Source organism: Bos indicus, chromosome 11 (assembly GCF_029378745.1).
Source record: "Bos indicus isolate NIAB-ARS_2022 breed Sahiwal x Tharparkar chromosome 11, NIAB-ARS_B.indTharparkar_mat_pri_1.0, whole genome shotgun sequence".
In the NCBI taxonomy this organism is placed as follows: Eukaryota; Metazoa; Chordata; class Mammalia; order Artiodactyla; family Bovidae; genus Bos; species Bos indicus.
The window spans coordinates 77,891,335-78,007,539 of NC_091770.1; the positions used below are offsets into that span (position 1 = coordinate 77,891,335).

Consider the following 116,205-nt stretch of genomic DNA (forward strand, 5'->3'; position numbering starts at 1 on the left):
TGGTCATAACTTTCCTTCCAAGGAGTAAGCGCCTTTTAATTTCATGGCTGCAGTCACCATCTGCAGTGATTTGGGAGCCCAAAAAAGTAGTCTGACACTGTTTCCACTGTTTCCCCATCAATTTGCCATGAAGTGATGGGACCAGATGCCATGATCTTCATTTTCTGAATGTTGAGCTTTAAGCCAACTTTTTCACTCTCCTCTTTCACTTTCATCAAGAGGCTCTTTAGTTCCTCTTCACTTTCTGCCATAAGGGTGGTGTCACCTGCATATCTGAGGTTATTGATATTTCTCCCAGCAATCTTGATTCCAGCTTGTGTTTCTTCCAGCCCAGCGTTTCTCATGATGTACTCTGCATAGAAGTTAAATAAGCAGGGTGACAATATACAGCCTTGACATACTCCTTTTCCTATTTGGAACCAGTCTGTTGTTCCATGTCCAGTTCTAACTGTTGCTTCCTGACCTGCATATAGGTTTCTCAAGAAGCAGGTCAGGTGGTCTGGTATTACCATCTCTTTCAGAATTTTCCACAGTTTGTTGCTATCCACACAGTCAAAGGCTTTGGCATAGTCAATAAAGCAGAAAGAGATGTTTTTCTGGAACTCTCTTCCTTTCTCCATGATCCAGCAGATGTTGGCCATTTGATCTCTGGTTCCTCTGCCTTTTCTAAAAACAGCTTGAACATCAGGAAGGTCACGGTTCACATGTTGCTGAAGCCTGGCTTGGAGAATTTTGAGCATTACTTTACTAGCGTGTGAGATGAGTGCAATTGTGCAGTAGTTTGAGCATTCTTTGCATTGCCTTTCTTTGGGATTGGAATGAAAACTGACCTTTTCCAGTCCTGTGGCCACTGCTGAGTGTTCCAAATTTGTTGGCATATTGAGTGCAGCACTTTCACAGCATCATCTTCCAGGATTTTAAATAGCTCAACTGGAATTCCATCACCTCCACTAGCTTTGTTCATAGTGATGCTTTCTAAGGCCCACTTGACTTCAAATTTCAGGATGTCTGGCTCTAGGTGAGTAATCACACCATCGTGATTATCTTGGTCATGAAGATCTTTTTTGTATAGTTTTTCTGTGTATTCTTGCCATCTCTTCTTAATATCTTCTGCTTCTGTTAGATCCATACCATTTCTGTCCTTTATTGAGCCCATCTTTGCATGAAATGTTCCCTTAGTATCTCTAATTTTCTTGAAGAGATCTCCAGTCTTTCCCATTCTGTTGGTTTCCTCTATTTCTTTGCATTGATCGCTGAAGAAGGCTTTCTTATCTCTTCTTGCTATTCTTTGGAACTCTGCATTCAGATGCTTATGTCTTTCCTTTTCTCCTTTGCTTTTGCTTCTCTTCTTTTCACAGCTATTTGTAAGGCCTCCCCAGACAGCCATTTTGCTTTTTTGCATTTCTTTTCCATGGGGATGGTCTTGATCCCTGTCTCCTGTACAATGTCATGAACCTCTGTCCATAGTTCATCAGGCACTCTATCTATCAGATCTAGTCCCTTAAATCTATTTCTCACTTCTACTGTATAATCATAGGGGATTTGATTTAGGTCATACCTGAATGGTCTAGTGGTTTTCCCTACTTTCTTCAATTTAAGTCTGAATTTGGCAATAAGGAGTTCATGACCTGAGCCACAGTCAGCTCCTGGTCTTGTTTTTGTTGACTGTATAGAGCTTCTCCATCTTTGGCTGCAAAGAATATAATCAATTTGATTTCAGTGTTGACCATCTGGTGATGTCCATGTATAGAGTCTTCTCTTGTGTTGTTAGAAGAGGGTGTTTGCTCTGACCAGTGCATTTTCTTGGCAAAACTCTGTTAGCCTTTGCCCTGCTTCATTCCGTATTCCAAGGCCAAATTTGCCTGTTACCCCAGGTGTTTCTTGACTTCTTACTTTTGCATTCCAGTCCCCTAAAATGAAAAGGACATCTTTTTTGGGTGTTAGTTCTAAAAGGTCTTGTAGGTCTCCATAGAACCGTTTAACTTCAGCTTCTTCAGCGTTACTGGTTGGGGCATAGACTTGGATTACTGTGATATTGAATGGTTTGCCTTGGAAACGAACAGAGATCATTCTGTTGTTTTTGAGATTGTATCCAAGTACTGCATTTCGGACTCTTTTGTTGACCATGATGGCTACTCCATTTCTTCTAAGGGATTCCTGCCCAACAGTAGTAGATACAATGGTCATCTGAGTTAAATTCACCCATTCCAGTCCCTTAGTTCACTGATTCCTAGAATGTTGACATTTACTCTTGCCATCTCCTGTTTTACCACTTCCAATTTGCCTTGATTCATGGACCTGACATTCCAGGTTCCTATGCAATATTGCTCTTTACAGCATTGGACCTTGCTTCTATCACCAGTCACATCCACAGCTGGATATTGTTTTTGCTTTGGCTCCATCCCTTCATTCTTTCTAGAGTTATTTCTCCACTGATCTCCAGTAGCATATTGGGCACCTACTGACCTGGGGAGTTCCTCTTTCAGTATCCTATCATTTTGTCTTTTCATACTGTTCATGGGGCTCTCAAGGCAAGAATACTGAAGTGGTTTGCCATTCCCTTCTCCAGTGGACCACATTCTGTCAGCCCTCTCCACCATGACCCGCCCGTCTTGGGTGGCCCCACGGGCATGGCTTCTGAAAATGAATATATATTTATATATATTTTATACAGTTCATAGGGTTTTGAGGCAAGAATACTGAAATAGTTTACCATTCCCTTCTGCAGTGGAGCACATTTATAAAAATTGGGAAAGGAGTACATCAAGGTTATATATTGTCACCCTATTTATTTAACTTATATGCAGAGTACATCTTGAGAAATGCTGGGGTGGATGACTAACAAGCTGTAATCAAGATTGCCAGGAGAAATAACAACAATATCAGATAGGCAAATGATACCACTTTAAAGGTAGAAAGTTAAGAGGAACTAAAGAGCCTCTTGATAAAGGTAAAATAAGAGAGTGAAAAAGCTGGCTTAAAACTCAGCATTCAAACAATGAAGATTATGGCTCCTGGTCCCATCACTTCATGGCAAACAGTGATGGGGAAAAGGAGGGAACAGGGAGAGATGTTCTTTTCCTGGGTTCCAAAATCACTATAGATGGTGACTGCTGCCACAAAATTAAAAGATACTTGCTCCTTGGAAGAATAACTATGATAAACCTAGACAGCATATTAAAAAGCAGAGACATCACTCTGCTGACAACATTCCATATAGTCAAAGCTATGGTGTTTCCATTAGTCATGTGCAGATATGATTTATTTGAAACTCAAAGTTAACTGAGCATCTCATATTTTATCTGCCAACCCTAGAATTCCCCACCTTTAACTCTGAGTTGCTCTGTGATTGTGACAGATATGATGCTATGTGACTTCCAAGGCTAGGTCATAAAAGAAGGCACAGATGCCTCGTTCCTCTCTTGGGTCATTTGCACTTAGAATATAGTCACTATGCTCTGAGCAAATCCAAGCAGCCTGTGGAGGGGCCCACATGGAGAGGAACAGGACCTGCTGGCCAATAGCACTGGCTAAGCTCCCAGACAACAGCTGGTACCAACTTGCTAGTCATGCAGTTGTGTGAGAGCTACCTTAAAAGTGGATCTTTACTCCAGCCCACAGTTGAGCCATCCCAGTTGTGCCACTGGGATTCAGGGTTGTATGCTATGTAATATTAAGATAACTAGAAAACTAGGGGGAAAATAGAAAGAGATTGAGATTTTAAGGAACTGACTCATATGATTTTTGAAGCTTGTAAAGTTCAAACTCTGCAGGGTAGGCCAGCAGGCTGGAGACCCAGAGAAAAGCTGCTTGGGCAAACTTCTATCAGAGTTCCTTCTTGTTTGGAAGAGGTCAGTCTTATTAAGACTTTCAACTAACTGGATGGGGCCCACCTATGTTATGGAAGGTAATTTGCTTTACTCAAAGTCAAACATGAATCTCATCCAAAAAACACCTTCACAAAAATATCCACAATATTGTTTGACCAAATATGTTGGCACCATGACTCAGTCAAGTTGACATAAAATTAGCATCACACACTTCAAAGACTCATAGCTCAGGATTCCAGCGCTTTTCTTCTGGGCCCTAGAGAGGCCTTGACACTCTGTTGTGTACAGCTTCATTGGAAATAACAGAAATGCACACTCTTTGCTGCCAAAATTCACCACTGATTGGCACTGATCCTAAGTACCTAGATGGCAACTCTGGGGGTGTAACATTCATTTGGTGACAAAACAGATTTGAAAAATCCCTTCAGTGCATAGAGAAACTAACCTGAGCTGCAGGATTCTTTATCAGAATCCCATGAAGTATGAGATAAAGACAAGTATAGCCTTAATGATAGATATACATGCTCTAAGGCTTTGACACTAATGACCAAGTACCCAGAGATGAAAATGCTTGTGAGGGTTAATTAGTACTTCACTGCCCTTGGTACTTTCACTTACCCCTGATGAATAGAAAACAGGGAGATGAGAACATGCAGTGCTGCTCCAGACATGTTTCTGGGACCTACCCAAAAAGGCATGGGCGTGACAAAAGCTTCTCTTCCCACCTTGCAAAAATCCTATGGTGGATGGTGGGGTGTCTTGCTCCAGGGAGGCCTGTGCACAGCTCTCTCTTATCTCTCCACCTCTAAGTCACATTGCTGACCCCATCCCTCTACTTGTTTAGTCAAGTCAATTTCTCCTCCTTGAAGGAAAAGGAGGAATACTCTTTATACCACACACCAGAATATTTCCAGAAATTTGGGTAGAGAGCGATTAATATGTTATATCTTGCAATATGTCTGCTTTTACTAGGTAAGACTCTACTTCCTATTTAGATTATCACTACAGAGTCAAGTTCCAGATCCTTGGACCCTTACTTTCCAACTATTTTATGTCTATGATACCCATAGCTCACATCTCGAAGAGAGTATCTATTAGGCCCAATGTCTTCTCTAACTGGATACTCACCCATTATCCCGAATTCCTATGATGCTTGTACATGATCTTACTTCTTTGATCAAAAGAACAATCTGTCTAAGTTGGGCCACCTCCTTGAAGTTTGAATAAACTATTTAACCCCTTAACATCTTTGAGCTTCAGCTTCTTCTGTAAGAGTAACACTTGTAACATGGCAATTACTATGTCTGCCTTACAGACTGTTGTGACTATCAAATGAGACAAATGAGGGGGAAATGTTTCAAATTTTAAAAAGCAAAGAAAAATCATAAAATATAAACTATTATATTGTCAGATGCTTTATCCTGAAAAAATTCAGAAAACAGAAATTCTATTTGCCCTCCATTTCAATGGTATCAACCATCCCAAGTTTCAAAATTTTGAAGTCATTTTCAATATCATACTTTTTCATTTTCTATTCTGAAAGTCATTAAACATTTGAAAAATCCCCTATATTCCATCTAGGAGGTTCTCAAAGCTATCTTTAATTCTCCCCCACCTACCTCAGTTAGCCACCTCCAAATCTAATCCTCATGACATGTAACTGCAATATTAGTCTTCTTAAACCATCTCTATTTAGAATTCCATTCCCCTACTCAAGAATTACGAGACCTGTAGGATAAAGGCCTTCACTTATCTCATCTTTCACTGCTCTGCTTTATAATTTGTAAATCAGTAAAATTTCCTCATGTCTTAGTCATTTGACTGCTCATAATCTCCAGCACTTTGCTTATACTATTATTCTATACTGGATGATCCTTGCTTTATCCCATTCTTATAAAAAAAAAAGTTTAATGTGGTTTATAGTGCTCAGCTCAGCCACAAATCATTAGAAGAAGGAAATGTTTATTTTTGTCTGCTCTCATAATACACTAGTTCCATCAGCATTGCTAATATCTAACCTCTTTGTACATATGAATCCAAGCAAGATGCTTGATCAGGTTTATAAGTACATCTTGTCCTACAAGACTAAGCCAACTAGGGTAAAGATACTTTATTGAACAAAAATGTTCCACGATTAAGAAAAATTAGTACTTGAAGCAATCAACCACATTCCTCTCTGTTTACATCTAAAGTTATGAGCACTTAGAGCAATGGAAAAGATTTTGTGTTCTAGAACAGAAAGCAATGTTTTAAAACTAGCATAAAGTAAACAAGAAGGAAAAAATCTCAGAAGATCATCTCAAGAAGTCTGCATCTTCTTTGGAAGTAATCCTCTTAAAGTATAATGTTGAGAAGTTAAAATGACTCATGCAAATACAAAATGAATGTAAGTCAAAGATCTTATTCATTATTTTATTTTACTCGTTATTAATTAGTAAGGGAAACATTAAGATATTAAGATCAGCTAAAGGAGAATTTGAATATATATATATATGTTCATATATATGTATAATTATATATGGAGTTTATATTTTTGAAATATCTTTGGAATGCTGAAATCGATTAGCTACTAGATATAAAACTGATTAATATTCTTAAGCTTGATAAAATGTTAATGTTTACGCTTCTCTATTTCAAAACAGAAATCAATTTTATCTCTACCAAAGACATTTACATTATATAGATAATAATCATATTACTATAATCAATTTTTTATAAATTACCTTCTACCCCTATAGAAGGCCCACAGAAAACCAGTGAAAGAAGCTCTGCTGCTGCTAAGTCGCTTCAGTCATGTCTGACTCTGTGCAACCCCATAGATGGCAGCCCCCCAGGCTCCCTGAAGCACACCTGTTTACAATTAGACAAGCCTCAAATGCACACCAGACAACATCCAGCACTACACTGAAAGGACATCCATCCATCTCTTTTGCCCATTTCCATGTCTGGGAAGTTTTCTGATGACCCCCATGTAGGCAACACTCCACAGACAAGTGTAATGGGGGAAGGAGAGCAGAGGTGGTCTCTGGTTGGATAGGCCAAGGCCACAGAATGGAAAAAGAGAAGGGGCAAATTAAAGCTTATGCCTCACTACAGTGCTTTGGGTGGACCGAGGTGACAGATTGGTTGTCAATCCTCTACCTCTTGGACCTTTCTTAATGTCACCAAGACCTTGCAAACAATCTAGACTCCCTTTTGTAACTTTCTAAAAACTTCCCAACTCATCCAGACAGTAGAGATGTGTTTTACCATAGGCCAAGGTGTGGTGGTGATCCTGAGCGGATCCTGTTCGATTCAAGCTACACTTCAGTCACAAGTCTTCTACTCTCACTCACCGCAAGCTTTCCAGACTAGGATGCTGCCTTCCTTCAGAAGGATTGTGGATGTCCTAGGACACCAAGGAAGAGGCAATCCCACACAGGGAGGTTGGATACATTCCAAACAGAAGCTCATGACTCCTCCTGACGAGGGGCCATGAGTGGCAAGTTGATCACAGCTAGAGAGTTTTTCATCGGGAAGCTAAACCCAAGGGCAAATAGCAAAGCGCCTCAGTCCAGGATATGCTCATCAAAAGGAGGCTTGTCTTCCTGTGGGCACTGGCCTAAATCCTTTACGGCTCATGGGTAGAGAATACTTCGGTTGCTTGCTAAAGCGGCATATGGGGTGATCTTTGGAAGCCATCTTTCTTCCTTCCCCTATGGTCCATCCCAGTTCCACCAAGCTCTCCTCTAATTAGCTGTCTTCACCTTCCTCTCACAACCCTCCCAGCCTAAGGAATGTCCTCAAGTTTTCTCTCATCAAAAAGTCTTCCAACCTATAGTCTAGTCTTTTGAGTTTCTCCCCTTTCACCGAGGCTTAGAGTTTTGAAACACAAAAGCAAGGATTGCTTTGTTTCTGTTTTTTGCTGTGTCTTTTCTACCCTGAGGCAGGGAATATGAAATTCCCACTTGACCAGGTGGGAAAAGGGCCAGAGGAACACAATAGGAGCAAAACTGTACCACAAACATTGTTTCAAAAGCACAGAGTAGATTTGAGACACCAGTGAGCCAGCCAAGATGACATACCCAGCCAAGACGACAAGGCAACAGAGCTTACTCCATCCACAGCTGCACTCAGGTCAGTGCTTCTCTTTCAAAACAGAAGTTGTTTGTTTATTCATTCAACATGTTAACATTTTGCAATTTTATTCTGTTGACTACTTAGTCTGAGTAAAGGAAGCATTATGCATAAAATATCAAATAAAAAATTAGAAAAAAAATTACTTGGTAAAGGAATACAATGTTCAGAGTCAACAAAGGTCAGAAACCATAGTGGATAAGAGAACTTCAGAGTTCAAACTGTCACTTTTAACTGAGAAAATACTTGTGAAGAACAAGGGAAAATATAAGAAGTGACTAAAGTTCACTGGACCTTTCAATACAATCAATGGTGATAGAAGAAAATTTCCATCTCCATGCAGTTAAAGTCAGATACTGAAAACCCATGTGCCTCTGAATTGAGCATCTACTGCAGGAAAGGTATTTTCCTGTTAAAGTCTTAAGTACAAGTAAGGTGAGACATTAAAGGAAAAAGATTTCTGTAGAATAAAAGCTACTTTTTTTTCAGGAAAAAATCAGTTGGTAGATAGAGTTGAGGGTAGGGGTGAGAGGGACTTACTTGTTGGAATCTCATTCATAGGAGCTTGGAAAACTGGTGAAGAAGTTGTGTTGAAAATTTAGGGGAATTTCCTGGCAGTCTGCACTCTCACTATCAAGGACCCAAGTTTGATCCCTGGTCAGGGAACTAAAATCCCACAAGTTGCATGGCATGGCCAAAAAAAGGAAAAAGAAAGAAAACTATAATCTTCCCAACATTTATTATTTATGCTATTATTGCTCATGGATATGCTACTGCTCATTGATTTTTTAAAAAACTGTGAATTTTTTCTCTATAAAAATCATAAACAAATTTCAAATTTGTTTATTTCATTGAAAACTGATTTGTTTAACTGGTGAAAGAAAGCAAAGAGGACACTAATAGATGGAGAAATATACCATGTTCATGGATTGGAAGAATCAATATAGTGAAAATGAGTATACTACCCAAAGCAATTTACAGATTCAATGCAATCCCTATCAAGCTACCAACGGTATTCTTCACAAAGCTAGAACAAATAATCTCACAATTTGTATGTAAATACAAAATACCTCAAATAGCCAAAGCTATCTTGAGAAAGAAGAATGGAACTGGAGGAATCAACCTACCTGACTTCAGGCTCTACTGCAAAGCCACAGTTATCAAGATAGTATGGTACTGGCACAAAGACAGAAATATTGATCAATGGAACAAAATAGAAAGCTCAGAGATAAATCCACGCACATATGGACACCTTATCTTTGACAAAGGAGGCAAAAATATACAATGGATTAAAGACAATCTCTTTAATAAGTGGTGCTGGGAAAATTGGTCAACCACTTGTAAAAGAATGAAACTAGAACACTTTCTAACACCATACACAAAAATAAACTCAAAATGGATTAAAGATCTCAACATAAGACCAGAAACTATAAAACTCCTAGAGGAGAACATAGGCAAAACACTCTCCAACATACATCACAGCAGGATCCTCTATGACCCACCTCCCAGAATGTTGGAGATAAAAGCAAAAATAAACAAATGGGACCTAATTAAACTTAAAAGCTTCTGCACAACAAAGGAAACAATTAGCAAGGTGAAAAGGCAGCCTTCAGAATGGGAGAAAATAATAGTAAATGAAGCAACTGACAAACAACTAACCTCAAAAATATACAAGCAACTCCTACAGCTCAACTCCAGAAAAATAAATGACCCAATCAAAAAATGGGCCAAAGAACTAAATAGATATTTCTCCAAAGAAGACATACAGAGGGCTAACAAACACATGAAAAGATGCTCAACATCACTCATTATCAGAGAAATGCAAATCAAAACCACTATGAGGTACCATTTCACGCCAGTCAGAATGGCTGCGATCCATAAGTCTACAAGCAATAAATGCTGGAGAGGGTGTGGAGAAAAGGGAACTCTCTTACACTGTTGGTGGGAATGCAAACTAGTACAGCCACTATGGAGAACAGTGTAGAGATTCCTTAAAAAACTGGAAATAGAACTGCCTTATGATCCAGCAATCCCACTGCTGGGCATACACACTGAGGAAACCAGAAGGGAAAGAGACACATGTACCCCAGTGTTCATCGCAGCACTGTTTATAATAGCCAGGACATGGAAACAACCTAGATGCCCATCAGCAGATGAATGGATAAGAAAGCTGTGGTACATATACACAATGGAGTATTACTCAGCCATTAAAAAGAATACATTTGAATCAGTTCTAATGAGATGGATGAAACTGGAACCTATTATACAGAGTGAAGTAAGCCAGAAAGAAAAACACCAATACAGTATACTAACGCATATATATGGAATTTAGAAAGATGGTAACAATAACCCTGTATACGAGACAGCAAAAGAGACACTGATGTATAGATCAGTCTTATGGACTCTGTGGGAGAGGGAGAGGGTGGGGAGATTTGGGAGAATGGCATTGAAACATGTATAATATCATGTATGAAACGAGTTGCCAGACCAGGTTCGATGCACGATACTGGATGCTTGGGGCTGGTGCACTGTGACGACCCAGAGGGAGGGTATGGGGAGGGAGGAGGGAGGAGGGTTCAGGATGGGGAACACATGTATACCTGTGGCAGATTCATTTCGATATTTGGCAAAACTAATACAATATTGTAAAGTTTAAAAATAAAATAAAATTTAAAAAAAAAAAGAAAATTGATTTGTTTGATAACCTGGTATCGATATTGCATACTAATATTGAATTGGTTCTGCCACTGACATAGGTGAGTTCATGTAACAAATGGGACTATATCAAACTAAAAAGATTTTTCACAGCAAAGGAAACTATCAACAAAATGAACAAGCCTGCCTATGGAATGGGAGAAGATATTTGCAAATGATATATCTGATAAAGGCTTAATAGCAAAAATAAACAAAGGACTCATACACTCAACATAAAAAAAACCTCTATTTAAAAATAAACAGGATTTGAATAGACTTTTGTTCCAAAGGAAACATGCAAACAGCCAATGGGCACATGAAAAGATGCTCAAAATCACTAATTATCAAGGAAATGCAAATCAAAACCACAATGAGGTATCACCTCAGAATGGCTATTATCAAAAAGACAACAATTAAGACAAAGTGTTGGTGAGTATTGGAAAAAAGGCAGCCTTAATGCACTATCTGTGGGAGCGTAAATGGTTCAGCCACTATGGAAAACAGTATGGAAATTCTTCAAAAAATTAAAATAGGACTACCATACTATCCAAGAATTCTCCTTCTAGTTATTAATCCAAAGAAAACAAAATACTAATTTGAAAAGCTATATGCACCTCTATGTCCACTATAGCACTGCTTACAATAGCCAGGATATAGAAGCAATCTAAATGCCCATAAATAAACGAATGGATAGCAAAGATGAAGCACATGCTTTCAATAGAATACTACTCAGTTATAAAGAAAGAATTAAATCTTGCCATGTGAAACAATATGGATGAACCTAGAGGGTATTACACTAAGTGAAATAAGTCAGAGAGAGAAAGACAAATACTTGATGATTTGACTTATATGTGGAATCAAGAAAACAAAAACAAATGAACAAGTATAACTAAACAGAAACATAGTCATAGATACAAAGTATGACTGGTGGTTGCCAGAAGGGAAGGGGTAAGGGAAAAGAGAGAGGTAAACATTTCTAGTTACAAATGAGTCACAGTATATAATGTACAGTGTGGGAGAATATAGTCAATAATTATATAATATCTTTGCATAGTGACAGGTGGTTTGAAAAAAGGAAGAAAAGAAATGAATGATATTTCAGTCATTCGTTTGGTCACCCTCATTCCCACCACCAATTCAAGAGTCATGCCTTGGCAGAAATCCATATGATACTTATATTATTTTAAAACATACAGTAACCCAGCTCTCCTACTAGGAAATAACAGAGTAAGAAAGATATATATGAAGATAGTCCAATATTATACTCTTTGGTAACTGCTGTAAGGCAGGTATATTAGTAAAGATTAAAGGTGGAGCTGGCAATGGACAGGGAGGCCTGGCGTGCTGCAGTCCATGGGGTTGCCAAGAGTTGGACACGACTGAGTGACTGAACTGAACTGAGAGTTGGTGCACATAACAGAAAACCTAAACAGGGCCAAGTTAAAACACAAGAAATAAATTTCTCTCTCTCATGTAAAGTGTTCAGAGGTACATAGTCCACGGCTGTTAAGGCAATGTCACAATGTTAATCTTAGATTTCTCCTTCTTCCTGCCCCACCATCTCTAACATGTGGTGTTTTCTCAAGGGAACCTTATAGTCCAAGATGAATGCTGGAGCTCCAGCCAATACATCCACATTTTAGGCAATATGTAGAGATAAAAAGGGCCAGTTCCAGTTTTCTCCTTTTGAGAAGATCTCTTAGAGGTCCCACTCAGCATCTACTTGTATTTCATTGGCCAGAGATTGACCACTTGGCCACAAGAAGTTTGGGAACTGGGCACACTGCCACTCCAAATAAAATCAGGAATCTCTTATGAGTGGAAGGACGGAGAAAGGATATTGAATTGGCTGTAAATTAACTGTCTTTGCTTCAGCAGGTGTGTACAAAATACAGTGGGAACTCTGTAGGATGCCTGAGGCAAGGAAAGTCTTCACAGAAAAGATTCAGAATGAGTTAAAACAAAAGGAATTAATTGGCTTCCCCAGTTGGTAAAGAACATCGCAGGCCACACAAATAGTATGCGCAGAGACAGAGGGATTAGAACATAGCTTGTATAGAAACTAGATAGTTTAGACTCCTAGAGGTGGAAGATGAGGCCAAAATGGAACATTAGGACCAGATTATGAAGACCTTATAATGCTAGATAGAGTGTGGGTTTCATATTTTAGGTAAGAGGGAGCCAAGAAGCAATATTAAGCATCAGAGTGACACAGCCTAATGTTTATGACTGAAAGATCATTCAGCACTCACATTAGGGTATGTCCATTAATGAATGATGCAAGGGAATTCTCTCACATCCTAAATGGCTCTCACCCCAATAGAGTTGCTAAGAGATGTTAAGAACATCTCTAGCGCTGGGAGAAAAAGAAAGGAGGACAAGGCAAACAACTGAGCTAAAAACACTTTCCAACACTTCCCTCCAAATGCACACACGCACACACAAACATACACAACGCACTTACAGACAAGCCTAATATAAACACATTCCAAATACACAGAAGTTTACAGAGAATCCTGGGGCTCAGACGAACAGAAAGGAGGGGGAAATTAAGAGATGGATAAAAAAGTAACATTTAATTATAATCTATTCTTTTGTTCTGTCTTTTATAGATCAATCTGCCCCACCACCACTTAAATCCTATCTCACTCTTAACATAACAGAGAACCAATTTTTTAATCAAAAGCCATTTTTAGGATCAAAGAGAAACATATTTCTAGGCGGATAGTATGTTAGTTATATCTTGTAACATCGTATGGTGAGGGGTATTCAACTAAAATTAGAGATGATATTCACTGAAATTCTCAAAAAAATCAAATGCCTCCAAATCCAGCAGGGAAAATTGAATCTTTTTTTCTTCCAGGATATTTTTCTCAAGTACCAGCGGAAGTGCTAATGAGACACAGGCCTCCTTGCCATTCAGTGACAAATGTAATAGGTTACATGAAACCACAGAAAATGAGTCTATTTAAAAATGTCAGATACAACACTAAAGGAAAACTAGGTCTTGTATTTTTTCCTCTTGATCATGGTCTAATAGAGACAATTCAGAAATGATTTCTTCTGAACTTGGTGATATTCATGATTGAAATAGTGTTGCTAATGATAACAATGTGTAGAATTATTACATGGAAAGTACTAATAATGCAAATCATATGGTCTGTAGCTACGGTTCCCCTGCAGATTATTTTTTCCTAGGCATATTTGATTACTCAGAGATTAGCATTCTAAAACTCAGATTTGTACTAACATACAGAGAATTGGGGTATAAAAGAACAAAATTAGACAACTAACCAAATTTTCACTTAAGCCAGCTTTGCTATGTAAAATAATGACAGTACAAGGCAGAGGGCACTGAACCAAAAACATTGTTTTCAAATATTTTTAGCATCTTACACTGTTGCTCAGATCTATCAATAAATATTAATGTTCTATAAAATATTACATAATTTTAAAATATATAAGAAATTGCTATATCAAAGGCATAACTCAATTTATTGTGTTAAAAATAAGACGCATATTTTGGAATCTTTAAATATTGCCTGACTTCTTAACTATGCTTTGAAGAAGAAAATAGAGTATTTTCTTTGCTCTGTTTAGAATTTTTTAAACTATCTTCATATCTCATCAGTTCAGTTCAGTTCAGTCGCAGTCGTGTCCAACTCTTTGTGACCCCATGAATTGCAGCACACCAGGCCTCCCTGTCCATCAGCAACTCCCGGAGTTCACTGAGACTCATGTCCATCGAGTCAGTGATGCCATCCAGCCATCTCATCTTCTGTCGTCCCCTTCTCCTCCTGCCCCCAATCCTGCCCAGCATCAGAGTCTTTTCCAATGAGTCAAATCTCCGCATGAGGTGGCCAAAGTACTGGAGTTTCAGCTTTAGCATCAGTCCTTCCAAAGAAATCCCAGGGCTGATCTCCTTCAGAATGGACTGGTTGGATGTCCTTGCAGTCCAAGGGACTCTCAAGAGTCTTCTCCAACACCACAGTTCAAAAGCATAAATTTTTCGGAGCTCAGCCTTCTTTACAGCCCAACTCTCACATACATACATATCTCATGCTGTTTGTATATCTGATGGTTATAGAAGAACATTTTTTCTCTTTTGTAAGAGACAACATCTATAAAAATATATTAGGTCACTATGATTATAGATCATTTTTGCTGGTTTTAAAGGAGTAATAAAAAAGAATTTAAAAATTGCAAACAAATTAAAGCAGTTTCCTTTTTTTCATATTAATGAATTTCTATAACTGTGTCCCAAAACTGATAGGTATCGAGCAATGGGATTTTCTTGAGAGTTCTTTTTGAGAAAAAAACTCCTTAGAACCAAAGGCTTGGCATCAAACAAATTATGACTATGACCATGAATGTCTCATTAAAGCAAAGACACAATGATAAATTTTTATAAAAGTTAATTAGCAAAATTATATCTTAAGTTCCATAAAATATACTTATCCATTATTTGTTCAAAAGATGTTGTTGGTTGGCCAAAAGTTTGTTTGGGTTTTCCATAGATGCTTATGGAAAAACCTCAACAAGCTTTTTGGTCAACCCAATACTATGTCATATTTGAGAATGCATGATGTATTATATGTATATATAGTACAGTATATAAAAGCACATATAAAGAAATATATACATAAGTATATTCAATATATGCTGTATCAGACAGTTTTTGTTAATTGATCATGCAATGATAACCCATGAATCTCAGCAGTTTACAACAACAAAGATCTATTTCTTGCTCCCATTACATGTCATTCACTGATTGCTTCCACCTCTATTTCATGTCTTTCTCATTCTGGGACCCTGGATAAACAAACAACCCTCACATGGGATATACTGATCTTAGGGCAGAGAGATGAGAGAAATGACAGAAATCCACAAGGCTAGAAACCTGCAATGGACCATCTGTTAACATTTCATTGTCCAAAACAAGCCACATATCCTAATTTGATACCAATGGGACACAAAATACAACTTCTCAGTGGGAAGGGCAGAAAATTATTGGGAACAACTTTATTGCTTCAGAGACTTCCTGGAAACATGTTTATCCAAACAACAGACTGTTTAGTTCTCTTCTTCACAGGACAATAGATCTCTCAACTAGGCAGATCTGCTTATCAAATGCTTGTTTTAGCCATCAGTACTTCAGAAATGTGAAATAGAAGCAAAGCAAAGCTCAGAAGAAGATTGATAGCTGCAAAGTTTATATTTACAAATGAATCTCAAGGTAGGAAAAAAAATGTCTTGGAAAGCAGAAGGGAAGGATCATAAATTTAAAAGTACTCAATAATGAATTTGAAAAGAAAAAAACATGTAAAACTATTGCATAAATCCAAGAACTGCTTCTTCCAAAAAAAAAGTCTTGACTAAAAGTCTTGGCTAAAAGAAGTCTTAGTCTACCTGGCTAATAGTATTCAATTGTTTACAAAACAGAAATGCCTAAGCCTTTATTTAGTTGGTATATTAGTTTCCTATAGCTGCTGAAATGAATTACCACAAATATATTGGCTTCAGTTCAGTTCAGTCGATCAGTCATGTCCGACTCTTTGCGACCCCATGAATCACAGCACGCCAGGCCTCCCTGTCCATCACCAACTCCCAGAGTTCACTGAGACTCATGTCCATCGAGTCAGCGATGCCATCCAGCCATCTCATCCTCTGTCATCCCTTTCTCCTCCTGCCCCCAATCCCTCCCAGCATCAGAGTCTTTTCCAATGAGTCAACTCTTCGCATGAGGTGGCCAAAGTACTGGAGTTTCAGCTTTAGCATCAGTCCTTCCAAAGAACATCCAGGACTGATCTCCTTTAGAATGGACTGGTTGGATCTCCTTGCAGTCCAAGGGACTCTCAGGAGTCTTCTCCAAGACCACAGTTCAAAAGCATCAGTTCTTCGGTGCTCAGGTTTCTTCACAGTCCAACTCTCACATCCATACATGACCACAGGAAAAACCATAGCCTTGACCAGACGGACCTTTGTTGGCAAAGTAATGTCTCTGCTTTTGAATATGCTATCTAGGTTGGTCATAACTTTCCTTCCAAGGAGTAAGTGTCTTTTAATTTCATGGCTGCAATCACCATCTGCAGTGATTTGGGAGCCCAAAAAAATGAAGTCTGACACTGTTTCCACTGTTTCCCCATCAATTTGCCATGAAGTGATGGGACCAGATGCCATGATCTTCGTTTTCTGAATGTTGAGCTTTAAGCCAACTTTTTCACTCTCCACCTTCACTTTCATCAAGAGGCTTTTTAGTTCCTCTTCACTTTCTGCCATAAGGGTGGTGTCATCTGCATATCTGAGGTTATTGATATTTCTCCCGGCAATCTTGATTCCAGCTTGTGCTTCATCCAGCCCAGCATTTCTTATGATATACTCTGCATATAAGTTAAATAAGCAGGATGACAATATACAGCCTTGACATACTCCTTTTCTTAATTGTAACCACTCAGTTGTTCCATCCAGTTCTAACTGTTGCTTCCTGACCTGCATACAGGTTTCTCAAGAGGCAGGTCAAGTGCTCTGGTATTCCCATCTCTTGAAGAACTTTCCACAGTTTATTGTGATCCACACAGTCAAAGGCTTTGGCATAGTCAATAAAGCAGAAAGAGATGTTTTTCTGGAACTCTCTTGCTTTTTCAATGATCCAGTGGATGTTGGCAATTTGATCTCTGGTCCCTCTGCCTTTTCTAAAAACAGCTTGAACATCAGGAAGTTCACGGTTCACATATTGCTGAAGCCTGGCTTGGAGAATTTTGAGCATTACTTTACTAGCATGTGAGATGAGTGCAATTGTGCAGTAATTTGAGCATTCTTTGGCATTGCCTTTCTTTGGTATTGGAATGAAAACTGACCTTTTCCAGTCCTGTGCCCACTGCTGAGTGTTCCAAATTTGTTGGCATATTAGTGCAGCACTTTCACAGCATCATCTTCCAGGATTTTAAATAGCTCAACTGGAATTCCATCACCTGCACTAGCTTTGTTCATAGTGGTGCTTTCTAAGGCCCACTTGACTTCACATTCCAGGATGTTTGGCTCTCAGTGAGTGATCACGCCATCGTGATTATCTGGGTCATGAAGATCTTTTTTGTACAGTTCTTCTGTGTATTCTTGCCACCTCTTAATATCTTCTGCCTCTGTTAGGTCCATACCATTTCTGTCTATCGACCCCATCTTTGCATGAATTTTGGTATCTCTAATTTTCTTGAAGAGATCTCTAGTCTTTCCCATTCTGTTGTTTTCCTTTATTTCTTTGCATTGATCTCTCCTTGCTATTCTTTGGAACTCTGCATTCAGATGCTTATATCTTTCCTTCTCTCCTTTGCTTTTCTTATATATATTTCTTATATATATTGGCTTAAAACAACACAAATGTACTATCTTACAGTTCTGGAGGGAAGAACTTGAAAATCAACTTCATTGGGCTAAAATCAAGGTGATGGCAGGTCTGCATTCCTGCTGGAGGCCTGGGGGAATCCATTTCCTTGATTTTTCCAGCTATTGCTGCTGCTGCTAAGTCCCTTCAGTCGTGTCCAACTCTGTGTAACCCCATAGATGGCAGCCCACCAGGCTCCCCCGTCCCTGGGATTCTCCAGGCAAGAGTATTGGAGTGGGTTGCCATTTCCAGCTATTGGCTACCTGTATATTGGTTGTGGCCCCTTCCACTATTCTTAAGACAGCAGTATGCTGCTGCTACTGCTGCTAAGTCGCTTCAGTAGTGTCCGACTCTGTGCGACCCCATAGATGGCAGCCCACCAGCTTCCCCATCCCTGGGATTCTCCAGACAAGAACACTGGAGTGGGTTGCCATTTCCTTCTCCAATGCATGAAAGTGAAAAGTGAAAGTGAAAACGCTGAGTCATGTCTGACTCTAGCTACCCCATGGACTGCAGCATACCAGGCTCCTCCGTCCATGGGATTTTCCAGGCAAAAGTACTGGAGTGGGGTGCCATTATAGCATCTTTCAATCTCTGTCTCTCTGACTATGACTATTTCTTCCACCATCACATTTTCTTCCCTCTTTCAGCTTCCATCATCACATATCTTCTCTGACTCTGATTTACCTATTTCCCTCTTCTATGACCCCTTGTGATTACATTGGGTCCACCTGCACAAACCAGGCTACTCTCCCCATTTCAAGATCCATAACACATTTCAATCACATCTGCAAAACCCTTCTTGTCACATAATGGAGAATACTCACAGGCTTAAGGGATTAAGACAAGGACATCTTCAGAGAGCCATTACTCAGTCTATGACAGTTGAACAGTTGGACAATACAGGTAGACATTTTGGTTTATGACAAATTCCATTCTTATTTTCAGTTCAGTTCAGTCACTCAGTCCTGTCCAACTCTTTGGGATCCCATGGACTGCAGCACTCCAGGCCTCCCTGTCCAGCACCAACTCACAGAGCGTGCTCAAACTCATGTCCATCAAGTCAGTGATGCCATCCAACCATCTCATCCTCTGTCATCTCCTTCTCCTCCAGCCCTCAATCTCTCCCAGCATCAGGGTCTTTCCCAATGAGTCAGTTCTGCTCATCAGGTGGCCGAAGTATTGGAGCTTCAGCTTCAGCATCAGTCCTTCCAATGACTATACAAGACTAGTTTCCTTTAGGATTGACAAGTTTGATCTCCTTGAAGCTAGTTCCAATCTCTACTTATTTCTTAATTTAGAGAGGTAGTTGAACTACATTTCCCATATTTTTCTTATCCTTAAGATATCCTGCTCTACTATTAAAAGCATCTTTATGGTATAGCTTCATTGAAGGGGACTAATGAATCACATCAGAGGATTACAACAAAACATTTGGAGTTGCAGTTACAGAGCATATGGTGAATGACCTTGAGAGTCCTAAAATAAAAATACTATTCTAGTCTCTCATATATATATATATATTTATATATGTGTGTGAGTATGTGTATGTATTTTTTGATAACCTGAACATCTAAATGTTGATGTTTGTCAGATATTTTTTAGTTCATTTCTTTTACAAGCCAAGTGCCTCCATGAAGGCAATGCTATCAGTGAACAGTCCCATAGTGAGACACTCCAAGTCTCAAAGTTTAAGTGTGCTAGCTTTTAGGACCATCCATCTCTTTGGGTTTCTGTGTAATTAAATGCCAAGAGGAACAGTATAACTGTAATATGGGAGTTAAATGTGACTTTGTCAACTTTTAGCTACTGGTTTCTAATTTATGATTAAGATGAATCATTATGTGGATCTATTTTCTTGACCTATAATGTTTGAGAAAAGATATTTACATGGATTTCTGGATACACCAGAGCCATCTTAAGGAAGCTGCATGAAGCGATGGTATGTTTACATGCATTTAGAATTACTTACACTTAAAGGTTTACAAATGAGAAAATTCACTATTAGAATTAGTGAAAAAACACAATTCAAAATTCATTGACGTTTTTGACTAGTAGTTCTATCTCCAGAATATATACTGAAGACAAATCTTAGTTGTCTCCAACACTTAGAAATAAATCTTTATTTTTCCTATTTCCTTGTTCTTTTTTCTCTTTATCTTGTTCCTTTTTATATAATATTTAATGTACATATCTCAACTCAAAGTCTAAATAAAGAGTTTCAACTTTCTGTGTAGTGGAATAATCAGAAAGATGGGAACATATTTTATTAATAAATGAAGGTCCTTCTAACAATCTCACAACATCCACCAGAAATATTCTTTACTATCATAAATATCTAAGTGTTACCCACTTCTCTGTCTCACTCTCAGGAACCACTATAACAGAGTACCTATTGAGCAGAGAAGTCTGTGCAGTGTCCCATGGACACAGAATGATTTAAGGAGACTGTCAACCATATACAGAACTGACAGGGAGGAAGTTGCAGCGGAGATAGTATCTCAGCTTCCTGCCATTTCATGGGCAGTATCATTAAAGAGAAAAAAAAAAGCTTGCATTTCTGATATTGTCCAAATTAGGTATGCAGAGATTTTTAAAAGCAACACTTAGAAATGGCAACAGTTGTTGGGGACACTTTGCAGAAGGAATGGAGGACCCATAATATCGATGAATAGTCATGAAGTCAATCAGAAGACCCTGAATTGCATCTTTTTTGTGGACGCTGCTGGATTAATGAAATGTGGAGTCAGCCCTGAATGCTTTTATGAGTCCCCAGGTGCCACTGCAGGAGATCAGCTTCTGGCCAACAGCCAGTGAGGAACAATGGCTGGCCAACAATCACATGGCTGAGCTTAGAGGTGGATTTCCCAGCCTCGGTGGAGCTTGAGATGTCTTTAGCCCTGACCAGCCAGCTTGGCTGAAATCTTATAAAAGACTTTGAGCTCCAGGTAGGCTCTCTGGCTTTCCTGACCCTCAGAAACTGTGCAATATAATAAATGTTTGCTTTAGGCTGCTATGTTTTGGAGTAATTTGTTAAGCAGCAGTAGGTAATAAATGCACTCCTCACTCTCTGTTACCCCACCTTTTAGTTCCCCTTCCACTGTCCTTATTATATTAATATATTTAAATTTGTTTATTTTCCATGCAGTGGGAGCAAGTGTTTTTCTCTCTAGGCTGCCTTGTGTCCTCAGTGCCTGGAAGAATGTTTGGAACGTAACAGGTACTCAGTAAACACTGAATGCGGAGAAGGCAATGGCACCCCACTCCAGTACTTTTGCCTAGAAAATCCCGTAGATGGAGGAACCTGGTAGGCTGCAGTCCATGGGGTCGCAAAGAGTTGGACACGACTGAGCGACTTTACTTTCACGCATTGGAGAAGGAAATGGCAACCCACTCCAGTGTTCTTGCCTGGAGAATCCCAGGGACGGGGGAGCCTGGTGGGCTGCTGTCTATGGGGTCGCACAGAGTCGGACACGACTGAAGCGACACAGCACCAGCAGCAGCAGCAGCAAACATTGAATGAGTAATAGCAGTCTAAATTTTTTATGTAAAATGTGAAAGTGTTTCAATTCCATTTATTGTTTTTTAAATCAGTATACAATGGTCTAATTTTATAGCCAAGTGTGCTTGTAGCGGACACCTTTGTGGAACGTTTGCCTGATCACTAAATCCCTTAACTGTAGCAGAGGATCTTTGTCTACAAGGTACAGTATGACCCCTAATGCTTGTCACTGATGATGAGACAACTACTGACAACCAGACCCAAGCCCAGCCAATCAGAAAGTCTCTCCTGAGTATTTGGAATTTAAATCAAGAGAGTGAGGAAAGAGAGCCTCTCTGCTGCAGGCTGTCCCTCTGTATCTACGCAGACAGGCTACATTGTAACAGAACCAAAAATAGCAACAGAGGTTTCTTTTTCCAATAGTCATCACAGGATGGTCAATAGGTTTTATGTAGCAGCAGCTACTCAAGGACACAGGCTGTTGGGACAGACATCATTCAAATGTTGCCATCATCTCGACAAAGGATACAGTGACATTTTGGAGGATTTCACACAAGAAATATCAACTGCTCAGCCTGCAAGTGACATAGTATTTCTCCTCACAATTCATTGGCCAAAAATATTCACATCCCCTTGGCCGCTCCCTTCCTACAAGTCCCCCACCCCTAGCCTATAAGAGAAGTGCAATCCTAACAAATGCCTTCAAGGTCAAAAGTAGAAACTATTTGAACAGCAAATAATATGGGGATATTGGTGATGGACAGGGAGGCCTGGTGTGCTGTGATTCATGGGGTCGAAAAGAGTCAGACACGACTGAGCGACTGAACTGAACTGAATTGAATATAGACTGGCCAAAGATTTGGAAAGATAGACTAAAAAAAAAGAAAAAAAAAAGATGGAACCCCTGTGGTTACTTTTTCTGGCACAGACTTATTTAATGAAATTGGAGACAAAAATCACTTTAGCAATGCACCACAAATGCATATGCAAGAATTGAAAAAACTGCTGCACTTTAACCACACTCACTGGAATTTTGCACACATAGAGCTGTGCATTAGTAATGAGGGACAACAACACCTTGAACAAGTCATGTTAGTGCCATGCATGTGTGCTAAATTGCTACAGTGGTGTCTGTGTGCAACCCTATGGACTGTAGTCCTCCAGGGTCCTCTGTCCATGGGATTCTTCAGGCAAGAATACTGTTGTAGGTTGCCGTGCCCTCATCCAGGGGATCTTCGGACCCAGGGATTGAACCCACATCTCTTAAATCTCCTACACTGGCAGACAGGTTCTTAACACCAGTGCCACCTGGGAAGCCCCCATGTAGCGTGATTGCATTGTCATTATTCACTTATTTTGTGCATTTGTCGATTTCCAGACTCTACAGTCATGTATTAATATTGACCTCATTGGGGTTGTGTGAGGATTCAAAATGTTGATCCATGAGAAGCTCTAAGCACAAGCAGTGACCTTTTCTAAACTCTTTGGGTTAACTATTATGTTTAGAAGTAAACCAAAAGCAGAGAAGGTAATGAAGAGGTACCAATCAACTTCCAACTAGCAGCTCGAAGATGGTGCCTCCACTGAGATATTAAATACAAAAGGATCAAGTCTTCTTTTCTATGTATGGGGGAGATTACTGATTCACCAGTCTACTTGTCTGCTTCTCCCTGGTGCTAGAAAACTATTTCGTTTTCTCTACTGCATTTTTGGACAGACATATGCCACTCACCTATGTGCCAGGTGCTGAGGATATCAACAGTTCACAGAATGAATATGGCTTTTGTCTTCATGGAGTTTAGTTATGTAAGCTCTGTCAACTACAAATTGACACTTGCCAGGAGCATTTGCCAACAACTGAACATCAATAAGGGAACTGCCCATCTGCCTCTGTGGAGATTGAACCCTGTGCTGTTGAAACAGCACAAGGGAGTTCAGCGTGGAGTGAGGCACTCTGGCTCCAGGAAATCTGGTGGGACAGGTCTTTAGATGGTTGGATGTTTTTAGGAACGGATTTTATGACCTCAATCCTTGCATCTCCTCATATCTAGAAAAGCACTAAATCCCTTCATGGTGACATTGGAGCCTTGTGACAACAGAAGTGAAAGTGAAAGTAGCTCAGTTTTGTCTGACTCTTTTCGAACCCATGAACTATGCAGTTCATGGAATTCTCCAGGCCAGAATACTGGAGTGGGTAGCCTTTCCCTTCTCCACGGGATCTTCCCAACCCAGGGATCGAACCCAGGTCTCCCACATTGCAGGTAGCCTATTTACCACCTGAGCCACAAGAGAAGCCCAAGAATACTGGAGTGGGCAGCCTATCCCTTCTCCAGCAGATCTTCCTGACCCAGGAATCAAACCAGAATCTCCTTCCTGCATTGTAGGTGGATTCTTTAACTGAGCTATCAGGCAAGCCCTTAAAAAAGCACTAAATCCCTTCATGGTGAAGTAAGAGGCTCGTGACAAGCAGAAAACCTCTTGTAAAAAGGAGTGCCTAATTGTATTGAACTTCCCCCCTTCACCAAAATCTTATATATCGACCTTCCACTACTGACTCTTTGGAGCAGTCTCTCAGAGCTATCTGAGGCCGCTGCCTCCCAAGCTGCAGTCCTCATTTTGCCCCCAAATAAACGTAACAGGCAACTCTCAAGTTGTGCATCCTTTTTTCAGTCCACAGCTTAAAATATTTCTGAAATAGGGATCTTCATCATTTTGCTACAGGGCCGACTAGCAGAGGCTGGGTATATTAACGCTAACAAACAGGTCAGCTGAGACCCAACTTTCCCGTGAATGTGGGCAAACTAAAGAAAAAGATGCAACCAGTAAGGGAGGAAAAGGAAACATGGGCAGAGGAAAACACGGGGAAGACTTGGAGAAAGGGAAGCTTTAAGTATATCAAGGATGATTAAAATAAAAGCAGGTGAAATTCAAATGAAGGAGGAAAGAAAGTTCCAGCACAGATAAAGTTTTCCGGCGCTTTCGCTGGATCCGGGCCACCGGGTCCAAGCCAGAGTCAAGCATCTTGCAAAACTCGCCACACCCCGAGACCTGGAGGGGCCCGGTTCCCCAGCGCGGCGCGTGGCGCGGCTCTATTACGTCGGAGGGGGCGGGACTTCTGGACCCTGTGACGCCTAACTGAGGTTTTGGCAGACGGTGGTGTCTTCCGGGTGGACAGGTGAGGAGCTTCCTCCCACGTTCTGGGGGTGCCTTCGTAGGAGGAAGGACGGCGGGACAGGCACCCGGGAGCTAGAGCCCTTTCTCTTAATGGCTCTCGCAGAGCCTGTGCCGCCCTTAGCCAGACGGCCGGTAGGAGCGTGAATAATGGTGCTGCGACCGCTTGGGGGCCCGGAGCCCCTTTGGCTGCCGGCCCAGCGGGAACGTACCGTGTGGACCGCTAAGGGCAGCCTGTCTGTAGGGAGTCTTATGGCGGCCCCTTTGGGGGAGTAGGGGGCCCGGACTTTGGGCGGCTGGTTGGGAACAAGTGACTAGAAGTGGCCAAAGTCTGGGCTAGGAAGTCCAAAGGTCTGAGTTCTTGAACCAACTTAAGCCTCTAGCCCTGAGCGAGTCAGCTGTCTTGTCGCCCTGGGTGTCAGTTTCCCATCTTGTCCATTGATGGTCTCTTTTGGTTTGGAATCAAGTTTCTCCTCAGGATCAACCGCCTTCCCGCCGCCTCTCTCAAATTTGCTACACCAGGTATCCTTGAGAACTGAATGTTGCACCAGTCTCTGAACTTGGCACTCTTCTGAGCCTGGCGTGCTGCAGTCTATGGGGACGCAGCGTCGGACACGACTTAGCGACTGAACAACCGCCACCACCCTTTGTTTGAGGTTCACTCTAGTTGGTCTAATAGTTCTCCGTGACGCCAAGGTCAGAATGGCACTTGCTGCCTTGAACTTAAAGAGTGCAGCATTTCGGGAAAACAGTTGTGACTTTTGTTGCCTCTACCGCGTGTGATGCATCATGGTATTTTTCGGAAATAGTCCGTGTCTCATTTTGTCTAATGTATAAAATGGGGTACATTAGTAGCCACTTGATAAGATTGTTTTCTTAACTGAGATACTTCATGTAACACTTGGAACAGTACTTTGCACGTAATAAGCACTCAGTAAATGTCAACTCTTAAAGCATGACCTGTCCACACCCTGCACCGATTTCCTAGCTCTCTTGAAGTTCTTTGCTGCAGGGTACTGGGAGTTTTCTTTGAGCCCATGTTTTGGGGTGGAGGGGTGGACGAGGCAAGAATACTGGAGTGGGTTGCCTTTCCCTTCTCCAAGAGATCTTCCTGACCCAGGGATTGAACCCGTGTCTCCCGCATTGTAGGCAGACGCTTTACAGTTTGAGCCAGCAGGAAGTTTTGGGTTTCCCTGGTGGCTCAGAGAGTAAAGGGTCTGCCTGCGGCGTGGGAGACCTGGGTTCGATCCCTCGGTCGGAAGATCTCCTGAAGAAGGGAATGGCAACCCACTCCAGTATTCTTGCCTGGAGAATCCCATGGACGGAGGAGCCTGGTGGGCTACAGTACACAGGGTCACAAAGAGTCGGACAAGACTGAGCAACTTCACTTTCACTGGAAGTTTACTGTAATCTCTCACCTTTGAGGTTTTTTTTTTTTTTTTGCACACCAGACAGGATGTGTGAGTCCTTTGAGATCCATGCAAACTGTTGAGTGAGTCAATAGTTTGTTCCTTTTTCTTGCTGAGTAGTATTCTATGGTATGGCTTATCATAATTGGTTTGCTGTTGCTGCTGCTAAGTCACTTCAGTCCTGTCCGACTCTGTGCGACCTCATAGACGGCAGCCTACCAGGCTCCCCCGCCCGGGATTCTCCAGGTAAGAACATTGGAGTGGGTTGCCATTTCCCTTTCCAATGCATGAAAGTGAAAAGTGAAAGGGAAGTCGCTCAGTTGTGTCCGACTCTTAGCGAACCCATGGACTACAGCCTACCAGGCTCCTCCGTCCATGGTACTTTCCAGGCAAGAGTACTGGAGTGGGGTGCCATTGCCTTCTCCATAGTTGGTTTAGCCATTCACTTTTTTGTAGTGTCCAGTTATAGGCTATTACAAATAGAACTGCTGTGAATCTTTGCTTGAATGTTTTTGCGTGAATATGTTTTTATACCTCTTGGACAAATATCCAGTAATACAATTGTTGGGTAACAGGATGTGCATTTAGTTAACTCATGTGAATATGTGTTTTTTTTTTCTTTAGTATCTTAATAGGTAAACTACATTGATTGACTTTTGAATGTTAAATATACCTGGAATAGATCCCACATAACTCATCTTCTGTGTTGCTAGATTCTATTTATTAATATTTTGTTAAGGTATAGATATGAGAGGTCTTAGTGTATAGTTTTCTTTTTCTTTCTTTTGACCTAAATAAAGTTAGAATCCAATTAATATAAGCAGATAAACACCTATGCTTACCTGAGTAAAGCTTACCTAAATTGTGCAGATTGTAGCTACACTGTGTACCTGGATTTTAATCCAGAGTAAGTCTTGCTGCTTGCCAAAATTGATCATTAAAAATTGCTTGTAGGTGATGCCTGAGGGCAAGGCCATCAACCTTTAATAATTTATATTAGAACACATTGTCTCCTGTTAATCTGCCCATTGTTTGCAGCATTGAATTACCCTGGGTTCTTAGGTAAGGAAGAAAGTAAAAATTTTCTTTACTTTGTTTTTATTTGGCTGTGTAAGATTCAGAAACATAAGAGTGAAGTAAAATAAAAAGATGTTTTACAATATGTACATTAACTCCAGGTTTCTCAGTGGTATTTTACTTGAAGTGTTTAGAGTTATTGTTAGTGTTTTGCTTGTTTTCCAATTTTCATAGACTGCTTGCTTTCTTGTTAATTCTGTGGCTAAACTCCTACGATGTCATTTACTTTGAAATTAAGTGTTTATGAGTTGAATATAGTTAATAACTTTGGATTCTCTTTCTGGTGCAAATCTTAAATTTAGCCAGTGTCCTCTCTGTCGGCACTCTAATTTTTTACTGTGTATAACAGTTAAATCTAATTGTTTCTAACACTTTATAAATGTCATAAGACCTTTATAAATATATTGTATTTTGTGATAGTTTTAGAGATTGGGCTACAGTGACATTTATTAGTGAACCAAAAATCAATTGAAAAGGTGAGATGATACTTTTATTTACTTAGTCAGTCAACGTATTTTAATATAATTTTAAAAGGAGTCCCCACTTCATAAGTGAAAAATTTTCATTCCAGACAGTTTTCCACTATTGACCTTTTGGGCTAGTGATTCTTTGTTGTGGGGGCCTGTAATGTGCAGTGTAGGGTGTTAAGCAGTATCCCTGGCCTCTACTCACTAGACGCTGGTAGTAATACCTCCCCTGATACCAAGTGACAATAAAAACTGTTTTTATTTTTTGCCATATGTCTTCTGGGGGACAAAATTGTGTCCGCTTGGAAGTCACTGCTCTAAAGAGACCTCACAGCCTGAGCGTGGAAGTGGGAGGGATGAGTCCTCGAGAAATCTCCTGGGAGAGTATACTGAAACCAGGGGGAAAAAATCCCTTCTTCTGCAGTGTCTCTCTTCCAGCCCGTTCTTCAAGGTTAACATCATGTCAGTTGGCAGAGGGAAAATATTTTAAAAACTCTGATCCATTTGTCCAGAGAAGGCAATGAAGAGTGAATTTGGAGGCAATACATTGATAACTGGTACAAGGAGGAAAGCATCTGAAAAATGGTTGGGGAGTAAAACATTGGCAAAGCTCTAGGACCAGAAAAGCATGAAGTCAACTGAGGAACTGCAGGGACAAGACAGACCCGAGTGCAAGGTTAATGGTAAAGCAGTAAGAGGAGAAAAAATGAGGGGCATTTATAATCTAGACTCTGGAGGGCTTTGAATGAAAGGAGGATAGTTGAAGAGGAGGCTAGAAAGACCAGTGAAAGTCTGGGACATGGTCCTATTGATAGAGGCAGAGGCAGATTTGGAGGGCTGATAGAAGTAATTTGGGACTGCATTTTTGCATGTATCTTGATTATTCAGAAAATTGTTTTATGGTTATTCAGAAAATTGTTTGTGATGCTATGATATTCTGTTTTTTTCTATCTACCAATTTCATAATTGAATAATATAGTGCTTTAATATCATAAAAATATAAAATAAAGGAATAACTCAGAGCTCATCAAGGAGTTCACTGTCCTTCTTTACCTTCTTATCTGGGAGAGTACAAGTGCAGCGAGAGCCTCTGTTTCTTCATCAGACTTCACCAGGTCTCACTGGTAGAGCATCTAGCTATAGGAGAATTCCAGCAGAGGGAAAATAAAAGTTAGCCGTGGATATTGTCAGTTTAGACTGGAGAAGAGAGTGGCGGGGTTTTTGTTTTGATTCACGCTCCTCTATTGTCTTTAATTTCACCAGATGTGTCCCTCTATCTCTGTACTCTTGTGGTTTAATTTTTTTTTAATCCAAAAATCTAGGGTAGCTAAATAGTCATATATTTCCCATAACTCTTTGTGACATTTCCTTCTAGGTATATTGAATTTTGTCTTCTTTATTCTCGAATATTGCCTTTGGCTCAAAGTTTTATATTTTAGTGACTCTTCATATTGTTCTTCTCCCCTTATTTAGAAATGGACTCAGAAATCAAGGAAGAAATTCCTGTGCATGAGGAATTCATTTTATGTTGTGGAGTTGAAACCCAGGTTCTAAAGTGTGGGCCCTGGACTGACCTCATTAATAATCAAAGTGGCACAAGGCCTAAGCTGCTTATTTTCATTATTCCTGGTAAGTTTAAAAAGTTGGATAAGATGAATGTATACAGATACATGTGACTATTTCTGATTTTAAAGAGAATTTGATAAACATAAAAATCCTTGTGGAAGGAAATAGAATCACTCAAACCATTGATAATAACCACCCTTAATACTTTAGTGGCTGGACTTTTTGTTTATCTTCTGTGCATTAATAATATATATAATATACACATTTTAAAAATCATGATGTATACCATACATATCATTTTATAACCTGCTTTAAAATTTCTTTAGCAATACTTAGAATAATTAGAACTTTATCAAGTATTTCTAAATAATTTTTACTGTCTCATTTCAAGATGATTATAAGTTTATGGTAGAACATTTATTCTGGGATTTGTCAAATGGGTGATATGTGATCTTTGCTGAATCAGTGTCAATAGAATGATAGGGAAAGATACTTTATTGCACTTCTTAAAGTTATGAGCTTAAAATATATATATATATATATATATATATATATATATATATATATATATATCAGGCTCAAAGATTAAAAATGAAACTGTAAATATGTATCATTTTATAGCACAACATATCATGTACATAGCTAGGCCTATGGAGTATTGTTACATTTTTTTTCTTGTACATTTTTGTTTGTTTTCCCTTTGTTAATAATTGTCTCTTTTATTTGCTTAGTTGTCTATGTTTCAATCAGTAATTTATCCAAAAATTATTCTCTAGAAGTGAAAAAATCTTCTCATATTCAGAGTAATCAGTTTTCTGTTTTGTTTTAGTTCATTTTTTGGCACTGTGACCAGAATTCTATGTTCTTCCACTCCAGTCTAGACTGGTTGCTCTCTGGGCCTCCTACACAGGCCATCCTGAGGGCTCCTTTCACTTTTCTCTTGGGTTGGATTCCTTGTTTCCCAATCCCATATTTTTCTTGGTTTATTTCCCTGTTTTCGGTGGACCACACCTGCTAGGAACTTCCTGAGAAGAGGTACATGGGAATTCATCTTTCCCATGCTACATGTATTCATCTTCCCATGTAGCATGGGAAAGATGGTCTAGCCTGTCAGAAAATGTCTTAGAGTTCTAGGTTAGAGATGGTAGTTTCCTTAGAACTTGGAGTAAATTTTCAGTGTCTTCCATGGTTTTAACTGTTTTTAAGAAGTCTTGGTATTTTTCTGATTTTTTTTATCTTTTATGTGTGAAGTTCTCCCCCTCTGCTGGGAAAAAATACTTTAGATCTTTTCTTTGTTCTAAGATTCTGAAATTTTATAACCAAGCCCCAAGGTGTGGGTGTTTTCCATGCATTGTATTTGGATTTCGGTGGACCGAAATCCAAATTTTTTAAACCAGGAATTGTACTTCAATTCTCAAAGCTCTGTGTTCTTTCTTTTTTTCATACTCTTCTGTTTCATGTTTTGTCAGTGCATAACCTTTTTTTTTGGCTTCTTGCATTATTAGTTGTTGCTGCGTTCTGTTTTCTGTTTCCACTAGTGTTTGTTTTTTCTCAAATGTTTGATAATCCTTGACTACCCTTTCATTTTTAAGAGGAAGACATAAGCAGTTGATTGGAAGTTTGTATTCAGAGGTGGAGCTTGTCCACAGATGGCCAACCATCCTAGTCTGAAGGGTTTTCTAGGACACACAACTTTCAGTACTAAAACCATGACAACAGGATGGGCAAAATAGAATGGTTGGTCACCCTACGTTGTCCTCACCTTAAGGTAATTTGATAGGGACCTAGCATTCACTGGAGGATTTCTAGCTTTCAGTATCTGTACCTGTTTTTTGAATTGTTCACTTTTCCCAGGAAGGACTCTTCCTAGCATCCCATTTGAGACATGGATGCCTGGCTGCTGGTGTTAGAGCTGAACAAGGGAAAAGAGGTTGGAATTTCAGTGTTTCTTCTCAGTATAGTGCTTTTGTTCTCAGCTGGGCTATGATTTCTGATCCAGAACCTCTCTTTGGTTTAACCTTTTCTGAAAATAAACTTCCAGTGTTCTGCTACAATGTAACAGTATTTTCGAAAAGCAGTATGTCAGCTTTCTATTAAAATTAAAAATACATTTACTCAGCCTGTAGTGAGGGAGAGTTTGAAATTATAGGCGTAAGAAGTGTTCTTTTGATGAAGCAGAGATTTGAGACCATGGTAGAGTGTAGGATTGAAAAAATAATCAAAAATATTGTCTTGGACTTTAGAAGGGATATCTTTCTGAGGCTAGAATGAAGGAGGTGAAGTTGGTTACTGAAATGAAGAAGTGTGAAGGTGTGTTCAGAGGAAATGAAGTAGTTCCTGCCTTTTGACCTCTGTTTTCTCTGTTAAGAGTTGAGGTGATCTGTGGGGAGTAAGGATGGCAGAGGGTGATTGTGGCCTTGAGGAAATTGGTCAGCATTAAAAATAGCAGATATGCTGGACTGACACAAATATGCGGGATGAAAGGAATTATTGACCAAAAGCAAGTAGGTAGATTTTGAGTAGGGCTGTGATCAAATACAGGTATATTGGGAGTGAAGTCTAAAAGGGCCGAAGGTCAACCTGGAAAATGGCTATCAGAGTTGGGATGCTTTGAATGTAAACCATTTCTGGGTAATGAAGAGACACAAACCTGTGATTTTTAAAGTTGTCAGAACCAACAGTATCATCTAATAACTTGTTACAAATGCAAATTTGGGGGCCCTGTCCTAAACCTAATGAACCAGAAACTCTGGGAGTGGTACAATTCTTAAGAAGTCCTCTAGTGGATTTTTTAAATTTAATTTTTAGTTGGAGGATAATTGCTTTCAATATTGCAATGGTTTCTGTCATATATCAGCGTGAATCAGCCATAGGTATACATATGTCTTCTCCCTCTTAAACCTCCCTCTGACCTCCCTCCCCACCCCACCTCTCTAGTTGTCACAGAGCATCAACTTTTAGTTTATGCACACCACCGGTCTAGGCTGAGGCTACTTGAATTGGTTGCTTACGTCGGATATAGGTGAAGTTCTTTGAATATGATCAAGATAATGAATTATGGGACAAAGGTGTTGGCTCAGTTAGTCCACCCAGATTTTGAAATCACTTAAGTCTTTGGAATGACAAGTGAAACTGACATCTCTTTTAAGGGTCAGGGTTTTCAAGGAATGTGTTAGAGTGACTAAAAAGTTGATGGATGGAAGTAGATGGCTTCAACCTTAGAGGAAGAGAGGTTGTTCCAGTAGCATAAACTAGTAATGGAGAAACAGCTTACTCTATACTTAACCACTCAGAGATGTTCATTCACTCACTCACTGGTATGAGGTGTCAGGAATACTGTGTTGCAAAAGCCTTTGCTGTTATTGAGGTGTAGGAAGTGTTAGAGAATAGTGAGGTCTCTACTACACATGGACATCACCAGATGGTCAGTACCAAAATCAGATTGCTTATATTCTTTGCAGCCAGAGATGGAGAAGCTCTATACAGTCAGCAAAAACAAGACCAGGAGGTGACTATGGCTCAGATCATGAATTCCTTATTGCCAGATTCAGACTTAAATTGAAGAAAGTAGGGAAAACCATTAGACCATTCAGGTATGACCTAAATCAAATCCCTTACAATTATACAGTGGAAGTGACAAATAGATTCAAGGGATTAAATCCAATAGACAGAATGCCTGAAAAACTATGGACAGAAGTTCATGACATTGTACAGGAGGCAGGGATCAAGACCATCCCCAAGAAAAAAGAAATGCAAAAAGGCAAAATGGTTGTCTGAGGAGACCTTACGAATAACTGAGATAAGAAGAGAAGCTAAAGGCAAAGGAGAAAAGGAAAGATATACCCATCTGAATGCAGAGTTCCAAAGACTAGCAAGGAAGATAAGAAAGTCTTCTTCAGTGATCAGTGCAAAGAAATAGAGGAAAACAATAGAATGGGAAAGACTAGAGATCTCCTCAAGAAAATTAGAGATACCGAGGGAACATTTCATGCAAAGATGGGCACAGTAAAGGACAGAAATGGTATGGACTTAACAGAAGCAGAAGATATTAAGAAGAGATGGCAAGAATACACAGAAGAACTATACAAAAAAGATCTTCATGACCCAGATAACCACAATGGTGTGATCACTCACCTAGAGCCAGACATACTGGAATGAGAAGTCAAGTGGACCTTAGGAGGCATCACTACAAACAAAGCTAGTGGAGGTGATGGAATTCCAGTTGAGCTATTTCAAATCCTAAAAGATGATGCTGTGAAGGTGCTGCACTGAACATGCCAGCAAATTTGGAAAACTCAGCAGTGGCCACAGGACTGGAAAAGGTCAGTTTTTGTTTTTTTTTTATTCCAATCTCAAAGGCAATGCTAAAGAATGTTCAAACTACCACACAATTACACTCATTTCACATGCTAATAAAGTAATGCTCAAAATTCTCCAAGCTAGTCTTCAACAGTACATGAACTGTGAACTTTCAGATGTTCAAGCTGGTTTTAGAAAAGGCAGAGGAACCACAGATCAAATTGCCAACATCCGCCGGATCATCAAAAATGCAAGAGAGTTCCAGAAAAACATCTCTTTCTGCTTTATTGACTATGCCAAAGCCTTTGACTGTGTGGATAACAACAAACTGTGGAAAATTCTGAAAGAGATGGTAATACCAGACCACCTGACCTGCCTCTTGAGAAACCTATATGCAGGTCAGGAAGCAACAGTTAGAACTGGACATGCAACAAGAGACTGGTTCCAAATAGGGAAAGGGGTATGTCAAGGCTGTATATTGTCACCCTGCTTATTTAACTTATATGCAGAGTACATCATGATAAATGCTGGGCTGGAGGAAGCACAAGCTGAAATCAAGATTGCTGGGAGAAATATCAACAACTTCAGATAGGCAGATAATACCACCCTTATGGCAGAAAGTGAAGAACTAAAGAGCCTCTTGATGAAAGTGAAAGAGGAGAGTGAAAAAGTTGGCTTAAGCTCAACATTCAGAAAACGAAGATCATAGCATCTAGTCCCATCACTTCATGGGAAATAGATGCGGAAACAGTGGAAACAGTGACAGACTTTATTTTTCTGGGCTCCAAAATCACTGCAGATGGTGATTGCAGCCATGAAAGTAGAAGACACTTATTCCTTGGAAGAAAAGTTATGACCAACCTAGACAGCATATTGAAAAGCAGAGACATTGCCAACAAAGGTCCATCTAGTCAAGGCTATGGTTTTTCCAGTGGTCATGTACGGATGTGAGAGTTAGAGTATAAAGAAAGCTGAGCACTAAAGAATTGATGCCTTTGAACTGTGGTGTTGGAGAAGACTCTTGAGAGTCCCTTGGACTGCAAGGAGATCCAAGCAGTCCATCTTAAATGAAATCAGTCCTGAATATTCATTGGAAGGACTGATGCTGAAGCTGAAACTCCAATACTTTGGCCACCTGATGCAAAGAACTGACTCATTGGAAAAGACCCCCCCCCCAAAAAAAAAAGGAAAAGACCCTGATGCTGGGAAAGATTGAGGGCAGGAGGAGAAGGGTACAACAGAAGATGAGATGGTTTGGATGGCATCACTGACTCAATGGACATGGGTTTGAGTAAACTCCGAGAGTTGGTGATGGACAGAGAGGCCTGGCATGCTGCAGTCTGTGGGGGTTGCAAAGAGTCAGACTGAAATTTCGGAAGAGAGGCCGTTTAGAGAGAGCCAGGTTTAAGATATGGTGAAAAGATAGAAGGAGCATTCATTGAAGACACTGGAAAAAGGGAAGCTTAAAACATTTGTTTCTTAATTGTCTCACCGTTTTCTAGTCTTTGATCATTTTCTTATCGTTTCATTTCCTGGTGTTCTTTTATATTTACCCTTCTATTCTCCTTGCCACCCTTGGCCCTTTTCCTTGGCTTTGTGCAGGCTGTAGACTGGTGCTGCTCTTTAATTTGTGGAGTTCAGAATTGTCTTTTATCTGGGGGCTGTCTATTTGTACTGTGGGGAGAATTAGGATGACAGTTTTTCAAAGATTATTAAGCCTCTATAGACCTCATGTTTAGTCCATCTCAGATAGACTAACATAAACCTTTTATTTTAAATCACTTTGCTTACACACATAGCAAAATTTGTCCATGACTTTTAAGTTAGTAATGATGATAATGAGGAATTTTTTATTGGAATCCACAGACTGAGGAGCTTTTAATTTAGTTTCATCTTTTCCAATGAACTTTTGTTGTAGAATTTCTGCTACTAACATACTTGGACTTTAAGTAGTGAAATAAGCAAAAGGAGACAGTGTGGGTGTTCACATAGAATATAGTGAATCATTATAGTTCTCAAGTGGTCATATGGGGATAGTGGAATCGTGTGGCATGTTCTGTGTTGTGAGTACACAGACTGGAGTTGGAAAAGACAAGACTTTATGGAAAACTCAAAGCCCAAAGTTCTGTCCACATGACAACGTTCTCTAGATGCTATACCACATTAACTTGATATATGGTGGTTTTTGTCCCCTACAAGGTTAACTATTAATAGAAGGCGTAAGTCTACAACTGCAGTGCTAAGGGTTTTTTGGCAATTGGAGTCTAGAGATAATCACCACAGCCTCTCTTATACGTTGCTCAGGCATTTCACTGTGTATGTTCAAGCCGGTGTTTATAACACATTTTGATATCCTTTGATAAAATTTATGACTTTCATTTCTGTATTGGAATGTTTTTGAGCATTCTTACACCTGGAGATGGATACACACACACACACATCTGATTTTAGTTGTATAAACAAGACCCTTTTAATTTTCTCTGTGGTTTCCTAACCAGGAAGTTTAGTTCATGGTTCATAAAGTGTAACATAAGCCATAACATTTAAGTGGTGAAGTATGCAATGACATTTAAACATTTTGCATTATATTTTCTACCTCCATCTCTAAGTTGGATCTTTGTTACTGGCCATTGTGTACTCTTTAGGAGCCAAGTTCTTTATTGCTTGAGGGCCTTTGCACCTATTCCTACATTCTAGTATTCTTTTCATCAAATCTTTACATGGTGAATTTCTTCTCATGTTTTGAGTTTTAGCTAAATGCCACCTCCTCAGACATTTTTCTCAGGCCATCCTAATCTCCTCTGTCATATGATCCTATTTATTCCCTCATAGAAGTTATCATACTCGAGCTATTTTCCTGTTTAGTTATATGAATATATTTGCCTACTAGAATATAAATTACAAAAAATAACTATAAAAGAATATATAAAAAAGAAGCTATGTACTGAATAGAATGAATAGACATGGAGTGGTTGGCATTATCACTTACTTGCTGGAGATAAAATAGTAAATTAGAAAGATTAAGGGGATTTGCTTAAGATCTTACAGTCATTAAAGGAAAGAACTCAGACTTAAACCTGGAGATAGGGAGAAAAAATTGTTTTCTAGTAGTTCAGTTATTAGTACTTATTCATTCTGGTATTATCTATCCCGTCATTGCGACTATTGTGTCTAAATCATGTAGTTGTATTTTTGGATTTTCCTTAAAGTTAAACCTGTTTAACATTCTCAGAAAATTTAAAAAGTAATAATAATTGTAGTGATAATAGTAGTAGTAATAAAAATAATAATGACTGTCCATTCATTACCCTTAATGATAATGTCAGCTGCTTTATAGAGCTGTTGTGAGATTAACTAAAACAAGGTATGCAGAAGGTCCTAGACTAGGTAATTTTATGTTCTTTTTAAATATCAGTATTATTTTCTTCTGTAAGTTCTTTCAATTTTCAGATATTTATTTATCTGAGCATTTATCATCTGTGTGATAGCACCAGTAACACCTTGGGCAAGCTATTTAACCTCTCGACTTCAGTTGCCTACATCCCATAACCTTGAGATAATAATAGTAGTAAATGAGTTATGTATGTAAAACGCTTAAATACTGCCTGCCATGTAAATAGTTATAGCACTTTAAAATGTTGATTATTATTATTGTCTTGCCCTGTGAAGAAACCTATAAAGCTTTGCTTTGTTTGTTTTTTTAAGACTTTTTTGATGTGGACCATTTTCAAAGTGTTTATTGAATTTGTTACAATACTATTTCTGTTTTATATTTTGGTTTTTTTGGCTGCAAGGCATGTGGGATCTTAGCTCCCTGAACAGGGGTTGAACTTGCACCTTCTGTATTAAACGGTTAAGTCTTAATCACTGGACTGTCAGGGAAGTCCAAAACTTTGCTTTCTGAAAGACATAAAATATTTGAATATTATATGTGACACTTCTCGAAGGTTATACTCAGTAATGTAGAAAATATAAAATATTTCTGTTTGTATATAAATGAGATAAAATTCAATCAGAATTCCAAGAAAAGTTTTAACAATTTAAACTGGTGAATACAATTCTAAGGACCTACCAGTTACTGAAACATTAAAAAAAAAAAAAAAAAAAAAACCAATGTGGTAATCAAGACAATATGGTGCTGGCAGAGAATAAAGTGAAAAAATAAGTGAAATTATTTGAAATTAGAATTAGCTAATGAATGTAATATTAAAATGCAGAAATATCCCTTTGCTGACAAAGGTCTTTCTAGTCAAAGCTATGGTTTTTCCAATAGTCATGTGTGGATGTTGAGTTGGACCATAAAGAAAGCTGAGCACCGAAGAATTGATGCTTTTGAACTGTGGTGTTGGAGAAGACTCTTGAGAGTCCCTTGGGCTGCAAGGAGGTTCAACCAGTCCATCCTAAAGGAAATCAGTCCTGAATATTCATTGGAAGGACTGATGCTGAAGCTGAAACTCCAGTACTTTGGCCACCTGATGCGAAGAACTGACTCATTGGAAAAGACCCTGATGCTGGGAAAAATTGAAGGCAGGAGGAGAAGGGGATTACAGAGGATGAGATGGTTTGATGGCATCACCGACTCTATGGACATAAGTTTGAGCAAGCTCCAGGAGTTGGTGATGTACAGGGAAGCCTGGTGTGCTACAGTCTATGGGGTTGCAAGAGTCAGACGCAGCTGAGCAGCTGTACTGACTCACTGAATGAATGTAAGAATTCAGTATTGGATCAGAAGACATTTCAAGTCTATGTAGAAGGAATGAGTTATGTAATAAATGGTCTTGGGACACTGCCATTCACTTGGAAGGAAGTCAGATTGCTACTTTGTACTTTACATTCAAAAATATTCCAACCTTACTGAAGATTTAAACATAAAACAAGAATAAAACATGAAACAGTGTCATCACATCCAACATTGATGTTACAGTAACTCTGTTCAGATACACCCCTCTTCCCTTCTTTCTCCTCTTGCTGCACAGCAGACAGTAAGAACACAAAGATGACACTAGCACCATCACAAAAAGGAATTTGGAACTTGAGTCACTAGGTTAGAATGCAACAGTAGCCATGATAAGGCCATCATATGTTACTATCATGGCTGGACACTGATGATGAATTTGAATACCTAACATACAGCGAACAATGTATTGAGCAGTGTTTAAGGACTTTACACATTTTAGTTCATTTAGTTCTCACATGAGGTAGTATGCTTCTTATCCTCACTTTATGGGCAAGGACACCAAGGCCCAGAGAGGTTAAATAACTTGCCAAAGGTCACACAGTTGGCCAGTGGCAAAGCCAGGATATCATCGCAGTTAATCTGGCTCCAGAGTCTATACCCTTAACCACTTTGCTACACTGCTTATGTAGGAAACTAAAACATATAATGAAGAAGAAATCAGTAAAATTTGACAAGGATGACAGAGGTTACATCAGTGCAGCAAAACCCTGTCATGTAATAGCAAAGAGGAGAAAACCTAGTAGCATGAAGAAATAGATACATTGAGTGGACAGATATTGATGGAAATGGTCTAGTATTTACAAAGGCATTGTACAGATGATGATTGTTAGATGAAAACCCCATTTCACTCTTTTGCCCCTAAAGATGTATCAGATTGACTGTTTTTTTTTAATTACTTATTCTGTTTCTTTATAGCAAACCCATGTCAAAAATACGTTCTGTACATACACAAGAAAAATCTATGTATATTAGTTGGTGGTCTTTCCCTCCAGAGATCAAATCATACATCTCTTTACAATATAAGTACTTGTGATAAAAGACCAGAAAACACTCAGTAGACTCTTTAACATTCTCGTTGTGAATGATTCTGACACTGATTGGTTTTTATGCAGCTTGGTAACTGCTCACAGGCAAATGTTGAAGGGGCTTACAGGCAGTATTAATGATTTTAGGCGATGCAAAGACACTCAGATGTTTAAGTAGGGTGCTGCTCTGATTCTATTTGAGGTTTAGAGAAATCTATCCAAGTGCCCTGAAGCATAGATTCCAGGGGGACACGAGTAGATAGAAGAGCCTTTAGGAGGCTGTTGTGAGAAACACAGTGGGAAGTGGTAACACTAACAGAATTGGACAAAATTGAGGTGTATTTTGGAAGCAAAGTCAACAGGACCTCTTGGTGAACTGGATGTAAAGAGCAGGGAGGAACCAAGAAAGACCTGTGCTGTTAGAAATTGGTTTATGATTGGTGGTTCCACTTGTTAAGTAGAGGAACATGGAGGATGAGTTTATTTGAAGCCACTGGAGAACAGAGCAGTAGGAGAAATTTTCTAAATGATAATTCCCAGACTTAAGGTATCAGATCAGATCAGATCAGATCAGTCGCTCAGTCGTGTCCAACTCTTTGCGACCCCACGAATCGCAGCACACCAGGCCTCCCTGTCCATCACCAACTCCCGGAGTTCACTCAGACTCACATCCATCGAGTCAGTGATGCCATCCAGCCATCTCATCCTCTGTCGTCCCCTTCTCAAAGGATATGAAAATTGAGTTGTACAGGTAATTGTTACTAAATTTGTATGGGAAAGTATAAGGAGATGCCTTTCTTTTTCAGTCTGTATTTTATCTTGTGTAAGTTTATTGTTTTGGTTAATCTAAAAGTCTGTGTTTCTTTTCATAGGTAACCCAGGTTTTTCTGCCATGTATGTGCCATTTGCAAAGGCTTTGTATTCTGCAACAAAAAGACGCTTTCCAGTTTGGATTATCAGTCATGCTGGGCATGCCTTAGCCCCCAGAGGCAAGAAGATTCTTAAAAGCTCAGAAGGTATGTCTTCATTAACATTTGCTTTCTTTTACGGTGAATGGGTGTTCATATTTCTAGAAAGCCTGCTGAGGTTAAGAGTTACACCAGTGGAAACCTCTGCTTGTGGCATTACACCCATGATGCCACATTCTGGTAATTTTAGGATTTGAGGGGTCATTTTAGTTATTCTGCAGGTAATTTTTTTAAAGTTTGGGCAAATTAAACAGTTTGTCTAGGACTTACCATCTCTGTTTACCAACTAGTAATCAACTATATATTTATCAGTCATGTACTGTAGTTGCAGGATTGTATTAAGAGGAATGGGGAAGTGTTACAAGACATGGTCCTTAGCCATGGTTCTTACTCTAGAGAAGCTCTCATTCCCACATTTGTAGAGTGACTAAGTGATATCCCCTGGCCTGTGATCATGTGGATACTTAAAGAGTAAACAAAGGAGAGAGTAAAAGAGTTGAGTAGAATTTGAATTTGAGGGGTGGAGGTGTGTGCAGAGGTGTAACAAGCAGAAGGATTAACATGGGGGCAGGAAGAGAGATTCAGTAGGTACTTGAGGGCTGAGCAGGGCCAGATTCGGAGGAGCCTTGAAAGCTGAGGGTAGAACTGTGTGGTAGATTGCTGGAAGCCTTAAATGGAGGAAGTAGATCAGAGAGCTACAAATTACCTGCTTTTAATTCATGAGTATTCTAGCACATTCACTCTCTAAAAAAAAAAAAAAAAAAAAAAAATGACTAGAAACAAGATAAACAGTTTCTCTGTGGGCATTCCCTAAGGGTGTGTGTGCACTCCATCGTTGCGAACCCAGGGACTATATAGAGCAAGCCAGGCCTCTCTGGCCATGGAAATTTTCAGGCAGGAATACTGGAGTCGATAACCATTTCCTCCTCCAGGAGATCTTCCCCACCCAGGGATTGAACCCACATCTCCTGCATTGGCAGGCAGATTCTTTACCACTGAGCTATCTGGGAAGCCTATTCCTAAGGGCACCGCTTTGTTAATCTGAACTGGGAGAGAGGTGGATCTGGCTTCATTGCCTAGTTTGCCCCTGTTTCTGGTATGCTTCTTCTATGGTGTGAGCATCTTCTTGTAATTATCAAGCATCTAATGACAGAGGAAACCATGTGTGGTAGGGGAGGATGAAGGGATAGGTAATATGGGAACTCTCTGGGCTAATCTGCTTACATTTTCTACAACTCTAAACCATTCAAAATAAAATCTCTTAATAAAACAAATACTAGAGTTTTTAAATTATTTTAATATTTGCATTATACTTTTTTCATTGTATTAGTTCAACTCCCATAACAAAACCCATAAACTTAGGTAGCTTAAATAGCAGGAGTTTATTTTCTCATAGTCTGGAGACTGTAAGTCCAAAATTAGAATTTCAGCATAACTGTGGTCTAATGAGAGCCCTCTCCCTGGCTTTCAGGTGACCACCTCTTTTTGTCCTCACATGACAGAGGGGCAGGGAGGGAGGGAGGGAGAGAGAGAGGAAGGATGAGAAAGCAAGAGTGAGAGCCAGCCAACAAGCTCTCTGGTATCTCTTCTAATAAGGCACCAATCCCTTTATGAGGGCCCCACCCTTGTAACCTCCTCTAACCCTAGTTACCTCCCAAAGTCCCCATTTCCAAATACCATCACACTGTGGGCATGCAGTTGTTCAGCACAAAAATTTTAGGGGACACAAATATTCAGTCTACACAGTCATGAATGGGAATGTTATGTATCCACGTATTAATTCAATCACAAGTATTGGTCAGGGTATGTATATAACATTATACTAGAGCAATAGCGGGACATAGAAATTATCTCTTAAAACATTTTTACTAAATATTTGTTCAAGTTTTAGTAGCTGCCCTTCAGTCCATCCTCAGAAGTATTACCTTATAGGTGTTAGAAACAGGCCCTTTGAAGTCTCACTCCTGTTGAGTAGCAAAGGATAAGTTTCTCTTATAAGTGGAAATTCTTTCCACATTCATGAACATCTGCAGGCATGCTAAATTGTTTTTATTTGCAGAAGTGGGTGACAGTTAAGAGGTCATTTCTATTTTTATCCATGTCCTATTTTTGGCTTTTAACTGATACATATGGTCAAGACACAAGGTAGTTATTGCAGAATTTGAGAAACAAAATTACTCTTGTGCATACAGAGTAGATACTCTGGTTCTGTAGTTAGTATGGGATTTGGTTCTCTTTTCTTTATTCATAGATCAAACTATTCATGGGTCATCTCACTGTGAACATCACAACTCCCTGGCTCTTGACCTCTCCTCTGAATTCCTACATTTTGTAGTATAGATCAGCTTCCTGAAATGTTAGTCTTCCAGAATACTGTGTTAATTTTAAATTGACTTTAGCATCAGATGCCAGCTCTTCCCCATCCCGCCCCCCCCCCCCCCCCCCCCCCCACCGCCCCACCACTACACTAGTTTATTTTATTTGTTCAAGAACCCATCTTGCAAGCATGGGCTTTGATTCTGGGAGTCCAGATTCCCATACTTAGGAAGAAAAAAGCAAACTGTGCTTCATGTACATGGGTGAAAACTAAAGGCACATGGTTAATCACACTGTAATTAAGTTTCTATAGCCTAGCAGCCAGAAGCCACAGGTCCTTTAGGTCCTTCTGGATGCCCAAGAGGGTATCTGCACTTTTCCTGAGTCAGGCAACCTCTTCATCCTTCAGCTTCTGGTTGATAACACTGGTTAACTCCTGAGCGTTCAGGATACATGGAAGACTCAGGAACACTTCATTCTCAAAGCCATACATCCCTTCACAGTTGTTGACACTGGATGACTCCTGGATAGACTTTTCATCATGGATTCAATAAGATCAGCCACACTTAATCGAATAGCCCAGATGGTGTCACCTTTGAGCCTGATGACTTATAGGCATTTTCAACCACCATCTTATGCACTTCCTTCCAATTTTCGCTGTGATTATCTGTTCCCATTTCTGGATTCAGTTCCTGGAGAGAAATGCCTGCCACATTCACTTCACTCCACACAACCACACTTGAGTCATCATGTTCTCCTAGAATCCATCCGTGGTGGCTTGGGATGAATGCGTTTTTTCAGCCATAAAATAGTGAAGTCTAGCAAAATCCAGATTACATCGACTGCCAAACACACAGTGCTTGGGTAATCCACTTAGTTTCCAGGTAACATATATGAGAATATCCACTGGGTTGGAACCACCAGTCAGGACTGTACTTGATGATCTGAGGAATGATGAACTTAAAGACATTAATGTTCCTTTGCAGCAGATTCAGATGACTCTCTCCCTCTTGCTGGCGAACTCCTGCAGTTACTGCCACAATCTTGAAATTGGCAGTGACAGACTAATCTTTGTCTGCCACAGTTTTTGGTGTCTGAAGGAATAAGCTTCCGTGCTGCAAGTGCAGCATTTCTCCTTTGAGTTTATTTTCCAAAACACCCACGAGAGCAAGCTTATTAAAGACTTGCCCAGAGTGCTGATGCCACATGCAATACCAACTTGTCCAACACTCACTACAGTGATTTATTGTTTGGGACCGTTGCCTCTTCTTCTGCAACTAGTGGCAATCAGTTTTTCTTTAGGGAAAGAAAGTTCTTCAGATGGCTGTCAGGATTGCAGAAGAAAGTCAGAAGCCTGCATTTCCTAGGGTGCAGGATGGGCAAGGAAGGAGGAGGAGGCAGCCTTGGCTGCCTCTGAGCTTCCTCTACTATGATTCCAACTCTGTTTAAAAACAATTTTACTTATTTTGGCTGTGCTGGGGCTTCTTCATTGCTGCTCAGGCTTTTCTATAGTTGTGGTGCACGGGCTTCTTATTGTGGCAGGTTCTCTTATTGCAGACCACAGGCTCTAGGATACAAGGGCTCAGTAGTTGTAGCTCCCTGGCTCTAGAGCACAGGCTCAACAGTTGTGGCACACGAGCTTAGTTGCTCTGTGTCATGTGGGATCTTCTTGGATCAGGGATTGAACTGTATCTCACGCATTGGCAGGTGGATTCTTTACCACTGAGGCACCACGGAAGCCAGATGCCAACTCTTGAGAGTGCAATCTGAGATTTCCTTTTTCCTAATTCAATTTACTCACTAAAGCTTTGAGTACCTGCCTTTGAGTATCTTTGAGCCTGTCTCTTTGCTAGCACTTACAGAAAAATACCTCTGTGCTTAATGTACTTTACATTGTTTAGTATTAGTATTATCTCACCACCCAGACTCCCTTTTTAAAGCATTACAAGTAAGATTACCCTTATCTTGGCTAATGTCCTCCTCTCTTCAAAAACAGTTTCCACACTCAGTAGTGATCAGGTCCTTGATAAGCAAGAACATCCAGACTGTTTCAGCTCTAAAGTTGCCCAGATTTCTTCCATTACCATTTTCATCTACTTTATATTTTTTATTTCCCTAATCATGTTCTGTTTAGAATGATAAATTTATAGATTAAGTGTAGTCCCTCTATAAATTCCTCCAAAAATTCTAATTGCATTTTTTTTCATAGGAACAGAAAAAAATCCTAAAATTTGTATGGAGCCACAAAAGACACCAAATAGGCAAAATAATCTGGAGGAAGAGGATTGAAGTTCAGGTTCAAAGTTAAAGTATCACACTCCCTGATTTCAAGCTATATTACAAAGCTAGTGATCAAAACAGTGTGGCGGTGTTATAAGAACAGAGAACCCAGGAAAAACCATGAATAAAGGCTCAACTAATCTTTGACAGGGGCACCAGGAATACACAATAGGAAAAGGATGGTATCTCCAATAAATGGTATTGGGAAAACTGGATATCCACATACAAAAGAATAAAAAGAGACTGTTTATATGCATAAACAGTCTATATGCATATTAAGTCATTACCTTGTACACTTTTAAAAACAGTAATGTTGTACAACCTAACTATATGCAAATTTTGTCAGTCATACTTCAGTAAAGCTGGAAAGAAAAAAAATAATTATTGAAGCTAGACCATGGATACATAGAGATCTATTATACTATTCTCTGGACTTGTGCACGTTTGAAAACTTCCACTCTTAAAAAAAAGAGTTTAAAGAAAGAAAAAGAAATATAGAATCTTAAAGCTGAAAGTGGGTGCTTATGCTCAGTAGCTCAGGCGTGCCGACTCTTTGTGACCCCATGGACTGTAACCCTCCAGGCTCCTCTGTTCGTGGGATTTTCTAGGCAAGAGTACTGGAGTGGGTTGTCGTTTATACCTCTGGAGAATCTTCCTGACCCAGGGATCAAATCCACATCTCTTGAGTCTCCTGCATTGGCAGGCAGATTCTTTGCCATTGCACCACATGGGAAACCCCTAAAGCCAAAAGTATCGTCATTAAATTCCATCTTAAACCCTTATTTTTCAAGGAAGGAAAGTAAGGCCTAACAGGGCTAAATGACCTTGTGTCAGTGAATGGTAGAATCCAGACAGGATGCCAGCACTGCTGATCCTGAGGCCAGTGCTTTAGTCCTGTGGTAGCTCATCCCAGGTGGCTGGTGCAGCGAATAGCCCTTCGTGGTCACAGATTGTATCTTGGTCTGCCATCCTTTTCCGCTGTGACTTGTAAGGGGGACTGGGTAAATGGAGTATTGATGAGATTATGCAACTCGGCAGATGCTTGCCTAAATCCCTCAAAATGCTATTTTTCATAGTGTCTTTCTCTTTTTACATGTATGTGTGTATATATTTTTCTGTGAATGCAGTTTACTTGCGAGCCTTTTACACTTTGCTTAAATACTAGGGTATGCTTTGAAAGGCAAGTAACTATGGATTACCTAGCAATGAGAGATTTTGTGAAGTGAAATTGAATATATAGATTTCATTGCCTTGATTAAAAACATCTATTTCCACAACTATCACCTTCAAATGTGACTGAAAGTGAATCAAATGTGTGGTATACACTTGCTTTACCTTGAAATAGTTTAAAAGATACGTATTTCATTGTTCTAAGTTATTTCTTCATACATACTCAAAGAAAGTTGGGGGTTTCTTACAGCAGTTTTTCCTGTCAGGAAATTTATGTTTGCTTAAAATGTGCTTTGACTATCTTTGTGTTGTGTTGGAACACAGAGGTGTTAAAAGAATTCTTAGGAAACAGGCTTGCTTTACATACTAAATCTCGAAAAGCTGCCAACTGGCCTGTTATCTTAAGTCCAGAACGAGAAGAGATAACCACGGACAGGAGGAGATAGGAAGTAGTGAAAATACCTCATAGTACACTTCTTTCATGGTGTTGAAATTTAATGATGATTAGCTAGTGTGTTATATTCCTACATTCAGACCTCAGTGAGAAATACCATCATAATAGAAACTCTGTACTGAATTACCTATTGAGAAGAGTCCCAGCTCAGCCATCATAATAAGCCCTTAAGTCATACTTGAAGACAAAGACACTGAACAGAACATGAGTAGCAACTTTGAAAGTTGAAAATAGACTCAAAGAATAACCTTCCATCGATGGCTCTCAATCTTTGGCAGTTATCAGAATCACTTGGAGGATTTATTGGAACACAGATTACTGGGTGCCACCTCCTAAGCTGTTGATTCAGTGTATGTGGGGTGGGACCTGAGTATCTTCCGCATTTCTAACAAACTCCTAAGTACTATCTGTCCTGGTACCACATTTTCAGAAGTCCTGCCATAGATCTTCACCAGTAAAGATGTCTTGGTGGGGAAAACCAGTAGAAAGTATCTGTTGTTATGTTTGAATTTCCTTAGCTTATGCTGCTTGTGTGCTCTTGGAGTTAATGACAGTAATTAGAGCCTGGGTCCTTTGCTACTAATGAGAACAGTGCCATCTAGAGGCATTAGCCCAAAGGGCCACCACAGGGCCAAAGGAAACTGGTTTCTAGAGGAGGGTGAAAGGGCAGTTCATCCATCCTCAAGGATTTCTCAACAGCCTACTAGGTTATTGTGTGTGGTGCTACAGATGTATACGAAGAAATGAGAATGCCGCCTTTTAGTGAATTTCCACCCATGTTGTGAGTACCCCAAAAGTTCTATAAAGGGCAGATGGGGGTCTGAGCTTCACCAGTGGCCCCCCACCCCACCCCCCCACCCCGCATTCAACCAGAGCAGTTGTGCTTTCATCCGTTTTACGTACTGGAGGCTGTATTTGTAAACGCACGCTACAGTCGATTGATTTGGACAGATATATTATTCATCATCCAAGATTATTGTTCTAAAGTACAGGTTTTCTGACATGCAAAATATGGTGTGAAAAATACATAACTACTGAGAGAAAAGACATAAGCTCTAACCACACATCAAATGTTGAAAGTATGTTTTGCTTCATATTAGCACATGTTAAAATTATGAACAGTTGGAAATAATATTCTAGTTGCGCCACATTATCACAGTCATAAATTGAGTATAATTGGGAGAACAGATGTTCACCAATGTCAGAAGGAGGTGATTCAAGGGGGAAAAAAAGTGTGAAAAGAAAATTTGAGGAATTAGGAGTATAAACTCTTTCTGGCTTTGATTTAGTATGGAGTCAACTTACTTGATGGCAGATTCATTATCAACTATTTTAAGTCATTTGTTCAAAACGTGTAACATAAAAGCTAGAAATCATGGGTTAGTTTCACCTGATAAAACATGAACTAAAAAAATTACACAGTCTTTCAACGAATGATGAATTTGGGCGATGTTTATCCAGAGAATCATTAAACCACTCCCATTCTAGCACCCAAAACTGAAAGAAACAGAAAAACCAGTAGGCCTTTTCTTGCCAGAACTGATTGGCAGAGGAACATGGAGGTTAGAGGGAACGACTACAAGGCAGGGACAGTCAGTCAAGTCTCAGGGCTCACAAGAAATAAACAAGTGAGTCAGTGGTAGAAAGAGGCAGAAAACCAAAGGGTAGAGCAAGAAGAAATGTTGAGAATCAAGCAAATTGTTAGATTCTCATGGAAGACAGAAGAAAGCAGCAGACAGGAGCAGGGAGCCCAGCATTGTAGCTGAGGTCCTGTAACACAGATGGCGCCTTTGTCCTTCCCTTTGAGGTCCCTGGGTCTCTTCTCACTGCTTATACAGTGGAGTCCAGACTCCTGGGTGATGTTCAGGGTTCTACTTGATCTAGTCTCAACCTTCCTTTCTAGCCTTATACGTTCTACCTTTCCCATAACCACAAACAGACATAGAACTCATCGTGGTGTCCAAAATTATACTCACACTTTTATGCCTTTGTGTTATACTATCATGAATTTAGAGTGAATTTCATTTCTCTTTTTAGTTATGTATAGATAATGCTAAGCAACACATGATATTGTTTTGTGTGTTTTTTACAGCATGACCTAAAGAGCAAGCTGTACATTCATCTTGCTTAAAGTATTCTTTAAAATATGAAGTGCTGTTTTTAGCCCTTAATCTCCATGTGTAAACTGTTTAATTTAATTAAAGTTATCCTTAAGGTATAGATTTGGAGTAATGATGGGCGCAGGATAGGAGACTTCACTGGTTGAGAAAATTCTGGTGTAAGATTTAGAGAGTTTCTGTCTGCAGGCTCAGTCCTAGCAGAAGGCTCATGTAGCACTAATCTTTGGGCTTGTTAATTCTGTGGTCATTGGTGACTTGTAAATACTGTTTGTGTGACAATATATAGTAAAACATATGCGTTTAGATTCAGTGCATATCAAGATAAATATGTATGTGGATGTGTTATTAAAATATGTATTGTTAAATTTAGACCATTGTGATAGTGTTCAAATGTGTAGTTAAAATTAGTTATAGTAGTGTGAATATAATAAATGTATTTTCCAGGTATCTCTCTTGGTTTACGTGGAGAAAGGCATAGTACTTTTTATGTACTGTGAAAACATGGCAACATTTCTTTTCACTTTTTATAAATTCAAGAGGGTGTTACTTTCCTATTGTGATCCAATAAAACTCTATTTTCTTAAGGAAATGCTTGAGCTATACTTACTTCAGTATTTTGTAATGGTATTTTCATCTATTTCTGTTTCCTCTTATTAGACTATGAGCTCCTTGAAGACAAGGGAATGTATTGTATTTACATCTGTGTTTTCAGTATTTCATGGGCCAGTTAGTCACTGTTTTCTGTCAGAATAGTCAATTTAGTTCACATGAAATGAAAGAAAATAATAGTTACCAGTGTACCTGAAGATATACAATGTCAATTTTGATCCAAAATTGACAGAATTTTAGTAACTGGATCAATCAGTTTGAACAAATAGATGAAAAGTAAAGGTGAAGTATTGATATTACTTAATTTCTCAAAGAACAGATTTTACATACCTTTTGAAATAAACTCTATAATCAGTAAATGAGCTATGAAGTGGATTTCATTGAGATGGGTCTAAGAAAGAGGCTCAGGTTCTAAAAGGGAGTTGTCAATATCCTATTCAGGGCCATATATTGATAAAGAATTAGTAAATTGGATATAGTTCAGTTCACTTGCTCAGTCGTATCCAGCTGTTTGTGACCCCATGGACTGCAGCACGCCAGGCCTCTCTGTCCATCACCAACTCCCAGAGTTTACTCAAATTCATGTCCATTGAGTTGGTGATGCCATCCAACCATCTCATCCTCAGTCGTCCCCTTCTCCTCCCGCCTTCAATCTTTCCCAGCATCAGGGTCGTTTCCAATGAGTCATTCTTCACATCAGGTGGCCAAAGTATTGGAGTTTCAGCTTCAGCATCAGTCCTTCCAATGAATATTCAGGACTGATTTCCTTTAAGATGGACTGGTTGGATCTCCTTGCAGTCCACGGGACTTTCAAGAGTCTTCTCCAACACCACAGTTCAAAAGCATCAATTCATCGGTGCTCAGCTTTCTTTATAGTCCAACTCTCACATCCATACGTGACTACTGGAAAAACCATAGATTTGACTAGACAGACCTTTGTTGGCAAAGTAATGTCTCTGCTTTTCTTTCTTTTTTTTTTTTTGTCTCTGCTCTTCAATATGCTGTCTAGGTTGGTCATCACTTTTCTTCCAAGGAATAAGCATCTTTTAATTTCATGGCTGCAGTCACCACCTGCAGTGATTTTGGAGCCCCCCAAAATAGTCTGTCATTGTTTCCATTGTTTCCCCATCTATTTGCCATGAAGTGATGGGACCAGATGCCATGTTTTCTGAATGTTGAGTTTTAAGCCAACTTTTTCACTCTCCTCATTCACTTTCATCAAGAGGCTCTTTAGTTCTTCACTTTCCTCCATAAGGGTGGTATCATCTGCATATCTGAGGTTGTTGATATTTCTCCTGGCAATCTTGATTCCAGCTTGTGCTTCATCCAGTCCAGTGTTTCTCATGATGTACTCTGCTTATTAATTAAATAAGCAGGGTGACAATATACAGCCTTGACATACTCCTTTTCCTATTTGGACCCAGTCTGTTATTCCATGTCCAGTTCAAACTGTTGCTTCCTAACCTGCCTTCAGATTTCTCAGGCGGTAGGTCAGGTGGTCTGGTATTCCCATCTCTTTCAGAATTTTCCACAGTTTATTGTGATCCACACAGTCAAAGGCTTTGGCATAGTCAATAAAGCAGAAAGAGATGCTTTTCTGGAACTCTGTTGCTTTTTCAATGACCCAGCGGATGTTGGCAATTTGATCTCTGGTTCCTCTGCCTTTTCTAAACCCAGCTTGAACATCTGGAAGTTCATGGTTCACATACTGTTGAAGCCTTCCTTAGAGTATTTTGAGCATTAGTTTGCTAGCGTGTGAGATGAGTACAGTTGTGCAGTAGTTTGAGCATTCTCTGGCATTGCCTTTCTTTGGGATTGGAATGAAAACTGACCTTTTCCAGTTCTGTGGCCGCTGCTGAGTTTTGCAAATTTGCTGGCATATTGAGTGCAGCACATTCACAGCATCATCTTTTAGGATTTGAAATAGCTCCACTGGAATTCCATCACTTCCACTAGCTTTGTTCATAATGATGCTTCCTAAGGCCCACTTGACTTCACATTCCAGGATGTCTGGCTGTAGGTGAGTGATCCCATCCATTAATTCAGGCAATCTTCAGTTTAGAAACAGTTTGTTCCAAATATACTTAGTTGACTGTAACTTGGAGGACATTTTCCATATAATAAGAATGCTATAAATCATTTCCATGTTATCCTGATTTTTGATACAATTGGAATGTGATTTTTTTTGCAGTGTTTTATGGAGAGTAAGCTAATGATTCCTGGAATTTTTTCAGAGTATATTAGTAATAGAGAAAGTATACAGTCAAGTATATAGATACTCTTTTAGCTTTTAGTTTTTGCTAGTAAAGTAATATCCAGAGGGCACATTGAAATTTTTTATTATTGATTGTTTATTTATACAAAGTACTTTCCCCATTAATCTCATTACTTCAGAAAACACTAAATGGTGTGTTTATCTTGCCAATCTACTGAGCAATTCCCAGAGTTAAAGACAGACTTACCTCTGATCATTACTGAAATATTCATTTCAGTAATGATTTGAATTATAATCATCCTTAAATACAGAGAAGGCAATGGCAACCCACTCCAGTACTCTTGCCTGGAAGATCCCATGGACAGAGGAGCCTGGTAGGCTGCAGTCCATGGGGTCGCTAAGAGTTGGACACGACTGAGTGACTTCACTTTCACTTTTCACTTTCCTGCATTGGAGAAGGAAATGACAACCCACTCCAGTGTTCTTGCCTGGAGAATCCCAGGGATGGGGGAGCCTGGTGGGCTGCCGTCTATGGGGTCGCCTAGAGTCGGACACGACTGATGCGACTTAGCAGCAGCAGCGGCATCCTTAAATATGTTATAGAGCCTTATTTCTAGGATCAATGAAGTTTTTAAATGTATATTATATTTAGCTCATTTTCTTTCTCTTTGCTCTAACCATGTAAATGTTTTTGGTGTCTATTTGAGGGAGGCCTTAAATGACAGGAATTGGAATGATAGCAATTGTAAGTTTCATTTCTGAAATAGTTTATGCCAGACCCTTCCTCTGTACTTTAAAGTGTTATGCAAGCAACATTCCTCAGAGGCTAAAACTGCTATCTTCTGTTTATATGTAAAGAGACTTCAGCCAGAGGTTGAAGGATTTGCATGAGTCACTTAGTGAGGGGCTTAGCTGGAATTTAGAACCAGATTTATCTTGTCTCTGGTGCTCCTGATCTTTGTTCTATACTATACTGTCCCAATGAAAGGACAACTTCAACATTTTCAAAAGTTGTCTATTTTGAAAAATAAAGAACTTGGATCGCACATATTATAGGTATTTGTTTTGGGGTATCAGAACAATGTGATCACTCCTGGGTAGATTGATCAGAGAAAATTTATGAGCATAGTGAGTGTAAAGAACTCAAATAGAATATTAACTAAATCAAAATTTGGATTTGGAGACATCAGAGGCCCTATGAAAATCGAATTCTGTCTCTTCCCAATTCTGTTTTATGTTGAACTTCCTTGTTAAATGGAGAATGAATTCTAGACTGACCTGGAAAGAAGGATCAGAGCAGAACTCGGGTCACCGGGGAAATCGCCTATTTCCATAGTACCGCTGAAATAGGGAACTAAGCCTCACTGATCCAGCAAAAGGCTTTTCAGTAACTGTATGCCAGGCATTGTAGAAAAAGATAAGCAAGACATGAATAGTACAGCAGTAGTAAGTTAGGAATCATGAGGTGAGACAGACATGGGATGTTGCGGAAACTGAAAGAAGGAGGGCTACTTTACTCCTCATGGACTGAACCATAAAAAGGCTTCTCAGAGGATGTAACACTGGTTGAGAGTTTGAGGGATAAAAAAGAGTTAACTAGATTAAGCGGGCGCTGAGCACTGAAGGAAGAAAAACCAGCATGTACAGATGAAACTGAAGAGCAGTTCTTCAAAATGAGTTTTAGATACTTATAGTTTGCATCAGTACCTTATAGGAGTCATGAAGGCAAGAACTTTAGTATTCCAATGATTCAAATTTTAGAAAGCTATTGACTACCTTGTGAAATTTTGAAATAGTCTACACCCTGTCATTGAGGTTAAAACCCTGATACATGTTCATTCAGTTCAGTTCAGTTCAGTTCAGTCACTCAGTCGTGCCCAACTATTTGTGACCCCATGGACTGCAGCACGCCAGGCCTCCCTGTCCATCACCAACTCCCGGAGTTTACCCAAATTCATGTCCATTGAGTCGCTGATGCCATCCAACCATTTCATCCTCTGTCGTCCCCTTCTCCTCCTGCCCTCAATTACATGTTCATAGGGAAAACCTATTGAAGTTTTGTCTGTTCATAGAGTATCAGAGCTAGCAGCATGCTCTGAGGTTGTCTAGTCAGTTCATATTTTCATTCAACAATGATATTTACTGGGTGCTATTCACAGAGGACACAGAAATGAAAGATGGACCTTGCCTTCAAGGAGCTCATCGTCTAAAGGAGGAAATGAAAAGACAGTTATACAAGTATAATAAAATGCTAAATAAGAAGGGGATACGAGTTAAACACAAAGGAAGGCTCATTCACTTTTCCTAAAAATTAGCTAGATAAAATTTTGATTAGATCTTTAAGAATAGAAGACCCCTCTTCCTTGTGAAAGGAAGAAAGAATGTTTTGGGTCAGGACTGTGCTGGTTAAAAGGAACAGTTTGAAACATTTCTACTTAAATGTTTCAGTCTTGATTTCTCTAAACAAACAAAGATTATCAAAGCAGTGTCATAGATTTTCTTGGCTGTCTACTAGTCATATAACTGAACCTAACCAGTGGTTTTCAATGTGTGGTCCTGGGACCAGCAGTATCAGCATTTTCTGGAAATTTAGAAATGCAAAATTTCCAGCTCCAGCCCAGACCCACTGAATCAGAGTCTGGTGATGGGGCCTAGCAATTCGTGTTTTAACAAGTCTTCCAGAGGATCCTGACGCATGCTAAAATTTGAAAACCATTGGCCTAAACTACAACAGTTCAGGGAATAATTGAGAGTCATGGGCTTCAAGGACAGAGACCTGCTTTTGAATCTCACTGATCCCATTTCATAGCTGTGTAACTGCCAATCTATTTCCTAACATCTGAGCTTTGGTATTTTCTTCTATAAAATGAAGATAAGAATATTCCTTTCCAGGGTTGTTGTGAAGATTGATAGATACAATTTAAGTAAAACACCAACATTGTGGCTTGCACATGGTAGGCTTTCAATAAATGATAGCTACTACTATTGGTATTGTTTTTTCTTTTTTTTTCATTAAGATATTTTCCCTGGTGAAATGATTGCTTTCATTTACTGAATGAAGAGTACTTACATATTTCCTTTTAGATCCAAATGCTGAAGAAATTAAGGACATCTATGGAGTCTGTGGTCAAGTAGAACACAAATTAGCTTTCCTGAGAACTCAAGTGCCAAAGGAAATGAAGCTTGTGGTCATTGGCCATTCCATAGGCTCCTATTTTTCCCTTGAGATTCTGAAGCACGCACCTGAGCTCCCAGTAAGTATGCCTCCAAAGGTGACTGTCGGTACTTATTGTGCGCTTGCACAAGTCCTCTCAAATGTCCTTTGCACTTTTGTCTCTTCTTTAATTGATAAGTAGAACACAGAGAGGGATCCTTGGTGGCTACCTTTACCCTATCTCTGTAGTACTGTGGGCCTGTGTTGAATGTATGTTCATACCTTTCCCACCGTGTTTCAAAAATAATGCTGAACGAGGTAGGAATTTTCTGACTAAATGCCTGTGTTTTAAAAAATTAAAGCGTAGTAAATTCATAAAACTAAGATCATGGCATCTGGTCCCATGACTTTGTGGCAAGTAAAAGGGGGAAAAGTGGAAACAGTGACAGATTTTATTTCCTTGAGCTCCAGAATCACTGAAGATGGTGACTGCGGCCATGAAATTAAAAGACACTTGCTCCTTGGAAGGTAAACTGTGACAAACCTAGACAGCATATTAAAAGGCAGAGACATAACTTTGCTGACAAAGGTTCATATAGTCAAAGCTGTGGTTTTTTCCAGTAGTCATGTACAAATGTGAGTTGGATCATAAAGAATGCCGAAGGATTGATGGTTTCGAATCGTGGTGCTGGAGAGACTTGAGAGTCTCATGGACTGCAGGGAGATCAAATCAGTCAATCCTAAAGGAAATCAACCTGAATATTCATTGAAAAGACAGAAGCTGAAGCTCAAATACTTTGGCCACCTGATGCAAAGAGCTGACTCATTGGAAAAGACCCTGATGTTGGGAAAGACTGAGGGCAGGAGGAAAAGGGGGTGAGGATGAGATGACTTGGATGAGGATGAGATGGTTGAGATGGGATCACTGACTCAGTGGACATGAGTTTGAGCAAACTCCAGGAAACAGTGAAGGACAGGGAAGCCTGGTGTGCTGCAGTCCATGGGGTTGCAAAGAGTCGGACATAACTGAACAGCTGAACAACAGATAGTTAATTTATAATATTTTAGTTGAGCAAATGTCTGTTAAACTAGGGTGACCTGGAGTTTTTAAGTTACATATAACCTGCTGTTGTTCATAAAGGATTATTTAAAGGCAGTCACCAACTAAGACTGAGGCAAGAATCTTGTCTAGGAAGAGAATTGTATAAGTATTCATTTTTGCTCTTGTTTGGTCACTAAGTCGTGTTCGACTCTTTGCGACCCCATGGACTGCAACACACCAGGCTTCCCTGTCTTTTACTATCTCCTGGAGTTTGCTCAGATTCGTGTCCAGTAAATTCTCATATCTCCTCTCAAAAGGAGGAAGATTTATCATCATCCTTGTTGACAGGAAAACAGCTATGCTTAAGGAACACTAGATCGTTATTTAGTCCTAAGTCTGCATCCTTATCTGCTTTGTAGCTTGGCAGCCTTTTTGAGATACTCATTCATAAATACTTACTGCGTGCCACTATGCACCAGATAATAAGTGAGACACTGGAGACATAAAGACCTGTTTAAAGTGCCAGGAAAGCTAGCGAACTATAAAACACTTCGAAACAAAACAAAACCTCATACCTTTACTGACATATACCATTGAAATGATGCATTAAATGCGATTCACAACATAAATTATTTCCTCATTCAACAAACTTACATATTCAGCACTTGCCATGTAACAGGCCTCATGCTGCATTTTGATGACATCCCAGTGAATAAAATAGTCTGTGAGGCCAAGAGAGCCTGAAGCCTAATGGAAAACACAGACTAACCCATAGGTGTGGTACCTACTGTCTTATGTGAATAGAGAGTGTGTGGGAGCATGAAGGAGTGCTATTTAACCTGGTAATCTGAAGGCAAGACAGGAATGATTCTTTCCTGGGACCTCCCTAGCCTGGGAGATTTTCACTCCATGTGATAAAACATCCTCAGTGGTGTCTCAGTTCAGTTCAGTTCAGTCACTCGGTGGTGTCCGACTCTTTGCAACCCCATGAACGGCAGCACGCCAGGCCTCCCTGTCCATCACTAACTGCCGGAGTCCACCCAAACCCATGTCCATTGAGTCGGAGATGCCATCCAACCATCTCATCCTCTGTCATCCCCTTCTCCTCCTGCTTTCAATCTTCCCAGCAGCAGGGTCTTTTCAAATGAGTCAGCTCTTTGCATCAGGTGGCCAAAGGATTAGAGTTTCAGCTTCAACATTAGTCCTTCCAATGAACACCCAGGACTGATCTCCTTTAGTCTCAGCGCTCACTAGAAATTTGCTCCTTTTCCCACCGGCTTAACACACTTAACTTCTTACTTATGATTGCCATTGGGAAAATTACAACTGTAACCGCCTGGGGTATGGTGTTTCATACCAAATGGGGGCTGTTAATTTCTCACATTGGGTATAAGAAAGTATGTATTTCATCTTAAGTGTGAATTCAATCAATTCTAGATCACATTCCATTTACTGTATTGCTTCTACTCTATTTTCCCCCCCTAGATAAGGCATTTCAATCAGAAAGCAGGCTTCCCCCCCCCCTTTTTTTTTTTAGCATTAAGCATGGCTTCTCATCTCTGTTATGCCTCTGAAGCTCCTCTGGTACCATTTTATGAGGCTACTGTTTTCATAATATCCAGTCCGAGCCCTTAGCAGTTCTCTTTGCACGGTTGCTACAACTCCTTGCTCTGGAAACAAGACACCTAGGTTCAGACAGTTGCTGTCGTACTTTGCTTGTGTGACCTTGCGCAAGTTACTGAGTCTCCCTGTACCTTTGTTTCCTCATCTGTAAAAGGGGGATAGTAATGTGTTCTTCAAAGGACTTTTGTGAGAAATTATATAAAGAATGGTGGCTCAGATGGTAAAAGTGTCTGCCTACAATGCAGGAGACCCAGGTTAGATCCCTGGGCTGGGAAGATCCCCTGGAGAAGGAAATGGCAACCCATTCCAGTACTCTTGCCTGGAAAATCCCATGGACGGAGGAGCCTAGTAGGCTACAGTCCATGAAGTAGCAAAGAGTCAGACACGACTGAGCAACTTCACTTTCACTTTCTTTCATATAAAGAATGATACCTAGAACTTAAAAGTTTTATGTAAGTATTAGCTATAATTATCATAGTGGAGATAACTGGAAGCACTGGCTCAGTCATTAGATTAACTACTGTGTTAGTAATCTCAGCTCAGAACTTAACAGTATAAAGCACTACACATTTATTCTCTCCCAGTTTCTGTGGATCTGGTCATAACTTGGCTGGGTCCTCTGGTTCAGGGTCTCTCACGAGACTGTAATCAAAGTGTCTTCCAGGGCTGTGGTCTCATGTGAAGAACTGAATTGAGGAGAATCTGCCTCAGTTTACTCCTTCAAGTTTGTTGGACTGAGAGCCTCGGTTCACCACTGGCAGTTGGGTAGAGGCCACCCTCAGTTCATTAGAATGTGGGCCTCTCTAACTTGCCCCATCAGAGCAAGTCTGGGAGAAGAGCCAGAGAAAGAGTCTGCTGGCAAGATGGAAGTCACAGACCATAACTTTAATTACAGAAATGATACCTCACTACTTTTACAGTATTCTCTTTGTTAGAAACAGATTACTAAATCCAGCCCAAACTCAAGGGGAGTGGAGTATACTAAAGCATGAATATTAAAAGGCGAGGGTCACTGGGGGCCAAGTCAGAGGCTGCCCACCCCACCACTATCCCAGTTAGTATTTCACTTGTGTGATGTACTGTCAAGCATGTGGATATGTAGGCATATATATAAATTAAAATACTGAATACATTTCCTGGTGTAGGAAGTAACTTGGTCTTGTCAAATAAAATGTAGCAAACTGATATGAAGTGTAATTTTTGGTTATTAGTTGTTCCAAGTGTTTCAAAAGCTTTAAAACCATTTTTGAAAGTGTGCTTGCATGTTTGAAATAATAATAGCATTATTATTTGTGATGGTTAGTTTTACATGTCAGCCTTATTGGTCTAAGGGGTACTCAGATAGTTAGTAAAACATTTCTGAGTATGTCTGTGAGGACCAGAGAAAATCAGCATTTGAACTGGACTGAGTAAAAAAGATCTGCCCTGACCATGGTGGGCAGGCATCATCCAGTCTGTTGAGGGCACAAATAGAGCAAAAACTCCAGGAAGGGCAGATTCTTTCTTTTTCTCTCCTAGAGTTGAGACAGCCATCTTTTCCTGCCCTGTGACCTTGTAGTTCCAGATCTCAAGCCTTCGGCTTCACCTATTCCCCTGGTTCTCAGGTTTTTGAACTCGGACTGAACTATAAACTCACTTTCCTGGTTTCCAGCTTGCAGGTAGCATGTGGTGTGGGACCTCTTAGCCTCTCTCAGTGTGTGAGCCAATCCCTATAATAAATGTTTGGAGTCTGTTTCTCTGGGGAACCCTGGCAAATACACCATTCTGTAAACATAGGAAAGAAAAGATCCATTTCTGAGTCCTTCGATTTGTTAACTTAGAGATCTTTCCTTTCAGTTTTTGTTCGTTTGCTCCACATCCATTCTGCATGTACTGTTTAATTTTTCCTGTGCATATTTGAAGATAGTTGTTGAGCACATTTGTTTTGAATTTCTCTCTCTTTTTTGGCTTGTGTTCACATATCTGTTGGGAAAGAACTAGTCCCATGCATTTTACAGTTAATGTAGCTTCTTGCAGCTTCCTCACCTCTATCACTTTCTCATTAAGGATCTGCTTTCAAGTGTTCCTGCCCTTGCAGGAATAGTGGTGAAAAGAGAAAAGGCAGATGAAACATGAGCTTAACCTAGTCTAATTGTGGAGACATAACTCATGCTGTGATTATAGAGTTTCCAGAGAAACACAAAAGGCTGTGTTTTCTTATAAAGGATGTACTGTAGAAAACAGCGCATGCAATAAATTGTCCATAAAGTTTACCCGGGGAGGAAGGTGAACATCTGTATGATTTTTTTTTAATTATTATTCAAAAGCTTTATCTGGTTTCAATTAACTGCACTGTTGAAGTCCTCCCCCCAATACACACCCCTCTTTAAACACCTGGCCCAGCTAATATTGGTGGTGTGATCCCTGCTGAAGTGTTGAAATTTCAGTGTCTCTGGCCTAATCTCAGACGGCACAGTGCCTGCATGCCTGAAGTTAGCATGATACGCTCCATTTAAGATGTATTTGACAATCAAATAAGTTTGTATTAGCCAGAGTGTTGCAATCCCTAATCATTTTGCCAAAAATAAGTTAGCTGTTATGTTTTACAACATATGAAGTGTGATAATAAGAAACTTGTGTTTCCATCTCTTATGTTATTTTTACTGGAATATTTGACTTCCATAAGATTTTTGAGGACATATGTGTAGTTTAGTAGCTGGTTTATTTGGTTTTATTTTGGTTCAGTTCTTTATAATATTTTTGTAACTAATGATAGGAAACTATGGTCATAAAATCATTTTAAAAGACTTACTGTATATTTTACACATAATGTCTGACCTATTTTTTAATATACTGAAGGAAATAATTGACTCACTCTTAAAAATCTCATATTAAAAATTTTGTTTCTTTAAGCAAATTTGGTAGAATTATAGAAAGTCTTCATATATTTTGACATGAATGTCCAGAATAAAAAATTTTTAAAAGAAACTTGAGAAAATAGATAGTTGGAAGATTGTTCAATAGCACTGTCATGATTCAAAATAATAAACACAATTTCAGATTAGTAGGATCTTTAGAGACAGTCTAGTCCCATCTTTAATTTTATAGGTAGAAATGGAGAGAAAAGTGCCTTGCCAGGATTCAGCCTTGGCTCTATCTCAATCTAGGGGTAAGATATGATTACAATAATTGTGGATATGTTGTTGTTGTTTAGTCGCTAAGTTGTGTCCAAGTCTTTTGTGACCCCATGGACTGTAGCCTGCCAGGCTCCTCTATCCATGGGGTTTCCCAGGCAAGAATCCTGGAGTGGGTTACCATTTCCTTCTCCAGGGGATCTTCCTGATCCAAGGATTAAACCCATGTCTCTTGCATTGGCAGGCAGATTCTTACTACTTAGCCACCAGGGAAGCCCAGCTGTGGGTATAAAGAAAGTCTAAAGAAGATATCTGCTAGTGCTACTGCTAAGTCGCTTCAGTCATGTCCGACTCTGTGCGACCCCACAGACGGAAGCCCATCAGGCTCCCCCATCCTTGGGGGATTCTCCAGGCAAGAACACTGGAGTGGGTTGCCATTTCTTTATCCAAAGCATGAAAGTGAAAACTGAAAGGGAAGTTGCTCAGTCGTGTCCAACTCTTCGTGACCCCATGGACTGCAGCCCACCAGGCTCCTCCGTCCATGGGATTTTCCAGGCTAGAGTACTGGAGTGGGGTGCCATTGCCTTCTGATGGTTCTCTAAATCTTCGGATGGTGGCAGAGCCTCTAGATAGTATGGAATGTTCCTAGAGTGTACACAACCAGCTCCATGCAACTCATTACATTGTAGCTCATGGAATAGTAGATTAGACCCCATGAATGAAAAAGAAAAAAGTATTAGTTGCTCAGTCCTGTCTGACTCTTTGTAACCCCATGGATTGTAGCTCACCAGGCTCCTCTGTCCATTACATTCTCCAGGCAAGAATACTGGAGTGGAGTGCCATGCCTTCCTCTAGGGGATCTCAACCCCAGGGATTGAACCCTGGTCTCCTGCATTGCAGGCAGATTCGTTACCATCTGAACCACATGAATACTGCTCTGTCAGTGTAGGGCAGAAGGGGTGACATGGGGATAAAAATGTAATCATCTCACTGTCTAGAACTTTCCTTTAAATCAGTCTTCTGTATGTTCAAAATGTGCCATCTGATTCTTCCAAAAAATTGCATAAAGTTCAAGGTTGAGAGTTGAAAGCCCTGGATTCTTAACTGGGCACTAAGTCATAAAGTGAAATTCAAGTAATTTAACTTTTATTTTCCTCTAACAATTTATATGGCATTTAATGATAACACTTCCTCCCTTTCCAAGGGTACCAGATCCTTCAAAACTTAATTTTTTATATTATTTGGCCTTCCTTGGGGAAAATGCACAATACCATAGAGCTTCCTTTGTCTATCTGGTTGGCAAAAATACCTTCTCTCTAAGTGAAATTTCCAGATTACTTAAACTTACTCTTTAAAACCCTAGACTATGAGTAAAAACTTGTCTAAAACATATTTTTAACTTATCTGCCTTCAACAGTGTATGTTGATTATAGAAGAACTTTTCCCTAATGATTCAAGGACATCATTTTGATCAGATCAGATCAGTCGCTCAGTCATGTCTGACTCTTTGAGACCCCATGAATCGCAGCACGCCAGGCCTCCCTGTCCATCACCAACTCCCGGAGTTCACTGAGACTCATGTCCATCGAGTCAGTGATGCCATCCAGCCATCTCATCCTCTGTCATCCCCTTCTCCTCCTGCCCCCAATCCCTCCCAGCATCAGAGTCTTTTCCAATGAGTCAACTCTTCGCATGAGGTGGCCAAAGTACTGGAGTTTCAGCTTTAGCATCATTCCTTCCAAAGAAATCCCAGGGCTGATCTCCTTCAGAATGGACTGGTTGGATCTCCTTGCAGTCCAAGTGACTCTCAAGAGTCTTCTCCAACACCACAATTCAAAAGCATCAATTCTTCAGCACTCAGCCTTCTTCACAGTCCAACTCTTACATCCATACATGACCACAGGAAAAACCATAGCCTTGACTAGACGAACCTTTGTTGGCAAAGTAATGTCTCTGCTTTTGAATATGCTATCTATATTATTATACAATAAAATACAGTTAAAGGGATTTTGCCCATGTCCTGAAATTTCTTAGATGACAGTGCTTTTTTAAAAAAGAATTCTCATGTCTATTTATTTTATAGTTACTCCATCTCCTCTGTCAGTGTTAGGTACCATGTCTCCTCCCTACTTATACTTTGTTGCTACTGATTTGCTGCAAATAGAGAAAACATAATCGTAGAATTTCTTTTCAAGTAAAAAATGGACACATCTTAAATGAAGATATAAAGTAAAACTGGCGAAATTAAGTACATGGATTTTGACATTTCTTAGAGAAATAATAAAATAGCTTACTTTCTTTGGTTTATTATGAGCACCCCCGTGATGTATGTAGATAATCAAAATTTTAGTATTTTAGTGAGATACTCAAAACACACCACAAGTACAACTAAGAAGCTTGAAAAACTTTACCAAAAGAGTTAAAATAGCATGTTGGATCATCTCATCTGTGTGTTGAATCAGAAGTACATCTCATCTACGTTAGGAAAAAAATAAATTCAAATACTCTGAACGAAATGAGGTCATTGAGCTTGTGGTACACTTACACTATTCTGGTGAACCTGCTTGTCTGCAGAGTTAGACATGCTCAAGAGAAACATTGATATGATTACACTAAGTTGTGTTCAACAGTCAAGATAATCCAGAGGTGGGGGAAGAGTAGAAGATAATTCATTTCTCAAAGTAACTGTTGTCAAGAGTCCTGTCCCTAGATTAATTGGTAAGAAGCAGAAGGCAAAATGAAGTATCATGAGGCTCTGAGTGTTTTGAAAAGAGAGGTGACTTCTAACTGAGAAGATCAGACAAAAGCATCATTGAAGAGCAGGTGTTTGAGCAGAGGAAGGATGAGTCAGTGTTTAGAAATAGAATTTGATGGGGATTTTTTTGGGCAAGGTGGGAGTTGCTATCCATTCTAAACAGTAGGAAATGTATGGGGGGAAAAAAAGAGAGAGAGAAACGGTTTTTATCCCTGGGCACTGTAAGGGAACCAGCACAGTGTGCATGAAGGGAGCAGTGGGGCAGGAGAACCTAGGCTGATAGAGTGCAAGTGCAAGAGAGTTTGGACTCTATTTTCTGGACAGCATGGAGCCACTGAAGGACCTGTGATAATAGTAGTCATGCACTGGGTAAATTAACTTCTCAGTGAAAAGGAAATGGAGAGAGAGTATAGAATCAAAAGTAAACAACCAAGTGAATAGGCAAGTTGGCTAGTTCAGATGAGAAATAAAGAAGACAATAGACAGGATTTACCCAGGGACATTGTTAAAGAGAGAAAAGAAACAGGTCATAGATGTATATTAGGAAAGTGACTTCATTTGATGGAAAGGAGGATGGAGAGGAGGAAGCAGAGAAAAAGGCAAAATTTATAATAATTTTCCAGACAATTGTCTGCAATCCATTAGTGGGTCCTGAATTCACTTCAGTGGGTTGGAGCCTGTGGATTAGTCAAGATATGGTATACTATGCCTTGGTAACACAGTGTCAGTAGCTTTTAACAATAAAGATTTGCTTATCACTCTTTGAGGATAGGCTGCCCTCGTGTAATTCTCTCCATGCACTCTTATTCCAGAACCCAGGTTGATGAAATAGCTTCTCATGGCAGAGAATAAAGAGGAAATAGTGAGCCACACTTTGCATTTTAAAACGTCTGCCTGGAAGTGACATTTGTCACTCCTCATACTACACTGGGCAGAGAAAATCACATGAACAAGTCTGCCAGCAGGGAGGCCATGGAGTACAGTCCTCTTCAGAGAAGGGAAACATATGTTTGTAAACAATAAAACAGCATTTGAAAATAATCAAAGTAAAATAAAGCAAAATAAAATAGAATGGAAAATATTAATTTTATTGTTATAAAGGTATGTATTGTGGAATGTTTTTTGAATATGTGTTTTTATGAGTATGTGTTGAAATCCTAGGTTACAATATAGAATGTATATCTTATTGTGGGTCAAGGTAAGGAACTTAAAGGTCATTAACCTCGACTAGGGTATGCCACAGAAGTGAAGAAAAGAGAAAGGAGAATGTCTGGAAAGGCAAAGGTATGTGGTAGATTAAGGACGATCACAGATTCTTTGCCATTCCTTTCTCAGGAGGTTAGTCTCCTTCCCTTCCCCTTTGAATTTGGGCTGGGTATGTGATCTCATTTCACCAATGGGACACAGAGGAGATGATGTTCTGGTACTTCCAAGCCCAGGCCTTAAGGGGACTGGGAGCTTCCATTTTCTCCCTCTTGGAAGCCAATGCCAAATTAGAGTTTAGCAGCCCTGAGACCACCAAACTATGAGGAAGCCCAGGCTAGCCACCCAGAAGGGGATCATGAGGCCCCAGAAGTGAGTGAAACCTTCCTAAACTTTCCATCTGCTATGAGAAGCAGCCAAGTAAGTGACCCAAGTCTATGCCATGTGGAGCCAAAGTCTAGCTGAGCACTGTTTGAATTCCTGACCCACAGAATCAGAAACAATACATTTGAGGATGGTGTGTTAGGTAGGAGTAGATAACTGGGATAAGGTAAAGAAGTTGAGTTGAAGAGAAGGAAAATTTAAAGCTTCTGATATTGGTAATTGGAACATCATTGATAACCTAGAAGAGAACATTTTTAGTGAAATAATGGGAGAAGGAGGTTGAAGAAAGTTAGGTGCTCCAGGAATTGGCTGGTGAAGTGGAGAAGATAAGATGATAACTTAAGGAACAAGTTGGTCTAGGAAACATCTTTTCCCTGTAAGTGGGAGAGAATTTCGCATCTAGCGGGAATAGCCCATGCAGAGAGAGATGCTAAAAATGAAATAGAAATGTTTATTGGAACAGATTTCCTCCTCTTTGTCCTTTAAGCCTACACACTTGAATACTTGGATTTTTCTCAATCTTCATGTCCTTGCAAAAGGGTTTTTGTGCCTTGTGCTTGGTTCTTCATATGAGCCCAGAAACTTGAAACAGTTAAAAATTGAAGTTATTGTCATTACTCATACAGTTTATCCAAAATTCACTTGAAATTTACAAAACATGTTCACGTGTGACAAAGTTATTAACAACCTAATCTTTTCCCATTTTACAGGTAAGGAGAACAAAGTTCCAAGGAGTTATGTCTTATCCATATGTTAGTTAGCTAGTAAATGGCAAAACTAGGACTTTATATTCTGTTCTCTAGCTTTCCTATCGTTGGCCTTCAGGTGAGTTAGTTAGGAACGTTATGATTATGAATAATTAGAGCAAGTTACTTTGACAAACCGTCAAAACCTATTTGACCTAAACTTAAGGTTTCAACTGTTAATTATTTAAGACTTGAGTTCTTCAAATACACAAGGAGGTTTTAGTGGGAAGTGGGTGAATGCTTTTGAGGGAAGTAAGAGAGAGCTGGGAGAAGCAAGAACATGGCTGAATGTCTGGATCATGGAAGATCAGGGGAGTTGGTACTGAGGCACAGGCAAGGGCAGAAATCAAAGACAGTGAACAGAAACCTAGAATTGAGCTGGGGCAAAAGGAAGGATAGAATGTGAAGGGAATTGGAAGATTCTGCAAACACAGTGCCCAGTAGTTCTACCGTTGTGTCTACACGACCCATCAGTGAACCCGGGTGCAAGAAAACCACAGGGGTCAGGCAGTCAGCAACTACTCTGGCTTGTGAAAGACTCTCATAAATCCCGCATTCTAGGGAGGGTTTGTGCACAGTATGATGGAATGCTGTTTTTCTAATCCTGTATGTATATTTTAAATACATATTTGTTGTCTATGTGTGCACACACACGTTGTCTTTTCTGAATTACCCACAGACTGCCTTGTTGAAAACTAGACACGTGGAAAGTTTCAGCTTCAGCCATTTTTCAGTTATCTGCATATGAAAAAAAAAAAGATCCTGAAATTGCTTTCAAAGTGGAAAAATTGTGTGGGCTTTTTTCATCTTTTCATAACTCAAAAACTATTTAATATATTTTTTCAAACTTTGCAAAAAAAAAAAAAATCACCTTTGGGCTGAACCAAGCATGGAAAATTTCACCACAAAGGGCTAATTTTTTGGAAAGCTGCAAGAAAGTGAAAACAGGAGTTTATAATAGAACATTCTTCATGCATGTTAATACTTAGTACTTTATCTAATGCATTTCATCTGAGAATTTCTGAACACTTTTCAGATTTAAAAATTGAGCCATTCTAGTATTTGTGGTCCATGATAGACTATTAGATGTGGAAAATTCTCCGCATCCTCTTAAAAGTTCAGTATGTATTAGGAGTTCGTGAGATATGTTTACTATCTCACTACAGATAGGGCAGATGAAGTGAAGTGGCTATTAGCCAGAGAAAGCCTTACATTTACTGCTTAAACACATTTTATCACCATCTCTTCCTGGGGCTTCCCAGGTGGCTCAGTTGTAAAGAATTGGCCTGCCAGTGCAGGAGAGTCAGGAGATACAGCTTTGATCCCTGGGTTGGGAAGATCCTCTGGAGGAGGAAATGGCAACCCACTGCAGTGTTCTTACCTGGAAAATTCCATGGAGAGAGGAGCCTGGCTGCTACAGTCCTTAGAGTTGCAAAGAGTCTGATGCTCCTGAGCAACTAAGCACTCTTCTTGGTCCAGGAGTAGTTGTGAGTAGAATATATTTGATGACATAAGGTTTTAGATTCATCTTAGATTCATCTATCTGAGCCAATAGTTCTCAAAGCAGTGTCAGTATCATCGGATCGGATAGAAATGCAAATTATTCAGCACCACTTAAGAATCTTAAACTCTAGGCCTGGGTCCCACCAATTGGTGTTTTTAACAAGTACTGTAGGTGATTCTGGGGTTTCCCTGGTAGCTCAGATGGTAAAGAATCTGCCTACAATGCAGGAGACCTGGCTTCAATCCTTGGGTCAGGAAGATCCCGTGGAGAAGGAAATGGCTACCACTGCAGTATTCTTGCCCGGGCAATCCCATGGACAGAGGAACCTGGTGGGCTACCGTCATTTGGACACGACTAAGCACACACGCATGCAGGTGATTCTGGTGCATGCTCTAGTTTGAGAACTAGAACTTTCTCCAAAAGGTTGGAATGTAGAATATTCAAGATGTTATGGACAGTTAAATCTGTCCTTGGTCTTTTCATGACATGTCATCTCTGTCTTCTCATATCATTCCTTGGAAGCGAGAGGAATATTTATCAAGTTATCTAAAAGAAACATCTTCTTTTCTGTATTTCATGTGTTGTAGTTCTTTGCACCTAGGATCTTATCCACGGGTACAGCTAGTCCCCTTGAGTAAAGGTGTTGATACAGGGAAACAGCATTACCAAGACAGATTTTCTCATTTCAGTGATTCAGGCCTGGGATGGGACTATATTTCATTCTCATTTCTTTGAAGTCAAGTTCCAAGATTTAAGCAACAAGGTGGCAGAGGTCTGTCAGCGGATGCTGATTTAAGCCCTGCTTTTTTGTGTGTAAGTTCTCAGTCATATGCTTCGCAGAGACTTTCTGCATTCCAGCAAACTCCACTGTCTATATTTTTATATGTTCAGGCAATGAAGTAATTATATATGTGGCATTGTAACAAGTTTTGAGAATATTCTAGTGACAGAAGAGGACCTTTATCTAATCACTGGTGCCCCGGCTTGTACGGGTGAAACTTAGGCATAGCCTTGGAGGGGTGTTTAAGCAGTTTAAGGTATATTCTTCAGTTGCAGTCCATTTTGGTAGAAGTGTGAATATTATCATCTAAACTAATAATAATAGAAAGGAAAAAGAGACGTCTTTTAAAATTGATGACTTAAAAGTTTTATTATGAAAAGTTTCAAATGAAAAAAAATGTATAATAAATATCCAGATAGCCATTATCTGAAGTAACATAGCTACTAATATTTTCTCTTTACCTATTTTTTTTCTTCAGATATTTTCAGATAAATTAAAGCCCTCATATCTCACTCTTAAAAACATCACTGTGCATCTTTTAAGAAGGATTTTTTTTCTTATATAACTACCATGTCATCACACCTAACAAAATTAATGGTACTATCTAATATAGTTCATATTCAGATTTTCTTAGTCCCCAGAATGTTGTTTTACAGTTGGTTTGTGAGTCCTTTCTTTAAATTAAAGGCTTTTCTTTCCAATCATAAAAGTTAATATATTTTTAAATTTCAGGAAGGTCAGGAAAAAGTTTTTTTAAAACGTGTACTGTTATTTATTAGGATGTATTTAAGATATCTAATTTCCTTGTAGATATTTAGTATAATTAAAGATTAAATTATTATTAGCCATTTTACTATAATTATTATTTATTATATTACTATAATTATAATTTAAGGACCTTACTTAATTCTTTCAACAACTCTTGAAGGAGGCTATTCTTTTCCCATTTTGTACATGAGGAAATGGAGACTTAGAAGGACAGAAGTAACTTATTCAAGGTTAGACAGCTTATTGGGGGTGTGCTAGAATTTGAACCCACATTTGTTTGACTCCAGAGTCCATGTTCTCAGCCACTAACTAGTCTTATTATTAAAAAAGAATTTGTGGACTTCAGGAAAAAGAATAGCAGCTTCTCAGATAAAGGTACAAAGGACATGTACAGATAATTCACTGAGGAAGTTAGAAGAAAGTCTATCCAGAAATGTGTGCTGAGTACAATGTATGACACAGTGCTTAATAAACCATCGTATGGTAGTAGTTAATAGTGACCCTGTTGACTCTGGTAGTACTTGATGTTGACGAGTGTACCTCAACAGTTATCAAAGTGAGTTGCTGCTATTGCAGTATTTTAAAGAAGAAGTTCAGTGTTGTGTGTGTCTACCTCTGTGTGCATTTTTAGAAAGTCTGAGCAGGTAAATACCATGTGGCTTACAGTGGCGGTCTCTGGGGGAGGTAGAAGTAAGGGTGTACAGGAAGTGGAGACTACATTGTTTCTACTTTTTGCAATGATCATGTGTTACCAGAAAAAAGTAATTCCTATGAAAAGTGTTCATAGCCTTTGAGCCTACTAATTCTTTTCTTTGGAATGTATATTAAGAAACTAATCTCAAAAGTAACACATTCATGTACAAATATTTGTATCAAAAATTGTAAGCATCCTAATGTCCAACTATGAGGGAAAGTTTGAATATGGTATGTGCAATTATTAAAAGTGTATTTTCAAAAGACATTCTAAGACATGAAAGATAATTGTAGAATATTAAGGTTGCTATAATAATAAAGAGAATACAAAGCACAACTATATATCAAGAGATAACATGCATTTAAAAGCTTGAAAATAAAATGAATACAGAGGTTGTGTTTGAATGTTGTGTTTTGGAGTGATTTTCACCCTTAAAATTTTCTTTTAATGGCACATATTTTTGTAATAATTTATGGTTATATGTTTTCTTTCCTTTTTTAAAAAGCAGTTTGATTTTATGACTTCATAACAGAAAGTTGGTTCAGAGAGGTAAAGTTTTTAGTAACTTGTTCCACAGCAAGAGATAACAATCACAGGGGGAAAGAAAGGGTAGCATCAACTTCATGGTTTCTCTGCAGGAAAAGCCACCCCTGAAAGCAATAGTGGCTCTCAGTCAGTAGCAGCATCTCAGTAGCAGCCATCCTAGCTTTTTAACTCATCCTACTCCATTCAATTTAAGCAAGCTCCAGGAGTTGGTGATGGAAAGGGAAGCCTGGCGTGCTGCAGTCCTTGGAGTCGTAAAGAGTCAGACACTACTGAGCGACTGAACTGAGCTGAACTGAACTCCACTCAATTAGTTAGGCTTTTTCCATTCCTTGCAATTTTTTTTTTTGGTTGTTGTTGTTAATAAACCCTGCCTTCTCCCCCTTCATAAAATAATTTGGGTTGTGGATCGGTGTATATCTTGTTGGCTTGCCTCATGATTGTTATTAATTTTTGAATGTGATAACAAAATCACAGGTTGGGATCAGCATCATCGTTCAATCCTGCTGCTAGGGTGAAGCAGACCTATTTCAAATCTCGTCAGACTGTAAGTTTCATAATGGCTAGGACTTTAAGAGGCCCTGGGGTGTAAGCGAGCAAGTGGCACATGCTAAGTCAAAGTTGTTGTCTTTGTGAATAAACTGGCAGTTGGATGGATACAGGTCTGAAAAGCGTAGCTCGTGCCTTGCTACATTCAGACCTTATTTTGCCAATGAACTGGATGTTCACAGAAGAACAGATTCTGAGCCCCGGTGGATGGAGCATAGCAGTCAGTGAAGAGATAACATAGAAGAAAGTGGAAACAGATGAGCAAAATTCTGTGAAATTGGTTTTTTATGGCTATTGTTTATTCCAGCCAGAAGATTCTTTGCAAGTCTGTCAGTTTGTGGAGATGAGAACTATGAATGTGATGGTTAAGAAAGGAAAAGACTCTTTAATATGGTTTCCCTGTGTGCATGAGGCTGGTCTACCCTCCCTTCTTGCTATTATGGAAAATCTGTGAACAATATGCAATGTAGGCCTCAAAAAATTCCCTGAAGTGGAAAAAGCCTAGCAGGCACTAAATGAAAGATGCTTCACAAGAACGAAATGTGGTTGCTTTGAGATCTGATGATACGAGCCAGTTCAGACCAATTGCGTTTGGTTGGGAAGAAGCTAGATTTTATCAGGTATCGGGGAGATATACTGACAAATGCATGAAGACTGAAGGCCAGCATTGTTTCTGACAACCTGTTCCTCGGAAACCAGACAGTAAATAATTTCCCATTGTCAGTCATAAGAGACCAGAGGAAACAACACACGAATGAAGTCTGTAGACAGTCCAGAAGCTCCACTGCAACCAATAATTGTATCTCCTCACCCGCATGGTTGTCGGCGCTTCTGTGTAAGTCAAGCTGAGTGTTAGAGAGTCAGCCTTTTCCTCTTTCATAACTTGCTACCCTCAGAAAAGTGCTGAGGAGCTTGTGCCTACTGCAGAGGGCAGTCATGTCATACGAATGCTGATTGACATGGATTCAGAAGTGGTTTCATAAAATCTTGGGGCTGATTCTGATGATCATCAGGGTGCCAGGGGAATTCTCCTCAAGGTCCTCTGAGAGAGGTGGTCTCAACTTGTCCCCCTTGGCCGTAGTCCCTACGCCTGCCCTGTACATACCTAGTGCTCCCTCCTATTATTATCTCATATTAATAACTCATACATCCACTTCCTTTCTGTTTTTCCTACCACACCTAACAGATGGCTTCTGTCCACCATTTCAAGTCATCTCAATGCAAATTCTTGGTGAACTCTTCCGTGATTCTTCCCAGTCATTTTTACTGTCCTTCCTTTACAACCCTTTTTCTCAAAATTATTGTGTATTCCAACTTGCATTATAGGTATTACATATTTATATGATTCTACATATTAGATTTTTGAGCTTATTTTTAAATTGAGGTATAACTTTCACATAGTAACTTTTTTTCTCTCGCTGCTTCAATCTGGCTGTTCTTTCCTATTTTCTAGTTCAGTAACCCTCTCTTCAACTATAAATATACTTCTTTTAAATCCATCTGTTGAATTCTCAGTTTCATTCATTCTATTTTTTGCTTATAGAATTTCCATTTTATTGTTTTCATAGTTACCGTTTCTTAAAATTCTACATCTTGTCACTTAATTTTGTGATCATGTTAATCACGGTTGTTTTGAAGTTCATGTCTGACTTTCTCCTTTGAACTGTCAGCAGTGTTTTAAAGTACAATTTTATTCTTAAAAAGTAAAAATTCAGAGATGACATATTTGAAATAAAAATAAATGAAAATTGTACCTGATAATTCCATTGTCTAAGTGTCTTGTCTATACATTTCTTTTCTGCTTTCTCCTTCTTCATTTTCAGTTACGTTGTCTTGTTCCTCAGTATGTTTGTATGTTAGGGTTCTCCACAGGAACAGAACCAATAGAAAGTGACTAACTATAAGGAATTGGCTAACACAGTTATGGAGGCTGACAAGTCCTAAAAACTGGAGTCAGTAAACTGGAGACACAGGAAAGCTGGTGGTGTAAGTTTTGAGTCCAAACACAGGCCAACTCAAGACCCAGGAAGAGCCAGTATTTTGGTTCAAGTCCAAAGACAGGAAAAAAAACCAATGTCCCAGCTCAAAGACAGTCAGCAAGCCCAAGGAATTCTCTCTTACTCAACCTCTGTTTTCCTCAGACCTTCAACTGATGGGGTGAGGCCCACTAACACTGGGGAGGACAGTCTGCTGTACTAGGTCTTACTGCCACAAATGTTAATCTCATCCAAAACACCCTCCTAGACACACCCAGAGTAATGTTTGACCAAATATCTGCTAACCCCATGACCCAGACCAGTTGACACTGAAATAAACCATCTCTACTTGTTAAGTTTTTCTTCAGCTGAATACCTATCATTATATTGATATATGAAAAATTATTAAGATAATATGAGGCTCCTGTCTTCCTCCAGAGAGGATTTACTTGTGCTTTTGACTAGCAGTTATAGTCAGGCTTCCCAGGTGGCGCTAGCAGTAAAGAACCCGCCTGCCAACGCAGGAGACTTAAGAGTTGTGGGTTCAATCCCTGACTCAGGAAGATCCCCTGGAGGAGGGCACGGCACCCCACTCCAGTGTACTTGCCTGGAGAATCCCCTAGATAGAGGAGCCTGGCGGGCTGTGGCCCATAGAGTCACAAAGAGACTGAAGTGACTTAGCACAGCAGTTATAATGAGGATCAGTCACTTTAATACGATGAGGAATGGGGCTGAATCAGGGCTATCTTTGTGAGGCCTGGTACACTGCTGCTTGTAAGGGGTAGCCAATTAGTAGTTCCCACTGAGAGCCCAGCATCCGTTCTCTTTAATGGACACCAAATGCCCAAGTTTTGACCCTTGAGCCACAGAAGATTTCCAGAAACTCTTCAATTTCTTGGCCGTGTAGCCATTGCTTGCAAATTGGTAAATGACTAAAAAGAACTGTTTCAGCACACTTCTCAGAGTTTCCTTTGTCTCTAGAATTTTGGCCCTCCAGGTCTCTTCTGCCTTTGATACTTCCAAAGACACTTAAAAAAAAAAAAAAAAAACTTTTTCCAGCTTTTCTAATTGTTCTTGGCAGGCAGATGGCTCTGCATCCCCACACCCCATCACCGCCATTACTGCTTCTGCCTAGCTTCCCGTTCTCCAAGCTTTGCCTTGAGAAGTATGCCGTTTCGAGTTCTTTGTTCTTCATGTGACCTGTTTTTTCTCTGGACAGTTTTGGAATCTTCACTTTATCCACATTATTATGTTTTGTGATGACATTCCTTGGGTTGTTTATCCTTTCTAATCCGGAAACTGGCACTCTTACATCCTGAAAACTTTTCTCGTATTTTTTTCCTACTTGTTTTCTGATTGTTCACATGTTAAACCTTCAGAAAAGATTCTGTTGATGGATTTCATTTTCCATTGTTCATCTTTCACTCTTTTTAAAGTTCTATATGATGAGAAATGGATAATTTCCCAGCCTTATCTTGGAATCCATCTAATTAAACTTTTGATTTCAGCCTTCATACAGATAACTTCTTGTTCCTTGTTCCCTTTTTGTGGAGTCTTTTTTAACTTTGTGAGTGTTTCTTTCTCTCTCTGAGAAAAGCAAATTTGGGGGGTTTTGCTGTATCATGCATTGTCTCTATTCATTCTGAATTTTCTTTATCACTTTTTGCTTATGTTGATCTATAATAGAAGCTTCCTCAAGTGTCTGACATTCCTTTGTTATCTGTTCACATTTAGGAATGAAGCACCAGAAATCCTAGGAGGTTTGTGTGGGTGTGGGCCTTGTCAACTAGGCCGCTTCACAGCAGCATGATGGGATAGGTATCCTAACTTTTTTTTTGGGGGGGGGTGTTATTTCCCGGTGTCACTATCAGTGCATTCTTTCTCTAGAGCCCTTTAGTATCTCCCCTAAAACCTTCAAATCTCCTGCCCGAAAGCATCATCATTGAAGTGAGACAGTGTGAGAGGCTGGTGAAAGTGTCAGCATTCATGTTGGGCTTTCCCTCAGCCCTCCTTTCCACAAACGGCCCTTTTCCCTGCCTTTCCCTGGAAAGCTCTCTCCATCAACGTGTGTACAGAATAAACCTCCAGCCCTGAACTGTGGCTGGGGAGGGGAGTTGCTCGGGGGTATTGGGTGAGGCAGTGGGCCTGGGGGCACTGCCCCCTGCCTTCCATTGGTTCAGTGTGCTGTGTCCTTGCACTGTCATGGACTACCTGGTGGGGACTTGAGGCACCCATGAACCAGGAAAGAAGCCCTGCCCTCTTAGAGGTCGTAGTCTGCCAGGGGGAGATGATACTGAACGCAGAAATTACTATGTTCAAAGGTGAGAGACGACCTTGATGAAAACAGTGGAGCAAGATAAAGGAATTAGAAGCGCCACGCCTGGGGGTAGAGGGCAGTGGTGGACTGTACTTCGTTCTTTCTAACTGTGGGAGTGGTTTCAAGCTTAGCAAAGAGTTACAAGAAGAAGAGTACATAGAATGCTGTATACACTTTACCTGACTTACTGTTGTTATTTTACCTCATGTTCTGTGTTATTTGCTCTCCCTCTCCTGCCCCGCTACACACACACACACACACACACACACACACACACACACACACACGTGTATAAGGGGAATGGGGAGAGTCAGTGTATGTGTGTTGTGTGTGCATGTGTGTACATATATATAATGTATATATCTCTCTGAACTAGTTGAGAGTTAGTTACATATATTATGGCCCTTTGAAGTGAGCGATTCTTTTTTTAAGCTGGTGACTAAAATTTGCACTTGGTAACAGAGTATGTGATTCCTATTTTCATCGTGCAGTATTTTCAGATACCATGGGGCATTTTTAATTGATAAATTAGTGATATTTGGATGTCAGGTGCAGCATAATAAGAGCTGGCAGGAATGTGTAAAGGCTTGGGAACGCAGGCTGGTAGGGGTGGTAAGGCCTTCCCTGAGGCACTTGGCCTTTCTCTGTGCTCTGCAGGAGCAGAGGCCTTAGAAGTGCAGAGAGGCCGAGGTGAGACTCAGGAGCCAGGGTGGGGAGCGGCTAAGCCTAGGAGATACTGTGGCTACACAAGGAGGGCTGGTCTGCTCAGGGAGCTGGTGTGTCTGGGTGACAATGGGAGCCGGAGCACCCCCTTCAGAGACCTGTGAGGGAAAAGATAACATGGGTACATCTCTGATACATTGTTATTTTTTCCTGAATTGAAAGGAGGACAGATTCTTACTTATTTTATGATCAAAGCTGGTATTGGGGTTTATGGACTCCCTTCAGTTATTTGGGCCTAACCTTTTGCTGCGAGTTAACAGCTTGTTTTCCTGAGTTTTAATCTCTATCTCATGGGGTCTTAGCTTCCCCAACTGTTGGATCTGCCTGCCGCCAGATAAAATGGGACGTGCTTTGCCATAATCCATGCCTCTCCTTTGACTTCTGAGAAGCTCGGAGGGTTTCCTGAGACAGCTTCTGTGGCCGAAATCCCTTGTTGTCTGGTGCTTTGTGCTGCCCCCAGCATGTGCCCTGCCGTGGGGCCTTCCCTAGTCTGAAACCCTGTGATGGATACCATTGCCTTGTCTTCATACAAGTATACAGTGGTGTTTTCATGTGTGGAACTGAAGCGTACATGTTTCACAGCATCTTTCATCAAGGTTAAATGGGGAAGACTCTTTTTTTACTGATCTCCCTGGCTGACCCCGAGTTCTTGTCATCAGCACTTTGCTTATGCAGGCATTCAGTGAATGTTTGTCAAATAATTTCTCTTTCCATGGCCCTTTTCAAAGGTTCCTAGGCCATGATGAAGAGGTTTCTTGTGCCCATTTTATGTTTCTCTTGTACTTTTATTTCCGATAGCCTTCTGCCTAGTGTGTGTTTGCCATAAATCTCTCTTCCATTAGACTTCAAGTTCTCTAAAAGTGGAGACTCTTTGTCTTGTTCACTGTTTTGTCTCCAGCTCTCACCACAGCATTTGGTGTATCGTAGGTGCCAATATGTCTTTAATGAATGAACAAATGAACAAGCCAGAAAACAATCGATAAACCCCATGAATGACTCCTCCTTCCCTCTCCAGTGATTCAAGCTTTTAAAGACTGGAGTTTCTAACTTAGAAAAGCTCCAACTCCATCGTCAAGTAATTCAGGATTTTACTTCCTGACCTGCTTAGGGTATTCCAACTCCAAGCTTAAGAAATTGCTAAGTAAGATTTTTGGTCAGCAAAGCCATTCTTTCAGATCCTGTGTAGCTTTGCTGTTATTAACCAAGAGAAAGCTGATGTTGCCAGAGGCCACGATGGTGTTGTGAGAATGTCGGAGCTGTAGACGTGAGGGTGGCTTTGCTATTGTCACCATTCACTGAATTCTGGGGTTACCTGGAAAACACTGTTCAGTTCAGAATAACAGGGACTCTGTGATAGATTGCTGGACTCCAGAGTGGCTTGAGCATCATTAGTTTTCTGTTTGAGTTCTTAGTTATTCTGAATCTGAAAGACTCAAAAGGAAGTAGATTCTAAGAGATCTTAAGCTGAGGAGAAGAACGTTTTACATTCAAAATAAAATAAATCTGAAGTGTATAAAGTGACAAAAGCTTGAAAAGCATGGGTTGTAAGATTTTGAAGCCATGTTTCAAATGTGTAAGTGTAATCATATGTAAATATCAATGCAGATATGCAAGTGTTCCTTGTAATTTGCAGCCCTGAAGTGCAGATTAAAAGCATGAAATGACTTTTTTTGTTTTTGTTTTTTTATATTTGGGTAATTAAAGTGTAGAAAAATCTGTCCTAGAAGATCTGAATATAATTCACATGAATGAAAAATGGTAACAGTGGTCCATCTCATGAACGTCATCTGTCGTATGCAAAATGTTGCAGTGGCGTGATTTTTTTTCATTATCAACTTTGAAGGGTCTTCCTTCTTAGGATTTAGGGTTATTCTGAAGTTGAATGATTTGGAACACTTGTAAATATTGGCCTATCTCTAACAATAATGGTAGCAGTTGTTTCAACCACAGAGTTACATCACCAAACAATAATAATTATTAAGAAATTCTTTTGTCTGCAAGTATATGGTGTAATTAATGGACGGCATAGGCTTCCCAGGTGGCTCAGTGGACCAAAGCAGGAGATGCAGTTTCGATCCCTGGATCAAGAAGATCTCCTGGAGGAGGAAATGATAACCCACTCCAGTATTCTTGCCTGGAAAATGCCATGGACAGAGGAGCCTGGCAGTTCACAGTGCATGGGGTCTCACAGAGTCAGACACAATTTAGCAACTAAACAGTAACAACAGTGTGCTCTGACTTTACCATGTGTGGATTCATCTTTATCACTTTGTAACTAAATCTCAGTTTTCTCATCTATGGAAAAAGAAACTTACTTGATAAGGTTACGCATTAAATGAGATTATGTATATAAAATACATTAGCATAGTTCCTGCTGCTGCTGCTAAGTAGCTTTAGTCGTGTCCGACTCTGCGCGACCCCATAGACAGCAGCCCACCAGGCTCCCCCATCTCTGTGATTCTCCAGGCAAGAACACTGCAGTGGGTTGCCATTTCCTCCTCCAGGGGATCTTCCTGACCCAGGGATCAAACCTGCATCTCCTGATTTGGCAAGTGGATGCTTTACCACTGAGCCACCTGAGAAGCCATAAACTGCATACATATGATTCAGTAAGCTGAATAGCCTTATCCTAAGGAGAGGAAAACGTGGCCTTTGGGGAGAAGAGATAAACTAGGATTATTCCTAGGTCTGTGTTTTGACTACTAGCAACTTTATCTTTGAATGCTGCCTGGTTTTTATTGCATGTTCTCTAACATGTCTTAACGATGTTGGCAGTCATATGAAAGGAAAAGCTGTGTGCTATGTGTTCTTGTTTTCAGCTTGTAGGAAGTACCCTGCCATTATCACAGCAGGTGGGCTCAGCTGATAAGCAAATAGGGAAAGTAGCAGTGCCATTCTTCTTCTTAAGATGTTGAAGTACCGTTTATCATGGCTTCATTTAGTCATAACAGATAGACATCATTGCTGCACTCCAGAAAAATGGATGCATCTTTCATAAGCTCTCTGAACAGTATAAGTATATTGAAGGTTTCTTTTTTAGATTTTACTCTATTTAAAAATAAAATGCCTATTTTATGAAACAAATTGTACACAAACCACACCTGAACTTCATGCTCCTTACCTTATGGCTATACTTCAAATTGTTTCCTAACTTCCTTTCTGGAAGATCATTAATAATAATAATAAATTCAGGAGAAATAAACATCAAAATACTGTCTCCAGTCCCCCAAACATGCCCTGTATAAAAAGTCACAGTGTGTATATTTACTTTCCTATACTAGTCAAGAAAACGTGGTTGTGCTTCATTACCAAATGTTGACTCTGTTAGATTTCAAGTGAGAATGTGAAACGTATGAAATTGTTTCCTTAGAGTAGAATGAATTGGTCAGCCTAGAAATTATTTCTTTAATAAGACAGTAACATAAGAAAATGTTTTGTCATGTACACAAATTTGGAAACTTTCTCTGCACAGCTGTGGTATAAAATCAGGTATATTTCCTTGACCTCAGTGATTTTTTTTTTTTTTTTTTTGGCCAATAGGTTTCTCCATGAATAAAACAAATTTTTATTACTGTGCCTTACCCTATCACATTTGGACTATAAATTTCACTGAAATTATCATCATGATATGTAGGAAAGTCTAAGTTTCACCCAACAGGTAATAACTGTTGCTCTCCAAAGGCAAAAGAGGAAAACCAGCCTAGTCAACTAAATGTTAGTTGTGATAAACAATCTTTGGTCTTCTTATATTTTTAAGAGGTAATGATGCATTCAGAGTGCACATTAGAACTTCCTTATTGTTTCGGTACATTCCCATGATTTCATAGTGCACTTTAAATCTCAGCTTGTTATTGATACACGTCAACCAAATGTAAGCCTGTAGTTACTCGTGTATTTTTAGAGTTTTTCTTTGCATGTAGTTTTGTTTAACACGGGTCACAGTAACGGATCGTTTATACAAAGTAATGAATTGCTTCCCGTTTCTGCCAGCTGATTTCATCAGTCCAAAGTTCCTTAGGTGCTGTGGGTTACATAACCAGTATGGAATCTGTATGGTACATGTTTCAGTATGACAGTAACTGTATTAACCATTTATATTCTCTGAATCTTTGAGGACATTTTACTAAACACAAGGAAACCCGTTATTTTGAAGTGAATAAACTTGAAACTAAAATGAACAATGAGTTACCTGACACCAGACTTCTTGGAAAAACAGATTATTTTCATTAGTTGATTGCTCTGGCTTACTGTGGATTGGCTGGGGCGGGGAGGAGGGGCAGATTTCTTTCTAACTTTCCCATTTCAAATATTTGTCATGAGTTTTAGCATATTTTCCTGCTTTGATGAGCAGAGTACAATAGAACACAATTTAGTTTTACTTTCCTGAAGAATTTATAGCACCTGAAAGGACTAGTTCTGAATATTTTCTCTTATCTCTGGTGCCATTATAAATGCAGAAGGTTTAGAGGGTTAGGATTAAATGTACTGACCTCACATTATTCCCTAGAATTATTTTTTTAACCAAATCCCTGATAGTAGTTGGTTTGGTTATTTACTAACATGGTTAAAAGTTACTTGGAGGGAAAAATTAGATTGGAGTTGAATTGTTAAATTGTAGTTAGTGGGGATTACATTATTCAGTGATGTCTAATTTTCAAACAAAATTACCTTGGTGCATTCAGGATAAAAAGTCCAGAGAAAGTATGAGCCCCAAGGCTTAGAATGTCTGCTTTGCAGCTTGCTAATTCCCTTTTACTCACAATTCCAATCGGTTTATTTCAAAGAATAAACAGAATTAGAACACCCTCATTATTAGCACATACAGATCTACTTAATGTTCATTATACCATAGTATTCCATTAGATAGATATATCATAGTTTATGTAACTAATCATAATTATGGAAATCCATCTCCAGTCTTTTGCTATTCTAAATAATTCTGTTCTCCAGTTTTCCCAGCTGCATTTCAGTTCAGTTCAGTCACTCTGTCGTGTCTAACTCTTTGCGACCCCAGGGACTACAGCCCGCCAGGCTTCCCTGTGCATCACGAACTCCCAGAATTTACTCAAACTCATGTCCTTTGAGTCAGTGATGCCATCCAACCATCTCATCCTCTGTTGTCCCCTTCTCCTCTCACCTTCAGTCTTTCCCAGCATCAGTTCTTTGCATCAGGTAGCCAAAGTATTGGAGTTTCAGCTTCAGCATCAGTCCTTCCAGCGAATATTCAGGACCGATTTCCTTTAGGATGGACTGTTTGGCTCTCCTTCCTGTCCACGGGACTCTCAAGAGTCTTCTCCAACACCATAGTTCAAAAGCATCAATTCTTCCGCTCTCAGCTTTCTTTATAGTCCAGTTCTCACATCCATACATGACTACTGGAAAAACCATACCTATGATTGGATGCCCTTTGTTGGCAAAGTAATGTCTCTGCTTTTTAATATGCTGTCTAGGTTGGTCATGGCTTTTCTTCCAAGGAGCAAGCATCTTTTAATTTCATGGCTGCAGTCACCATCTGGAGTGATTTTGGAGCCCAAACAAAGTCTGTCACTGTTTTCATTGTTTCCCCATCTATTTGCCTGCATTTATGTATCAGCTTTTTTTTTTCCTCCTCCACTAATACCTTTATCATAAATTTAATTCCCATATATGTTCAGGTCTGTTTCTAGACCCATTTCTGTTCCACTGAGCTGTGTGATCCTTTTCTGATCATACAGTTTTAACTATCATGGCTTCATAATGTGTACTGTCAGTAAAGCTGATCGCCCTCTTTCTCTTCTTTTTCAGAATTCCTAGGTTTAATGTATTTCATTTTCCAGATGAACATTAATATAATTTGTCAAATTTCAAAATAAGGATCATCTTATTTAGTATTTAATTGGGATTGAATGAATTGAATTGATCAGTTAACTTAGTGGCAGAATTCATATCTCCTTTGCCATGGAAGAACAAATGTCCCTTTGGATTTTAAAGTTCTCTTTAGATAAGCGTAGTACATTTCTTTTTATGTTGGTGTTTAGCTATTATTTTTATACATGAAATTTTGTTAATGTTTTAAACATAAACCAAAAATAGTCATTTTACCTTGCAATATTTCTGTTGTTCAATCACTGTCATGTCTGACTCTTTGCCACCAATATTTCTAACTCTTACTTTTTTTTAATCGTAAAATTTCATTGATACAGTACTTCTAGGACACTAGTAACGATGCAATAGCCAAAGTAATCTTATTAAGATGGAAGTCAAACATATCATCCCTGTTTTCAGAACCCTTCAAAAGCTTTTTGGTGACTCAGAGTGGAAACCAAAGGCCCATTGGACCATCCATCGGCTGCTGCCCCTGTGATTATGATGGTCACAACCGAGCTGCTCTCCTTTCACACACTCTGCTCCAGCTGTACTGCCCTGCCTGTTTCTCTCTTTCTGTAAAATGTTTATTTATTTACTTGGCTGCACTGGGTCTTAGTTGCAGCACCAGTATCTTTAGTTGTGGCGTGTGGGATTTAGTTCCCTGACCAGGCCCCCTGCAGTGGGAGCACAGAGTCTCTGCCACTGGACCACCAGAGAAGTCTCTCTTAAACACCAAATTAGGTTCTATCTTATGGCCTATGCACTTGCTCTTCTCTCTCCCAGAAAACCTCTTTTTCCAAATATCTTCTGCTCATTCCATAGCTGCCTTTGCATAAATGTCACCTTTCTCTGAAACCTTCACTAAAACACCTCGTTTAGAGCCCACTTCCAGCAGTTTCCAGTCTTTCTTCATTATCTTCTGTCTTTCCTACCCCATCATAGGACTTGAAACTTACTGGTATCATCTCTTAATTACTTAATAATTATGTTTTTATAAATGAAACTCATATCCATATCCAATGCAGAAAGCCAAATATACTCAAGGCATTTTTGAAGAACAAGAAAATGGGGTTTAACTTACTCTACCAAATACCAAAATCTAAAGCTTTAGTAAGTAAGACATTGTGCTCTGGGCACAGAGTTAGAAAAGTAGGTCAATAAAACAGCTTAGAGAGCCCAGGAAAGGACCTTTCACATACAGGATTTGCTGCAGAAGCGTCACACCAGAAAAGCAGGGGAGGACTGCCTTTGCAGTTAATAGTGCTGTAACAATTGAGTTTCCATATGGAGGAAAATTGTTAGACCCGTATTTCACATGTAAAAATCAGTTTCAGGTAGATTATGGACTGAAAAAGTGAAAGACTAGGCCATCAAACTCTTAAAGATATTATTGAAGAATATTGCCTGCCAAGGAGCCTGCAGTGACTGTACTTTGGCCAACCTGGCTTCCTTACCAGATCGGGGAACTTTTGCTCCAGTTGGGACTAACAAAAGACAGCCCAGCTGAAGCTCAGAAGTTGGTTTCTTCATCATTGCCTTTGCTGCCACTGCAGCTGCTAAAGAAACCCGCTCTCCAGCGTCAAGGGAGAACTCTTCCTGTGCAATGGGGAAGGAGGTCCTTCGTAGCCCTTCAGCTGGGAGGACCCTGCAGGGCAGTATGAAGCCCTTCCTCTCTCAGTACCAAAGATTGCTCCATATAAACCCACCCCTGTGTGAAATCTCTCGAGTCCTAAGACGAGCAGAATGTTTGTAGCTCTTATAGGAATTAAAGGATTCATGACACTAAAATTACCCAAAAGACAGGGGAAGAAATCTGAATTTGAAGGTGTAAAGTCAGTGGTTAACTGTAGCACCTCTCCAATTGCTAAAAGATTTTTTTTAATTGTTTCTCCCTCTCAGACTCTTAAAAAGCATGCTGTTTGGTATCCAAGTGAAATGCTAGAGCCCTGAATCAAACTGCTAACGTTAGACAACTTGATGAAATTTACTTTCTGTGTGGAGCTCCAGACACCCACCAAAGTGATTGTACTTCAAAAACTGAAGCGGAAAGGCTAGCAATTATGCCATAATAAGTGTTCTTATTGATCCACATCAGTAGTACTTGGTATATTGTTAGATTTCTTAATTTTTGCCACTCTGAAGGATATATTCCACATGTCTAAGAGAGATAGCAGCCTTGTTTGAGCTACTGGGAGCAGTCCTGAAAAATATCTTTGGACAGAAAGGTGAAGGTGAAACAGTAGCTTGCCTACTATATGTGGACAGTGAGAATAGGGAGGCCTGTTCAGGAGCCCTGGAAATGTCATAAGGCTGTCATGTTCTTTACCAATGCTCCCCGAGACTGATGGCAACTGTCGCTGGGATGCTTGTGTCTGTACTCTGCTTACCCTGTGTCCTCAATGTAATCGTCATCACGGGTGGGTCAGGAATGCTGTAGCCCTGTGTGACGCTAAAAGGGGACAAAGAAGGTGACCAAACACCCGTAAAGCCCTGCGATTCCGAAGCTGATCTCGTTCCTCCTCTGTTTGTGTTCAAAAGCATTGAGTTGGAGTTCACTCTGGAAGTGGCATCCAGGGAGAATGATTCCTTTAACTGACTTTTCTTGTCTAGTCAGATTTCACAGAGACCCTGTAACCCTTGTGTGACTCTTTATACATATAACCTTTGTGTAAACCCACTGAGACGCAGGCAGCTGGCTCTGACTGGAGGATTCTGGATCATCCCTGACGTTCTGGAACCCACAATGATCTGCATCACAAGCACCCACGAATGCTCCATAAGGCCTTGATTCAGTACAGTCCATCCAGCTTCTCCTCTGCTTTGTACTTGAGAAGATGCCAAGGCCGCAGAAACGCAGCGTTCATTCAGAAAGCACATCATGAGCATTTTGCAACGTGTTGTTACCCATCCAGCATTTTAAAAATCATCTGAAAAGGCTGTGGTTCTCAGCCCCCAAAGAACGTCTTTTATTTAGTCATCATGCAGGCCTAGGGAACAGTACATTCTTACTTACCTGACAGAGAAGGACATGTAGCAGAAATCAGATTATTGTGACTGAAAAAGAAACAATGAAAAGATCTCAGATATTGTTGAGAGAAAAGGAAAAGCCTGTAGGAAATAGCTAAGCCCTTAGCTGCTAGATACGACCAAGGAAGAACAAGAAGATATGATTAGAAAGAAGGGTCCTCCACAGTTTTTACCCTCAAATCCCTGTTCTCTATCAGTGAGAGAGACATGAAGGCAGAGTGACAGGTGTTACCTGGTCAATGTAACGTTTGGTCAGTGCCACCAAATAGATTATTATGAAAAAGGACTGTCAATGGTAGAAGGTGAAAAAGAGACTGAGTCCACAAAACCCCACCTTTACTATCAGGTCCTACCAGGAGAAATACATCCAGTTCATCCAGAAGGAGGAATGTAAATACTTAAAAGAAATGATAAATCATTGATGCCCAAAATCAAAGGAATAGACTCACAACCAAAGTTAAACCCAGCCCAAGGCTTAAATCCACATGGTAGAACAGATAAGAAGTTACCATTGTCTCATTTCTGAAAAATCTAATTTCTAAAATATTTTTGAATGAAAAAAATAATATCCTCATGATTTGAGGTTGTAGACGAATTTCTTAAACCAAGGACAGAGAACCATAACTGCAAAAGAAAAGACTGTTAAATTCAGTTGTATCAAACGGAAGAGTTTATCTCCATTAAAAAAAAAATAAGAATAAGGAATGAACAGGCAAGTCAAGAACTACAACATGACAAAGGGCTGGTATCTAGACTAAAAAGTACCTTCTACAAATCAATAATTTAAAAAGACAGTCTAATAGAAAAATGTGAGACTTAAATAAGATATTTTCAGAGGATGTATAGAAAATGTTCCCAAAACATAAAAAGACATAAAAACCTTAAGTCAGAGCCATAACGAAATACCTCCAGATAACAGGTTAGTCAATTACAATTATAATTACAAAGTTTGCCAGAACCAAATATGAGGATATATAACACTGTGAACCCTAATGGTTGATGGTATGTGTGTATACTTAGTCCCTCAGTCATGTGTGACTCTTTGGTGTGGACTGTATCCTGACAGGTTCCTCTGTCCATGGAATTCTCCAGGCAAGAACACTGCAATGGGTTGCCATTCCCCTCTCCAGGGGATCTTACCAACCCAGGAATTGATCCTAGGTCTCCTGCACTGCAGATAGATTCTTTATCGTCTGAGCTATCAGGGAAGCCCATGTCTGATGGTAGGGGAGTACGCTGGTACAAGTTCTTTGGAAAACTATTTGGAACTACCTACTAACACTGCAGCTAACATGTGCAACCATATGTCCACATATTTCTACTTTGAGATGACATAGTCAACAGCAATACATGCACAATATACATGTGTAAAAATATCAGCATATTTGTAGTAACAACCTAGATATCTATCTATAAAATCAATTGTGTTGTGTTCTTACAATGGAAAACTAGATAGCAACAATAATGAGCTATTTCTATATGCATCAACAAGGATGGATCTTATAAACAATATTGATTGAAGGAAGTAAAATAAAAACACTGCATGATTACACTTGTATCAAGTTCATTAACAGACAAAAATTGACTGTGATATTAAGAGATAGGTGTTAGTCTGCTCAAACTGCCTAACAAAATGTCATATAGACTGGGTGGCCTAAACAACTGAAATTTATTTTCTTAGTTCTGGAGTTTGGAAGCCCAATATCAGCATGCCAACATGGTCAGTTTCTGGTGATACTTCTTCCTGGCCTATAGATGGCCATCTTCTCTCTGTGTGTTCTCCAGACCTCTTTTCTTTGTGCTCTTGGGAAGTGTCTGTCCTTTTAAGGACACTAATCTTATCCATGGCTTCGCAAGGAGCTCACTGGTAAAGAATCCGCCTGCCAGTGCAGGTTCGATCCCTGGATCAGGAAGATCACCTTGAGAAGGAAATAGCAACCTGCTCCAGTATTCTTGCCTGGAAAATTCCATGGACAGAGGAGTGTGGCAGGCTACAGTCCATGGGGTCACAAAGAGTCAGACATGACTGAGCAACTGAGCATGCATGCTTTATTGAAGTTGAATCAGTTGTTAAAAATATATTTCATCCTGGGCTTCCCTGGTGACTCGGTGGTAAAGAATCAACCTGCTGATGCAGGAGACACAGGTTCAGTTACTGGTCTGGGAAGATCCCACATGCTGTGGAGCATCTGAGAAGCCGGTGCTCTAGAGCCTGGGGAACCGCAGCTACTGAAACCCTAGTGCCCGTGCTCTGCAACAAGAGAAGCTGCCACAATGAGAAGCCTGTGCATCACAACTAGAGAGTAGCCCCCACTTGCCACAACTAGAGAAAAACCCATGCAATAAGAAGACTCAGCACAGCCCATATGTATATACATATATATGTATATACACACATATATGAGCCTGACAGACCACAGTCCATGGGGTTGTGCAGAGTCAGGCATAACTGAAGCGACGAAACAGCAGCAGCATATATACATATGGTCCTGTTAAAGATTATCTTTGGCTAGTAAGGTTACAGAATAGAGGAGCTTTTCAAAAGTAAACTATCTCCAAATATGAATAAAAGAAATTCTGACTAGAAATAGAGTATTTTTTGTAGTTTTAATCTCTTTGGGCATCATTAGTCAAATTGGTAATCCACTAAAATGGTAAATTCATTTCTACTTTCAGCAGTCTTTCAAAAGGAGTGGGAGTTGCTGTCATAATCAAAAACTTATGTATCTGATTTCCTCTTCATCCTGAAAATTAACCCCTTCAACTTGAGGGACATCCTTATATCCTACCCAGATTGGTTGAGGCCTGAGAAGGCAGTGGATGGTACTTCTCAGTCTGAATAGATCATTACTGCTGCTGCTAAGTCGCTTCAGTCGTGTCCGGCTCTGCGTGACCCCATAGACGGCCTCCTACCAGGCTCCTCTGTCCCTGGGATTCTCCAGGCAAGAACACTGGAGTGGGTTGCCATTTCCTTCTCCAGTGCATGAAAGTGAAAAGTGAAAGTGAAGTCGCTCAGTTGTGCCCGACTCTTCACGACCCCATGGACTGCAGCCCACCAGACTCCTCCGTCCATGGGATTTTCCAGGCAAGAGTACTGGAGTGGGTTGCCATTGCCTTCTCCGGAATAGATCATTAGCCATGTTCTAAAACCTAGTCATTTGTAGATACTATATAGAAGAAATGAGAAAGCAGTAACTTATCCCTTAGGAAAACTTCTCATCAAAATTTTTTTTTTCATTATAGGTAATTCGCTCCATTCTGCTGTTTCCAACAATTGAGCGAATGTCTGAGTCACCCAAAGGCAGGTTTGCCACACCTCTTTTGTGCTGGCTTCGATATGCTCTCTATGTTCCTTGCTACTTACTGCTTAAACCATGGCCTGAGAAAATCAAGTTCTTGGCGATCAGAATGGTCCTTCAAATGATGGACATACCAAGGGAATTTTTGTGTATGAATATGTTGGAACCATTCTGCCTTGGTAAGCACATTTTAAAATGTATATGTTTATTCTTATATCAGAAAGTGTTAAGAGAATAACCTCAGACAGTGGGTGAGTCTCAAACAAGGAATTATTTGTTATATTTTTCTCCCAAAAGTTTAAAACTTGAAACAAAATGAAAATAGTGAGGGATATTCTAAATGACAGAGAAGCCTCATCAGGCTTTAATTTTAAACCTTATCCTTCTGATTCTCTACTCTAGCTGCAGGACAATGAGAAAGAATTTTTCTCTATCTACTATATATGGAGTCCCTTACAGGAATCCACGGTGTTCCCTGTTAAGCTCAGTGTATAAACTGCAAAAATCAGCACAAGGAAACCAGGCCTAATATCCTCATAGAGTGAATAAACTATGATTTTGCTTTGCTCTTTAGAAGTTTTTGGAGAAATTTTAAAAAGTAATAAATAGTAGTCATGGTAGTATAACATTGGAGGCTTTAGTAATTATAGTTTCTGAATATGCCAGGGAATGTTTTTGGTACTTTACTTTTTGGCTTCAAATGATATTTTTAAATGTAATTTATCTTTTAGTTAGTACTAATTTATACTATATTTACAAATGATTTTAATAATAAAATTATGCTACCTCCATAGTCTATAAAATGGAGATATTAATATCCTGTACCTCAAAAGATTATTACAGGATTAAATGTGATAATTTATGCAAAGTGCCTATCTAGTATTTTATTTATAATAAGCCTCCAATAAATGGTATAGCAGCAGTTGCAGCAGCAAATAGCACTGTTCTAAGCTTTTACCTGTAGTCCTCAGAAGAACTAATGAAGTTCGGGTATTCCTGTCCCCATTTTACAGATGAAGATACTGAGGTTCAGAGAAGTTACAGTTTGCCTGAAGTCACACAACTAGTGGGTAGTGTTCAAATCCCAGCAGTATGCCACTGTGTCAGGCTTCCTTTACTGTAGCTGCTGCTGCTGTCTCTTTGCTCCAGTCAAGCATAAAAGCAGGACTACTGTCTAAAGTTTATGGTGCTCACTTACATTGATTCCCACAATTTCACGTGCATAGTGAGTTCAGAAACAAGTCACACCCCTGCCTTTATAGTTATACAGCCACAGATTATGCAGGACGTGTTTTCCTAAATAGCAAGAAGCAGTCATCACAAATACAAAGTTCAGCCTATTTGCTGTATTTATGGACTTCCCCCCACAATGTTCTACAAACACCTATTGTTTATTATAGGCTTAGCAAGGGAGAGGAAGAAGATAAGATAGGGAGAAGGGAAGCCAGGCTTGGAACAGTCATAAAAATCACCAAAGACTGAAGAGGACCTGCTGGTCCAGCCCCTTATTTTTCCCTCATAGAAGAGAAAGAAATAGCCTAGTAAGTGAAAATGGCATTGAGGGTGTAAGTCATACACCCTCAGTGAAATACCTAGAATTACCACTTTAAAATCTACATAAGGAGACATATTTTAAAAAAAACAAAAACACTATAAGTAAATCAAAATAGAATTCTAAAACATTCAGTAACACATAGACAGGCCAGAGAAAGAACATAGAAAAATAGAAAACAGATAGCTATCAGAAAACAAATAATAAAATGGCAAACAAGCTCTAACATTACCAATAGTTACATTAAAGCAAATGGTCAAAATATACCAATTAAAAGATAAAGATTGACAACATGAATTTAAAAACATAACCTGAGTATATGCAATCTTCAGAAAATGTAGTTAAAGCATAATCATATAGGTAGGTTGAAAATAACAGAATGGGAAAAGATATATCATGCAAATATTAATCAAAATGGACCAGGAATGATTATATTACTATCAGATAAAGTAGACTTCAGAGCAAAGAAAATTACCAGGAACAGAGAGGGATATTACATAATGATAATAGTGAAAGAGTTAATCTACTAAGGAGTCATAGTAATTCTAATATATGTATGTACAAACCAAGTGTGCTGCAAAATATATGAAGCAAAAACTGATACAACTGAAAGGATAATGGACAGTTATAGCTGGATACGTAAATATCCCTCTCAACAATCAGTAGAATGATAGGACAGAAAGTTAGCAAGGATATAGGTGAATTCAGCAACTGTATCAACCAACAGGATTTAATTTATAGAAAATGACAACTCACTCCATTATTCTTGCCTGGGAAATCCCATGGGCAGGGGAGTCTGGTGGGCTACAGTCCATGAGGTTGCAACAAGTTGGACATGACTGACACAATTGAGCTGCTAGACATGCACACACATAGAACACTTCACAGAATTATAAATACCCTCTTGAAGATGTAGGCTCCATAAGTTGTGCTCAAGAGAAAGGAATCTTCCTTTCAGCTGCAGTGATTGACGACTCCTGAGTCTTTGGGAGCCCTGAATGCAGGCATCAAGGAGCAAGACAGTTTGGGCATAGGACACGTTCCCCTCCATGACTCAAGGCAACCAGAGCCTTCCATCTGCATTGTTGCTTGGAGGAACTGTGGAATTTCTTTCCCATAGTACAGTTACAAGATGTGCAAAATAGACTGTAAACCAGACTAAACACTCAGCCACGTTGCTTCATCTCTGTTCCAAACAACCAACTTGCAAACAAACTTTTGGAGCACAGCCCTTGTATTTCTGACATCCTTTCCTTCTCTGATTTTCTGTTCTCGTCCTTCTATTGATAGATCTGGCTTTCTAACATCCAAGTAACCAATACTTTAGTAGTCTCTTTTTTTCCCTCATTACTCACCCCATCTATAATAACTTTGGGTAAAGAGAAAGAAGGCAAGAATTACCTGCTTTGTGTTCTTGTTTTATTCTTGTGTTCTTGTTCTTTGTGTTCTTTCTGCTTTGTGTTCTTGGTTTATTCTCTATAAGAAGGTTTAATCTTCTACTCATGACAGTAGGCTAATCCTTAACCAAGCGTCTCCATCATCTTAGCCAGCATCTTTTTACCTCTCCACTTTGGATACCAATTCACCCTTGCCTCTTCTCGCAATGGCTACCATAAAATGTACCTTTACCCAGACTTGCCCTAGCCATCCCACTAGTGATTCCTGTTACCTTGCTTAGGACAAATGGAAGAAGGTCCCAGCTGAGGGAGGCTGATACTCTTAAGTCCCTGACCCTTGAAGATGATTAGTGTATTCCTCCTGAGCTTCTATCCCATGAATGGTGAAGGCTAATCAATATTTCAACCAACCACTTGAGTTGATGACATGATTTTCATTTTACACAAAGAGAGGGCTCACTGGGGGAAAGGAATACCAGATCTGAGATCATTCACAGTGGTGAAATCTGTACTCTGCAGACCTCCCTCCTCCAGACCTACTTCTCTGTGGTTTGACTATCATCCAGACAATGACCTCCAGTATACCAGTCTGACCAGTTTACCCCCTAAAAGGAGGGCTTGCAGTGTTTGCACATTATGTAATGTCTGTGCTTCAGTAGAAATCTTACGGAAACAAACGGAGGAAGTTTGCCAGTCCAAGTGGTGGATAATAAATCCTGACCTATCTGGATAGAAACAGATTTTCTGTATCCTTTAGTTTATACACATATTTTTTTGTGGTAGTAAGGTCTGAAAAGTTCAAGGAACAAAACTATTCAGATATTTCAAATGCTGTTGTCCTTTTGGCAAAAATGGCAGTTCTTATAGGCTGAGAGTCTGTATTAGCCCTTTTTACCAGACTGAGTAAAACCTCCTTTCCTATCCAGCATTCAAGATAGAGTAGCCCTAATTCAGTTAGTGTGCTTCATAAACTTCACCATGTGTTCATCAATTCAATTTATGTAACTAGATTGTCTTGCATATTACTTTTAAAGAAAATTCATGGTTTTTTTTTTCCTTTAATTCTGTAATAGTTGCTACTATGTATTTTCTTTATAATAGATGTTCTTCTGTTTCATGAGAAATAGACTTCTCACTGAGACAGCTAAATTGGATTTTCTGATCAAAGCTAAAAGCAAATATATTTTAGCTTAGCAGTATCACAGGTCAAGATAATTAACATTTAAAAATATTCTAGAGTCTTTTTGTTAGTTAGACCAAATTGATGTCTTAATTCCTTTCATTTACCTAATTAGAAAAACATAGTGCAGACAAAGGGCATTCCTGGTGGATTTCATTACCTTTGTTGCATGCGTTCTTGTAAGAGACTTTTGTAATCTTTCCTTTCCTTAATCAATATGGAAGTAACTTTTAAAAGCATGTACAGTTATATGAACTGAAAACTATTCAATGAACTGCTGACACATAAGCTTCACTAAAGAATCACAAATTTCTTCTCAGAATATTTTTGACTTAATCCCAGAATAATATTTTGAATAAGACAAAACCAGACTCACATGTTACCTAGTCTCTCATTTTTGTGTGTAACTTAGGAAAATCCATTAAAAGCCAACTTCAGCTTTAATTATTCATGGAAGTTTAGCCTTAAATTCAGCAGAGAAGGAAAAAAATTTTGTGTGTGTGTGGTCAGTATTAGGATTTAGGCAAAAGGTAATTAGATATGGTATTAGAATATCACCTCTGCTTTAGAATTAAATGACTCAGTGAAGGTTTTATTATTTTTTTCTATAGAAGTTTATGTGTGTGTGTGTGTGTGTGTATTTAAATTATCTACCCCTCTAAAAAGTTGTATTATTTTTTAAAAATCATATGCCTTGAGTTGTGTGTTTTACTTTGATGAACTCTGTTACATTGATAAGAGTATCTGTTTACAAATCAGATCAACAAATACCTGCCAACTTGGCTTCCCCATGTCAGTGTCTAGACTCTCTTGTGACATCAGCTCTTGCTCTCCCTCAAGGATGGCAGTAGGTTTTTCCTCCTGACCCTCCCCCCAAACCTTCCCCTAAAAAGAAAAACACCAGCTCAGTCCCTACTCATTTATTTTATTTAACAGCCCTTACTGACACTTGCCATGAACCAAGGACCTGGATAATCACTGGAGAGAATAAATGAAATATAGCTGTTGAGATATATATATATATAAAATCACCCTAACATTATATTTCTATTTACATTTATATTTACATAGCATGGTAGAGTAAATCAGTGTGAGGAATTTTAATATATCACAGTTAAGACTGATATGAACACAGATGCAGGGCAGAAATAGTACCGAGAAAGGGAGAAACTAGTTCTACCTAGGTAAATAAGGGAGAAGACAAATGAATTCGGACTTGAAGATGACTTGGGAATTTTCCAGATGGACAAAATGGCATTAAGGTAGGTGATTAGGTTAATTAAACAGAAGGCAGCCTTCTGTTGTAGATCGTGTTTACTTGGAGAATTTAGTGATAGCGTTTAGCCTGTGACACGAATGTCCTATTGGTCTTCCGGTTTTAGCCTGCCTTCATTTCATTCCTTCGCCACTCCACTGTGAGTTGAAGTCCTGTAGTAATATTTAAACACTAAGAAGGTTTCAGAAGATGATGGTAGCAAATAAAATAGAACATTAGACTCAGTGAGGGTTTTTTACACCTGTATTTAGATTTGTTATGAAATGAAAGTAAGTAAGTACATTCCTCTAAATCATTCTCTTCCCTTCATGTTTTGTTTCCATTACTGCTACTACTAGATATTTCCTTCACTGTGGTGCTTGAAACTCTGATTTCTGCTGGGTTTCCAGGAATGCTGTCGACAGTCATTGCCAGGAGAAATGTGTTTTCCCCTTAGGAAATTACACTTCTATCTGGTATTATTGTTTCTGACCACTGTGTTGTGTTACGAGCATTTCTGAGGGAAGAAAAGGATGGCTTCCTTGGAGCAGTTACTGGAAAGGAAACTTGTATTCTACTTTCTAAAAGCAAACAATGAAAAAGTGTACATAGATGGGAAATTACCTGGAAAAACAAAAATGAGAATAAAGGTGAAGTACATCCCCCAATGAAAATTTTGCTTTTTAGAAATATAAGATTCCTTACACGTTTTTTGAATTTTTATACATTTCACTAATTCAAGGATAACACTGCAGAAAAAAGTGCCTGAAACATAAAAATGTTTACCTCCATGAATGATCAGAAAGTAAACTCGCATGTAACTTCCACCCAGCTCAAGAATCACCATTGCCTGGATATCACAAGCCTCTTTTATGCCCCCTGCATATCCCAAGTCCACTCCTGAGCTCATTCAGGTTGTCAGCAGAATCTAGTTCACTTGGCATTTTGATTGTAGTCCCTGTCTTCTTGCTGGTTGTCAGCAAGGGGTCCCTCTCAGCTCCTTGAGGTTAGTTTCATATCCTTCTCACATGGGCTCCATCTTCAAACCAACAGCAGTGAGTTTTGTCCTCTTAGGACTTTGAATCTGCGACTTTCTCTTCTGCTGCTAGCCAGAGGGAACTCAGATTTTGAAGGACTCGTGTGATTAGGTCAGGCCCACTGGGATAATCTCCCTTAAAGTCATCTCCACTTTATAACATAACCTAGTCATGGGAGCAATATGTCATCTTACTCACAGGTTTCACCCACACTCAGAGGGGATTGATTATAAAAGGGCAAGGATTGTTTATGTCATCGGAGAATTCTGCCTACCAGAGACCACCTGTTTTCTGCTGTTCTGAAATGCCACCTTTGTCAAGAATTAAATAACCATATATGTGTAGTCATTTCTGGAAGAATTTATTTAGAATCAATATTATTTCTTCTTTGAATGTCTTGTAGAATGGACCAATGAACTCATCTTGCCCTGGAGTTTTCTTTGTGGAGAGGCTTTTAAGTTACAAATTTAATTTCTTTAATAGATAGGAGAACTATTGAGGTTACCTATTGTCATGAATGCTTAGTCGCTCAGTCGTGTCTGACTCTTTGCAACCCCATGGACTGTAGCCAGCCAGGCTCCTCTGTCCATGGGATTTTTTTTCCAGGCAAGAATACTGGAGTGGGTTGCCATTTTCTCCTCCAAGGGATCTTGCCAATCCAGGGATCGAACCCATATCTCCCGCATTGCAGGTAGATTCTTAACTGCTGAGCCATCAGGGAAGCCCCTGTCTGTTGTCAAGTGAACTTCAAATTTGTGTCTGTGTACAGACTGTTTCATCTGAGTTTTTAAATTTCATGGCAAAGTCCACAAAATTACCCTAATTATCATTACTTTGCCAGCAAAGGTCCATCTAGTCAAGGCTATGGTTTTTCCAGTAGTCATATTTGGATGTGAGAGTTGGACTATAAAGATAGCTGAGTGCAGAATTGATGCTTTTGAACTGTGGTATTGGTGAAGACTCTTGAGAGTCCCTTGGACTGCAAGGAGATCCAACCAGTCAATCCTAAAGGAGAATAGTCCTCAGTGTTCATTGAAAGGACTAATGTTGAAGCTGAAACTCCAAAACTTCAGCCATCTGCTGCGAAGAGCTGACTCATTGAAAAGACCCTGATGCTGGGAAAGATTGAGGGCAGGAGGAGAACGGGATGACAGAGGATGAAATGGTTGGATGGCATCACCAACTCTGGGAGTTAGTGATGGACAGGGAGGCCTGGCGTGCTGTGGTCCATGGGGTTGCAAAGAGTTGGACATAACTGAGCGACTGAACTGAACTGATCCTTTTGATGTCTGTAGTATCTGAAGGGTTATCATTTCTCATTCCTGATATAGGTAATGTTTTATGTATTCTCACATTTTTTTTCTGAACAGTCTAGCTGTAGAGATTTATCAGTTTTATTGAACTTGTTTTTAGTTTCATTTAGTTTCTCACTTGTTTTTCTGGTCTCAATTTGATTAATTTCTGCTGTGAACTTTATTATTACTTTATTCTGCCTACTGACTGGAGTCAGACCAACTATCTTTTATATCAATATACACAAGTATGTTAAGTCCTATATTTAAGAGAGAGAGACTTTAAACTGTGTTTTTAAAAAGATCCATTTATGATTTCAAGAGGCGTACTTAAAATGACAAAAGAGTAAAAATAAAAGACAAATAAGAGGATGATGCCAAAAAGAAAGCAAACTAACAGTAATAACACCAACCAAAGTGGAATTCAAGGCACAGAGAATCAAATGAAAAATTGTGTAGCAGTACCAGAAAGTCTTTACCACTGAGCTACCAGGGAAGCCCACAAATTTGGATTACCGTTGGCTTTCTTCCTCTTTTCCAGATATTTGTCATCTTGAAAATGGGAGTCACTCTACCTATTTTGCATATAATAGGTATAATAGGACTGACCTTCATTAACAACTAACTCTTCAAGATCATTTAAACCTATTTTAAAACAGACATTCTTTATAGTTGTGTCCTTTCTAAAAAAAGGTTACCAAGATGTTTTAATGTTTGCAACTGTGTGTGGTTTCCCTGGTATGCATGATTTAGCTGTTAAAATGTGTGGTTCTAATCCTTAAGTCATAAAAATACCTTGATCAGGTACAGTGATACACATCTGCTGTGATATCTGACATTAGGCCATCATACAGCTAAATGTTGCTGCTGAGAAAGCCAGGTGAAGGTAAGAGAGAGCCTTACATAGGGCATGCCCTTGTTTCCAGAGTCAGTGCATGTCACTGACTCACGCCTCTCTTGGCCTCACTGATATCTTCCATCACATAGCACTTGCCAAAAGAAAAGGGTGAAACAGGAATTGACTACAATTACTTTGACATTTGTGTTTGTTCTATATATTCTAAATGTTTGTCTTTTTTTTTTTTTAATGTAGTTAACGCTGCCTACCTTGGGAGCCAAGAAATGAGGGAGGTAGTGAAGAGAGATGACGAAACCATCAAAGAACATTTACCTAAGGTAATCACTTTAGTGCGGCAGTACTTACTGTGGATGAAAGGCTAGAGTTGGTTAGAATTTATAAGACCTCAAGAGTTTGTAAATTTCAGATCATGTTCTAGTTAACGTTAATGTAGTCCTTGAAAGTTGCATAGAAAGTAAGTAAAGCTGACTGCATAGTTACTTAAATATGTTTTACCACCTGTTTTTGTTGGGTTTATTTTTAGAATTAATACTTTTCTCTAGAGCTCTGTACTGAAAAGACTCACAATAATATTTATGGGAAAAAAAAGTTATTTTAAAATATAAGTGAAACATTGGAAAAGAACTGACATTCCTGTGATCTGATGACTCGGTGAGCCCGTCTTTCTTATTCTCCAATGCACTAGTGTAGGAATGCCCAGTTCTGACATCAAGACCAGTTTTCTATACAAGCAGGTGCAGAAAGGGAACGATTGAAATAGTTAGCACTTTTAAGTTGCTGCTGTAAGTGATAAAACCTTAATACAAGCGTATTTGGAAGTACCAGTTTCTGAAACTGTGAGGGGCCATGGTTTAGGATGTGTCAAGCACCCTAGAATTTAGGTGGCCCTGGTACTCCCATGGCAGCGTTTACCTGTCTGTCCATTCTGAATAGGATAGAGTTGTGCCATCTAACATGGTAGCCACTAGCCACATGGGGTTTATTCGTGGCTCCTCTGAATTGACCTGTGCCATAAGTATAAAATACACATTGGATTTTAGAAACTTAGTACCAAAAAAAAAAAGTAAAATATTTCATTAACATTTATGTATTAATTACATGTTGAAAATGGTAATATTTTAGATACATAGGGTTAAATAATATATTGGATTGGCCAAAAATTTTGTTCAGATTTTTCCATGTGATGTCACAGAAAAAGCCAAATGAACATTTTGGCTAATCCAATATATTATTAAAAGTAATTTCATCCATTCCTTTATATGATACTTTTAAAAATGTAGTTATTAGAAAATACACTAAACATTTTTTTTTAATATAGTTAATGAGTTTTTTTGGTAATTACCTGCGTGCCTTTGTATTTCTGTTGGACTGTGCTAATATAGAACTTTGTAGTCAGTGCTGAACTGTGACATCTGCTGGATGCAATGAAATGAGCCCCACTGAGTGACCAACTCTTACAGGGCCCAGGAACCTACAATCTGCAAGTAAAATCTTAGATACCCTGCTGTGTTTAGAATCTTTGAGACATTTGACTTAAACTTGCCTACAGTTAATTCATATTTCTATAACCTCACAATAAAGTTATCTCAAAGCAAGAAATGTGTATGTTCTTAAAAAATATTTTTAGAATATTGATCTATCATAGCTTCACCCAGAAAGGACTTTTGAAAGTGCCAGTCTGTTTGTCTTATGACCACAGTGGTCATCATATTTCTAAAATAGCAGTTGGCTGGAGATTGAAATTTTGAACACAGAGAATACCCTCACTAGCTGAGTGGGGAGGTTGGGGCCTCATAGGGACCCACTTTCCAGGGCTTGCAACTGTTTCCAGTCCCTGATGTCTGTGAAAATGCAAGAAAAACAGTATTTTATTTTTTAGTTAAATTACAAGTAAATGTGTTTCAAAGCCTCATTTAAGTTCGCAAGGCTGGAAGTTGATAAAAACAGCTCAATTCCCAGTTAAGAAGATTGGCAGATGCTCATTTGACACTTGCTGAGTGACTAGACCCATCATGTGTCATATTCTGTCTTACCACCTGTGGAAGCCAGCTGCTGCGAAGTACTCATCATGCCTGGATTCTGTTTGTATGTTGTGCTCAGAGAGAGGTCAAAGGAAGGTGCTAACTTATTCCTGTCCCAAGTTAAATCCATATGCAAGTGTAATCATTCCCAGATAGAGGGCAGCTCATGGTTAACGGTGTTGGGACTGTACTTTGCAGAAACTTTTGTGGGAGAAATATGGAGGTATATGGTAGATGGCAGGCATTTCAAGGTTAATGTTAACACACAGTCACAGGGCTAAACCTTTCCAGCTAGAGGGAATGGTTTTATTTTGTTTTTAAGATAGCATTGAATGTATTCATGAAACTTGGGAAAGCAAGGCACGTTTAGTTTAATGATGCAAAACTACCCGCAGTTAATTGACTACCCTCGCTCCTAGCCACATTTGAATTCTCCCCCAGAATAATACAGTTCCAATTGCTAAGTGAAACAAGGTATAAAAAGACAGGAAGTTTATTGCAATTTTTTGTTTCTGTAATGAAAAAAAAAAGGAAACATGCTGTAATTTAATATTGGTAAAAAGTTGAATCAACATATGTCCCAGTCTACTTGAGAAAGTAAAGAAACAAAAGGGCACACGGTTCTAGCAAAATAGTGGGCATTTCCCCACGCCTTCCAAATCAGTTCCCAAGACTAGACATATCCCTATTTTATTTTTTTTAATGTTTATTTATTTATTTGGCTGCATCAGATCTTAGTTGCAACACTTGGCAGGATCCTTCATTGCAACATGTAGACTCTGTTAGTTATGGCATATGGGCTTTAGTTGCTCCATGGCATGTGGGATCTTAGTTACCTGACCAAGCATCAAACCTGCATCCCCTGCATTGCAAGGTGGATTCCTAAGTGCTGAACCACCAGGGAAGTCCCCATATCCCTGTTTTAGGTAATTGTACAGATACTCTGTCCCATCTCAGCCCAAACATAAGCATTCAGAAACGTCTTTCCTGTTAAGGACTGTACATTGTGAGGATGTTTTGAGCCACACATTTTGTTGCAAAAATCATTCAATTTATCTGTTATTCAATTTTAAAACGGTTCTGGAAAATGTATCTTTGTGCCATCCAGGCAGGAAGCCACAGTCCTCTAAAAACAGTCACTCTACTGCCTCATATGGATGGCCTTTGGATTCTTTCTCCTCTAGAACACTGCCATAATCAGCAGGCTTTGGATCTAAATTCAAACTTTTTACCACTGCATTTCCATATGAAGAGAACTTTTTAATCTTCTTGAAGCTAATGGGCCTTTTTAACTCTGAAAGTCTCCAGAGCTGACTGTCTTCCTACTTTACAAGGTCTGGACACTTTCCACCCAGAGTCAGCAGCCTTCAGCACTACATACGATTGTTTCCTTTTCCTGAAGCAAAGATATCAGACTCAGTTGTCTCCAAAAGAGTGGAGCAGGGCCTGTGGCATCATAGGTTGTGTTCTTTCCTCACCTGACTAAACTCTACCTGCCCTTTAGGACTTGGCTCCACTGTCATCTTTAAGAGGCCTTCCCCAGCCCCAAGTTTTGCTTAGAAGTCCCTCCCCTCAGTGCCCCTGGCTCCATATGTAGAGTTATAACATCAAATTTCTTACATGGGATTTTTATGTTCCCACCCCCACACTCCTTGGAGGTTTTTCTCATCTCGGTGTCCATGTGGCCTAGCACAGTGCATCATGTTTGGTGAACAATCAGTTAATGTAGACTAGATGGATGGACAGTAAAGCTGTGAGAGTATAGATTCTAAGCCTTGTTTGTGCCACGGATCTCTCTGACTGTGTCATGGATAGACTCCTCAGAATAATATTTTTTTAAGTACATGAAGTATATTTTTTACCACAAAAAGTTATATTGAAGTATCACTATCCAAATACATTAAAAGCATATTTGTGATGTATTTTATGTGCATCTTTTCTAACAAAATAAATGAGATATGCCATCAGTCAGAATTACTGTTGTAAATTTGTACTGATGTGCATAAAAACATTTAGTTTAGCTACAACCAGGGTACTGTAATTTGAAGATTTAAGTAATTTTATAGATGACAAACAATAGATATTTCTAATCCTTCTGAAATCATGGTTAGAGGTTAGCAAAAAAGGATGCATTCTTTTTCCTATCCAAGTTCACATTACCCTCTCCCTACAACTGCCACTGCATCTAACCATGAATGTGTGTGGACCTGTGGACCTCAGGTGAAGAAGCTTTGCTTTGAGGCCCTGGAGAAGGTTAGGCAACGTGGTGTTAACTCTGGCTTGGGCACTGGCCTGAAAATAGGAAGCCATGATGTGCTACACTAAAGAGACTATTTTGAGTTGTTGGGGAGTTGAAGGGTTTAAGAAGGAGGGTAATAATCAAGGTGATGTTCAAGAGGTTTGACAACCATATCCCTTAACCACTGACCCATCAGAACATACACCATCTGTGAACAAACAGTTAGTTCAGAGGTACCGGTTCATATCAGTTAGCCCAAGGAATGTGGCTACATTAACCAGTGAGGGGAATTATTTGGGAAAATGCATATCAGAATGTTGGAAAAGAATGAAATTTGAGGTGGGAAAATTGTTTAGAAGACTTTTATAAGAACTAAGGCAAGGGAGTTAGGGGTAAAGAGGGGGTTAGAATTTGGAAAGATCCAGGAAGTAGAATCAAAGACACTTAGCACTCATAGTTCATGAAAGCATGGACACGGAGTAAGATTATTTTTCTGCATTTGGATTTTGTAACGAGATAGGGAATATGGGAGGAGAAGTGCCAGCAAGTTGCAGGAGCTGGTTGAGAAAGTAGTTCCTTCCGGTCCTTTTGTTTGATACACCTGTGGGACATCCGGGGGACATGTGTCTGGCAGGTAGCTGGATATATGTGGATAGGAAGCCTAGAAGAGGAATCTGGGCTGAACTTTGGGAATGATAAGGATATTTTTGGAGTCATGAGCATGGGTAATAGTAACCCAAGGAAGTACGTAGAATGAGGAGAAAAGACATATAAAGGCTCATCCTTGGGGAACACAGCTAAAAAACTGGGAGGAAGAGAGGAGCTAATGACTAAGACGGGAGTGGAGGGGGGCAGGGAATGAGAGCCAGGATGGAGTAAACCAAAGCAAGAGCATCAACTGTACATTTTCGCCACCCCAGTCCCAATCCTTCTGGGAGCCCCCAGGGTATGCTCTGCATTATGAGGCACCTGGCGTCTGAGGCAAACAGGAGGTCAGCGTTCCCTCGCTCTGTCATTGTTCTCAACTACAAGGGGATGTATGTCTCGTTCACAGAAAAGTGAATTAGTGTTTGGTTTACAAACTTGAAGTTTTCATTTAAAACTCACTTAGGAGGGAAATTCTAAACTGCCGTGACCATCCTTGGCCTAGGCTCATGGAAACAGCTGGTGTGTGCTACTGCCAGACGGAATTCGAGCATCACTATCAGTCAATAGGGCTCTGAAATCGTTCCCAGCAAGAGCACACGAGACGCTGCTTTCTGACCACGGTGGGCAGCGGTGGGAGGACTGCCTGCAAATGGGACTGCCCCTGCCTCCAGAGGGCCAGCCTGGGGCCACGGTGTGGTTGGGAAAGGGGCAGAGGGTCCTCAGGAACAGGGACCCGCCTCTGCTACACACGCCCCCTCCTGCTTAACCCGCCCGACCCCGGAGACGCATGTTGCCTTTGGGAACAGACCTGGGCATGCAAATCCTTCGGACACGCCCACGTCCCGCTTAGCTGAGCATAGGACGCGCTCCCTGGACCCCGCTAACCAAGACTGCCTTTCCGCCAGCCTCGGCCTGAAACTGTTAGTTATGCCTGTTCAATCTGAAACCTGTTCAGAATACCATAATCATCCTGGAAATAGATAGTCTGTTTGGGTCTCAGTCATTTGGACCTGGAGACCTCCATCTGAAGCACTTTTGTGTCAGCACATCCTGGACTTTTCTGGCGGAGTTTTCTAGAGGAGCGTGATCCAGAGGAGGACGAGCGTATCGGAAGCAGAGCCCTGAGAGTCACTGCCTGAGGTTCACGCTCCACCTCCACCGCTTGCTTACTTAAGTGACCTTGGTTAAGTTATTGGACTTCACTGTGTCCCCTTTTTTGCATCATAAAATGGTTTAATAAGAGTATCTATTCTCATACAGTTGTTTCAAACCTGTAATGCTACATATAATTCATATAAATACCTTGCAAGAGTATCTAGCATATACTAAGCATTGAACAAAAGTTTATTATTATTATAGTTAGTCATATCCTAGGTATGCCTCTGAGTACTTTAAAAAGACTTTGCCTAACTTTTCCTCTCCCTACCCACCCTCTTCAGGGCTTCCCTGATAGCTCAGTTGGTAAGGAATCCTCCTGCAATGCAGGAGACCCCGGTTCAATTCCTGGGTTGGGAAGGTCCCCTGGAGAAGGGATAGGCTACCCACTACAGTATTCTTGGGCTTCCCTTGTGGCTCAGCTGGTAAGAATCCACCTGCAATGCAGGAGACCTGGGTCCAATCCCTGGGTTGGGAAGATGCCCTGGAGGAGGGAAAGGCTACCCACTCCAGTATTCTGACCTGGAAAATTCCATGGACTGTGTATAGTCCATGGGGTCACAGAGTCAGACATGACTGAGCGACTTACACTTTCACCCACCCCTTCAGATGTTTTCATTCTTTAATGAAAGATTTTCGTGATATTAAATACATAGCCAGTCCCATTCTGGCCACTTCTTCCTATAAGATGGCTAAGGGAGGTGTTGTATGGGAGCAGCAGTGAAGGAGAACACAGCGTTACTTCATCCTCACCAGAACCTCCAGTACCCTGGCGCCGAGAGTTCAGGTAAGCTGGCCTCGGCCGCTCCTCTCCGTTAGTTAAGCAAGACCCTTCTCATCTGCCGGTTTCCTGAGGCGTATGACCAAGGAGAAACAGACACACAGGGAGATAAGTTTGCTGCTGGTGCCGCAAGCTCTTTTGCTTCACCAGAGGAAGATAGACGCCTTGGGTCAGCTCCTCACTCCAGTCCCACGTAAGGAAGAGATGGAACTAGATATCGATGCCCCAGTGACTTCCACTTGGGAACGAGCAGGTTCTGGCCCTTTACACTTGAGTTGTGCAGAGAGGAGAGAGCCCCACTTTGCAGGGCTTTCGATGCGTGATTTTTCCAGTTTCTTGGAGAGTGGCCCAGTCTATAACCCGCTTGGACCTCCTCCAGTGCCTGCAGGGGGAGCAGGGCTCAGTGCTCCTGAAGGATCGTGTGTTCACCTCTGTCCTCGGCCACATTTTTTAATCTTCAGGGATTTTAATTCTCTTTTTTTTTTAAGAATGATAATTGATCCAGTTCTAGATGAAGGAAAGAAAGGAAACAAGGTAAATTGGACAATGGATTTTCTAAACTCTCTCCCTTTCTTCGGCAGTTGTTCAGGTTCTTAAAAACGGTTGCTCAGCCTCTTATACAGTGAAATAAGTCAGAAGAGGAAAACAAGGATTGTCTATTCATGCATATATATGGAATCTAAAAAAATGGTACTGATGAACCTAGGAGAGAATAGACTTATGGCCACAGCAGGGAAAGGTGAGGGTGGGATGAACTGAGAAAGTAGCATTGACATATATGCACTATCACATGTGAAATAGATAGCTGGTGGGAAGCTGCAGTATAACACAGGGAGCCCAGCCTGGCACTCTGTGATGACCTAGAGGGGTGAGATGGGGGGAGGCGAGGGAGGCTCAAGAGAGAGGGGGTATGTGTATATATATATAAATAATTATGAGTGCTTTGCATTCTTGTATGGCAGAAACCAACACAATATTTAAGCAATTTTCCACCAATTAAAAAAAATTTTTTAATGATTGCTCAGAAAGACTACAGTGAATTAGTTAAAGTTTTGTGATTGTTATTCTTCTGTTCCCAAGAGGGATGGGATTTTTAAGTAACTGAAAGGAGATGCTTGTATTACAAAATAGGTTTCCTTTACCGTTGCAGGGTCAAGGCTTAGGTGTCTGACTTTGGGGGAAGGATAGAAAGAGGAGCCTGTTGCTCTTGTCCAGCTTAGAAAGACAGAATTTGGATAGATTTTTTTCCTGATTTTATTGAGATAGAATTGACACATAACATTGTATTAAAGTGTACAACATAATGATGTAATATATGTATATATTGCACAATGATTATCACAGGTTTCGTTAACATCCATTACCTTAATTACAATTTTTTTCTTGGGATGAGAACTTTTAATGTCTACTCTCTTACTGACTTTCAAATATACAGTATAGTGTGAACTGTAGTCACCATGCTGTACATTACATCCCCACAACTTGTTTGTCTTATAACTGGAAGTTTATAGCTTTTGACAACCTTCACCCATTTCCTTCACCTCCTAACCTTTTCAGACTCCACATATAAGTGAGATCATACAATATTTGTCTTTCTATGTCTGATTTCACTCAGCATAATACTCTCAGGATGCATCCATATTGTCACAAATGGCAGGATTTCCTTCTTTATTTATAGCTGAATAATATTTATCACCAGAGATTTGTGTGTATGGCTTTTCTTTGTGTTTAATATCTTAAGTGTTGATATATCATTGACAGTGATTTTTGTTAGTTATTAGTTAAATATATAAACTTGTGTCATAAGGTGGTTTTTAGTATGTCTTCTGTTCTTACAATAATCCCTCTAGTAGTAATGCATAAAAGCCATTAACTCCATGTGTACTAAAACAAAACTTTGCTGCATCCCTCAGGTCAGAAGTCAGGTTTTCCTCCTACAGCGCTTTGTTCGTGCCTCTTTCTACCTGTTATGTTCAAGGGCAGCTTGTACCTGCCTGCGTTCTTCCCTACTCTGGAGCTTCTCTAAGGCAGAGCTGTCTTACTTCTGAATTTCAACCACTTAGCCAGTGCCAGGTGGAATATAAATTTAGAGTCATTTTGGGTGGAAATGCTGTGAATCTGTCAGATTCAGCAGCAAAAAGTGAAAAGAAAAAAATACATGATGAGAAAAGACAACTGTGGCTCCTATATGAGGGCAAGCTTCAACATTCACAGGGACATTTTAGCAGGGACATATCTCCTTAGGGGCAATAGAAGAGTTAAAGAAAATATGTCTGTGAGTTCAGAAATGATAGTAACCATAATTCCACCTTATTGTGGAAGGTACCCAGAGAAAAGCAAAAGCACAGTCCTAGACAATCAGAATCTAGAATTGAGAAAATTAAACTTTCTATTTAATAGAGAAATGATTACTTAACATAACAATTTAGAAATACAATAATTTCTATCTCTAATAATGAAGATGGGAGATAATAATGTATACTCTTGAACAATTCCCATGCATATCAAAGCAAGTGCCAAGGAGAAATACTATAGGAAATATCAAAGCAAGTGCCAAGGAGAAATACTATAGGAAATAATGTGTTTTCTTGTAATTGTTTGATTTAAACATCCTACTGATAGCCTGAGATTTCTTAGTTAACAGTTCCAGTATTCTCACAGTGGTAATCACCCCCATGGCATGCAGCACCCTAGAAGAACTACATAGACTTAACCATCACATTCAGTTAGTTTTCATAACCAGTTTAAGATTTCTCAGTCTTCAGGTTTGTGTTTTCATACCATTGTTCTGTTTATTCTTAATCGTAAACAGTGATATAAGGTTCTGACTAGTAATGCTCTCTCTGGATTTATAACTGAATTTTTCATTGGGTTATATTCACTAATTGTTTCAACTTAAGCACATTGTCTCACTAAGCCTAAATTTCCTTTTCTGTAAAATAGGATTAAAATACCTTCTTCAGAATATTATTGTAAGAACTCAGTGAACACAAAACTTAACATAGAGCCTGGCAAATTATTCTCAGTTTTCTTCAGGACATCATTACTTGTTGCGATTCATTTTTACATATCAGTGTATTAATAGTAATGGTATACACTCTTAACCACTATGCTTTGGTGTCTGGTTATTTCTTTCTTTCTACTTCACCTGTCCTTCCCCATCCCCCAGTACTACCTTCACACACCCCATACTTTTCCAGTTTCCTGTTTAGGGCTACAGGTGCAGAGTCCTCTGTTCAGATCTATTGCCTGTGACTTAAAATCCAGAGGGAACAGGAAGTATCTTGAGCCAATATATGTAAAGGCATTAGAAATGACCATGTGTTTGACTTACAAGCCAAGATTTTCTTACAGAACCCTTCATTGAATATAGCCTGAAGAAGAACTTAAAAAACAAAAACACCTTGTCCCACTTTCACTTAGAAATGTAACCAGATACAGCCCCCCTCAAAATAATTATAGTCATGGAGGACTGAGAGATAAAATCAAATGAACGTATGAGGAATCTGTGATCCTCATTGTTAACGCTGTCTTCAACACTGACATCACTTTGTGTTGAGGTTCCTAGTACATGCTTGGGACAGTGCTTGCTCCATAACTACTTGGCCAGGACTTGTCTCTTGATACCTGATGGTAGGTGTATGTCCCTGTAATCCGTATTTATTATTCCTGCTCAACTGTCTGACACCTTCATGCATGAGGAAAGAGATGGTGTTTCCCCAGTGCTGGACTTCTCAGTGGAGATATTTAAAGTTATGATTGCCTCACTGAAAAGTAAATGCATCACAGAAATAGTCTTTGAAGAGTTGGTTAGGTGGAAAGCAAATAGCAGGTGCCACTGTGATGCTGTCCTCCTTGTCAGAGACTTCACTGGGAGCAATCTTTTTTGCCTTGCTTTCTTTCTCACTAACCCTTTTGGTTTAGGGTTTTTCACACAACCTCACCACCATAGCCTGCATTGGCATTAGGAATCCCAAAGTACTCTTCTTGGTGAGAGAAGAGAACACTCTGGAGCAGAGGAATAGACAGCCCTGATGGCCACGAACCCAAGCCTGAATTTTCCAGATTTTTTAACACAGTATGTTTCATACTCTGAGGAAGTGCTGAACAACTGTGCATAATGACTGTTCCAGATGCTGTTTCCTGGATATAATTTAAAGCATTCTTGGTGCTAAGAGTAGGGAGTGGTTTAGAGAGAACCTGAAGTTATTGGCCGTATTGGTAGATCATTAATGCCTGCAGACAGCTTGTACTCCCAACAGTATTTCAAGGGGAAGCTATGGTAGGGTGGCTGCTGAGAAATTTTGAGGAACTTATTTGTCCACAGCCAGCCAGAATCATCACCCACTGGTTGTGAAGTTGCAGCATTTTAGAGCCACAAAGAGACCAGCACCAGGGAAAAAGAACCTGGCAACTCTTGTTCTCTAGGAAACAAAAGCAACTTCATACTCTGCTAAGAATCCTGGCAAAATGAATTCTGGTTTTGGTACTTTGGCATGCCCAGAAATGGTCATAGTGAGAAAAATAAGAGAATAAGAAGTATAAGTTAAGTGAGAAATCTATGAGCCACAGATCCTTTGCAGCTTTCAAGACTAAATCCCAGGTGACAGCCAGAAGAATCTCTATGAAGTGATTCAGAATAAGTCTACAATTCAAGGTTGAGTTGTTAGTAATTGACTCTCTGGAGTACTACATTAAATATTCTCCCCTTTAAAGTGTTTTTTAATTAACCATCTCTTTGAATGTTGGTTATGTCATAATGTTACTATACTAAAGGCTGGTATTTTTATAAGATTGACTTCACCTCTCCTTATTCCGATACTGGATTTAATGGTCCGAGGAGAAAATTAACCCAGTGGGCACTAACACTTATTTCCCGTATCCTCCTCCCACCTCTACTGGATCCCCTCCAGAGGTAAGTTTCCTACCACACAGACTCAGTCATGTCACTTCATTGTGTGAAGTCTTTTGTTAGCTCCTGTGGACTTCAGAACAAGATGCAGCCTCCTTAGTGGGGCTCAGAGGCTGTTGAGGACTTCGTTTCTCTCCACCTCCTCTCCCACCACCGTGTTCTAACCACTTCTAATCACTTCCAGTTTCCGTGTGCCGTGCTCCTTCATACTTTTTATCTGCTCGGTATGCTCTGCACAGTGTGCCTCCCCGCCCCAGGTTGAAGACTCAGCTTGGGCATCAGTGCCCTGGGGAACCTTTCCTGCCCACTGGTTCCCACCAGATGCCCTCATCCGGGCCACTCACCTTGTGTGCGGTGCCTCCAGTCCTTCCTAACCCAGAGACTGCGTTTCGTTATCTGTTTTCCAGGTTCCTAGTGCAGAGAAGATGCTCAATCAGTATTTGCCTGACAGATGAATGATTAAGCATTTGAATGAGTGAGCAAATTTGGTGTGTTGTGGAAATATAAGTGACTGTAACTAGCCACTTAAGAGCTAGAGGCAGGCATAACTCTTTTTTTTCAGTGATGACAGATGTCAGAGGGGCCAAAAAATTAGGGTGGGTGGGTGTGGGTGTGTGTGTGTGTGTGTGTAGAAATTACCTGTATGTACCTTTCTGAATAAGATTTCACTTTTGTTGCCTTTTTTTTTTTTTTTTCCAAAAATGCAGAAGTAGAATATAGTTTTTTGGTGAAGAACAGCAGCTTAGAGCTAGATGTTAAGATAAAGATATATGTGTGTATATATATACTTATAAATGTATATGTGAATACACACACACATACACACATATATATTTATGTGTGTGTATACATGATTACATGCCTGTAAACATATGCACATATGTGTACATATATACACATATGTATGTGTATATGCATATGTGTTGGAGAAGGAAATGGCAACCCACTGTAGTATTCTGGAAAATTCCATGGACAGAGGAGCCTGGTGGACTATGGTCCATGGGGTCACAAAGAGTCGGCCGCAACTGCACACATGCATATGTGTGCATACATGGATGTGTGTGTGTATGTGTATCAGAGGCTGGGGCAGATCAATAAGCATCCTAAGAATGCGTCCTCAAAGGAAGCTCTCTCTCCATCCCACCTGCTTGCTGTCACCTGACAGGTGGTTGTAATGCCTCCCCCCAAATCAGCATTCTCTCCCTGCTCGATGGAGCCTGTTTGTAGAAATGTCATAGACACCCTCAGGGTTCTGATCACAGTTATCTGCTGCACTGAGAAACCTGAGTCCATCTTACTCATCTTTGTGTACCTTCAATAAACATGTCCCATGTGCCTAGCATGTGGCTGTATGAACACTGTTAACGCGTAATGAATGGTTGTAAGTCACTCGGTGTTCACATATGTCTCAGTAAGTCTTCCTTGCCCCTCTCGGCACACTTTCCAGTGTCCATCCCAACCACAACGTACACTACTTTGCCGGTGAGTCCTTTTAGTGGATCATGGGTGATGTGTCACAGGGCTCTCCCTACATGAGTTTCTTAACATCAGATGCCAAGATTCACTCCCATAAACCATGAAGGCTCACTGCCTTGAGAGAGCCGCTCTCTGCAGCAAGCTTTGGGACTAGCGTACAGGGCCAGGTGCAGGGGCTGTTTTCAAAGCATCGTAGGTGGCTTGTGTCAGATCCATGTTGGGAGGGGAAAGTGTTTTCTAATAAAGTGTTTTTGTCTTGTCTTCTAGCTTATATTTTACTACGGTGCTACAGACAGTTGGTGTCCAAAAGAGTACTATGACGACATGAAGAAAGATTTTCCAGAAGGAGATATTCGACTCTGTGAGAAAAAAATACCTCACGCTTTTGTCATGAGTTTTTTCCAGGAAATGGCCGACATGGTAGCCGACTGGCTAAAGGATGATCTGTCCAAAATGTAGACGTTGTCACAAGGCGCGAGTGCCGACAGCTGGCACATAGAGGCAGTAGGTATACTGCCCCCTAGCGGTAAGCAGCATACTTCATAGGCGACTGCCTCCTAGCGGTAAGCAGCATACTTCCTAGGCGACTGTCTAATTTTAATATTTGATGTTAGAAGAGAAAAAAGTGAGACCCTCTTGGCTTAAAAAACTGTCAGTTCCCAGCTCCCCATGCTACAGACTGCAACAAACACAGTTGACCAATATTCCCTGGAGTTAACAACACATTCCCAAGACTCAGGGAACACAACAATCTAAACAAAGTCTTTCACGTGTGCACGAAATGCCCAGTGGCACCATCAACTTAATTTTGATAGGCAGGATCATTGCACAAAAGGAAATCTAAATTTTTTATTTTAATTTACAATGTAGAATAGCACCCCTCCCCCAGAGAAAATTATGAAAGAACTACTAGAAAATGTAAAAGACCAGTGAATGTCAAGTGCGTAGTCAGACATGTGAAAAATGAAATTATGAGAAGAATACACTCATCCAGGAAGTGACAAGCAGTGGAGCTTGGCAGTGGACCCGCGTCTCTCTTAAGAACAGAAGCTGAAGGTCAGCCCAACTAACTTTGCACAGATCTTGGCTGAAATCACCAAAATCCGACTGGGTACCAGGACAGCCTCCACACCCTGCCTCTTACTACCTTGCAGCGTGTCTCAGACCACCAGGTCAGCCTTCTGTCTGGCCGCCGGTGCACAAGCCCCAGCAGAGCCAGTGGCAGGGGACGACGCACTGCCTGTCTCCTTCCCTGAGCGAGTGACTTCCAGACGTGCCCACAGTAATGAGCGAATAAAGCTCGTCAGACGTTCCTCTGGTCAACTAAGAGCTAATAAGCGTTACTGAAGGATTCTGACTATACATTCCTCCACAGCCAACCAGTAAGTCCTGATTGTGAGCTCCCTGCAGGCTTCCGTTCTCCAGAGCCAGCATGGGCTGACACTGAGCTGCCCTCGATGAAGCTCGTACCTGCCACAGCTAACTGCCCATTCTGTGATTTTTTTCAGTCAAACTCCACTGCAGACCAGCAATGAGCCAAGTACTATAAAGACCTTGAGGATAGACTGTTAGCTACATTAATGATTCTTTTCTTCTGAAAATCTTCTAGGAATTAAATTTTGAAAGGGCATCTTTAAATTGCTGAATAGAGGATCATCATAAATGAGTTATCCAGTTAGTTGGAAAGAAATTGTTTTACTAATGAACAACAACAACAACAAATACCCATTAAATTATGTGAATTCACCCTCTCCAAACACCTTGAGTTCCAATAACGAAGAAGCTTGTTCTCTGACCTAGAGCTTGCTAACAATATTGCTTCCTTCCCTAAATTGATTCAATCCTGGGACCTTAGGATTTACTTAGCCAGTAAATCCCATTGACCGCAGTAATTGTTGATGATAGATAGAAACATTCCATTTTTTCTCCTGGAGGAAATCCCTCATGGTGTTATCATTTCATAAGGACAAGGGGATGTTGTCCTTCTTCTCAAAACCTAAAGCCCTCTGATGAAAGATTCAGCTCTGATATGCTGCCAACCCAGTGGTGAATGTCGAATGAGATATGATCCTTTGGCCTGGCTTCCACATCAGAGCAAATGACGTCTCAGAGGGGAGGAGCCAAGCTCCAGGCAAACAGTGCTCTCAGCCCCAGAAAGGGGCCAGTAGATGTATAAGCCATTGGCAGAAGGCTGCATATATAAAGTCCTTATTGGCAGCTGTGTGGAGAGGCCTTCTAGAAATCTAATGTTAGGAGCTGGGTCTCAGGGCTCTGAAGTACCTTGCATACAGGAGATGCTCAATAACATACTGAAGCACTTAAGCAAAAACTAGGTAAATTATGCTACTAGAATCAAGAATAACATGCCCAGTGTTTCTGTTAGCCTTATTTTACAGTGTTACTTCATGTTTCAGAAGTCCACATGTATGAAATTATATCTGATAAACCAAAGTTTACCAGAGCTTAAAAAATAATAAGTAAAATGATAAAGTAAAAGATAATGGCTTGTAATTCTGTTACTCATCTAAGCACCAAATGAATTTTCAAAACAAATAGTTTACCCACACTTTATGGTCTTGCCTGGCCTGACCTCTGTATGTTGGGGAGGAGGATTACAATCTTCACATTCTCCTGAGGTAGACTCAGGTCATAGCCTCTCAATTAAGGGCTTCCCAGGTGGCACTAGTGGTAAAGAAGCCATCTGCCAACACAGGAGACTTAAGAGATGGGGGTCTCCATCTCTTAAGGAAAAGGCAATCCACTCCAGTATACTTGCCTGGTGAATTCTGTGGACAGAGTAGCCTGGCGGGCTATAGTCCATGGGTCGAAAAGAGTCAGACATGACTGAAGCGACTTAGCACACATGCACACTCTCAGTTAAATTGAAAGCCACTTTTTCGATGCTTCTTTTAGAGAGGGAAGGGTCAGATTTTGGAAGATTGAAGCTCGTTTTATTTCATTAGGAATTAAACAAAAGTGTTCATGCATGTATATGAGGTGATAAGGTATGTGAACTCTGGAGGCCTTACCATCTGTGTGATTTTGGACAGCTTCATCTAATTTCTCCATGTCTCAGTGTCCTCATTCATAAGATAGGATTAATAATAATACGTACCTCATATTGTTGGAAGAATGGGATGATTAAATGAAAGCATTTAGCACAGTGCTTGACAAAGAGTATCTTCTCAATAAAGATTGGCTGTATTACTGATTATTAAACATCATCATAACATAAAATAAACAAAAGACTAAAGTTCGTAGGCAGTGGGTGAAATCCATTTTCCAGAAGCATCTCTGCCTGTGTATGCCAGTGCGCCACTGTGATGGTCCTTGTCAAAAGGTTTAATAACCTCCTCTGGGGTTATCTAGTGCTGAGTGAAAGACCTACACTGGAAATCATGCCTGGTTGTCCCCATTCTGCTCTGGACCACGAGGGAGAAGCCCCAGAGGCTACCCCTGTGGCTTTTTGTGGCCAGACACTCAAGGCAACAGCCCACTTAGCATAGGCCTCCTCCAGTCAACCTTTGAAGAGCCAGTGACCTCCAAAGGCTTGATTTTTCTTTATCCTACATTATATTAAGTTTAATTCCAGACTTGAGGGAACACAACAACTTAATATAACACTTGATTCTGGATTAGATGTTATATTAAAAAAAAAGAAAGAAACACTGTTGGGGCAGTTTGAAACTTCATTGCATGGGATCTAAAGTTTTTAAATGGGAGTAAGAGATCAATGATAATGTTCTGATGTCAGTGGTTTTATTGTGGCTAAGTAGGAGAATGTCCTTATTTTCAGTGAAGACACACTGAAATGCCTGGGAGCCACAGGACATTATGTCAGCTCTCAAATAGTTCAGAGGAAAAAAACGTTCTTCGTTCTTGCAACATTTCTGTATGTTTGAGATGATTTTGAAATGTATACAAATAATTATTTGGGAGGAAAAAAAACATGCTCTCTCCTCCTGCATCTGTCTCTTATTGCTTCTTTTCCAAAAAGTGAATTATTTCTTCTAGGAAGTAAATGAAGACAACGACTGTGTTTCAAATCATGGGTCTTTCATTTATTAGGTGTCCCTAATAAATGAAAGAGGCTTCACCTCCCCTCCCCCACTGTCCTCACCCTTGAAAGCACTTGCATGAGCCTTAGGACCTTGGAAGGGTTTTTATTTGTCTTTACTGGGGTCAGGTGAGGTCTTGCGTATGGTATTTAGCACCCTGTCTGGTAGACGTTCTATTAACCAGTACCCAAAGGACGACAGCACACTTGTTTGTCTTGTACTCTCTTCCCTGTGGTGCTGTGCAGGGCTCTGCGATTCCCCATTTCTGCGTCGTTTCACCCAGCCTGAGACCTTCTAACTGTCTCAGCGTTTCTGATTCATATTGATAAAGGAGGGGGCCACTCCCCCACCTGACACAGTTTTCTGACCCCAGGCCATACAGACCTCCCACACACAGCCCCAAGCACCCAAATGTCCCCTCGAGGAACTTATAGTCCTTTGGAAAAGATGTAAGAAGCAAAATATTTTTGTTTTGTTTTTTTTAATTGTCTGGGGTATAGTTACTTTACAATGTTGTATTTCTGCTATAAAAGGAAGTGAGTCAGCTGTATGTATACATATATCCCCTCCCTCTTGGCTCATCCCACCCCCTCATCCCACCCCTCCAGGTCATCACAGAGCACCGAGCTGAGCTCCCTGTGCAGTACAGCAGCGTCCCACTAGCTATCTATTTTATACATGGTAGTGTTTATATATATATATGTCAATCCCAATTCATCCCCCGCTGCCCCCCCGACAAGGTCTACATGTCTGTTCTCTCCATCTGCGTCTCTATTCCTGCCCTGCAAATAGGTTCATCTGTACCGTTTTTCTAGATTCCATATGTATGCATTAGTATGACATTTTTCTCTCATTGACTTACTTCACTCTGTATGACAAAGTGTTTCTTAAATGACAAGAGACATCATCTTTGTTCCTGGCCTCCACCTGCTGGAGAGAAGAGATATCCCTGGGCTCTTCCCTTCCTTGGCGGGGTTGAGCTCGGGGAGTGGGCAGTGCCTGGGACCACGTGTGCTCTGTGAACAAATACATCTCTGAGACCTTCAGGCTGGAGCCCCTCCTTGAGGAGTGCCAAGGACAGAAAAGATTTCCCTTTCCAAGGGGCTGAGGTTCCTGCGTCTGCCTGCTGGAGATGCAGGTGAGCCGTCACATTGGCCGAGGTGGGGAGCCGTTGTGGGACGTGGGTGTGTCCTCTTCCAGCAGACCACAGGCCTCTCACGGGTGGGGGGCCACAGAGGGCTCCAGGTTGTCACAACTCTGTAAAGAGAAACATCCTGTGGAGGACGGTGGGTGCTGTTCCTGGTGCCAGAAGGACAGGTGGAAAGGCGGAACTTGGGTGGGTTTGGAACATGCTCCTCGCCCTGCATTTAGAGCATCTCACTCAGGCCTCGTGACCACGTGTGCCACCACGCAGGTGCCAAGTAGGGGACTCGGTCAAGACCTCAGAGCCGCTGAGTGACCCTCAGCCTCTGCCTCAGGGCCACAGCCTCACCCCTTCCTCCCCACAGCATCCTGCTGCCTCCTGGAGGAAAAGAGCAGGCAGGCAGCCTGGCAAGAGTGGAGGGTTGGGAAAGGGAGTCCCGGAGGGTTGGGAAAGGGAGTCCCGGAAGGGCATTCGAGGGCCAGTTGTCAGAAGTATAGAGTAGATGGTTGGTAACGACTGAGTAGCGTTAAAAGATTGGAAGATGAGACAGGGAGGGGTTTGGGGTGGGATGTCTCAGGCACCAGGCGGTGGGGGGTAGGGGGGTGGCAGGGGGTCAGAGCTGAGGCTCAGTTCCACATTCTGATCTCTGCAGCTCTGTCAAGGGCCACCCAGTGCTCCAGAGACGCTCATTTCTATCTGCTCCTCAGAAGTGCCCCGTGCCCTGAACCTCTGGGATCCACACTGCTCCAGCTTTGAGAGTGGCCAGGCCTCAACCCCACCCCCTGGAGGCTTGACCCAAAATACCAGCTGCTTCTGCCTCCCAGAGCCCTCTCTCCCTCTCCCTTCAATCAGAGCCCTCTTGGCCCCCGCGGCCCCATCCCTAGTGAAGCACTTGCTGTTATTGCAGGAACTGGCTTTTTATCCTCCCTGCCCCACTATTAACACTCCTTCCTGCCCCTGAAAGGAGAGTCCTAGGAGATGGGCCTTGTATCTAGTTACTCTATGCTCAGGGCTTATAGCATAAGGCCTGTCACACAGACAAGTCAATAACTTGTTGTTTTCTAAGTTAATAAACAGTTGTTGCCATACTTAATATGCAAGCTCTCAAGAAATATAGTTCCCTCGGTCGGACTTGTCAGAGGATCACGTCACTGGGACTCCTTGTCCCTCAGAACTGAGTGTGTAAATGGAATTGTGACAAGGACTTGCTTATTTATCCCTTAAGCACTTCCCCAGCCTCACTGTGCAGCACTGAGTCAGATTCCAGGACACAGGCTGGCCACTCTCAGCAAGGCCACTGCATGCCGTGGCCCATTCTTTGGCTGTCCGGCTGCAACTGTTACTTCCATTCTTCTGTGATTAGAAAACCTCTGGACTTTGGGTATTAGCAACGACCAAATATGTGGTTATTATTTGTTGCAAGCTAACCCTGTGCAGCACCCCAAGTGGGAATTACAAGCAACAATACACAAGCCCCGGCTCCGAGACAGCAGAGCGTTTTCATTTTGCATCGCATTCCTCAGACGTTCTGGCAGAGGGGCTGTGCTGACCTCCCCACACTGGGACAGACTCCCTTGCTGGGTGAGTCTATGGGAAAATTCCTCTTCCCGGGATGGGAATGTGACCCTGTGACTGGGCGGCCATGACAGCCAGGGGTGCGGGTGCACCTGCAGGGCCTCCCTCCGCACCCACAGGGGGACCAGCACCCCGCCTCTGCAAATCCACGCTGCGCGGGCTTCGCACCACA

At 40.1% G+C, this 116,205-nt stretch overlaps 1 protein-coding gene and 1 pseudogene across 9 annotated transcripts; one reads left to right on the forward strand and one right to left on the reverse strand.

Annotated features, from left to right (window-relative positions):
• The first annotated feature begins 24,605 nt into the window (after nt 1–24,605).
• Nucleotides 24,606–113,221, forward strand: LDAH (lipid droplet associated hydrolase). 9 transcript variants are annotated; one of them, XM_019970642.2, is made up of 7 exons: nt 24,607–24,695; nt 29,118–29,273; nt 40,145–40,288; nt 54,489–54,658; nt 87,397–87,631; nt 96,259–96,341; nt 109,524–113,221. In XM_019970642.2, exons 2-7 carry the CDS (start codon nt 29,120–29,122, stop codon nt 109,713–109,715), a joined length of 978 nt encoding a protein of 325 aa, XP_019826201.2. In that variant the 5' UTR covers nt 24,607–24,695; nt 29,118–29,119; the 3' UTR covers nt 109,716–113,221. The 9 variants fall into 9 exon arrangements, 8 of the variants coding, with proteins under 8 accessions (XP_070655192.1, XP_070655190.1, XP_070655189.1 ...); XM_019970643.2 differs by lacking the exon at nt 24,607–24,695 and adding an exon at nt 24,707–25,213; XM_019970644.2 differs by lacking the exon at nt 24,607–24,695 and adding an exon at nt 25,222–25,387.
• On the reverse strand, nt 42,864–43,701 carry LOC109565482 (L-lactate dehydrogenase B chain pseudogene; annotated as a pseudogene).
• Nucleotides 113,222–116,205: the final 2,984 nt, after the last annotated feature.

Excerpts from the sequence above, each read along its gene's own strand:
- LDAH (XM_019970642.2), top strand. The coding sequence starts at position 29,120 with ATGGACTCAGAAATCAAGGAAGAAATTCCTGTGCATGAGGAATTCATT. Across the intron at positions 29,274-40,144 it reads GCTTATTTTCATTATTCCTG|GTAACCCAGGTTTTTCTGCC; the intron begins GTAAGTTTAAAA and ends TTCTTTTCATAG. Across the intron at positions 87,632-96,258 it reads GTTGGAACCATTCTGCCTTG|TTAACGCTGCCTACCTTGGG; the intron begins GTAAGCACATTT and ends TTTTTAATGTAG.